General features: G+C 40.2%; 1 pseudogene; it reads right to left on the reverse strand.

Moving 5' to 3' along the window:
* Positions 1-1,896: 1,896 nt before the first annotated feature.
* LOC125414936 (eukaryotic initiation factor 4A-II-like) lies at positions 1,897-109,065 on the reverse strand (annotated as a pseudogene).
* Positions 109,066-118,073: the final 9,008 nt, after the last annotated feature.

The raw sequence follows: 118,073 nt of genomic DNA on the forward strand, positions 1-118,073 counted from the left end.
TGCTCACCTGTTAAGTCTGCCCTAAAATAACTGTATAGGCTGGCTACATTAAGTGATGTAAGTCTGTCTCTCACATTGGAGGATCAAGCAATCGTATTTAGTTTCTCCTAGGATGTCTCCCTTGCTGTGCAGTGGCTCCCCTTCCATTGTGTCCTGCTGTGATCCATCAGTGCCAGTGTGGGTCCTCATCTTGGAAGAACCAAGTCACATAGGTGAAGGTCTACTCTAACGACCTCGTTCAACCTGAATTAGTGTTGCCAGTTCTTTATCTCCAAATACAGTCACATTACAGAGTTCTGGGAGTCAGGACTTCAGTGTATGAAGTTTGAAGGAATACAGCTCAATCCGTAACACTGATAAGAATGCTGAGACATCTAAGAGCCAAATCAGAGTTTCTGGGCTTCAGGCTCTAGGACTCTGCTCACAGTCACTCTTCAGCACTGTACTTAAAATTAAAAAGAACGCTACGACGGTATTTTTAGCATCTCTTGTTGAAGTTAGCACGATTCGCAAAATAACCAGGCTATCTAAAAGAAAAAAATTATATTTTTATTTATTATAAGAGGAAAGCTCATGAGACAGGAATGAGAAGTCCAAGCTCAGCTGTGCTGCGAGGGAAGCACACAGAGAGAGGGCTCCTGGGCTGTGAGCTGTTTCTTCTTCGGGTCCCAGAAAGCCACACCCTAACTGGGTCCTGCCTCTTAAAGATAATTGGTTGACAAAGGTTCCCCATCACCCTCTAATTCGGGTTTTCTCAATGTATTTTGTTTTATGTCTACTTGATATTAGTGACAGTCATTAGGAAATGAGATGTTCCAGTTTATTTTTTCTAATTCATAAGATACCATGCATATTAATTTTATTTCATACTTTAAAAATTTAGGCTTCATATCTTTTTTTTGCCATTCTATACAGATTGACACACAGATTTAGTTCATTTTTTGTGACTGATGATCATGTTTTAGGATTAGTGAACAAGGCCTCTCCAGGATTACTCTGAACTATATAGTGATGAAACAAATGTGAGGGGCTGAATTAGCTGGCATGCTTTGCCCTTGCCTCTTGCTTCTAGACTGAATATCACATCATGGGTACATATGCACACACACCCTACACACACACACACACACACACCAGGCAAATCATAGATATTCCCACTACACACATATACACACACCATGCATATACAACACACACACCATACTATACCATACATATACATAATACTGTATACACATCACATGCACCATACACCCCCCACACACATGCCACCATACATATACTACACAGACATACAGACATCATACTCTGTCTCTGTCTCTGTCTGTCTCTGTCTGTCTCTGTCTCTGTCTCTCTCTCTCACTCACACACACACACCCTTAATTGAAGCAGTAGCGGGTTTATGTTCATTGGAGGATTTTAGCTCTAGTTAAACATACAGAGATTTGGACCCTATTGCTGAAGAGATCACACATTTTGGACATGAGACACAGAGAAATCAAATGGGAACTGAGTTGCGAGCTTCTTCCCCGTTGGCTAGCTTTTCTATCTGGAAAGTGCTATGCACGCAGCTGAGGGAGAAAGTCATTAATGGTCTTACTCAGAGGTTGACTCCACGTGCTAGGATACCAGCCAGACAGGCAAGGTATTGCCTGCTTCATTAGCAGCAAGACTGATTTGAGGGTATTCAATGCCATTCTGATCAGAGCTGAGCACTGTTGTGTAGGAGAAAATACATGCCCAGTGTTGGTCGAGAGTCTGGGGAGGTCACAGGCCCAGGGGTGAGGGACATGCTGCTAACTTGATGAATGCACATGTACCACACTGCCTTCTGAATCTTGATGTTTGTGCCCACAAGCAAGTGCTGCTCTTTGCCTGGGTCGCAGAAGCCTCATTTTACCAGTGGGTAGCAGTGAACACAAAGACCTGTGACTCGTCACTGAGCTGAGAGCAAGGGACTGCTGGGTGCTCATCCCTAAGTGGACCATCTGGACTACCCTCTGCAGGGCTCATGGGATATCTCAGAAGGGGGAGCAGAGAGACTGTGAGAGCCGGGGGCTGAGAGGAACGCCGTGAAGTGTTGCCTCCTGCACGTGACGTGGCCGTGGCCGGCATGGCCACGCAACAGACCTGCAGTCGCCTGTCCACACAGAAGCTGTGGAAACATGACGGCGATTAGAGGAAGTGGAGAATGGGGCTACCAGGAGCGGGAAGGGGTGGGGGAGCGGTGGTCACAATACATCGTATATATGTACGAAACTTATCAAACGCCAACATTTTAATAATTAAAAAATCATAGGAGCTTGAAAATATTTGATTTACAAATTATTGGGTATTTTATGACATTTTCTATTGCCAATAACAAGATTGCCCACATTCTTAAGAAAAGGCTAATTATTTGGTAACCATGGTAACAGGTAGCCACCAAAGTGGATTTTAAACCTGCTTAGTTTTCCAGAAACAAAATTTCATAGCCATGGTTCCAGGAGAAGCAGTTTTAAGCTTTCTCAATCAGTTAACATGCTTTGGGAAGCTGAGTAATGAGCCTTGCCGCGTGGCACAGTATGGAACAATGCTCTAACTTCTAGTTTCTGCAGGCTGGTGGTGGGTGCGGTGGGGCATACACGGTGGTTTGAATGAGGAAAGACCAGCATGCAGCTCGTGTGTTTGCACACTTGGTACCTAGTTGTGAAACTCAAGGAAGTGGAACCTTGTGGAGGAAGTGGGTCACTGTGGATGGACCTTGAGATTTTACAGCCCCGCTACACTTCCTGTTTGCTGTCTACTTCCTGTTTTGCCGAGCTGTAAGGAGATGGAGAAGTCCCAGCAGGATGCTCCCACCATCATGGGCTGCCTACAGTGTCTTCTCCTCCGGGATGGACTTTAAATTGTGAGCCAAAATAAATGTTTTTTTTATGTTAAGGATTCCATCACAGCAACAAGCTCATGTACTGTGACATGATTGTAGCTTTTGGTTTCTGCAGAGCCGTCTAGTGTCATGGTGAGAGGACCTCTCCTGGTACACTGGATGGAAGATTGTTAAAGAAAAAGTCAGATTTCATATTTTCTTCCTCCTTTATCCTCCTCCTTTCTCTTTTTTTGTCTTAAGACAAGCTCTCACTAGGTAGTCCTTCTTTCCCTGAAATTGCTGTATAGAACATCTGTCTGCCTCTGCTTCTGGGGTGCTGGGGTTAAAGGCGCATCCAACCATGCTCAGCTCATATCATTTACAATACAGCTAGATGTTGGAGAAAGTTGAGGAATTTCTCAGGGCTCTTCTAGAAACTTCATGAAACACGAACCCCAAAGAGCAGGGTAGGAACACTGCAGCTAGTTTCTGACGCGAGGGTCAAACAGAAAAACCTGGGGACAGTTTCTGAGTTCCAATGGGACACATGCGGATGGCTCGTGAACAAAACCCAGACTCCAGGCACAGAAGGTGGTCGTATCAGAGATTCTGTCTCAATACACCACCCCTAAAATGAGGGGACAAAACTTGCTGTTCCAAGAAAGATCTGGGGATAGTGCTAGAAACAAAATATTTGTCTGGATCTTGGCTCCGAGTGAATCAGAGGAAAAAGGATTTCTTTTTATAGTTTTAATCTACCAGCCTTATATAATAAGGTTTTGCCATCATCAAGATCCCCCTGCCTGTTTGGCTGCAGGGAATTTTGTGGAGTAAATTTGGTTGTTAGTGCTGCATTGGGCTGGCAATAAACACAAATGTTCCCTTTGAATATACTTCAAAGACCTCCCATAAATAGGATTCTAAAAATGTGATCCACAGTTAGAAGCTAAGTTAAGTAAAACCAAGCCATCAGATATATAGTGAGTACCCAAAACAGCACAGAAGCAAAGCCAGTAGACAACAGAGTGATCCTGAACTGGATATGAAGTGTTTTAAGACACAATATTGAGCGCTGGACAGTGGTGGTACACACCTTTAGTCCCAGCTCTTGGGAGGCAGAGGCAGGTGGATCTCTGTGGGATTGAGGCCAGCCTCTTTTACAAGAGCTATTTTCAGGACAGTTTGGGCGGTTGCTCAGAGAAATCCTGTCTCAAAAACAAACAAACAAACAAAACAAACAAAACAAAACAAAACAAAACAAAAAAGACACAATATTGAGAATAAAATGAAGATACAAGGTGTTTTGGAAAAGAGCTATATAGAACTCTTTGGTGTGAAAATACAGGAGGATGGATACTATCATCATCTGGGATTAAATATATCTTTGGGGGTAGAAGAAACAGATTGGTGGATAAAAGTGCTTCTTGTACAAGCCTGCTATCCTCAGTTCAATCCTCAGAAGTCAGATAAAAAGCTGTGTTGAGTGACATCTGTGGACTAGCACCGCTATGTTGAGATGGAAGGCAGGGACGGAAGAACCAGCTGAAGCTTGCAGATCAGTGAGTCTTGTGCACTCCCTGCACAACACCAGGAACAAGAGAGTCGGCGTGAAAACAAACTAGGAGAGAGTCGATTGTTGTCCTCTGACCTGCACATGTGCCTTAAAACGTGTTTCCTATAAAACAAATAAAAAATGTTAAATGTATATTTGTATATGAATGTCAAATCTCCTGGCCTATGTTCACACGGTATACAGACTGTTAAACAGCTCTCTTCATCCTTCATTTATTGCTATTTTCCTACTCCAGAGATTGTTCTTCTCCTACCAGCAATGCAACAAGTGGTTTCCCATAGCTCTATCACCCTACAGCCTCACTTTTATCAAATTATTTCTATCTAAAGCTACTAAAATGATCTATCTATATCTATCTACAAATATGACTGTACCAGTGTCCTCGACAACAAAATCCAGATCTCCCACTGTCTATAACCTAAAACACCTGATCTTGCATCACCAAGAGGGACTGCTTGCTTCTCCCGCTGCCTTGCTCATCACTACTTCATTCTACTACATACCATACCAAGTTTTGTCTCCACGCCCCATTGTCCTCAATGCCTGGCTGATTCTAAATTATCCTTTAAAGCTGAGATTAGGCACTTCTTGTCCCAGGAAGTCTTTCCTGATACTTCTCAAGTCCCAAGGAGTTAGTAACTCTTTGAAGCCTTTCTGTGCACAAAGCAGATATTCCCATTACTGCACTTTCACACTGTGTTAGAAATACATGTTTCCGTGTTGGATTTCCTCAGTACAGGTAGATCTCTGAGACCATTGGGTATATATTCAAAGGATGCTCAATCATGCCACAAGGACATATTCTCAACTATGTTCATAGTAGCATTGTTTGTCATAGCCAGAACCTGGAAACAACCTAAATGCCCCTCGACCGAAGAATGGATAAGGAAAATGTGGTACATTTACACAATGGAGTACTATACAGCAGAAAAAAGTAATGACATCTTGAAATTTGCAGGCAAATGGATGGATATAGAAAACATCATATTGAGTGAGGTAATCTAGACCCAGAAATACAATTATCATGTACTCACTCATAAGTGGTTTTAAAACATGAAACAAAGAAAACCAGACTACAAACTACAATCCCAGAGAACCAAGACAACAATGAGGATCCTAAGAAAGACATACATGGATCTAATCTACATGGGTAGTAGAAAAAACAAGATCTCCTGAGTAAATTGGGAGCATGGAGACCTTGGAAGAGGGTTGAAGGGGAAGGGAGAGGCGGGGGGGGGGGCGACAGAGAAAAATGTAGAGCTCAATAAAAATCAATAAAAAACTAAATGAATATTTGATGACAATAAAAGTTTAGATTTTTAAAAAAGAAAGATCTATAGGGCCAGCATGGGTGAGTAATTGTGTGATGAATTTTCTTCAAGAAGTAAAATGACTCATCCTTTGAGCCTCTTTTACCTAGAGGGTGAAACTTTATTGAGTTAATCTTTCCTGAAAATCTAGTGGAATCTTCAAGTGTGGGACATTCTTCACATAGTTATGATGTATCAATGAAACTCAAAAGACCCTGGCATTTGTTGTCCCATGCATTATTGTCACGTGATACTTATTTACCTCATTAGTTATGTCATGGATTAATCTAGGCATCTCCACTGGCTATATCCCCAGTCCTACTTTTACATTTTGAATTTTGAGACAAAGTCTGGCTGGGTTTCCCAAACTGGCCTCGAACTTGTGATCCCTTTACCTTGCCTTTTCAAATAGCTGAGATCAACAAGCCTGCACCACTAGGCTGGGTTCTTTCTTTCCTGATAAAACTGGAGACAGTTATAAGGTATGGAAGCCTTTGCCAGTATCATTCCCTCCTGCATTAAAGAAGGATTGTATAAAAACAGTGGTGTGTGACTTATGAGGCTAAGTCATTCAAAATCCTTTGTAGTTCCAGCCTCTTGTTCCTGAATAGCTCCCCTAAGAGGAAGTCAGCTGACAGGTCATGGAGACATGTAATCAGCACACAGAGAGGTCCTTGACGCGAGAGGTGAAAATCCCGTGTTTGCAGATGTGTGATTAAGATGTCTGGAAGCAACTTTTCTAACCCAACTCGAGCTTTCAGGTGGTTAGAACCCTGGATGCCATATTGACTGCAGCCTCATTAGAGGTTTTCAACTAGATTCTACAAGTGAATTGTAAGGTCCCTCCACACAGAAACTGGGCCAGATAATAAATGTCTACCTTTGTTTTAAGCCAGTAGGTTTGAAAGCATTTTTTAAATGGAACAGCAGGTAGCTAATACAGAAACCGCACATTGCATTTTTGCTGTTTTCCATGGATTTTTCCTACGTATCTTTGTACCCAGCTGTATTTGTTACTTTTCTGTTGCTGTGATAAAAATATCATGATTCAAAACAGTAGAAAAGGACATAGGACAGGAGGCCAGTCAGCCTGGCAGTCAGGAAGCAGAGAAACCACATTTCACCTGAGCACAGGAAACACAGGAAGAGAACAGGAAGTGGGCCCAGGCTACAAAACCTCCCAGACAGCCCCAGTGACATAGGTCCTTCAGCAAGGCTCTGCCTTCTAAACGTATAGAGCCTTCCAAACAGTTCCACCAAGTGGAGACCAGGTGTTCAAATACATGAACTTTCACTTAAGCACAAAGGCCATTTACCTTCTTAACATAAAGGATGCCATTAAATTTGGATTTGCTTCTTTTTTCTCATTTATTTTTTAATGGTAGTTTTTGTTTTCAATGCTGTAGATTAAACTGTAGAGTTGTGTTCGGGATATGTAAGCATTCTACCATGGAGCTGTATCCCTAGGCTTTTCCCATTTTATTTGAACATTCTAAGTCTTCAAGGGAGGTCACAAACTTGTGATCTCCTGTCTTGTGCTTCCTACGTAACTGGTATGATAGGCACATGCCACCATGCTTAGACCGGCATTGAATTCAGAAACAGTCTGGTTATTTTAAAGACTACGTTGGGTAAGAACACGAATAAGCTAGGATGTTTATTAGGCATCAGTATTTATTTCATTACCATTCATTCTGCAAGCATCTGTTGGTGAAGGTATTGGTTTTAACGTGGCATATAAACAAGACTGAAGCAGAATAGAGAATGTTACATGACTTCTGGGATCTGGTGGACTTAAGTGTAATCTGTTGTGATATTTAAGGTAATTCAGTCAATTTCTGTTTCCCAACACACTTTGAGCCACTTGAGAGGAAGAAAATAAGGCAAGATTGTGTATAGGAGATGGTGTGTCATCACTTTGATAAAGGAGATGATTTTGGAGAATTTGACTACTCTCTGTAAGCAAGTTGATTGTTATGGTTTGGTATAGGTTTGAGTCAGCTTTGAAACCTTGGTCCCCAGAAAGCAATGCTATCTGGGGGATTCTGCAGACAATAGGAGGTGGACTCTAGCTGGAGGAAGTAGGTCAATGAGGTTGACGAACAGGCCCTTAGGAGCTCTATCTTATGCAACACCCATATCTGCCCCTCTCTGCTTCCTGTTGGTGAGTGGCTTCTGTCATATACTCCTGCTGTCACAACGGATGTTGTATCTTCTACAGTCCCCAGCCGATAGCGCCACAACCATAGACCGATTCTCTGAAACTGTCAGCCAAAAATAAGTCCTTCTTTTAAGTTTTTCTCCTTTGAGGGTCAGGTATTTTGTTATGGTTATGAGAACTTCCTAATTGTGAACATGAGAATCAGACAATGTGTTATAGCAATTGCTCACTAGGCGATGAAGGCAGAAAGCCTGCTTAGAGTCACCCCATGCAGGTAAGACAAGTCCTGGAACAGAGGAGGAGCAACAGCTGTGTGTCCACTGTAGGTGTGGCCATCTCCCATGAACATCAGCTGTGCGCTCATTATAGGTGTGGCCATTTTCTCCCCCAGGTGAGACCACCTGGCTCTAAGGAGGGGTCTCTTTTTAACCCTCCTGGTGCAATGCCCACCACCCCATCGAACATTCACCTGTCTCTAAAGAAGGGTAGAGTCTGCTCTTAAAAGAGTCAAGTCAGCCAGAAGGCTGAATTAGGGAAATCAAAACCAAAGCCACTCTAAAATCAGTGAAATCAAAGCCAAGGCCAAAATTGAGATTCTATTTCCTCTCCAAATTATCAGTTATTCAATTCAGCTCAACCTAGTGTCTTCGGTTAGGAGATTCTGAGGTGAAATGAAAGCATTAACATGACTACAGAGTACAGTGATACAGCCCAGTCCAGTCACCCCATCTGATCCCGAGCCCTCTCCCATTACATATTTGTGAGGGAGAAACTGGATTCCAATGACTAATTTTGTATATTAAAGTGAAAACATAGACAGGAATTAGCATTGGAAAGGAAATTCTGTTTTATGTGTGAGTTAAAAAAATTAGAAATTATTACAGTCTCTTAATTCCTCACACACACACACACACACACACACACACACACACACACACACACACACATCTATATATTGTTTCTAGCCAGGAGATCTTCTTTGTCAATCTCAGCAACATTCAAGATTTCACAAGATCCCAGGACCTTGTGAAACCCCAGACTAACTTTGAGACGACCACAGTACTTATCACTGTTTTTCATATTAAAACTGAAACATTGAAAATGTTTACTTATTTATTTAAGCATTAGAAATTATGAATTAAGGTAGATAAAGTATCTTTATAGAATTCAGAAAGGGAAGACATTAGAGGGTAGAATTCGATTGTATAAGAGAAACCGATCTTAGTAGTCTGTTGCTGATTGTAACCACAGTTAACAAGAATGTAGCATGTCCTTCAGAACTGTTAAAATAATAGTCTGACTTTTCTCTCTACAAAGAAATAATGAGATGAGGTGGCTGATATGCGAATAGTTATTTCATAACGCTACATATATAATTATACACATCTAATAAACAGTTGTGTTCCATAAATATCATTTTCAAGGGAAATACAGTGAAAAATGACACTTGCTTTTTTCTGCATGTTTGCAAACCTTGGCTTGATAGAAGGCTGTTGGGTTTCATATCTGCTTCTATTTGGAAGCCACTGTGATACATTCTTCTGGTTGAAACCTGTGAAGTCATTTCAGATCCTCATGGCTAATGTCCTTGGAAGAGGGAGATGTATTAGGCATTTTTTGGGTGGGTACCAGTGGATTTCCTTCTTTGGTCTCAGGCTAATGCTAAAAAATTTGGCAGTTTCTTCAGAGGTGAGTTGCAATGTAGAACCTGATACCTTATCAACAAGGCTCGTACTTCACTATGTTAGCACCTGATGTAGGTGGATCTTCTGTATTTCTGTTGCTTTCATTGGTTAACTAATAAAGATACTGCTTGGCCTGATAGGTCAGAACATAGGTGGATGGAGTAGACAGAACAGAATGCTGGGAAGAAGGCAATGAGGCAGATGCCATGCAGCTAGCCTCCAGGTCAGACATGCTGAATCTCTTCTGGTAAGCCACGAGCTCGTGGTTACATACAGGTTATTAGAAATGGGTTGAAGACAAGATGTGAGAGTTAGCCAATAAGAGACTAAAACTAATGGGCCAAGCAGTGTTTAAAAAGAATACAGTTTCCGTGTAATTATTTCGGATGTAAAGCTAGCCGTGCGGGAGCCGGGTGGCGGGACTCAGCCCGCCACTCCTTTTACAAGCACCTATTAGAGTAACTCACATTTTGAAAGGTTCTTTCACCCACATATTATTTTATGTTCAGCACACATTGATGATTGGAGAAATGTTCCCTAATTGAATCCATCTCTCCAATGTTGTCACATTTCATCATACATTGTAAAAAGAAAATCCCATTTGTTAATACGATAATCCTTTTCTTTAGAAAAATCTGTGCATCTTGGGATTGTGGGAATGCTTTTTTTAAATTCTAATTTTTGCTTGAAAGATGGACTTTTTATTGTAGGAAACAATTATTGTCAGTCACCTGTGAATAGATTTGGAAAAATGTTTCCAAATTTGAATTCAAGATTGAATAACCACAGTGGCTCCTTTAAAATGATATTCATAACAAAAAGAAGTAGACGGTGGAGAGGAGAGGAGGAAAGGGAGAAGGATTTGTTTTCTGTCTTTTGAATACCTGTTTGTGTTTTGACTTAGGATTTCATGGATGTAGTCTAAGCTGGCTCTGGGCCAGTGGTTCTCCTGCCTCAGTGTCCCAGCTGCTGGAACCACACATGTAAACCCCTGTGCCCATTTTTATTTCAGCATCTAATCTGAGCAACTGTACTGTGCTTGCCCTCAAGACAACTTTCAAACTCTGGCACACTGTAAAATTAATTTATGCGGCCTTCACATTTTGTTGCATTGAATATTAAAAAGATGTGTACTCAGTAAATGAGATTTAATAAAATTAATTTTTTACAGTTTCATTAAGGACGCTCTCAAGGAAAAGCAGCCTATTTTTATTTAATTCTTTTCCTAGTGTGTGCCAGTGAGGCCTTCAGTGACTGCACATGCAACTGAACGCTATGGGGGAGACAGTGGTACCCTTCTCTCATTGTCTGACTCGCATCAGAGGCTCCTATGTCAGAGGCACAGTAACAGGAGAAAATCAAACACACTGACATAACGTTAAAGGCAACACCAACGCCTTCGCAGCAAAATCAAAGTCCAACTACATAGACAAAACCGCATGTTTTTATACTAAGCTTGAAGAAGTGGGGGATAGCGGTGGAGGGGCACTGTTGACCTGTGCGAAGGATTCTAAAGATGCTAAACTTAGAGGCTGCTGTATTCAGATTTTTCTCTGTGTCTTTGGAGATAAGGGCCTCTTCCTCTGGGTGTAGGATGAACACCTCTACATGAGGGTCTCCTGGGCAGTAAGTAGAGGAAGACCAGAGACTTCTTCCCAGGTTTTATCACTTGCTGCTGAATAGAGGGGGAAGGTCAGAGAGAGCTTCCTATTTTGCAGCCCTATCAAGTCCTATGCACCCACTTTTCAGGTAATATATTAGTTATCATCCCACTGCAGGGGCAAAACCCCCGACAAGAGAAACTGAAATAAGGAAGCGTTTTGATGTCTGGTGGTGTTTTCCTTGCGGAGGACCAGCGTTTGATTCCCAGCAGTCTAATAGTTCACAGCTACCTACAACTGGAGCTCCTGGGGATCCAAGACCCTTTTCATGGCATCTACACGTGTGTGAGCATGTACATACAGTCAAACACATATAATAATAAAATGATTTTTTAAAAAGGGGAAGGAGGAGGTTTGCAGAAATGTGGTCTATCATGGCAGTGGGCATGCGAGGTGGCTGGTCACCTGCATCTATAGCCAGGAAGCAGAAAGAGGTGGATACTGGCGTTCCACTCATTTCCTCCTGTTTATACAGCCTGGGACTCTAACCAGTGGAGCTGGTTGATGCTCCCGGGAGTCATGTGACTCCTCCATCCTTAGTTAATCTCCTCGGAAGTGCCCTGCTAGGTAACTCCGGACCAAGTGGACAAGAAAATCAACCCTCACAGGCAATGTGTCCTGAGCACCATATTGAAGGCCAGCAGCTACCCACCCTTGCTTTTGGACTGCTGTGCCAATGTTAGAAAAGAAAACAAATAGCATTTTACTGTTATTATGAAAACAGTTTCCACTCAGAACCTTCGCTCAGGGGCATGGGGATTTCTTGGTTGTGAGGCACACTTTGAGGACAAGGCCCAAGGCGATCCTAGATTGCATCTTTTTGGGCTGAGAGCAGTTCCTTTTAGACTACAAAAGTGATAGAATTTCAGTTAGAAGCTCCCCAGTACTTCTCTCCCCCGCTTCCCTCTTTCTCACAGTTTTGCTGATGCTTATTGGTTTCTGTTGCTCTTGAGCCTTTTTTTTTTTTTAAGAACAAGTTTAGGCTCACGTGTAAAGAGTCAGTGGAATGCACCCAGCCAATTCTTATCTCCAAATGCAGCAGTCCCCATGAAACCAGGCTTCTGGAATCCAGCGGTTTCCAGAAGAAACAGTGTGAGAGGGCAGCTGGAGAAACCGCCAAGTTCTGTCCTCTCTAGAGTTTGCTAGTTGCCTGGACCTCTGTGCACCAGCATCCCCACAGATGGCACGCGAAGTCCTGCTGGCTCCTGCAAAAGTTTGAGTGCTCAGCAACGGCAACCCCGTCATATGAAGTTGACCTTTCCGTCTTTGCCATTCGGTGTAGTTGTGTCTTAGTTACTTCTCTGTGGCAGAATTCCCTGCCAAAAGCAATTTGAGCGAGGAAGGGTTTATTTTTGACTTACAGCTGCGGAGGGATACAGGTCATCGTGGTGGATAACTTGACAATGGGCAGGAAGACATGGTAGCAGAAGCAGGTCACACTGTGTCACCTCCAGTAAGTAGAAGAGTGAACGGACATGGAGTGGGGTGTCACTATAAAGCTTTCGCTCTACCCCAGTGGCTCACTAGCGAGGCTCCGCCTCTCACCGACTCTGCAATTTTCCCAAACAGCACCACCAACTGGAGACTAAGTGTCCCAACATTCAAACCAGGGCAGTTTGTCACGTCTGAGTTGGTATTTTTCATTTGTATTACACTGTTATGTTTTGCATTAATGATTTAGAATGTAAAACTTCTCTTGGGGCTCTTGGGGTATGAAAATGAAATCCTTTAGCATTGTAATTAGGTTCTAAATTCTAAACTTAAAACCATTCTCTATGGTTGAATCATTGCCTGAACTGTACAGATACCTTTTTGGGTCAAGGGTACACTGTCGCACCTGACAATGGCCTACACATTTTCTGAGGCCTGAAGGGCCAGTACTGACTAACAAAGTCCATGAGGCACAGTCCATGGAGCATACCAGTGTGAACTCTGGCTGGGGTGTCGTCCCCCCCCTCCCCCGCACGGGAGCTCGGTGCCCTTGGCCCTATCATAAGTTTCCTGCATTGTTTTGTACTTTGTCTGAGGCCTGTAGCTTTTCTCAGTTTTTTTTACGCTGAACAGTCAACCCTGTTTCTCTCTGGATAATCAATGGCCTGTGGACAAATCCCACATAAGCTGCAGCCACTTACCAAGGTCAAAACACGATGCAGCCAGAGGCTTAAAGCTTTGGCCCAGGCTGCAGCCATTAAAATCTAACTGTGCAATCGTACTAACCACTGTGTGCAAGCCTCTTCCTATGCCAGCGTTGAAACACCTGCTCTGTCTCAGACAAAAGGGTCAGCTCATTTCTCCTGCTCATTCAGTCACCATATATTCCGTTCTCATGAAGGTTTGCTTTTTGTCTCCTTCCTAAGGTAAAGATTGTGCTGCGCTAGGTATTGTAGTGTTTAAAGTGACATTGCTCAGATTGCAGACCCCCATGATTTGACCTTAGGAACTGAAGCTCTTCCCGAAAGACTTAGGATGGTTAGTGGCAGAGGAGAACCTGTGTCCTTCTCATGAGAGGACTGCCAAAGAAAAACCCACAATTCACATTCTCCTTCCAATGTGAACTCCATATTGAGACACATTTTCTAGCAAGGAGGCAAAGAGAGGCCTGGGACATTAGAGAAGGACGTGGATTCTCTTCTCAGTAGGAACCTGGAGAGATTCAGAACTGCAGCTGATGAGAGTGGCAGCTGAGCCCAGCATGAATTATTTTTATTCTGTTTTTCATGTCTTTAAAAGGAAATGAGCACTCCGTGGACTAGACATAATGCACATTGTAGCTACGAGCACAACTGTACACAGCAGTTCATTATAAAGACACGCATGGGAGGAGCACACACAGCAGCTTGAATGTAGCATGACAGCGTATGTTCCAAGTGCTCAGATGCTCAGGCTCAGGCAGGGCTGAATTCCGACCTGGGCTGAGGGGAAGAAGCAGCCGTGGGGATTTGGTGAAAGTGCCGGCTGACTGAACATCTGGCTTTAAAGATTTCGGGAGGGACACATTCCTTTCTATCTCTCAGGTCGTTTGGTGAGCACATTGTTTTGATTATCTACTACCCAAAAGTCCCCAGACAAGCAGAGGCACAAAAGATAAATAATAGGATTCCTGTGTCTGAAGATCTGAAGACCTAGGTGGAGAAACACACACACACACACACACACACACACACACACACACACACACACACTGCCTTGGCCTGAATGTTTATGTTTCCCATTCATCTTTTAAATACATAGCATTTTAATTACAGATATTTGTGTGTGTGTGTGTGTGTGTGTGTGTGTGTGTGTGTCTATGTGAGTATATGCATGTGAATGCTGGTGTACATGGAGTCTAGAAGTATTACACTCCTTGGAACTAGAATTACTGGCAGCTGTTTGCCACCCAATGTAAGTACTGGGGACTGAACTTCTGTCCTATGTCAGAGCAGTCTACATTAACCACTGAGCAACCTCCTCAGTTCCCAGTCTCCAAGATGGCAGTGATAGGAACGCAGTCACGGCCCTTATACCAGACGATAGAAAGAGATCCTTTATTGCTTCTCCCCAGTGAGGCTTTAGTGTGAGAAAGAACCCGCCTTGTTAGACTTCAAGCCTGCTACTATCCTGGTTGAGGACTCCACTTTAGAGCTAAGAAATGCATTTCTGTAGTTCTTGTTACTCCCATGGCCTCAGTCACTGTTCTATTGCTGTGAAGAGTCACCTTGACAAGGCAACTCTTATAAAAGAAAACATCTAATTGGGGATTTGTTTATGCTTTAAGAGGGTTAGTCCATGATCGTCATGACAGGAAGGTGACACGCAGGGTACTGGAGCAGTCGGTGAGTGCTTTGCATTCTTGATCCCCATCCAGACGGAAGGAGGGAGGGAGGGAAGGAGAGAAGGACTGGGTCTGGTTTGGGCTTTTGAAACCACAAAGCCCACTTCCAGTGACATGCTTCCTTAAGCAAGGCCATACTCCCCTCAGTCCTTCTCAGTTTGTCAAACTGGGGACTAAATACATGAGACTACAGGGAGTTGTGTGGGCGGGTGGGGGGATGGCATTCTCACATTCTTATCCAAATTACACTTATCTGTGAAACTTTGTGATAACCATCAAAATTAACATACATACAAGCATATACATAGGTGCATGTATGTACACACAGAGACAGATTGTTCAAAGCATTACATTTGCAAGCAGGAAGGTCAAAGCATGCCAATATATCTCTGTGTTTGAGCAGAAGGTGGAGGAGGAAGGAGGCTGAATGCCTCATCTTCAAGCATCTGGAAGACTTCATGGCAAGAGGAAATAAAAAGAGACAAAAGAAATGTACACTAACCCACAGCAGAAAAGCCAGAGCAGTGGATATGGTCAAAATAAAGACAGCCTTTGGGAGAAGTTTCTTTTGAGAGAGTTTTCCCTACAGAAGCCAAGTTGGGCTAAAGTGTTTGAAGCTGCTTCAAAGGTCAGTAGAGAGTAAGTGACTTAGACACAGCTATCATGTAGCTTGAGGTGCCATTTTCTCACCTTCAGATAATCATCTTTATATGTAACATCTTTAAGGATACCGTTTGGTGGATGTAGTCCATCTAGAAAGCCAGCCGATGACCAGAAACTTGGTGTTTTTTACCACTGGAAGGGACCACGGCACGCTGCTCGACAGAAGATCACTGATGTGTGAGTATGAGCGTGCTTCAACTAAGTAAACTGAAGTCAGAAAATCAATGTTATTTGTAGTCAGTGTAGTGTCTGTTTTGTCTTTCAAGTCATGCACAGAAGCTCAATGAAAGGAATAAATTATTTCCTGGCCCAGTTAATGAGTAGAAATATATTTAATGGCTTCCAATGTTGTAGCTTTAGTCCAATTTCTCAGAAATTGGGAGGAAAGCAAATTGTATGGTTTCAGCTCAGCAAACTGTGGACAGTAGTGTGTGCCATACACAATTAAATCCAGGGATTCATCCATGGAATGAGAAGAGAATTCCAGTGCTCTGAGCCGAGCCTTCTCACCCCTCCTGCCAATGATCTCCAGCTGAGGGCTTTGCATCATTTAACAACAATGCCAGTTTATTGACCATCATGAACGGAGGCCTCACTGATGCACGAATAAATAAATTAGTATCTTGAAAGTACATAACAGGAAGGGGAAGCAGAGAAGAGCTGCAGGATCAAAAGAGTGCTCTGGTGGTTTGGATAATGCAAGTGTTGGACTCAGTGTTCCCCTGCCCAGGTGTGCTCCTAAAAATAGCACACTCTCTTTGTACAGAGCCCAAGTCCACTGAGCCACAGGCATTGGGAAAGAGGTACTGGGTATTATTTTGCCACCGGTTTTTATATTATTATTATTATTATAATTATGTGATGGAAGTGGAAATTCACAAAGAGTTGACTGATGTGTGAGTCACCTTCTGTGGTCTCAGAATAGAGTGAAGACAAGAGTCTAAATGGACCTGACCTTGTGGTATTGGTCTTACTAGTCTTCCAAAAAGGTGGAAGGACTTTTGGGTAGGACTATAAGTTGGCTAAAGCAGGTCCACTGTGGTCCCCTCAAGGCAGATAATGTGCCTGGAGTGTCCCCATCACAAGGTTGTGGTCCCAGTATGTCCTAACTGGCATGATGTGTTTTATAAGAACAACGTTAAAACGTTATTACTCTTTTGACTCACATTGTGGAGACAGTAATATTTGTTCAGTGTCTTAAGTGTTGTCTAGTTAGTTTAATGGGGTTGTGGCAACTACCAGGAATTTCACTGCAATCCAGAGCATTCTAGACAGTATATGTACCTCATTTTTTTTGTTAAAGAGGAAGAAGCTAATTATATGCCGTATTTAACGGCAAATTTATGCCTAATTGATTATCCTGTCTTTGTCCCCGTTTCCCAGTTGAGACCTCCTGCATCTCTACCCTCTACTAGATGGCTAGCATTCTACCCTAAGTTGGAAACCCAGCTGATAGACTTGACCCAGTTATTGGGTGTTGTGGGCAGTATCACTTCCACACATTGATTTTTCTCTTTCTTGAGTAGCTACAACATGAACCAAACTGGCAACTGAAGCGACCATACACTGACATTGTCTTGTGGTTATTTCCTTTTCACAGATATATAGTCAGGCCTCATAAAGAGACAACCAAATCTGCTTGGTCCACTTCTCCTGTTGATGGTCTTGGTCAATGTGACAGCAGGTATGTGCCATATAAACGCAACTGAGTTTTCTTTTTATTGTTGTCATGAGGGCCTGCTTGTTGGGGTTTCTGTCCTGTCCAGATCCCCACAGCCCACAAATCCCAAAGAAAATCACACAGAAGTCTCCATAAGTTATAAACTGATTGGCCCATTACCTCAGGCTTCATATTAGCTCTTATAACTTTTATTAGCCCACTATTCTAGTATATGTTAGCCACATGGCTCAGTACCTTTTTCAGCGGGGCAGTCACATCCTGCTTCTTTGATGTCTGGGCAGGACTGCGGAGGAATGGGCTTCCACCTTTCCAGAATTCTCCTGTTCTCATTGACCCGCCTCTACTTTCTGACTGATTGTCCCACCTATACTTCCTGCCTGGCTACTGGCCAATCAGCGCTTATTTAAAGCATAATTGACAGAGTACAGAATTGTATTTATTTTACATCCCTATTGCAGTTTCCCCTCCTTCTTCTCCTTCCAGTTCTCCCACCCCCAGCCTTCTAACTCCCCTCCACTCCTCTTCCATATCCATTCAGAAAAGGGAAAGTCTACCAAGGATATCAACAAAACATGGCATATCTAGTTTCAGTAAGACTAAGCACCTTTCCTTGTATTAAGGCTGGACAAAGCAGCCTAGTATGAGGAATAGAGTCCCAAAAGCCAGCAAAAGAGTCAAAGATGGGCCCTGTTCCCACAGGAGTCCCACAAAAAGACCAAGTTACACAGCTGTCACATATATGTAGACAGAGACTGCGCTTTTGTTTCTTAGCCACCTAGACCCGAATATTCACACAGAAAATATATTAATTACAATACTATTTGGCCAAAGGCTCAGTCATATTCCTATCTAGGGCTTACACCTTAAATTAAGCCATTTCTATTAATCTATGTATCACCATGGGGCTGTGACTTACCAGCAATGCTCTGGTGTCTTTCTCCTTTGGCAACTACATGGCATCTCCTTGACTCCACCTGCTCTGTATTTGTTCAGATTTCCCTCCTGGCTTTACTCTGCTAAGTCATTGGCTGAAACAACACATATACAGAAAAACATCCCACATCACATATATGCAGAGGGCCTAGGTCAGTCCCATGTAAGCTCCCTGGTTTTAGGTTCAGTCTCTGTGAGCTTCTATAAGAACAGGGAGGTTGATTCTTTGTGTTTTCTTGTAATGTCCTTGATTCCTCTGGCCCCTACAGTCCTTCCTCTCACTCTCCAATGGAATTCCCATAGCTTCCCCTAATGTTTGGCTATGGGTTTCTGCATTTGTGTCCATCAGTTGCTAGATGCAGACTTTCTGATTGGGTTAGGTACCAATCTCTGAGTATAACAGAATATCCTTAGGCATCATTATATTGACGTTTTCTTTCTCCAGTCATGTTTGCATTTATTCTTGGTCTCTGAGCCATCCAGCCTCTGGGTCCTGATACTTTAAGCAGTGTTAAGGTGGGCCCACTCTCATGGCATGGATTTCAGTCTGGACCAGTCATCGACAGGCTACTCCACAACCTCTGAACCAGTCTTACCTCAACACATTCAGGAGGTAGGGCAGACTGTTGGTCGAAAGTTATGTGGCTGGCTCTGGTGTCTCTGTCCCTCTACTTGAAATCTTGCCTGGTCATAGGAGACAACCAGTTTGCAGCTGAGCTTCCCAAGCCCTTCCGGTTGTACGAGTGGCTCAGTGGCAGAACAGGTACCTACTGTGCCTAAAGCCATAGGATCCATCCCTAGCACTTAAACCAGCCAGCTACATCTCTGAGAACCAGACTCCTTGTTTTTATAAGACAATAATAGCTGCAGAGGCTACTATTAGGACCAATTGCTGCACTAACCCTAGTCCTCACCATTCTTACAATTTGGAGGCACAAGGTCTTTCTTCTCTCAAGGCACAGTTGTAACCAAGGTAAGGTCAGGAATAGCCTCTAGTAAGAGGAATTTGGTCTGAACATGCAGTGCTTCTGTTCTAGCAAATTCCAGGCTTCTTGTGTACTTTAGTTGGGTGTAGAAAGCCACAGGAACATCTCACCAGGTGGGCTGAAGACCAGCTTGACAGATGGTGAGGCGAACTGGCAGCTGCCCAGAAATGGAGGCTGTGTCTGCAGAGTTGTCCCGGGAAGGGCATCCTTCCTGGCTTTGATGGATGGAGCTGTTTAGCTCAAGTTCTTCTGCAAGGTTTGGATAAGGGTTTCTAAGGAACACCTTATCACAAACTAGACATGCTAGGAGAGGCCATGGACAGTTGGCATTCGTGTCTTGACCTTGGTTAGTTTCAGGTAAGGCAGGACTTGAAGGAAAATGATTTAGGTCTTCATAATAAGTCTTGCCATCTTTGTGGTAGGAATCTATCTGCGTGGGTTGGGTGAGGCTGGGCACACGTGACTACGCTAAAGATGAACTGAACACAAAAAAGCAAATGGAGTTGGGAGAATTAGGAGGGAATGCAGGTAGATTTGAAGATAGTGCATTTATGTATGTAATTCTCAAGTACAACATATTTAATTAAAATTTCTTGGACTTGCACATTTTGAAATGTACAGAGGGACCCTCAAAATAAACAATATGTGTCTTGATTAATGAAAACATGGTAGTCTGCACTTTTCCAGCCAGACTTTGTCATGCTAAAAACCCAACTCCAATATTCAGTTATTTTGTAACTTTGCACAAGCTACTTAATAAATTTGTGTTTCAGTTTTCTCTTCTATTAAATGGAATCACTAGAGGACCTGATTTTCACTGTTGTGTGGATTAAATGAGATGTATGTGTCAAGCTCTTAGAACAGTCCCAGAATACAGTAAGCCCTTCTTAAAGGTGTAGTATTTTTGTATTAAAATTTTATGGTAGTAAAGCTTTTAGAGAAATCTGAAGGTAGGAAGGAGCCGAGTGCGGATGATGGATCTTAGTTCCATGCTATCAGGGCACATCATGATGAGGAGGAGTTGACAGAGGACACCAGGAATAAAGCATGAGCTTTCTCGGAAAATGTCTGGCCAGGAGCAAAAGACATTGTCAGAGGAGTCAGGTGTTTCAAAAGCCAGTGAGGGGCCAGTAAGAGCTGCGATGGAGAGAGCGAGAAAGGGAGGCAGGAAGAGAGGGAAAAAGGAAGAGAGGGAGGGAGAGAAAGAGGGAGAGGGAGAGGGAGAGGGAGAGAGAGAGAGAGAGAGAGAGAGAGAGAGAGAGAGAGAGAGGAAGACAAAGCACTGAGGGCTTCAATGCTACTTGAAAGGTAAAATATGGTGACCCAGAATGCTGATTGCTTTCTTGGCAAAGGAGAGACCCGAGGGGCTGTTGACAATAATCCTGAAGTTCTATATTCAGAATCCTGGGGATGGAATTGAAAATGGCCCCTGCGTTTAATATTTGGCTTACTCTTATGGGGTAGATGAAAGAAGTTCCCAAGCTTCCTGTTGAGTATCTTCTGTTTTTACAAACAGATACTAATTTAAAATCAATAAGTGTGAAAAATGAAACTCCTCCAAAGCAAAGCAAAGCAAAGCAAAACAAAAATCAGTCATGATTCTGTCACCTCAGTAAAATAACTGTTTTTATTTTTATTGCATATTTTAGATCAGAAGAGTTTAAGAGAGATGGCAGAAATATCTCTTTGCAAGTTTTATATTAATGAGAAAGGTATTACATGGCTGGGAAAGAGGGGGTCAACAAATCCAATCTGAATCTATATCTGCAGAGGATGAAGTGGGGCACTTCCAGAGGCTCTGAGGCTATCGTCTCAGTGCTGTGACTGACAAATGGTGAGGAATCAGGGCAGATAGTGGCCATGAAAGATAAAAAATGATTGGAAGAACCACGGAGGAGTACTGTGTTGAGACTTGGCAAGAAAATCCCCTGAAAGGGTAAGTTAAAGAGAAAGGGGTCTGCATATGTGATATTAGGAAATATTGGGTTTACACAGAAGCCAGAAATAAAACAAATTTTGGTTTGTGGAGAAGTTGAATAATTTATATTGTGGAAATGCTGAGTGGAAGGGACCAGAGAAGACTTTCTTGACTACGCGGACATCAAACACATAAGAATTGTTAGAAAATTAGGATACCAGGGAACTTCCAGAATTTTCTACAACAGATTCTTTGGTGTAGAACAAGATTCTGGTGTCTTACAAAAGGTACAACTCATTTCAGCATACAGGCAGCAGTGAGAAATCCTACACTGTAGGGCAATTCAGTCACTGATGTTCTGAGACGTGAAGAGTTATTGAGAACTACCCAGTGATGCGGGATGTCCTTCTGTATATGTGCTGCTTTTATTGGTTAATGAACAAAGCTGCTGTGGCCTATGGCAGGAGAGAATATAGACAGGCTGGAAGAAAATATACAGAGAGTAGGTAGAGTCAAAGAGATGACATGTAGCTGCCGAAGGAGAAAGACACCCAGAACATTTACCAGTAAGGCACAGCCTTGTGGTGATACACAGATGAAAATAAATGGGTTAATAGAAGATGTAAGAATTAGTTAGTAAGAAGCCTTAGCTAATAGTCCAAAGAATATGTAATTAATATTAAGCCTCAGAGTGGTTATTTCATAAGCAGCTTCAGGAACAAGAGGGCAGAGAAAACTTGTTCCAGGGTGACCAGTGGGACAGAGAATATCTAGCCACAACCAGGAAGTCAGCACTGTCCTTCTCTGGTTTTCACTGACTGTATCTCACATCTTTATAACAATAGAATGATCCCTTTAACTGTACAGAGGCAAAGTCACTGGACCAAATGTTTAGGTAAAGTAAGGTGAGAGAAGGTTCATGGAACCAAGAAACTGTGGGAGAGTCACTCAACATCTGTGCCTTGTTTGTAAAAGGTATAAAGAGAGACAGGATTGAGAGTAGGGAAACTTAGATTTTACTGGGTTGATGCTACCTAGTGGTATGAACTTATAACACACTTGGGTACCTATTGTGTGTCAGATATACTAGGGGGTGAAGATACAACGAGGAACAAAAACTAGACAAGATCCTTGCCCTGCTTGAGCTTATATCCCACCTGCAGGTTCATCTCACAGGAGCAAGGAAGCCTACAGAACCAAAGCGCTGAGGAGGGCTGGTAAGTTGAAGTGGGGAGCAACACTGCTGATCTGAGCTGTGTTCTGGAGGGTGATCTGTGGCTATGACAGTGAGTGGTTTGTCCTTTCACTGCTACGTTCCTTTGATAAAAGGGAATGAGTATTTCTATGAGTCATGCAGCAAAAAGAGAGAGAGAGGTCCTGATGCTTAGTTCTTCAGCTTCTGCCTTTCCAGGCCTGTTGCACCTCCCTCTGAAGTCCACCATTCTTGGCAGGTGGCACTCATCAGTATCCTATTCAGGGATCTCATAACACCTCATAATTGCTTTTTTACTTTGCCAATTTTAGGCATAAATCTATACAGCACTGTCCATTATTGGTTTCCTCGAAATCTGCCAATTACCCTTGTAACAATATTTTTGTTCCACTATTTCAATGCATACTTTGGAACATGCCATTTGTTTCTTGCTGGGCCCCTAAATTATTTCCTTGAAGACCACTGTAAAATCATAAATCTAATTCTAAACATTTTTGAGTCATTGTAACTTCCCTGGAATAACTGAACACTGGCTTCAACGCCAGTCCCTGTCCTCTGTGATCTTTTAGCAGACACAGAACTGAGGGAAAGCTTGAAGTTCTGAGAACCATGGATGCTCTCTATGAATTCATCCATGGTTCTGAAATCCTTTTAGCAGAGTTTGGGTGATATTCATATTTACTGGCACAGGTATTCATTCTGTGTTTTTTGAAATCAGTTGTCTCAACACCTCCTGTTCCAGGTGAAGCAGATTATGAATGCTGGTGTTGTGGTTTTAATGATAAAGGACTCCATATTTGCATATTTGAAGACTTTATTCTCCAGTTTGTAGAATTGTTTGGGAAGGATTGGGGGGGTGTTATTTTGTTGGAGAAGATGCTTCTTGGAGGTGGGCTTTGAAATTCCAAAAGATTTGCATCATTCTGAGTGTTTCTTTTGACCTCCTACTTGTGTGTGTGCGGGGGAGTTGTGGCAACCATTACAGTCAGCAGTGTCAATCCATGTGAAGCAAGAAAGAAGTTTAACACAACTCAAATCAGTAGCCAGTGTTGGTTCAAACTTCAAGAGTCTTGCAATGAGATTTTATTTCAGGCATATGTAAGCCCAGTGAGATTTGGAAAAAAAAAGTTTTCTGGTGATATTAGCTCACTCCTGTGTGCACAACAGTGCTTAAGACAAAATTGCATCAAAACTCTCTGCAAAATATATGTGATCTCTTCCATGCAAATGTTTTCTATAGATTGACTATATGTGACATCTTAAAGGTCTGGGGAAGATCTGGTGTGGCCTCCGTCCTACAGAGAGCACAGAAGTCACCAGCATACAAACCGTTCTCTGCTTCCATTTGTAAAGTACAGGTAACATCTTCCATAATGAGGGGTTCTACAGACTGACTGAGAAATCAGGCTGAAGGTAAACAATGCTGAAGATAAGGGTCTGGGGAAGATAGTGGTATAGATTGACTGAGATAAATGTAAGAGTCTGGGGAAGCTAAGTGTGGCCTGACCATACAGATAGTGCGGAGGATATCAGACAATTAATTACATCCATTCTCAGCCTTCTGGGTGGAAAACAGGTTATATACCTCTTTCTTTAAAGCGAAAATTCTTTTTTTTTGTAATTTTATTAAATTATAAAAGTTTCCATTTCCGCCCCTCCTCCCAACACCCTCCCACTCCCCCCACTCCCTCTCCTCCTCCCTCTCCATCCCTAAGAGCAGTCAGGGTTTCCTGCCCAGTGGGAAGTTCAAGTTCCTCCCCCCTCCCTCCAGATCCAGGAAGGTGAGTATCCAAACAGACTGGATCCCAAAAATCCAATATATGCAGAGGAAACAAGTCCCAGTGCCATTGTCAATGGCTTTACAGAAAGACTCCGGCCAGCCACATTCAGAGAATCCGGCCACATTCAGAGAATCTGGTTGGATTGCGTGCTCGTTCAGTCCCAGTCCAACTGGCCTTGGTAAACTCTCATTAGATCCGTCCCCTTGTATCAGTGGGTGATCACATCCCTCGCAGTCCTTATTTCCTTTTTCATTTTCTTCCTCCTTCGGCTCCTCATTTGGACCTTGGGGGGCTCAGTCCGGTGCTCCAATGTGGGTCTCCATCTGTATCGCCATCCAGCGTGGGATGAAGGTTCTCTCTGATCTTGCCGTCTTTGCTCACGTTCTCTTTCCTTCTGCTTCTCGTTTGGACCTAGGGAGTTAAGTTCAGTGTTACGATGTGGGTCTCTGTCTCTATCTCCATCCATCGCCAGATGAAGGTTCTATGGTGATAAGCAAAATATTCATCAGTATGGTTATGGACCTAGGTCATTTCAGGCACCCTCTCTTCTGTCCAGAGAACAATCTGGGGATCTCCTTGGACCTGTGATCCCATTTATAATCAAGTCTCCTGTAAACCCTAAGATGACTCCCTTAGTTGAAATATAGTCTTCCCTGATCTCATATCCATCCTTCCTCCCTCCCCCCATCCCAGTCCACCTAGCTTTCCCCATTCCTCCCCTACTCCCTTCTCTCTAACCCTCTTCCCTTCCAACAACCATTCCACCCACCCATGCACCCGAGGTTACCTGGGACTCTTGTCTATTTCCAATCTCCAGGCAGATAGCTACATGATTTTCATCAGGTTCACCTTCTTATTTAGCTTCTCTAGGATCACGAATAATAGGCTCAAAGACCTTTAATTATGGTTAGAATCCACTTATGAGTGAATACATACTACATTCCTCTTTTTGGGTCTGGCTTACCTCACTCAGTAAAGCGTTTTCTATTTCCATCCATTTGCATGCAAAATTCAAGATGTCATTGTATTTTACCGCTGAGTAGAACTCTAATGTGTATATGTTCCACACTTTTATTAACCATTCTTCTATTGAGGGGCACCTAGGTTGTTTCCAGGTTCTGGCTATTACAAATAGTGCTGCTATGAACATAGTTGAACAAATGCTTTCGTGGTATGATAGGGCATCTCTTGGGTATATTCCCAAGAGTGGAATTGCTGGGTCCTGAGGGAGGTTGACTCCCAGTTTCCTGAGAAACCGCCACACTGATTTCCACAGTGGCTGCACAAGTTTGCATTCCACCAACAATGGATGAGTGTTCCCCTCATTCCACATCCTCTCCAGCATAGGCTATCATTGGTGTTTTTGAGTTTGGCTATTCTGACAGGTGTAAGATGATATCTCAAAGTTGTTTTGATTTGCATTTCCCTGATCGCTAAGGAGGTTGAGCATGACTTTAAGTGCCTTTTGGCCATTTGGAGTTCATCTGTTGTGAATTCTCTGTTCAGTTCAGTGCCCCATTTTTTAATTGGGTTAATTAGAGTTTTAGTGTCTAGTTTCTTGAGTTCTCTGTATATTTTGGAGATCAGACCTTTGTCTGATGAGGGATTTGTGAAGATCTTCTCCTAGTCGGAAGGTATCCTTTTGGTCTTATTGACAGGGTCCTTTGCTTTACAGAAGCTTCTCAGTTTCAGGAGGTCCCATTTATTCATTGCTTCTCTTATTGTCTGAGCTCCTGGGGTTCTGCTTAGGAACTGGTCTCCTGTGCCTATATCTTGTAGACTACTTCCCACTTTCTCTTCTATCAGGTTCAAAGTGGTCAGATTAATGTTGATGTCTTTAATCCATTTGGACCCGAGTTTTGTGCATGGTGATAGATATGGATCTATTGTCATTCTTCTACAGGTTGACATCCAGTTATGCCAGCACCATTTGTTAAAGATGCTTTCCTTCTTCCATTGTATGCCTTTAGCTCCCTTGTCAAAAATCAGGTGTTCATACGTTTGTGGGTTAATACCCGGGTCTTCTATTCGATTCCATAGGTCGACTTCTCTGTTGTTATGCCAATACCAAGCTGTTTTCAATACTGTTGCTCTGTAATAGAGTTTGAAGTCAGGGATGGTAACGCCTCCTGAAGTTCCTTTATTGTATAAAATTGTTTTGGCTATCCTGGGTTTTTTTTTGTTTTTCCATATAAACTTGATTATTGTTCTCTCAAGGTCTGTGAAGAAGTTTGATGGAATTTTGATGGGAATTGCGTTGAATCTATAGATTGCTTTTGGTAGAATTGCCATTTTTACTATGTTGATTCTCCCAATTCAAGAACAGGGGAGGTCTTTCCATTTTCTGGTATCCTCCTCAATTTCTTTCTTCAAGGACTTAAAGTTATTGTCAAATAGGTCTTTCACTTCCTTGGTTAGAGTTACCCCAAGATATTTTATGCTATTTGTGGCTATCATGAAAGGTGATGTTTCTCTGATTTCCCTCTCTGCTTCTTTATCCTTTGTGTATAGGAGGGCAACCGATTTTTTTGGAGTTGATCTTGTATCCTGCCACATTTCTAAAGGTGTTTATCAATTGTAGAAGTTCTTTGGTAGAGTTTTTGGGGTCGCTGATGTACACTATCATATCGTCTGCAAATAACGAAAGTTTAACTTCATCCTTTCCAATTAGAATCCCCTTGATCCCCTTATGTTGTCTTATTGCTATTGCTAGAACTTCAAGCACTATATTGAAGAGGTATGGAGAGAGTGGACAGCCTTGTCGTGTTCCTGATTTTAGTGGAATGGTAAAGCGACAATTCTTCATGTTTAACATTCCTAGGTTCCCTAGTGCTTATGTGTGAGCATGGGACCTAGTGTTTCCTATGCTTGGGGATCAAGACGTAAGCTTTTAGTTGTTCCTGCCACCTTGTCTTTTCTCTGCCACCATGGACACTAACCCTCTGAAATTGTAAGCTCCAAATTAAGCAGTTTTTAAAAGTTGTATTGATAGTGATGGTTTACCACAGCAAAAAAAAGTTACTAAGGCACCTGAAATGTCATGTTTGTGAGAAGATGAGCACCCCACTGAGAAGGGTTGCACATGCCCAAGCTTGGAGATCCCAAATCAAGCATTTTAATGAAGAAAGGGAGACTCTGCTTTCATAACATCACATGGCTCCAGTGCTAGCTGGTGAATCTTTGAGATAAGGGGAAACAAACACCAGCCCTTGAGAATCCATATGAAACGAGATCTTGAAGACTCTGTTGATATCTAAGTTAGCCGAAGGAAATGCCAACACTAGGCTCTCATTGCTATGCTATGAGCCATTGCTCACAAACATCCTCATTGAGTTGAAGAGCGCCATATGTCACCAAGTGAGTGGTTGTCAGCTGCTTCCAACATCAGCCAGGAATAAATGCACTGTGTGACCTGTGGGTAAGAGTTCATATTCCCAATCTTCTACTTCAGAAGGAGGGCAGGAGAGGCTTGTGGAGTGCATGATTCACCTGTCTTGCTTTGCCCAGAACTTATATTTGGTTTCATTTTTACCTTTTCCTATTTTCAATTAATTTTAAAGCTAACATACAAAATCCTGAGATTCATGAAGACACATTCATGTATGTGTTTCATGTATGTGTGTCATCATCCTAAAAAATTATAGGATTTTACTATTCATCCCTCGCGGCCCCATCCCCATCCCCAGTTCCCCTTTCTTGCTGGTCCCTTCCTCCCTACAAACAGTTTCCTTTCTGCTTCTATGTTACACATATCCAATTATTCTTTTCCTGCCTTCACTTACCTCTTAAGATCCTTTCTTACTAACCATGATATTTTTTCCACTTTCAAGATCAACATATAGTAAGATTTTTTGAGTTATAAAGAAAAATGAAATATGACATTTACAGAAAAATTCATGGAGCTAGAGAGGCTTATGCTAAGTGAAATAAGTCAGACTCAGAAAGGCACATACCACATGGGTTCTCTCACTTGGGAAGTGTGTGTGTGTGTGTGTGTGTGTGTGTGTGTTTGCTGGTTTTAGAAGGGAAGGTCTTGCTTCCTGGGAATCCCTTTGGTGTCAAGCAGATCTGGGTGGCCCCTAAAAGATATGACATCAGCAGTCAAGCAGTGATTGCTTTTATATATGAAAATATTTGGATGCCTCTTTCTACAAAAATGAATGATTGGAAATAGTTTTGTTTTTAGTTTTAGTTTTTCATTTTATTGAAAATTGATTCTGATTACCATCTTTCCTCTCTTTACTTCTTCCATGTCCTCCCTTCTTCCCATCTCAATTCACCCACTTTCTGCCTCCCATTAGAAGGGAACAGGCTTTTAAAATAGTAATAAAACATGACAAAATAAACACAATAAAGTAAAACAAAAACTACCACATCAAAATTCGACAAGACAAATCAGCAGAAGGAAAAGGGCAAATTCTTGTGCTCAGGTGAGGCACAAGAATCAGAGACTCATTTTCACACTCAGAAATCCAATAAAAGCATTAATCTGGAAGCTGTAATACACACCCAGAGGACCTGGTACTCGTACAGGACCTGTGTTTCAGTCTCTGTGAGTTCATATAAATTTTGCTTATGTTAATTTAGAGGACCATGTTTTCTTGATGTCCTCCATCCACTCTGGCTCTTACATTCTTTCTGCCTCCTCTTGTCCTGGGTTCCCTGAGCTCTGAGGGTTGTGATTTGGTGGAGACAAATTTTGGGCTGAATCTCCCAAGGTCTTTCACTGTCTGAGTAATATCTGGCTGTGGGTCTCTGTGTTTTTTCCCATTTCCTGTAGGAAGAAGCTTCTCCGATGATGTCTGAACAAGGTACTGGTCAATACAGTAGAATGTCATTGGGAGTCACTTGATCCGTACATTTCTTTTTCTTACCAGAAGTATTTGGTTTTATACTAGGTCCCTGAGATATCTACTCTCTGTTTCTTGGTCATCCAAGCCATGTTAGGTAGGCATTTCATCTCAGAATGGGCCTGAAGCCAAATAAAATATTGGTTGGTTACTTCTACAAGCTTCGTGATCCCATTGCCCTAGCATATCTTACAGACAGGACACCATTGCAGATACTAACTAGCCAATTAAAGGGTTAGTGCCTGGCTTGGTGTTTGCATTTCTTTTCTAGCATGCAGAGTATGTTCCTGTACCTAAGATGCTAGAATGTAGGCGTGAAGGCTCTATGCATGCACCAGGTTTACTTCTCCATGTTCAGTGAGCTATGTAGGTGTCTTCATCAGTGTGGCCTTGCTGTCAGCTTGTGGAGAGCAATCTATTATCATATTAATAGCCTGGGTCGTTAGGAATTTCCATGGGACCCCTTTGGCCAACAATTCAATTAAATGTAACTTAATCCAGGTACTGGAAACCTCATTTGGTGACCAGAGATGGTCAGTTGGGGCTCAGTGTTCCCCATTATTTTACAATTTTATTTATATCATTTTCACCTATGTACATATTTAAGGAAGTTTCTACTCTATTAGGTTTTTATACTAACTCACAAATATCCCTTAATTTCACTCTTTATATCCCCATATTTCTTTCGTCAACTCCCTCTCTCCTCTCTCCCACTTGTTTCTTCTGTTCCAGCCCTCCCCTATTCACCCATACTTATCTATTCTATTCCCATTTCCTAATGAGATCTGTACTTTCGAGTCCCTTACTCTACAGCTACCATCTGTGATTCTATGGATTGTAGCTTTGTTATCATTGACTTCATAGATACTATCTACATATAAGCAAATACATACCATATCTGTCTTTCTGGGCCTGGGATACCTACCTACTCAGGATGATTTTTTTCTAGTTCCATCCATTTGCCTGCAAATTTCGTGATGTCATTTTTTTTTTTAAAAAATGTCTGAGTTAATGGCCCCATTGTGTAAATGTACCACTTTTTCTTTATCCATTCTTCCATTGAGGAATGTCAAGATTGTTTTCAATTTTTGGCTATTATGAATAGGGCAGCAATGAACATGGTTGAGCAAGTGTTTTGTGGTAAGATGAGGTGTCTTTTTGCTATATGATATAGCTGGATCTTGAGGTAGATTGATGCCCATCCTTCTGAGGGACTGCCACACTAATTTCCATAGTGGCTGTACAAGTTTGTATGTCTATCATTAATGGGTGAGTGCTCCCTTATACCACATCTTCGCCAGCAAGAGTTCTTATGTGTTTTGTTGATTTTAGCTATTCTGACAGGTGTAAGATGAAATTTCAAAGTAGTTTTGATTTTCTTCTCCCAATTGACTAAGAATGTTAAACCATTCTTTAAGTGTTTTTCAGTCACTTGGGCTTCCTCTATTGAAAAATGTGTTTTTCAATAAATCCATCCATTTTTAAATTGGATTATTTTTCTTGGCATCGAGTCTTTTTTGATTTCTTTTTATATTTTGGCTATTAGCCCTCAGAAGTGTAGTTGAAAAAAAATCTTTTCCCAAATTGTAAGTTGTTGCATTGTCTGAATTATGCTGCCATTTGCCATGTAAAACTGTCTGATTTTCATGAGGCCCCATTTGTTGCCGATCTTAGTGCCTGTGCTAATGATGCTCCATTCAGCAAGTCTTTTCCTGTGTCAGTGAGTTCAAGGCTACACCTCACTTTCTCTTCTATTAGGTTCAGTGTACCTGGTTTTAGTTTGACATCTTTGGTCCATTTGCAGTTGAGCTTTGTGCAAGGTGATAAATATGAATCTATTTGCATTCTTCTACATGATGACACCCAGTTTTAGCAGCACCATTTGTTGGAGGTGCTCTCTTTCCCCCAATGTGTTTCTGGTCTCTTTATCAAAAATAAATCAAATGCTGGACACAGTTCTCAACAGAACTGGACTGAATTCTGTACTCACTCTTTGTCTGTATTCACAATATAACAAGATGTGGTAATCCATAGTATATTTGTACCACATTTTCGACATCCATTCATCTGTTCAGGGACAGTTTGGTTGCTTCCATTTCTTAGGTATTGTAAGGAGAGCAGCAATGAACATGGCTGACCAAGTGTCTATCAACGCCTTTAAGCATATGTCGAGGAGTGGTATAGCTGAGTATTATGGTAGATTTATTTTTAGACTTTTGAGTGTTCTCTACTCTGATTTCCAGAATCCTCGACCAGTTTTCAATCTCATTATCAGTGAATAAGAATGCCCCTCCCCTAAATCCTAACCAGAATTTGTTTTTGGTTGTTTTGTTGATCTTAGCCATGCTGAGTGAGATAAAATGGGATCTCAAAGTTGTTTTGATTTGTTTTCTCTAATTGTGAAGGGTGGTAAATGTTTTTTGAGATATTTCTTAGGCACTTCTATTTCTTCCTTTGATAATTTCTGTTCCAATACATAGCCCATTTTTTGAATGAGTCACTTACAGCTATTTTTACTCTTGTTTTTTATTTCTTTATATATTTTAGAAATTAATCATCTGTGGGATGTATAGCTGGCACATACTGCCTCCTAATCTGCGGGTTTCCGTTTCACTTTGACTAGAGCAATTGTTTCTTAGCTGTACAGAAGTTTTTTAGTTTTATGTGATCTCACTTGTCAGTTGTTGGTTTTAATTCCTGGGCAAATCAAGTCCCCATCAGAAAGTCCTTTCCTAAACCTATAAGATGTAGACTGTTCCTATGTTACCTTCTAGTAGTTTCAGTGTTTTGGGTTTCACATTTAGGTCTTTGCACCATTTGGAGTTAGTTTAAGGTACAAGGCGCTAGATACAGATCTAATTCCATTCTTCTCCAATGTGGGCCACCAGTTTTCCCAACACCATTCATTGAAGATCCTGTCTTTTGTCCCCTGTATGGTTTGGTATTTTTGTCAAATATTATATGAAAAGATCAAATACTCAGCAGCATTATGGGAGTAGTAGTGAGTTATTTAATGTTCACAAGTTTATGTACTTATTAGAGATATGTTCACGGATGATTCTTAGTTTTATTGCAATATAATCAGATAAAATCTAAAAGGTTATTTCAATTTTTCTGAATTTTTCAATATTTGTTTGGTGTCGAAAGATGTTACCTATTTTAGAAAAACTTCTATGGGATGAAGAGTAGAATGTATATTCTTTAGTGTTTGGGTGGAATAGTCTGTAAATATCTGTTAAATCCATTTGCTGTATAATTTCATTTAATTCTGATATTGTCCTACTTAGTTTTTTGTTCAGATAGCCTGTTTAAGTTGTTTGAAAGATATTCCCCGCCCCAACTGCCAAAAGGTAGTGACAATCTTAGGAGGTGTGGCCTTGATGGAGTAGGTGTGGCCTTGATGGAGTAGATGTGGTCTTGATGGAGTAGGTGTGGCCTTGTTGGAGTGGGTGTGGCCTTGATGGAATAGGTGTGGCCTTGATAGAGTAGGTGTGGCCTTGATAAAGTAGGTGTGGCCTTGATGGAGTAGGTGTGGTCTTGTTGGAGGATGTGCGTAGCTGTAGGGTTAGACTTTGAGGTCTCCTTTGCTCAAGCTTCACTCAGTGTGTACTCAGACCACTTCCTGTAGGCTGCCAGCCAAGATGTAGGAATCTTAGATGTTTCTCCAGCACCGTGTCTGCCTGCATGCCCCATGTCCTGCAATAATGATAATGTACCTCTGAAAATGTAAGTCAGCCCTAATTAAATGTTTTCTTTTATAAGAATTGCCATGGTCATGGTGTCTCTTCACAGCAATAGAAACCCTAACAAAGACAAAAGTTGGTACCAGGGACTGAGGTATTGCTGTGATAGGTCTGACCATATTTATTTGAAGAATATGGACCTTGGACTGTGGGTTAGAAAAACAGTTGAGCGTTTTAAGTGTTGCTTAATGGAGCATCATAGTAGGAACATGGAAGGCAATGGTGCTGTGTGTGGTTTGATGAACTGTGGGTGCCTGGCTCAAGAGGTTTCAGAATAGCAGAACTTTAGTGTGTTGTCTAGAGATTGTTCTTGTGATATTTTGCTGAAGAACATGACTACTTTTTCCCTTGTTCATAGATTCTGCCTGAGTCTAAAGTGAAGAGATTTGGATTAATTCCACTGGCAGAGGAAATCTCAAAACAGCCTAGTATAGATTCTGTCATGTGATTATTAGTGCTAACTCTAATGAAGATTTATAATGAAAAAGAGCAAGTTGAGTAGGGTAAATTTCAAAACATACAATTTGAGGAGAAAAGAAGCACCAGGAGGTGAAAAGGAACTACGTTCTGTGTTCAAGGGGATAAACAGATTAAGAAGTAGGCATGATCCTGGAGATTCAGGGAAGGTTCAACATAACAAAAATTTCATTGTAATCCAATAAGTAAACAAACTGAAAGAAAAAAAATACATGTGATCATCTCATTAGATGCTGAAAAAGCCTTCACCAAAGTCCAACACCCTTTCATGATGAAGGTCTTTGAGAGATCTGGGATATAAGGACTATGCCGAAACATACTAAAGGATAAGGGCAAAAAGCTGCCACATTTCTATTGCTGTGAAGAGATATCATGACCATGGCAATTCTTATAAAGGAAAACATTTAATTCGGACTGGCTTACAGTTTCAGAGGTTTCCATTATCATCATTGCAGGACATGGGGGCATACAAGTAGACGTGATGCTGGAAACACAGTTGAGACTCCTACATCTTGATCTGCAGCCTACAGGAAGTGGTATAAGTGCCACACTAAGTAAATCTTGTCAAACAAAACCTCAAAGCCCACTCCTACCATTACAAGCTTCCTCCAGCAAGGCCACACCTACTCTAACAAGACCACATGTGCTTACAAGGCACACCCAGTTTGGGGTGCATTTTCTTCCAAACTGCCATAGCATGGGTTTTTAAAGACTGTTTGCATCAAGGAAACTTCTTTGTCTTAAACTATGGCAGATAGTTTTGCTGGGTACAGTAGTCTAAGTTGATAATTGTGTTTTTCTTAGAACTTGGATACATTGTCCAGGCTCTCCTGGCTTTGAAGTTTACATTGAGAAACCAATAGTTATTCCAACAGCTTTTTCTTTAGATGTGACTTGTGGTTTTTTTTTCTCTTTTAGCTTTGAATGCTCTTTCTTTGTTCTGTATGTTTTGTGTTTTCTTTATAAAATGACACGAAGATTTTCTTTTCTGGTCTTATCTATTTGATGTTTTCTGTACTTCTTGTATCTGTATGGTATGTCTCTCTTAAGTTTGAGGACATTTTTATCTATGATCTTGTTGAATATCTGGTCTACACCATTGACCTGTAATTTCTGTTCCTTATTGACGCCTATAATGAAAAGTTTTGTCCTTTTTATGGTGTATTATAGTTGTTTCATGCTTCTTTCCTGTACCTCTCCCATTCTTTGCTTGATTGGCTTAGTCTATATTATCCTTAAATCCTCATATTCTACATCAATTCCACTTGCCGGCCTTTCCATTGAGTTGTTGGTTTATTGCGTTTTTCCATTCCATCTTCATTTCAGCTTGAGCCCTCGTCAATATTTCTGTCTCCATATTGAATTGGTTCTCAAATCCTGGATTGTCTTCATCTTTTTATTCAGCTGCATGTTCATGCTCTGTCGGGCCCCGTTCACATGCTTATATTCCTTAAAATCATCAAATTGTTTCTGTCTTTTTTAAATTCCTTGAATTCTTAGAAGAAGTTTTTGATTGTTATTAAACATTCTGTGACCCAGGGTTCACATAGGTAATTCTCATCGAAGAACATTTCTATAGAACTGGTGGGCTTGTTTGTAATTCTATAATTGTGGACCAAGCATGTGGACTTTTTTTTTTGTTAGTTCTGTGTCTCATAGGGACAGAATAGACTGGGAAAGAGCACAGGCTGTGCTACCCAGGTTGAGCCTGAAGGCTGGATATAGCCAGGGTGGGATGGAGTCGCACAGACAAAGGCAGCTAAGTGACATGCAGGATGTCTGTTCTAGTCCAGTCCTAGAAAGTGAGGGTGGCATGACTGGGGAAGACCAGACTAGGCTCCTGTAATGGATGTGGGCTAATCCTGAGGGTGGTAGACAGTGTGTGGTGGGAGTGTCATGAAGATTCACCTGGCTGGCCCTGGAGCAAGTTGTGGACACTTAGGAACTCCCTTAAAATGACTGCTTTCAGCTGAATTAGCAGAATGGTTTCTTTCACAACAGTGAGCGGTTTCCCAAAGCAGGAGGTGGGTCTTCTCCATTCTTTTCGACTACATGTTGGGCTAAAATGAGCAAAATTTCATCTAAATCTCAGGGTCCTCTGCAAAGCCATGTGTGAGAATTTGCATGCGTCTTATCGAATGTTTTTCAGTGAAGTGTTCTGTTTGTTTTACAATATGCCATTCTCTCACTCAGGATCAATTAATGTGAGCGTCAACACAACTTTTATATATTCAGCTACCCCTTTAAACATGATGAAGAGAATTAATCCTTGAAGTCTAATGTCATTACCCTCAGGCTAAACTGAATTTTCCCAGAGGAGATGTACTTGATTGAGATCCCCAAATTGTCAGTCAAATGCACATGCTCTCTCTCTCTCTTTTATTTTGTTCTTTCATGCTCTCCACTCTCTACCCCTCCCCCAGGAGCTGCAGTAGGTTTTCTCCCATCTCAACAGCTGCTGTGGGCTCCCAGACTCCCAGGCTCCCTAGGGTAACTGTACCACACCCTGCCAATTCCACACGTGCTGACTCATGACAGGATGTGCTGAGGCTAGACATCACCATAGATTATCAGGTCTCCTTTTGTGCCCTTGAGACAACAGCATACTTTATCTCAATGAGAAGTTCTCAGCCCAAGACTAAGGGGAAGCTAATGTATGACAATTACTCTCTCAATTGTATTTTGCTGCTGTCTTACCCCCGACTCTTATCTGCTTCACTGTCATTCAGCTTCATTGGGAATGATGGAAAATAGTGACCTATTGGAAAGACAAAAGAAAAAGGAGGGTGGAAGTGGAGCAGGGTAGGAGAGGAAGGAGAAAGATGGGAAATGACAAGAGGGAAAGAAAGGCAACACAGATCACAGCGTTAAACCTCATCACACACAGGAAATGGCCTCAAGACAGCTGGAAGCAACTGAGAAATTCATCTGCCAAAGTCACTGACGTACAAATTTGAATTCCAGTACTCTGTCTGAAGGCCTTCCTCTTCATTTTGAGTGAGTGCTCCCAGTATTGTGAGTGAGTGCTCCCAGTGATTGGAATGCACATCATGCCGTCACTCACAAAAGACTTATTCCAAGGACTGACCTCTACTTAAGGTTGAATGGAGATTTCTCAAATCCTTACCCAGAAAAGCAGCTAAATTACACCAGGAAGAGAAAAATCGCTCATACTTCTAAATCTGTATATAAAAATGACAAACTCTCAGCATCAGCAGACCATAAGACCGTTTATCTCAACCTCATCCTTTACAGATAAAGAAACAAGATACAAACATTTTGAGTACATAGCAGTTTGTCAGAAGAGACCGGAATAGAGAGTTTTCTGTGGAGCTACGAAAAGAGGGCTGAGAAGAACAGAATCAGAAGGGAAAAGACTAGATCTGGTTGGGGAAACTCATATTAATAATTCATTCTTTATTTGTGTTGTTCAGAATTTGAGAATGCTTTTTGATAAATTATTCATGGGAGAAGGTAAAGGAAACATCCCATGCTACAGTACTCCGATCTTATCTTTTTTGAGAAAAGCCATTTCCTGAGTCAAGCTCAGGGCAGTGACATTAGTCCATTAAGCTCTTTGCATATATCCAGTGAGCATTTTTCATGACACGCTGAAATGCCCTGGAGAACACAGCCAGTCTCTCCTCCAGGGGCTACTGTAATAAACTTGAAATGTTGCCCTTTGGAACCTAGCGGATGACTCCATCTAAGGCTGCAATGTCAGGAATGGAAATCACCAAGTTCAACGGACCTCCATGAAAGTGGGTACGGAGTTCTTCCCAAAACTTATCCATTGTAGCACCCACAATGCTTCTCTCCCGTCAGTAGGTGCTCATCATAAGGCCTGAAGAGCAAAGAGTGAAGTAGATTAGTAAAGGAAATCTGGGGGCCCCTCTCGGGGCATGTAAAAATCTTCCAAATACACAAAACAATGTTATTTGAAAGATTAACATTTTAAGTTAATTAATTTTGACAATTTAATTTACGTATATAATATATTTTGATTATGTTCAAACCCTTATTGCTTTTCCTGTTCACCCTCCTCTTCAATGAACCCCGCCTTCTTCCCAGCTAGGTCCCTACTCTCATCTCTTTCTTCCTCTGGGTCGTTGTCTCCCTACCTTTTTCTTTGCATGTATGTCTGTGTTTGTATGTGTTTCGTGTAACCCACTGAGTAATTATGGTTTCTTGCATGAGCATGGGTGAGGGGTTATTGGAGCAGGGACGACTTATCAGTGCCTACACAACTAAAGAAAATGTCTCCCCTTCCCTAGTCACCATTAACAGCCTACCCTCACGAGTCTCTCTCCCATCCATGACAGATTGCAGACAGGTTCAAGCTTGTGCAGGTAACCACAGTCATTTGAGTTCCTGAGTGCAATAGCAATGCCAACTCTAGACGACATTTGCACAGCATTCCTCCGGGGACATGCAGTCTTTCTGCTCCATCTTCTATTACGTCCCATTCCTTGAGCTTTGAAGGGGTTGATATAGATACCCCATTTGGGGCTGAGCGCTTATAAGTCACTTGTGACTAGCACTTTGCCCAGAGTTCCGTGTCTCTGCAGTACTTGCTACCCCCTGCCAAAAGAAGATTCTCTGACTGACATTGTCCAGCGTAGTCTGGAGAATCATCTATTACAGCCATTCTTCTGGGTTTTAATGAGTGGACTCATTAGGCGGCGAATAAAAGAATAGATACCAAGTGGCAGACAGACAGATGGATAGGAAAACATCAACTCAGGTGTTTAAAGTATCCAGCGGAAATCAAATAGGGAAGTCTCTTTAAGGCAGCCAGCTGGAGTTCCCACGGAGAGTCCTTAGTGGAGCAGAATCACAGTTTAGTTAGGACTCCTAAATAAAAGAACAAACAGTGACAGACAGCGATCATATCATCAAATCTCGTTAAATCAGGTACGTATGTCTGTCAGAAACCAATGAGGGAAGCTGAGGAAGCTGGAGTTCCCGATCGAGTCTTCTCTCTGTGGATGAGCGGCTGATGGTTGAACTTTTGGATGCTCTTTCCCACCGCAGGCACCTTTATATCATGAGATAGACAATAAGAACCTCTTTTGGAAAGAAGAGTTCCTAAGGTTCATCTCAGGAACTTGTGGTTTTATTCTTGGACTGTTTGTTTTCTTTCATTTTGTTAATGAGTGAGGGAATTCAACCCATCCCCGGATCAAGGGCTTTGGAAGACAATTTGAGACAGACATGCTTAGTTTTGAAATGGTTCTTGCTTCCAGAGCCTGCTTTGCAGTGATCACAAACCACACATGACAGTTGACCAGTTCAATACATACTATAGGCACTGAGGTATTGGTATAGGCATCAATATTTAAAGGACATTTTATTGGGCACAGCATGTCTAGTTAGCATACAACAGCACTAGCCTTTCCCTGTGGCTGATGACTCTTCTAGATTTTTATCTGGATTACAGTGCGGGCATCAATTGCCTCCTTTTTAACATGTCCCAGATTTAGCCAGATTGCTATTGGTTGCTCATTAACAGTTGGCTTTTAAGGCCATTAGTTTTGGAAGGCTGTGCATTGTATTTGCTGTTAAGGAAAGCCAACCCCCCAGTTCTATTAGACTGAAATTGTATGCAGAGTACCTGCTACTAGGTCAAGTTAGGAGTGAGTGCTACTCAAAGATGTGGCAGAATGTTAATAAAAATCTTAAAAACTTTAAAGGAAATAGAATTCTTTCCTTTTCACGTGTATGGATATGTGACGTGTGTATAAATATGGCGTCATGTGTGTGGACTCATCTAGATGTGTTTATTAAGGACAAACATGGATGTTAGGTATCTTCCTCGGTGGCTCTCTACCATATATGCTGAGGTACAGTCTCTCTCTTGAGCCCAGAGTTTACCAGTTCGGCTGGTCTGGTTAGCTGGATTGCTCCTGGGGTCCCTGTCTCTACTTTCTAATTCTGGGGTTACACGTTGGCCAGCAAGCCTGCCCAGGTGCTGGGAAGCTGAACTTGGATTCTCAAATTGTCATGGTAATACTTTACACTCTCAGTCAATTTTTAAAATATTTTTCAGAAATAGAGAGAGTCCTTAAATGAAAGAAGACAAATGTCTTAATCCATGCTATCAGAGAAACAGCCGAATTTCTTCCTTTAATGTGGAAAATTAAGAAATAAGACATAGGAACCCAGTACCGTGTGTGAGCTGGGGCTGGAGCTGCATGTTAGCAGCAAACAGGTTCAAAAGATTGCAAACAGGTTCAGCTAGTTCTCTTTGGTCTCTGCGTCTCCCTCTCCCCCATCCCACCTCCTTCTCCCTTCTCATACCCCTAGTCAATGAGTTTACGAAGCCAGGCTTGAATTTCAGCCAGAAATATCTGAAAATGCTGTCTCATGTCGCCAGGATCTATACGGAGGAAATTATCCAGACAGCAGATGCTTCTGAGGGAAGCAGAGCGCACTGAGGCTTTGGCAAGGAATACCTTGTGGGATTTAACACAGTGCTTCCCATAAATATCACCGTGGCAACCAACCAAAAGTAGGATGTACCTGCTTTTCAGCATTAGAAAAGAGCCCTGTGTACATTTTTGTGTAGCTGTTGTGTTTGGTCTGTGTGAGATTGATGTGCTCAAACAAACAGGGCATAAATCACAGAAGGACTGGTGTACGCTTTTGTCAAACATACATCATGCTTGACAAAACCAAACCAAACTAAAATCATTTCCCATGTAAGACTTTGATTTCAAACATTTACTTTTCAAATAGAGCTCTCCTCGGCACCGAAAATCCTTTGCTTTTCCTTAGCTGTGTGGAATTCTCTTTTTGATAGAAGAGTTTAATGTGGTCCCCTTTGAGACTTACTATATTTTAATGATGCAAACTTGCAGAAAATGTGTTTAAAACTGTTGCTTTTGTAATATGAAGTGAAAACGCTGAATATGTCTCTCCTTGGGGTAGAATTTCTTGCACTCACTCCTCCATTCATGCATTTACCATCTCTTTCATTCAGTTTACTTTGTTGCACACCTGGCAGGGTTTTAGGCAGTGGGAGGTGTAGCTCAGTTGGCGGAGTGTTTGCTAAACATGGGCAAAGCCCTTGACTTGAGCCCAGGGACTACATCAAGCAGCCATGATCCTGCGTACCTGTAATCCCAGGTAATACTCAGAATAGAGACTGGGTGATTAAAGTTCAGAGTAATCCTCAATACAATGAGATTGAGGCTAACCTGGGATGCATGAGTATCTATTAGATAAAAGATGCAGATAGTTTATCTTATAGGAGCCTTGAATAAGGGTCACTTAGCATTGCCAGCTGTATCTGGTGGCACGATGTGTGTCAGAGACATGCAGGGAGGGAGAATGAACGCAACAGCGGCTTGGGTAGAGAGAACTACATAGACATTTCTCCAGGACATAAACATGGCATACACTTTACCCATTGAGAATACATTTTAAAAAAATGTTCAAGTTATTGGCCATGCAAAATTTAACTGCTTACTAATTTTGGATAGAACCCTTGTCCACTGAGCACTCATTCTGGTAAGTCAGCTGTCTTGGGGCTTGGGAAACATTCAGAAAGAGAAGCAATAAAGGGGCCTGTTGGCATGTGCTTGCCCTGGCAGAGCTTGCAATGGAAACAAAGACGTGAATAATTAAAGGCTACATCACAATAATTATATGAGGGAGTTTTAAAAATGCTTAATATGCAATATGAAAGAAATGCTGTCCTCAAGTCAGCCTCAAACTCTGAAGGTTCTGACCCGGGAAATGCTTCATCTGGTTCTGGTAGAGGCGACCCTCTTCCTCCTCAGTGACGGATGAGTTGGTTGGTTATTCTACTGCTTGGACAGGGAAATGTGTTTTTGACTTAAACAGAAGACAATGTAGTCCCAAGCTTTTGCCAGTCATAATTTCACAGGCTTCAGGCAGCTCTCCGCACAGATATGCCAAGGGAAGGAATGCTTGATAGTTTTATGTCATTCAAATTGGGGGTGGGTAACCATGTCATGTGTATGAAAATGGTGGCTGCCGTGACGTTGGATTAAGTAGCTGTCACACTCCATCTACTCTGACTGCACACACAGCGGTCGAACCTACCTACCTTGTGTCCTTTTGGGCGCTTAACCTAAATCCCTCATATCACAACTGTTACCCTTCCTTCCCCCTTATTTTAAGATGTTGGCCTTTGGTTCCTTCTGTTTAGTAAATCTTCATTAATAGAATATCCAATATCTGCACTCTCTCGGTGGTGTGGATTATTCTTACTGTAAATTCTTGTGTGCTGCATTGAGTCCAAACATGCTGCTTGCCAATTGTGCTGTTTCTAAGATCATGCCCATTCAACTCTACCCAGGACAGTTTCATCTAGCCCTTTCTTGGATCCCCAAATCCTAGCTTCTCACCTTCTCTCAGCACCGGCAAACTAAAACAAGAACAAAAGCAAAATCAAGCAAAACCAAAAACCAAAAACCAAAAAAAAAAAGCAAAAAATAAAAAAACCCCAAAACAACCCCCAACCAACCAACCAAAACACCAAAACCAAAAGAAAGAATAAGGAAAGTTTCCACCACTTCTCATCTTCCACCTACGTCTGTGTTCTTGTGACCCCACCCTTTGTTCCAGATGAAGCAACTCTCTAAGGATTGGCCCTTTACCGCTGCCCAACTGGGAACACCGCTCTAGTGACTTCAGCACCTCTCTAATTCATCGGCAATTTCCTTCTCATTCCTGAATCATTTCCATCAGCACAGACGCGTGCTTCTATTCTCCCTTGTTAGCAAAAAGAAGTAAACTTTTGACCCAATTTCATGTTCATTATCGATCGATTTTTCTCCTCCCTCTTTCAGCAAAATGTCTTGAAGGCATTGTTTCTGTGCTCTGTCTCCAATTTAGCTCCTTTAATTGCTGAACACCAGTCAGATTTTCACCCTTTTGAATGTGACTCAATTGTTCCTTCCCAGATCAGGAGTGACATCAAAATTGCTAAGTTGCCATGTCCTTCTTTGTAGTTGTCTAACCCAACTCTTGGCATTTGACACAGTTGCTTTAGAAACAGTGTCTTCATCTGGTTCCTAGGGTAGCTCTTCACATCCATCAAGCCAGCTCTTTATCCCTTATCTTGGAAAATTCTGGTTCCTCTAGGTCATACCCTTTTACATATATGCTCACCAGTCCAGTGACTGACTCATGTCTCAGTGTAAAACACTCTTCAGCATCTCCTTTCAGTGGTGTTTAGTCCTTTCTGTCCTACAAACCAAACCTAATTGGTAGATTATAGTTTATAGAACACAACCTTTTCAAAATAATTTTAAGATATACTACACCACATAGGATTAAAACCACAATTATTCTGAGCATGTTTATCTCGTCAGTATAATAACATTTGTAGATTAGCACAGCAAATGTTCTGATCTAGCACAAGTCTAAATAACTATGATAATTTTGAATTTCTAATGAGCAAAAAGGATATTTCAAGAAATTCTGAAAGTGATAATATAAAATAACTGTGATTCTCTTCACTGCCAAAGGCACAGCTTTGAGAGCTTTGGGACTTACGTCCACACTTATAAAAGGTTGACTTGTGATGTCTTGACTCTACAATGGTACAAAATAAAATCTACACAACCACCTCGTGAGATACCCAATTATCTATTATAAAATGTGTTTGAGGCTGGTAGATCTTGCCCAAGTGTTGGCTCATGTAATTGTGGGTTTGAATTATGATATTTTCAGCTTGGAGTGGGCTTGCCAGGGAACCCATTCATGTACTATAGAGTGAAGGAGTGCTCGCACCTTACAAAAAAGGTCAGAAATGTTAGTGACAGGAATTTCAATGGAATAAATATATAGCTTACATTCCCCCTGGGTTTCACATCCACTGATCTCTGGAGGTTCATAGATTCATAGCATGTTAGAATATCATAACAGTATTGCCATGCTGCTGTTACCCCAACTTGTATCTGTAGGGAATGAAGACTTTCTCTCTGGAGTTTGGACTTTGTTCAGCTATCTAGTAGATACCCCAGCTTGCTATTTAGTAAATATCTCAGGTTAGGTCCAAATCAGTCTCTTGGCTCTCTGCACTTGCTGTTTTGTGCTTAAATTTTTTTCTGTATGATCCTGTTCCCTAATTTGGTCATAGAAAAAGTTTCTCATTTTTTACCTTATTTACGTGCACATATTCAAAGTTGCTACCTTCCACTGTAAGTGGTTGAAACAGTACAGAAATGTCTTCTGCACCCCATTGGAACTATTTTGTCTGCAGGCTCCAGTGGCAGCATCAGTACCACCATCTTAGGTGCTGAGGTGACACAGTTGCAGTCTCAGCATGTTCAGCACGCTCAGATCTGGTTCAGGAAAATCTAGATGGTTCTTTCTACCTGTAGGGCATATTAAGATTCTGACTGCTTCCAAGGTCCCTAATGTCATTGCTGCTTTTTTCCTGGACTCATAAAAAACCCCCCTCACTTCAGTGTACTTGAAATAATCTGCTTTCAACAAAGCAACCAGAGTGATTCCTCTTAGATACAGGACCTGCTGTGATCACACTATTGGTGACACTGTGGATTCCCGTAACACATAGTAACCGTCAAGACCCAACTGTAGTCTTTGCAACACACCTCACCCTTCAGTTCCTTCATATACTGACTACCTCTCTTTCCTCAGGCTGTTAGACTCTGCATCTTAAGGAGGTGAGCTTTCTTCTGCCTCTACCTTTGCGCCTTTCCTCTTCCGTTAGCATGTGAAGGCATTACTTTCACATCTGCACAAATATCACTTTCATTCCAAGGCATGTTCAATACTCATCACTGAATTTTATTGATTTATTTATTGTCTACATTTGTTTCTCTCCTTTCCGTGCCCTTTTTATTTGCTTATGCAACATGTTTATTATTTTTTTGATTGCACTACTAAAATACAACAAGCTGCCCGACAGGTGGTATTTGCCTTTTTCATTCAATATTGTATGCCAAGTACTTAGTGAGTAGTTGGTAAATATTTGCAGAATGTGTACGTGAATGCACCGTCCTATAGAAACAAAATATGAAGCTCAAATGTAATTTTAAAAAATTCTATTAGCCACATTAAAAATTTAAGGAATCGTATTTATTTTAATATTATATTTTGCTCAACCTGCAGTGCCCATATTACACCTTCCCAATGCAGTGGGGATTTGGCACGCCCAGTACATCTCAGTTCACACATATAACAAATAACTGCAGAGCTTCTTGTGGTCCAAGTGTCCTGATTATATAGGCTGGGTGACATTGCCTAGATTTGAATGCACACAAGCACACATTGTATTTGATTGTGACTGTTGTCCACAGGCTCCTATGTCTAAATATGTGGTCCCCAGCTGATGGTACTTTCTGGGAAAGTTGTGCAGTTAGGTGGTGAATTCTCACCGGAGGAAGTGACTTACTAGGGGCAGATCTTGAAGCTTTATAGAGACACTGCCTGCTTTTACTCTGCTTCCCGAGTACAATGCAGTCTGACCAGCCTCCTTCCTGTCCCACAGGCAAGTTTTCCCTGCCTGCTGGCTTTCCTTCCCTGCCATGTTGGACTGTATCCCTCTGGAACTGTAAATCGAAATAAATTCTTTCCTACCTGGGTTGTCTTTGTGAGAATATTTAGTGACAGTACTAAGAAAGTAGCTGAGACACAGGCATGAATAGATTGGCTTACTCATCTCAAGTGAGCTGGGAGAGATGGTAGAAGTCACTCTGCAGAGTTATCTTTAGGATTAACAGAGATAATAGGCTATAATCCATAGAACCACAGCACTTAGGTATAAAGCAATGCTTCTCAACTTGTGAGTAGCAACCCTTTTGCTCAAGGGGTGGTTTGTGTGTGTGTGTGTGTGTGTGTGTGTGTGTGGACTTTTTCCATAGGAGTCATCTGAGACCATAAGAAAACACAGAGATTTACATTATGATTCTCAACAGTAGCAAAATTGTAACTAGAAAGTAGCAACAAAAAATAATTTTATGGTTGGGGTCACCACAACATGAGGAACTATATCAAAGACTCACAGCATTAAGAAGATTAAGGACCACTGGTTAAAAAAAAGGAGGGGCTCAGGAGTGAGTGGGGCAGATAGATCTTCCTAGGAAGCGGAAATAGAATCAAGAGTTAAGGATGGATGATGGGTGATTGGACCCGGAGGATTAGTGGGGAGGGGAAGGAAGGAGGGAATATGGGAGAAACAGCTAAAATTAAGGGCCATTTGAAGGGTAGCATGGAAACCTAATACAGTAGAAGGTTCCTAAAATCTATATGTATATGCCTTGACTTAAGAGGATGTGTTCATCAACCTGGCATCTGGAAAGAATGTTGCGGTGGTTTTAGGGAGTCTACATTATGTAGCCATGACTGATAAAATCATTGGCCAGTTGGGGATCACCTCATTTGCCAATTCTTTCCCCTAAGATTAAAAGCAGAATAAATACATTAATCACATGGTTGATTTTCCTGGCAGTGTAAGCCTCATCCAAAAGCTATGTTAGGCCCATCAAGTGCTGTCCCATTAATATAAATCACAGTGTGTTTGACAGGAGCTTATTGTGGATAACAAAGATGACCCTATCATATGACTGTCTTTCTCTCAAGGGTTTAGAAGCTCTCTGCCGGGAACTGAAGGATCAGCCAAAATGAACATTTCCTGTAATTTCACCATAGTGTGGGGTCCCACTCTGTCTCCTGGGTCTTTCTAGGTTATCAGTGTGGCTCAAGAACTGTTGTGAGATCTTATTGGCGCCTCCTCCCCATCACACTCACTTCTTCACCACTTGCTAAATACAGAGACTAGAGATGTCCATTTTTTCAGAGACATTTATTGAAAACACTAATTTTTACTCCATTATTGAGTGTGTACAGTGACAACTTCTAGAATCAGGAACTTAGAGAATAAACTGACCGATAAAGGTGCTACAGTTTAAATTTGTTTGGTGGTCCTCACATGCTTGTGTATGAACGACTTGGTCCCCTAGGCAGTAGGATTGAGAAGTATTGTTCTCGTTGTAGAGGTGGGACCTGATGAGATGTCCTGAAATCATTAGGGTGTGCCCTGGAATGCCTGCCTGAGACTGGCTGTATTAGATACATGATTTCAATCCTGTTGCCACTTTCAAAATAATTATCAGAACAGTGTGCATCTTAAAAAATGGAAGACATTAGTCTGGAAAGATGACCTAGTGATTAAGAATGCTTTTTGCTAGTCTAGAAGGTCTGGGCTTTATTCCCAGCACTCACAGAGCAGCTCACAGCTATCTGTAACTGCAGTTCCAGGGCTCCCATTCCCTCTTCTGGTCTCTCCAGGCACTAGCTGTACAAGGGGTACACAGATACACGTGCAGATAAAACACCCACATACTTAAAATAAAATCAACAAACCTTAAAAATAAAGAATGGAAGACATTGATTAGACACCGCCCAAGCCTCTCTGCCAGCAAGGAACATGAAGGCAGCAGGATTTTGAAAATTGCTTGTGCACACTGGTCTAGGTTCAGGGCTTTGACCTGCCATGGAGACTTAGGCTGATCTTGGCTTCAGTGGGAGGTAAGAATACTAGACTGCCATACAAGGATTCTTCTGAGATCTGGGCTAGCTGGTGGCAGGAGCTGCAGAGCAGCTGCAATACCCAGTGTTGTCTGAGCAGTCAAGGCAGATGGTCTGGGTCTCACACTCATCCCAGGGTCTCTTTTTTCTTATCTGCTCTCTGGGCTATGATCTGAGTGTTTTGCCTACCTGTGTTAACTGCCATCACCATCTGACACGCCTGTCAGGGTCCGAAGCAGTAGGTTCACCGCGTTTGGGACTGGCATTTCCAGAACTGAGAGGCAAAGTAAATCATGACTTTCTACTAGTCAACCATCTCAGGTGTGGCACAGGTGTGGATTTACGGCATCTCATGCACACATCAGCTTTCTTTTTTATATGCGTGTAAGTGGTGGACAGACTGGGTATCAGTATGTCTATTATCCTGATGGGATGCAGGATGTGCGGACTCAAAACACGTTAAAATTTCAAAAAAAATTTTAAGAGGGAAAGGAAGTCAGGAGCAGGAAGGACTCTATAACCTTGATCTAAGAAGAGATTAAGAATGTTAGGTGAGAGATGCCCTTCCTCCTGAAAGAGAAAATAGCATACATATCTCCGAAGAGAGACACCCAGAGGGGGTTTGTGAGCCTTGCAGTGTTTGTCCTGGACACCAAACTTGGGTCCTCAGAAACAGCAGTAAATACCCTTAGCCTCAGAGTCATCTGTGCAACCGCCAGCTGTCTTTTTCTCTTAAACGTTGGGGGAAAGAGTCAATATTTCTCCCTCCCTCACAGCTAAACCAACTGACTGATTTGCAAGCAATTTTAAACATTAAAAAGGCTTGTTTCTTTTCAGAGAAATGAGAATTATATAAGTCAAATAATAAAGCTGCATATAATAGTTCCGTGCTATGAACATTTGATGTACTGGGTATTATGTAATCTAGAAAAACACTGATCTTAAGATGGACCGCTAGCAGTGCAACCATGGTGTGCCCTGACCCCGCCATTAAATCTAAGATGCAAACTCCTCCCATCTTCATGTAGGAAGGAAGGGAAGAAGGAGACTTTTGCTAACTGTGCCACAACTTGTTCCATTTTCAGTCTAACCCTAAGTGGTTCAAAAATTTTGAAAAACAGAATTTTAATTTAATAAAGACAATTTTCTCTTTAAAATAGATATTTTTGTGTACTTCTATAGTGGTAGAGGGCATGAGATTTGGGGTTAGATGAATCAATGCTTAAGCTACAGCTTCTGGCCCTTGATTTCACACAAACTGACTCCTTTGAGGTTCAGTGTCCTCATGGGAGTTAGGTAAGGATCTCTTACCCCAGAAGCTTGCCACTGCAGTTGAGATGAGCTCAGCAATTATTTAGTGCAGAGCCATTTGTAATATGCTGTATTAAGCTGGTTTCCCACTTTTCAGTGGTTCATAGCATCTTTGCATTACAATTCATGTAGATAAACTTTTCCATTCTTGAAAGTTGTCCTCTGTGCTTAGAGGGAGAATGAGATGTTCTCCCTGCTCAATTATTGGATTGTTTCCAGTTTTTAAAATGTATAATTTAAACCAGGACCAAAATCCTTATATACATTTTTACATAATGTTATTTTGAAAAGAAATTTTTATTCTAGAAGACTATTGTTAAATATTATCTCTATGTTCAGCCGTCTTTGTGGCCAAATGCTTATATGCTCTGCATTTAAAATCATTCACCAATTCCTGTTGATGCAGCCATGAATCTCTCAATCAATTCCTTTATCTGATGACACAAGGGATTTCTTCTTACCTTTCTCTGTACTCAGGGGCTGTATGCATTATCTTCAGCCAGATTTGGAGGGAATCCTCGGTGGGACTCAATACTCTCATTTAAACTCTTTAATCCCTTTTATCCCTCCTGATTTTATGTTGTTCATCCCTCCTCCCTGGTGTGGTGTCCTTACTGTATCAATTTTGTATCACTGTGATCAAAATGCCAGTCAGAAATGACCTAAGGGAGACAAGATTTTTTTTTTATTTTTTCAAAGACTCCACCATGTCAAGGAAGGTATCGTAGAGTTCATGATAGCATTGCAGAGTTCATGACAGTGTGTGATATGTAGTAGACACATCTGTTGCTGGAGAGTCTGCTTGTTCCTTCCTGGTTATTCAGACCTGAAATAATTACACAAAAGTGTATTAATTAAATCACTGCTTAGCCTATTAGCGCTAGCTTCTTATTGGCTAGCTCTTACATCTTAAATTAACCCATTTCTATTATTTTATATTTTACCATGAGGCTCATGGCCTACTGGCAAAGTTCTCGCTGACAGCTCACGTCTTTCTCCTCTGGTGGCTACTGACTCCGCCTTCTTTCTCCTCCTCTATCTGCTTGGAACTCCTGCTTTGCCCTACTCTGTGTTGCAATAGACCCAAAGCAGCCTCTTTATTAACCAATGGTATTTACACCATACAGAGGGGAATCCCTCATCACACACTTATCTTTTTACTATCTGGGGAACTCAGGAAGCAGGGCCCAAGCAAGTAACATCCTTTCACCAGCTAGACCACCCCATCCTAATGGCTCCACAGCTTTTCTAAGAAGTGCCATCAGCCAGAAAACAGGCACTCCAAACACTAGCATGCTGGGAACATCAGACTCAATGATAATTTCTGCCCCTTCTCCCTAGATGCTCATGAGTATCTTATAATGCAAAATGTACTTAGTCTCACTTCCAGTAAGTTTCCATATCATCCAGAAGTCCAAAATTTTTTCTCAGCCTCAAGGTAAACTCTTAGTAACTGTCTGCTCTCTGCAAAACCAACCAACCAACCAACCAATCAACTAACCAACCAACCACCCACCCATCCACCCACCCAATCAATCAACCAAGCAAGCAAGCAAGCAACCAGCCAGCTAGCTAGCCAGCTATCTAGCCAGCCAGCTAGTCAGCCTGCCAAACAGCCAACCAACGAACTAACCAGCCAACAAACCAACCAACCAACCAACCAACTAGCCAGCCAGCCAGCCAGCCAGCCAGCCAGCCAGCCAGCCAGCCAGCCAGCCAGCCAGCCAGTCAGTCAGCCAGCCAAATAACCAGCCAACCAGTGAGCCAGGCAACCAACCAACCAACCAACCAACCAACCAACCAACTAGCCAGCCAGTCAGCCAGCCAGTCAAACAGCCAGCCAACCAACCAACCAACCAACCAACCAACCAACCATCCATCCATCCATCCAGCCAGCCAGTCAACCAACCAACTAATCAACCAACAAGAATAAATTTTCCAATATAGAATGGTCCAGAGCAAAGATTCTCATTACAAAAAGGAGAAATTGGAGGAAGAAAATGGAGAAACTAAATCAAATGAATTTCAAAACCCAGCAGGTCAAACATTAAATATGTAGCTCTATGTCTGGGATCTTGAACAGCTGGTGTCACAGGAGCTTCATTGGGTCGCTTCATCCCTATAGCCCCATAGCTTATAGAGCATTTGACCTTTCCCAGGCTGACTCCACTCATTGCCTGAAAGTTTCCTTGGAAAATATTCCACATTTCTGGCATTGGCAACATCTGGGTGTCTTCTGTGAAACTTGGACTTTGTCTTTCCAATTTCATGTGTTATCGTCTGAGGTTTCTTACAGTGAATTCGACAGTACTGTACAATATATTATGGAGGTTTCCAGGCTTTTCTTAAAACTGGTGGTGCAGTTTTCTTGTAAGTGTATCTTGCAACTCTTTCATGCCTACAAAGCCAGCACCACGTAGGGCTACAAGTTCTACTACTTATAGAGAAGTAGTCAGGCCTATGTGCACCATACCTGCAATGGCCTCACGTTATCAATACGGTTGAACTCAGGAAAGCACTCCCTTAAGTGACCCTGTTTGAACAGGGAACTGCTACGGCATTCTCTTCAAATGGAAGGCTTGAAAATGAGTTCTCAGTTTTATGTCCTGGAGCCTCTCATGGGTGGCATTTCATACTCGAGGTAGTTTGTATTGTCCTGGTCACAAAGTGCCTGGCTTCTCTTTAATGGTGGCAATTGCTTTAACAGTAACTGCTTTGTCGGCACTTATATTTCCCAACCCAGTAAATGTTCTAATGATTAAATTGTATGTTTTCAAATACTTCTGCTTGCTTTAGGTTCTTAGTTCTTACTGTAATCGCAGATAAAAGCAACCGGCAATAATCATGCCACATCATTAACACCGTATTTTCTCGATGAAATAAACCAGTTAATCGCATTCAGTGTCACCTGGATTTCAAGACATACAAAACAGCCAAATTATTTTTCAGAATATAAGGAACATGTATATTCTCTAGTTTAATTCCCAGTGAAGTTCCCATTCTCAACAGAAATGCTATGAGCATAATCTACTGCCTGCATATCCATTGGTGTTATAGTCTTCCAGATTTCAACCAGAATAACCTCCTAAGCTTGAGAGAGGGCAGGGAACCCTGCCCTGTGGGAAATCCAAGGCCCTCCCCTCTACATCCACACCTAGGGAGCTGTGCATCCATATAGACTCAAACAGGGAGGAGGAGGAAGGATGGAGTGGGGGAGCGGGCTAGAATTGGGAGGAGGGAAGGAAGTATAAATATTTGAATGGAAAAGTTTAAAAGAAAAAAGAAAAAATAACCTCCTAAGCCTGGCTAGTAGTGTTCTTGGGTTTTCTTAGCTCCTATCTTTGAACTCTTTCCTATTCTTCTTGTAGGCCTGTTATAAGGGCCTACATGGTCAAATTTAGTTACAGCATTGACCCTCCCCAACTCCTGACGGCAATTTTCTGTATTACTTATTATTATTTTTCATTGTTATGCTCACAATACCTAACAGAAATAACTTAATAAAGAAATGATCAATTCTGTTCATATTCCAGAGGATGAAGCCAGCTGTGGTGAGGGAGGCCTGTAAGAGAGCAGTTCATGTGGATGTGGAGGTTGGCTGGGAAGTCGAGGAAGAATGCCAGCCATTTTTCTCCTTCTGGTTTGTTCAGGGCCCAAGGCCATGGGTTGGCAATGTTTACTATCAGGGTGGATCTTGCTTCTCTATCATCCCTTTTGGAGATGCCCTCTCAGGAATGCCCACAGGTGTGTTTCACCAGTTACGCTGACAATGAAGATTGATAGCCACACTTTCCTACTAGACAGGCGTGCAAATGGTGCCTCTGTAGCGTCCAGCGTGCTGGTCACTCTCTGTGGGAAGGAAAATCAATTCCCACTGAGCTCAGGTCATGAATCACAATTAAAGTGTTGTAAGACTTTACAGTAGTATCATATTTCATGATGATTGAGAAGAAAGCTATGTGTATACTACCAGATTCTAATAATAATTGTGAGCCTCCTAGTTTTACTTACTGTGTTGTATACCTACTAAGCATTGAAATAAAAGGTAGTTTTACCATTAAAATATTAATATTTTGACTGGGATGTAAAATAAATTTATTAAATAAATTTAAATAAATTAATAAATTAAATAAAATAAAAGTATGAATGGAAAAAAATTAAGTTACATGAAGACTAATTCTAATTCCACTGGTGGTTCAAATATTTCCATATACTGTGCCTTATTTCAAATGGCAGAACCAAGAACATAGGCAAAGATTGGTGAAAGAACGGTGGAAATTTCAAGAAGACTGAGCTAACACAACTGACATCGTACTGGCTAAAACAGAACATCAAGTGACCCTGGGCAGATGTCTCTCATGGATTAATGGATGCTGAGCCCGAGCAAGGAGAACCCTGCCACAGGGAAAGGAGGCAGTATCAAAGAAACATGGACAGGTGATGTGCTCTAGAAACCACAGCCAGCGGTTCATTTGGGCAAACCCAGGGGAAACTAAAGCTGCTTAGAGACATTTACTGTGGCAGAAAATATTTGGGTATGCCAAGTTAGCAGAACAAATCACCATGAGCTTGGGCACTTAGGGTAGCTCTAAGTTTGGCAGGTCAATGGCAGAGGAGGGCATGGCTGGATGCTTGTCTCCAAAATCACCCATGCGTAAAATCAAGTTAGTAACCAAATGTAATGGACTTTGGAGGCTGTAGGGAAAATACTCTTCCTGGACGCTTCAGGGTAAGGCAGGATCCATGTTCTTCCATGTGTACATTGGAGGCCTCTTTCACCTCACTCCCTCCATCTAAGCCACCATCCCAAACGCTTCACTGTCCAGACTCATCAGACCCTCACTCAGCCTTCTGCCTTCCTCTCACACCACTATTAGGAGAACATGCTCTGTTTTTAATGGGCCATGTGATTAGAGTATATACAGGACCATCTCCATCATCTCCCTGTGTTAAATCCATTCCATTTAGCATCCATGTCACAGAATGTAGCATGATAGAATGAATGATAGGATGTAGCATGAATAATAAAAACCCAGAGACAAAAACTGGAGTTTAACCTGAAGGTCTCAAAAGCAAAACACAGTCAACCACTGGCTCTTATCTCTACCTCATTCTTTATAGCAATTCTGCCTCCAGGAATCTCAAAATGAGACTGTGCATAGAGCTGTCTCCTCCTGTCTTATATTCCTCTCTAGTGCTGGGATTAAAGGGATGCACCACTACTGTCCGGTTCCTATGGCAAACTAGTGTGGCTACAGGGATTAAAGATGTGTGTCACCATTACGTGGTCTGTAAGACTGATCAGTGCGGCTGTTTTACTCTCTGAATTTCAGGCAAGCTTTAATTATTAAAATACAAATGCAACATCACTACAATAGAACATGTACATCATTTAGAAATTGGGGAGTTAAATCTTGGGAGTTTGCAATAATGAGAAATTCTGTCTTATCATTTGGAGGCTTGCTGAAAACACACAAGATTCCCCAGCCTGATGAGCAAAGAAATAATGTTCTTAAGAAAATACATTTGTGGACAGATTTATTTTATGGTTTCCTGTTTATTACATTTAAAAATAATTCTAAAATTTTTATGCAATATATTTGTGTTATATTCTTCCCCTTTCCCCAACTGCTACCAGATTCTCCTTAATAGCACACACACTGACTTCATACTCTTTCTCTCTCCAAATAGCAATAACAACAGCACAAAACCCCCAAAAGACAAAACACACTTAACTCTAAACAAAAACATGTACACATAAAAAACTTGGAGTCTGTTTTTGGTTGGTCAACTAGTAATTAGCTTGAGACCTGCCCTGAAGTATGGTTGATAGATCCAGTGTCTCTCTAGTGGAGAAAACCAATTTTCATAAGATTTCATTTTATACTTTATTTACACTGGAAACTTACCTCCCATCTCAGGTTTTGTGAGTCTTTAAATATTTTTAAAGTTTTTCTCTTTGAATACCAGCTACTGGACTTTTCAGAAAAAAGTTTTCTGTATTAAAGTATCATGAATTAAGAAAGAGAAATGGATATGCTTTAAATTATTACAAATTTTGGATATAATAAAACTTTGAAAATAGGATATGTATATATAATAATAATTTCAATGAACTATGCTGCTGTATTTCTTTGAGGGGGAGAATAACACATGAAGAAATATGAATTACCAGAATTTTCTTATATGTTGACTTTTGTAGTAGTCACGATTTAATTGGAGAAATACTTGAATCTGTGAAACTTTGCGACGAAGTTTAATTATTAATTATGAGAAATTATTGCTCACCTTTGCTTATATAAGTAAGGGAAGTATCAAATAATGAAGCTTGTCTCATACATATTTGTATCTCTCATCCTAAATACCTCTTCCTTTTCTCCTTGGATCTGATTCACTGTAGGAGTGTATTTATTTATTGTCTATTTCTCCCCTCTGCCCTAACAGGATCTCTGCTTGTATTGTTTCTGGATGCCTGTGTCTACATTAGTGTCTGCTCTAATGTAGGCACATGAATGAATGAATGAATTAATGAATGAATATATGAATACACGAAAGTTAAATGGGCCATGCATTTTCTTAGATGTTTAAGCATATAAAGTTACTTTATTTTTAGGAAAGGCAGAAGGTTTTCAGGAGTTGTATGGCAAGTAGGGTGTGTGTGTGTGTGTGTGTGTGTGTGTGTGTGTGTGTGTGCGTGCATGCGTGCGAATGTGTGTGTGTGGTTCACTGTTGTTAAATGCAATAAGAATCACCTTCTGGGGCATTTTGGGCAACGAGGTAGGCATGTTTTTAAAGTTTTGGCTCTCTTTTGTCAATTGCATCATAAACTTTCCTGGTTTTGGCTAGTTCCTGTCTGAGGAACAGATGTAATATTGTCTGAGTTATCATGGGTTGCTGTAGCTAAGTGCCATGGGCTGAGCTGCTTAAACAATACATTGTTTCTCATAGTCTAGAGGCAAGAAAGTTTGGGCGGGAGCAATGTCCACCACATGGCCATTCCTGGTGGAGGTGCCTCTGGGTCTTGCTGACCGTCTCCTTTTCACTGTGTCCTCACAGGACAGCAGAGTGATGTCTCCACTCCTCTTCTTATTTATAAAGCACCAATCCCGTCATGGGGGCTTCCTGTGGAAAAACTGATTGAATCTTAATTGCTTCTCAATGGCCCCACCCCGAAGTATTAACCTTCACATAGGGGCTAAATTTTGACATATGATCCTGTTGAGGATACACTAAATCTATAACAAGGTCTAAGGAAATCAAAGTCCAACAAAGATGACACGCAGGGAAGTAATTCTTCAGCAAACTAGAGGAGCTGGCAAGCTGGCAAGTAGATTGCTAGGAACATTTTGCTGATGCAGCTGGTTCTCAGGGCAGCTCCTGTGGTTTCTTTCCTTTTTCTTTTTCAGTTCAAAGGAACAACTGGTCTACCAACCCCCTTCTTTTATCAATAGGCTAGTGAAGAAAATTCAAGAACTCTAAACTTGGATTAAAAGTTTTCCTTTTATTTTATTTAATCCTTGACCAAAATGTGGCATTTCCTTTTATTATAAATGTAAGAATAGAATAATAAGATTCTTATGAGCATCACTTATGATTTTATCACCAATAGAAATCATAAATAAGTTCATATGATATCTATTACAAATGTTAAAAAAATGCCATCCAGGCTCATTAGAGTACTGGCATCTTGTCGTTGTTTTCTCAATCAAAGAACTCATATATTATGGTAGCACAGATTTTTTCTTTTAATTAGAAAGTTACTTTAAATCGGTAAAGGTTGAATTATTAGATCAGTTGCAGATTCTCAACAGAACTGAGCAGAGTACTTACGTACCCTGTCCATGCCCCACAGCCCATTCCAGAGTGTCACCAGCCTGCACCAGAGTGGTGTCTTCCTTACAGGTAATAAAACTAGATGGTCACATCATTATCAGCTAAAGCCCACCCTTCACATTCACCTTCACACTAAGTACACTCTTGTGTGTTTTAACAAATGTTCAATGGTGTGCATTTAGCATTGTAGTACCACATATGTTAAAACCTAAACTTGTGTGTACTTCTATTTGTGTCCCCAAAACTCTGGAGCTCCAGATCTTTCCACCGCCTTTACAATTTCCCTGTTTCCATAACTTCATGCAGTTGAAATGATAAAACCTGTGGCCTTCTCAGACTTGCAGCTTTTCCTTAGTAATAGCTACTTAATTTTCTCCCTGTCTCTTTATGGGTTGATAACTTATTAATTTTTAATAGTGAATAATACTCATCCATCTGGAAGTGCCACAGTTAATCTATTCATTTTCCCAGTAAAGAACACCTTAGTTGTTTCCAAGTTTTAGAAATTATGATTAAAATTCAGTAAAAAAATGCATGTGACTTTCATCTAGATGCACGTTTTCAGTTTATTTTTGTAAACAGTAAGGAACATGGTAACTGGATTGTAGAGTAAGACTATATTTACTTTTGTAAAAAAACTGCTAATCTATCTTCTAAAGTGTCATTTTAAATTCCTACAGCCATGAGTGAGAACACCAGTCATTATATATAATAATTATATACACACACATACACATATAGACAGTATCATATATAAACAATATCCTATCAGAATAACATCCAGGAGTGCGGTGGTGGCATACTCCTTTAATTCCAGCACTCTAGAGGCAGAGGCAGGTGGATCTCTGTAAGTTCCAGGATAGCTATTATTTGTATAATAATACATTATACATTTTATATTTATATAAAATATAAATATACATTTTATATTTAATAATACATTATACATTTGTATATTAATATACAAATAATATAGCTATTATTGCTATACAAAGAACTCACATCTCAAAAATAAACAAACACAAACAACAAAAACCAGAATGACATCCACTTTCCCAATGAAGCCCTGGAAGCCGGAAGTGCTTGTTGCTGTCTCTCTGTGTTCCTTTTGAAATTGTCTTCCACAAGGTAGAAGCTTTAGGTGGAGAGGTCCACCTTACCAGTCCTTGATTTCATGAATCCTGCATTTGTTCCTGTCATCACTGCCTTGTTCCAGACCATCCAGGCACGCATTTCTCTCCTAGGGGTTTTATAACTCTGCGCTTCACTCAGATAACTCTCATTCATTTAGGAGAAAAATGTGAAGACATTTGATATCTTTGCCTATGGATGTCCAATGTGAAGATATTTGATATTTCTGCCTATAGATGTCCAATGTGAAGACATTTGATATCTTTGCCTATGGATGTCCAATGTGAAGGCATTTGATATTTCTGCCTATGGATGTCCAATTACCTCAGAGCAACTTCTGGAAATACCTTCTTACTGCATTGTACTGCCACTACTTCTTTGTAAAGATTCAGTTTGATTTCTCTGTTGAAAGAGTTCTCTGTTTAGTTCTGTACTCCATCTTAGTCATTAGAGAAATGCAAATCTTAACAACTCTGAGATTCCATATTACACCTTTAAGAATGGCCAAGATCAGAAACACTGATGACAACTTATGCTGAAAAGGATGTGGGGTAAAGCGAACACTCCTGCAATGCTGGTGGGAATGCAAACTGGTACAGCCCCTTTGGATGTCAGTGTGGCAATTTCTCAGAAAATTAGGAAACAACCTTTCTCAAGACCCAATAATACCACTTTTGGGTATATATCCAAAGGATGCTCAATCGTGCCACAAGGACATGTGCTCAAGTATGTTCATAGTAGCATTGTTTGTCATATCCAGAACGTGTAAACAACGTAAATGCCCCTCAACTGAAGAATGGATAAGGAAAACGTGGTACATTTACACAATGGAGTACTACAAAGCAGAAAAAATAGCGACATCTTGAATTTTGGAGGAAAACGGATGGATCTAGAAAACACTAGTTTGAGTGAGGTAGCCCAGACCCAGAAAGACAATTGTCACATGTACTCACTCATAGGTGGTTTTTAAACATAAAGCAAAGAAAACCAGCCTACAAATCACAATCCCAGAGAACTTAGACAACAATGAGGACACTAAGAGAGACATACATAGATCTAATCTACATGGGAAGTAGAAAAAGACACGATCTCCTGAGTAAATTGGGAGCATGGGGGTCTTGGGAGAGGGTTGAAGGGAAAGGGAGAGGCGGGGGGGGGGGATAGCAGAGAAAAATGTAGAACTCAGTAAAAATCAATAAAAAAAGATTCAGTTTGACTCTTTTTGCATGGGTACAATTCTGTTCAATTTCTATGGTCTGCCTATTTTTCTGTTACCTTACTGCTTTTGAAGAAAATCTTTACACGGGATATCCAGTCCTAAGACTTTCCTTCAGTATTGTATCAGCTATCTATTTGAAAATATCTTATACAATCTGGAGAATCTTTTCTCTTTGTTACAAATATTTGCTGTCCTTTTCTATTGAGATTGGCTTGACTCAAATTTGGAACAAGTGACATCTTCATGTGTCTTTCTAACCATGGATATGAAGGTATATCTATCTACGTTCACTTAGTTCTTTGACAGCTTTTGTAAGGGTTTTGTTATTTCCCTCATATTGATACTGCAAATTTTTATTAGATGTGTCACCAGGCCATTTGCTGAAGATGCTGAGTTAAATAGCATTGTGTTTTTGAAATGTCAGGTTCCATTGGTTCCTCACAGGCATGTAGGAAAGCAGCTGGTTTTGGTACGTTGTTCTTGTATCCTACAATTTTTCCGTGAAGACTTTGTTAGTCCAAGAATATATTGTTCTTCCTTTTGGATTTTCCATATAGATGGCTATGGTTTGAGGGACAAAGACAGTGGTGCTTGTTTCTTTCAGATCTGTATAGTTCTCATTTTATTGTCTTGCTTTTTGACTTAGTATTTCCAATACCATATTGAAAACTCATGAGGGATTGTTCTTGCCTGATTCTTGACCTTCAGAAAAAATTCTTGATTTTTCTCACCATTGATGTTATTTAATGCCAACGTAGGGTTTGAAAATGTTATTCATCAAATGGAGGAAATTCCCCTTTATTGCTGTTTCGATGAGAATATTTATTATGGGTAGATGTTAGTTTTTGCAAAATCCTTAATTTTCACCTCTTGATTGGATCATATGAATGCTCTCTTGGTCAGTTGAAAAATGTGACCAATAATATTAATGGCCAATACAGTGTTAAACCAGTCTTATGTGCCATAGATAAATCAATCTTGGTTACAGCATAAAACTATTTTAATAGAATTTTAGGTTCAATATGCTAGTAGTTTGTTAAGGAGTTTTGCATACATGGTCATAAATATACTGGCTTGTGTTTTTATCTTCTAATAGAATATTTCTATGGCTTTGTTAGTAAGAGAATTGCAGCTGTTAATTGCAGGGTCAAATTATTAAGTGTTCTTTGCTGACTGGTTTTTTCTTTTTCCCTTTCTTTTTTTTTTTTAAAGAGAGGTCACGAAGAAACATTAAACAACCCTTAAATAATTACCATTGAATCCAATTCAATTTCTTGAGTAGACACAGATCGATTTCTCTTGGTATACTGGTAGTTTGTCTCTTTCAGGTGCATTCCATTTGGGTCATCCAATGTGAGGGCACGCAGCTGCTTATGGTTATTAAAATGATTGCTTTGTTCTAATGTCCATGAGGTTGGTAGCAACACTCTTATTCATAAAGATATTATGTTTTCTCTCTTTTTCCTTAGTCTGACTAGAAATGTATTGATATTATCATTTTTTTCCTCACAAAACAGCTTTTAGTTTGGGTGATTTTTACCTGCTAATTCCATGTTTCCAGTTTCATTAGTTACTTTTGTAGCTATTACTTCTTCCCTTAGTCTATTTTGGATTTAAGGTGTGCTTCTTTTTATAGTTTTTAAACCATGGATGCTTTGAGTATTAATTTCAGATATTTCTTCTTTTGAAGTATATAGATTTAATTTCATATTTTTGTTAACATTTCTTTTGTTCTGCCCTCCATATCCTCACATTTTACTTTCTATTAGTTCAAAAATATTTTAAAATTTAGCCTATCAGTTATTTAAAATTGTGTTGTTTTATTTCTAATCACTTGGGAGTTTGCTAGGCACATTCCTGCCATTGATAATTTTGTCTAATGTCACTACTGACTGAGAACAGGCACCGTGTTCTGTTTGTTTGTGTAAGTTGTGTTTTACAGCCCAGAATGTAATATATCTTGTTGAATATTCCATGCAAGCTTGCGAAGGGTGTGTAATCTCCCATTGTTGAATGAAGTATAAATGTCAATTTTACTCAGTTGATTGATGGTGTCTTTGAGTTCAACTATTTCCCTGGTAATTTTCTGCCTGCTACATCTGTCCATTTCTGATAAAGGTGTGTTTAAATCTCCAAGTATAATAGTGCATTTATCTATTTCTCCTTGTAGCTCCATCAGGTTTTATCTTATATAACTAGTGTTGCTGGATGCATGCAGATTAAAGTGTTGAGTGTTTCTGGAATATTGATTCCTTTATCACTAGCCTTGATAACTTTCCGTGCTCTGAAGTTGCTTTGCCTCACATCAGTACAGGTTCTCCTTTCTTCTCATTAGGGCTACGAGGACGTATCTTTCTCTATTTTGTGACTTTTAATCTATTTTCCCCTTTATATGTAAAGTGGGCTTCCTGTTGATATTTAGTTGAGACTTGCTTTTTAAAATCAACTCTTCTCATTCTTGGCTGCACTAAACAGCTGATGTTTAAGGAGGTTAGTGCTCTTTTACAGCTGGATTGGCATCTAACATGCTTGTTCCTGTCTTTCCTTTGTTGTCCTTGCTCTTTGTTCCCGATTTTATTTCACCAGCACTTTGAGATTTTAATTGAGCATTTTATAAACCCATATTTTCTCTGCCTTAGCTTATCAAATATACTTCTAAAGACTTCTAGGAGTTGCTTTAGAATTTGAAATACGCATATAGTAACTAACCTCAGTCCAGATTCAAATAACTCTATAGGCTTCATCAGAACTGCAAGTCCTTTATGAACGTTTTCAGTTTTCTTCCCTAGTTCCTTGCTTAGGCATTGCCATTCTCATACACAAAGAAGCAAATGAGGATGGGCTATATAATTAGAGATTATTGTTCTAATGTTTTTATGATCATGTGGTAACTATAAATAACAATGGGTTTATAATGACATTTTCAAGCATGAACATGGTGTGTTTCAACATTCATTTCCATCACGTGTTCTTTTCTGAGCTAGCTCTACTTTTATGTCGTGTGTGTGTGTGTGTGTGTGTGTGTGTGTGTGTGTGTGTGTGGTATAGCAATGAGTTTCATTATTCATGATTTTTGCATGGGAGTAAGTTTATTTTCAGGAGCATGTAACATGAAGGGACCTGCTTGTTGGGGTATCTGTCCCGCCCAGTACCCCACAGCTGGCAAGCTCCAAAGAAAATTATGCAGAGGACTCCATAAGATTATAAAATTGATTGGCCCATTAGCTCAGTCTTCTTGTTAACTAATCCTTACATCTTACAGTAACCCATACTTCTTGTCTGTGTTAGCCATGTGGCTCAGTACCTTTTTCAGCTGTCAGCTCACATGTTGCTTCTTTGGTGGTCTGGGCATGAATGGCGGAGGGAGCTTCCTCCTCCCTAGCCTTCTCCTATTCTCATTGACCCGCCTCTACTTCCTGTCTGGTTGACCCGCCTATACTTCCTGCCTGGCCAATCAGCGTTTTATTAAAATATATGATTGACAGAATACAGACAATTCTCCCGCGCCAGGAACATAGGCACCTTACCAGTAGCTACATCATCGAAGATGGTGTCTCTACCTCCACATCTACCATTAACTGCATATGTCCTCACAGGCAGGTGACAGGTGACTTCATGTAATGGATTTAGTAAAAATGCTTGTTTTTTCAGTTTGTTCAGCTTTTTGGTTTTTATTAGGATGGAGAAGAGAGTTCAATAATCTTTGCATGCTAGTCTGAAAACCAATGTCCCTCAAACTTATTTTAAAAGATTTTAATGAAGATATTTTATTCTGGCTTGCTCTATAACATTATTACGGCTAAAATAAAATAAAGCCTTAATCTGCATCTAAGGATTCCACAGTCCAGGGAGATGTCTCAGTCAGCAAAGGGCTCACTGAACAAGCAAGAGTGACCTGAACTTGAGTCCCCAGCACCTACATAAAGGCCGGCGTGTTCTCCTGTGCCGGTTCCTCCAGCGCTGGGAGAGCAGAGATGGAGAAACCCTGGCACTTGCCCGGGTGCTAGCCTAGTCAAGTCACTGAGTGGGCTCAAAGTTCAGTGAAGGTTCCTGTCTCAAAACATAGGGTGGGAAGTGTTGAGGAGAGTACCCGACATGATCCTCTGGCTTCCACTCATGCATGTACATGTACGTGCACACATATGTATATACACACAGTATAACACACTACAGCACACATACATGCATGCACACATATGCTACAACACACACATACATACACACTGAGACACACATATATACACACACTGCAACACATACACATATAAACACAAACATATGCATGTACACACAGGCACACACACAGGCACACACACACACACACACACACACACACACACACACGCATGATAAATTCACCAAAATGCCAAAAGAATTCATGGCATAAGAACATTTTAGAGAGTTCCAATGTAAACGAGCAAGTGCTGAAGCACATTATATTTGATTTGATCTCAGAATGTGCGGAATCTTTTAGGGTAAAGGATGCCGGGCTAGGAGACAGATTCTCAAAATAACGTAATTCTCTGACAAAAGACACTCACTAAGCTCTACCGGGGCTAGGGCCTGGCTCGGAGGTGCCGTTACTCAGCCATGGTTCCCTGAAGGAAACATTTAAACCACTACGATACCAATCTGTAAAAGAAAGCAACGCTCTCTGCCGCTCTGGCTGATGAGCCGTTAAGCCAGAGATGCCGAACAGGAGGAATCCTGGCTCTTCCTGTAGAAGCCATAGATCTTCACCCAAATTCTCACTCGATGCTGTCCCAGATCCAGCGTTCTGGTCCCAGCAGTTTAAAAAGCTCCTCGTCAGAAGAGGCATCAGGTTGTTTCTGGCCACTTCCCAACGCTTGTTCTCAGCTAATGAAGAGGTGGACTTCAGTTCAGTGCTACCGAGAGCCCCAAGGGAGGCCACATGGAGGAGAGGTTCTCATTTCCTAGGAGCCGGGATCCCCTTGCTTTCTGAGGATGTCCGACTGCTCCCAGTGAGAAGTTGGGGGCAGGCTGCAAGGGCATTGCTCCATTAAGGCTGCCGGCAGAACCCAGCACAGGGAAGCTTTCCCGAAAGGCCAGAACAAATTAAATGTCTAGCAGAGAAGAATGGGTGTCCACAAAACGGCCTGAGTCCATTTTTCAAAGTGAAAATTGAAGTTGTGCTTGCGGAAGATAGAGACACGGATCACCGAAAGAGGGTTTAGCTCAGAAGGGAAAACTGCCGTAAAAGGGCACGTTTCGTTTCTTGCTTCAGCGCCTCTGTCGCTAAAAAAGAGGAATTCATGAACACAGTCTTAAGGAAATGGCTCAGTTCCCATGCACCCTAAAGTAGTTATCCTTACGTTATATAACAAAGAGGCTTATATCCTTTGCAAGAGGCAACTGCTAAAAAAAAATTCCTTCATCTCATTATTCAAATGAGCTTATTAAAATAGTTGGGAAGAAGAATTTTAGAAATATCCTTGTTGGGCAATTTAAGTAATTCCAATTATTTTTCTGCTGTTTTTTTCTTTTTGTGTACAGAGAGTGGCCATTCTTTTAGGCTATCCTGTCAAACGGACCCAGACGGACCAACCTGAAAATGTCCAGTACACTATGTACAGCTCTCATGTCCAGTACACTATGAGAAAAATAATGTGTCACAGATGAGCTCCCAGACGCTAAAGAGAAAAAAAAAATTGAGGACGTGACACTTGCGTGACTAAAGGATTGTATCTAGGATTTAGTTTCCAGGTCTGCCTTGAGGCTTGAGCATCTTGGTTAAGCGGCTAGTGAGCCAGGAGTTATTACAATCAGAGGAATGCTGGGGCTCACAACTCTACTTCCTAGGTTCAGAACAGACCAGAAGGAAACGGGAAAGGAAACAGAGGGTTGGTCCTCACCAGCTCTATTTTCATCTTACCTACACACGGGAGGTCTGTGGAGTGGTATCAGTTTGGAGGACAAACTATACAGAAACTATATATAATAGTTAAAGTTAGTTCTTTAGTTGGAACATTTATTGTTAGAATGGTTGGAAGAGTGGGAGGATTCCATGCAAGACAGAGTGGAAAATGGGCGCCAAATCTGTCAGATTAAGGACAATAGGCTGGAGGGGCTGATGAGTGCTTACTTCGTACGCATGAGTCCTGAGTTTGACTCCCTAGCATGGATGTCAAAAACTGGTCATGGTTATGCACACCTGTAATCTAAGTGATGTGGGGGCTAGAGACAGGGTCCCTAGGGTTGGCTGCTGTCAGCTCTGCTCCAGGTGCAGTGAGACAATCTGTTTCAAGGGAATGGATTGGGGAGCGATAGAGAAAGACACCTGACAACCTCCTCTGAGTTCTACACACTCCTGCAAAACACGTGTGTGTGTACCTTCCCCATCTCCCACACAGACACAGACACACGGACATAAAGATATACATAGACAGACACATACAAACGAAGCGCAAACACACACACAGACATACGCGGGGGGTGATAAAATAATAGAATAAGAAATGAAAAAAATAGTCATGAAAATATGTTCATGCACACACATATACCGTTATGAACCTAACATATGTATTTCAAGCTGATTTTCCAGGAGCTTCTTATTTACCATGCACCATGGATTCAGGGAAGGCTGCAGATTCATGGGGAAATGGTGTTCCTATTTTTACTAAACTATATGAAAGAGGATTTCCCCTAAATGCCAAAGTGATCCCTGATTCAAAAGCACCCAGACTTCTAACATTCTAGCACTTTCCCCCAGCAAACAGAAGAATAAGAATTTCTCACATTTGAGTCCCATTGCCCGTGTATTCAAATAAACACATGAATCAAGTAAAAACTTTTTTGGATCAGAGGATAACAATACTGTTGCCTATCCTAAACGTATAGCAAGCTTATCTTAGCCATGATATCTTTCTGTTTAGTTTCCTTTGTTTATTGAGAGTCTACTACAAGGTGAGTTTTGTACTATGCCCTGGGGTTAGGGTTAGAGGACTGTTCTGAAGGATGCTGCTATTTGCATAATGACTATGAGAAAAGGAATGTTTATTGGAATATAGAACAATTATTCAGTTATTTACTTGGATTCTGTATGTTTATCCAGAAGAATTAAGTTCTCACAGTAGGTATCAGACTTCTTCCATTCCTTTCTTGGCTGTTCATCTTGTGTGCACTTCTTGTAGGCCGTGAAGCCACAGGAGGGTGAAGTGAAAATACCCACACTTGCCTTCCTGTGACACTTGCTCTCCTTAAAATTAACATGTTCCCCTGGTGATCTCACATGTTCCTGATTAGGTCATCTTTGCATCTTCAAGGCCCTCATCCAGGTGTGCGGATGGCTTGGACCAGAGGACAGGATACTGAAGAGTGATCATCACAAAGTCATCCATTCTTCTGGACTACACACGTCCAGAGCATCATCCGGCTCTTTAGTATGTGATGCTTTGAAGTGTGAAGACTTAGTTTGGCTTGAGTGAGATGGATACTTTAATTCCTGGTTCTTTTTAAGAACAGATAGTAGAATAATGGAAAGGTTTGAGCATTTTAGCTGCCCCGCTGAGTCTGTTGCTCATTGCTGAGAGACCTACTCTAGTTTTCAAAGAAAGGTGTAAAAGTTGATTCTCTTGGGTGCTAGCTCAAATGTAATACGGTTTTAAGGAGAATCTACTGAGAAAAATAGAAAATCAAGGTTGATTACCATTTTAGGCATATATAGACTAAACTCACTTCATGTTATGGCTGCTAAGAAATATAGCACATAAAATGTCTCTGTGTGTATGGTGGGGTGTACACCTCTCTGCAGTGTGTCTGGTGGGGTGTACACCTCTCTGCAGCAACAGAAAGGATTTCCTCAAGCTCTGATCGTTACACTCATATTCATAAAATTCTCACCCTCCTGTGGCTTCATAGCCTACAAGAAGTGTGCACAAGACAAACAGCCAATAAAGGAAAGGAAGAAGTCTGATACCTACTGTGAGAACTTAAGTCTCCTGGCCAAACATACAGAATCCAAGTAAATAACTGAGCAAGGAGACTGACCAATAGGAGTACTCTCGTTTTACTTGGTGGTTAGGTTTATGTCCTAAACCTTAGTTTCCATATATTTAAAAAAATTACTACAGGAAAATAGTCACTTGGGTTGCTCAAAAATATTTGCTATGTTTAGCTTACCTTAAAACTATGTTGGAGAACTAACCTTTATGATATCTACTTTGGAGTACTAAGCTCAGTATAAAATAACAATAGAAAAAAGTGAGTTTTTTCTTTTCTCCTAGAAAAAGTAAACACATTGGTTATACTTGAATCATCTCACTGGAAAGAAACCTGAGTTAATTTCACCAATTTCCTCATTACTTACTAGCTCTTCCCATTGAGACTATGGCTGCACTAGTTGATAAAGAGGTGGGGTGGGCTTTAGGAAGCTAAAGACTGAGTTCTGGCCAGCTATGCAACCAGTCCTCTCACCTCAGCTAACACTCTTTCTTAATTTACTAATTAACTCTCATTGCTTCCATTTTATCTCTTAAAGTCATCATCTTTCCAGTGCAGAAGTAACAGTGTTCATCCTGTCCATTTGGCAGACTTGTAAGAGTTGGTGAGAGATCGAAATGAAAACCAGTCTGCAAGACCGCTGTATAAACCATCAACTTGCCTGTTAATCAAAACATGAACATGCTGATTTGATGTAAGGAGTTCTTTGAGTATGCAAGATAGTTCTCTGCCCACTTCTTATTTGCCAAAAAAAATATTAAGATGTAAACCTAAAAAATGTTCTTGCCTCACCAGGAAGGACAAAACTTGATTTCCGGAGATGACCATAAACCCTTGTTAGCCTGGAGAAGGCACCAGAAGAGAGTATACAACAAATTGGGAAGTATCTTCTACCCAGCACTGGCTTCCGAAATACATGTCTTCTCACAGTTTACAGCTTCTCGAGACGGCAGGCTCTGGCCCTGTCACTTCTCTGAGAATTTGAAGCCTGTTGTTGAGGAATGTCCTATTTTCAGAGCCCCAAGCCTTATGTTAGACGGTTACCCTCTGCTTGAGTTTTCTTGTGCAGTTTCATAAAACAATAGGTCAGCAAACTGTTTCCTTAATCTTTCAGTTTTCCTTTAAAATTAATTTTTAAACTCATAAATAAAAGTTGTAAATATACTACCACATACGATAACTTGAAACAATATGCATTCATGGTGAAATGGCTATTTTTTCTATTTATTTCTCTTTCATGTATTACATCTGGACCACAGTTTCCCCTTCCTCCTCTCCTCCCAGTACCCCCCCCCCATCTCTCCCATATCCACTCCTCCCCCTTTCCTTTCAGAAAAGGACAGGACCCCCAGGGATATCAACCAAACATGGCATATCAAGTTACAATAAAACCGGGCACATATTCTCATATCAAGGCTGGACAAGGTAACTCAGTAGGAAGAAAGGGGTACTAAAATCAGTCAAAGGGTCAGAGACAGACCACCCCATCCCCACTGCTAGTATCCCCAAAAGAGCACCAAGTTACACAACCATAACATGTATGCAAAAAACCTAGGTCGGACTCTTACGGGAGCCCTGATTGTCGCTTCAGTCTCTGTGAGCCCCTATGAGCTCTGGTTACTTGATTCTGTGGGTTGTTTTCTTGTGATGTCTTTGACCCCTCCATCTCCTCCAGTCCTTCCTCTCTTCTGCAGGACTCCTCCACCCCTGCCTAGTGTCTGGCTATTGGTCTCTGTTTCTGTTCCCATCACTTGCTTGATGAAACTTCTCATTCTTCTTTTTGCTCGGTTGTGTTTGCTTCTATCCAGTCTATGGGTCCTGCCCTCCAGGCAATGTTAGGCATGGATTCCCTCTCGCAGCATGTGTCTCATTTTGCACTAGTCTTTGGTTGGTCACTCCCACAAGATCTATGCCGCCTTTACCCCAGCATATCTTGCAGTCAGAGCAAACTGTAAGCTAAAGATTTTGTGGTTGGGTTTGGGTCTCAATAACTCCATTGGAAGCCTTGCCTGGTAACACAAGATGGCCTGGCCTGTTCCTTGCAGACTCCATGGCCCACATTAGTTGGACTCTTCACTAGGTTCATCCTTGTAGATTCCTGGGAGTTCCTATTGCACTAGGTTTTTGCTTCACCCCCGATAGACATTCACCCCAATTTCAGTCTGCTTTCACAGAATGTTCTCCCTCCACACCTGGACTGATCCCTCCTTCTGTTCCCATCTCCACCTGCCCCCAGTCTGTCCTTTAAATCTATTCTACTTTCCCTTCCCAGGCACATCCATGAATACCCTCTTGAACCTTTCTTGCTACTTAGCCTCTCTGGGTCTGTGGATTGTACCATGACTATCCTTTACTTAACAGCTAATGTCTATTTCTGAGTGAGTACACACCATGCTTGTCTTTCTGGGTCTGGGTCACCTCACTCAGGATAATCTTTTCTAGTTCCCCCCATTGGCCAGCAAATTTCATGACGTTATTTTTTAATAGCCAAGTAATATTTGGAAATACTAAATACTCGGTAATATAAAAGTAATACATTTTATCCATTCCCTGGTTGAGGGGCATCTGTAGCAGGCTTTTTATTTTTAGGCCACCAACCAGGTCCCAAATGATGACATGAAGACTCGTTATTAGTTATGAATTCTTGGCCTTACCTTAGCTCCTGTTTTAATCTGTTTCTCTTTACCTACATTTTGCCTCTGAACTTTTTACCTTTCTTTCATTCTGTATATCCTACTTTTCTGTTTTTTTCCATGTCTGTCTGTCTAGTTGCTCTTTGATGACCCTGGAAATCTCCCTTTCTTTCTCTCTTGTTCTCTCCTCTTTTCTCATTCTCTTCTCTCTTCCTACTTACTCTTTGCCCACCAGCCCTGCATATTCCTCCACTGCCTAGCTATTGGCCATTCAGTTTTTATTAGGCCAACTGAGTACTTTATGCAGGCTAGGTAAAATAGCAACACATTTTTACATAATTAAACAAATGTAACACACTTTTTACATAGTTAAAGTAATATTCTGCAGCACAAACAACCGTGGCACATCTTTACATAGTTAAAGTAATATTCCACAATAGGTGTCTAGGTTGCTTCCAGGTTCCAGCACACAGCTGTGAGGAACAAGTTGAACAAGCATCTTGTGGTAAAATGGAGCCTTTGGGGGGGTATATGCCCAAGAGTGGCATCGCTGGCTCTTCAGGTAGATCGATTCCTAATTTTCTAAGAAACCACCGTATTGATTTCCAAAGTAGCTGTACAAGTTTGTACTCCCACCAGCAATGGAGGAGTTGTTCTCCTTGTGCCACAGCCTCACCAGCAGGAGTCCTCACTTGTGTTTTTGATCTTAGCTAGAATGGCTCTTATCAAGTGATGTTGCTCAACCATGTCATATGCTGGGCTCTAGCTTATCCTAACTGAACTGAAGGTAGAGGTTGTCGTGTGGTGTAGGAGGACCTTCTGCATTTGTGTTGCTTTCATTGGATGATTAAAGACACTGCCTGGGCCATTTGATAGGGCAGCAATTAGGTAAGTAGAGGAGACAGAACTGGATGCTGGGAAGAAGGGCAGACAGAGATTGCCACCATGGAGCCAGCCGCCATGCTGAATCTTTGTTGGTTAGCCACAACCTTGTGTTGACATACAAATTATTAGAAATGAGTTGAATCAAGATGTGAGAGTTAGCCAGTAAGAGGCTAGAGTTCATGGGCCAAGCAGTAATTTAATTAATAAAATTTCTGTGTGATTATTTCAGGTGTAAGCTAGCCGGGTGGCCGGGACCAAAAGCAGGCCTGCTCCCCTACTACAGTTGTGAGTACATGAGTACTGGGAGTTGAACTCAGGTCCTCTGCTGGTTCAATACATTTAATCTTCTCTCTAGCTCTGTGACCCTGTATCCTAAATATTGGTCACAGTTCTGCAATGAATGTTTAAATACATACCATTGTTTGAATCGCTGATCTTGTTTATTTGGGCTATATAACCAAAATAAGTATTTCTGCATCATACAGAATCTCTGCTTTCCATGTCTGGTAATAATTTTAAATTGTTTCCATGAGAGATGTATTATGTACATTTACATCAGCATTGTGCGGGGCCTCCCTTCCCTCTGTCCCTACCAATATGCAACCTCCTGCCTTTCTGGTAACAGTCAGTCCTCCCAGCTGAAGTCACATCTCATTGTGGATTAAACAAACTTTCATGGTGACTATAACTAGTCTTTTTTTATAGGCTGGTTGCATATTTATCTGTCTTCTGTTGAGAAATTGCTATTCAAGTCATTTATTTATTTATGTTATTATTTATTTGTTTATTCACTCATTCTAGTGGGTTGCTTTAGTATCTAATATAATTTGGACATCAGCTTCTTATCAAATGTATATGGTTTGCATATTTTCTCTAGTTCAATAAGCTAGTGGTTCTCAACTTTCCTAGTGCTGCGACCCTTCGATATAGTTCTTTATGTTGTGGTGACTTCAACTATAAAATTAGTTTTTTTGCTGCTTCATAACTGTAATTTTACTACTGTTGCAAATTATAAATATCTGTGCTTTTCAATGGTCTTTGGTGAATCCTATTACAGGGTCACTTGATCCCAAGGGGTTGCGACCCACGGATTGAGAATCACTGCTGTAGATGGTCTCTTCACTCTGTTGATTGCCTGCTCTGCTGTAAAGAAGCTTTGTAGTTTAATGGACGCTTACCTGTCTACTTTTGCTTTCGTTTCCTGCTCTTCTAGGGACACAATGAAGAAAAACTTCTTTGTCAACACCCAAGTCACAGATGGTTATTTTTAGGAGATTTTTAGTATTAGATTGCAGTTATGTCTTCCTTTCATTTTGAGTTGGTATTTGTTCATGATATAAGGTTCTAATTCCCTTCCCTGTGTGGATACCTGGTTTCCCCAGCACTATGCATTGAAGAAATCTTTCTTTATCCATCATGTATTCCTAGCACCTCTCTGAAACTGATGGAAATTCTAGGATTTGTTTATAGGTTTTTAAGTCTGTTTTCATCTGCCTTTTATTATAGGATCAAAAGAGGAACGTGGAAGAATAGAAAAGGATTTATCATCCCTTCTTTACTATTACACTTCATGTTGACTTTATGTGAGGAAATTAATTGAGATATATGTTAATATAAACCAATTTTAGTACATAGTTATTCCAACGAGGGGACTATTTTTAAAATAATTAGAAGAGGAGAAAAATTAGATAAAAATGTAAGAAAAGGAAGAGGAATCAAAACTAGTAGAAGAGGGCAAAGGAAAATAGTCTGTCATGGAAGCTGTGCCTAGTGGGAGCTTATAACCAAGCTGCTCTGCCTGAACCCAAGCTCTGGAGGGTCACCTCTACTTGTGTGATATCTTGACTGTGTTCTGACAAATAAAGCTTGCTTGGAGTCAGAGGGCAAAGTTAGCCTTTAGTTGACCAAAATAAACCATAGAGGTTTGGAGGACTTAAGACAGAGAGGAAAAAGGAAGTGGTAAGTCGGGCCTGAGAGAGGATCGAGGCCCTTTTGATTGGATGAACAGAAGAGTGACTGCTCCCTGGTCTCTGATCTTTCAGACTTTTGTCTTGATATTTGGCTCCTGAATTTTTATTGATAAAGATAAAATAGATTAATGCTTTAGGTACTCTTAATAGCATTTTTGCACTAATAACTTAAAAATCTTCATTCTGAAATCACACATCTTTTGCTGTTGTTGGGAGTAAAAGTAGATGTTTGTTCTAAAAATAAATAGGGAGAAATTGGATCTACTCATAAAGGGGAAGTAGCCAAATCATTAACTTGTTCTGGTTTACGGTGGTTTAATGGTTATGTATCAATTTCTAGCTCTTGGCACCATAGACTATTTGATATACAGATTTGAACTTTTACTTAATTTATTAACAAAGTCAAAACATTTTTCTCTTATATAGAAATAGTGCCCTAAATGCAGTAAGTGAAATCAATTTGGAATGTGGGTAAAGACATCATCAACCAATAAGCTTAAAACATGTTGGCAGCCATTGGTGAATTGCTGGCCCCAAATTCCCACTGTTTAGACATTCATTTTCCTTTATGAAGAGTTACTTGTCAATGAATTTATGCTGCCCTGAATTGTTGGCATATTTTCTTTGTCCCCTGCCTATAATAGCCTGTCTCCCCATCTGGAAGTACATGCTTCTTGAGTGTAGGATTCACGTGTTATAATCGTTTAAAAGGCTCTCTAACCTTAAGGTTCACTGTTTGTAACTATTCAATTTGCAATGATTAACTTTTGGCCACTCTCAGCCTTAGGTCAGATAAAGAAAGAATGTGTTTGTAGTCAACTGGCAGGGCAATTTTCTTGGTGGCATTTAAGGATCAAAACACATTTTTTCCTACTTACAGGAATTCTAAGAAATGAACCATGAAAATTACAACAGCTTCTATCAGTTCTATGACCTATGTATGTTTCAAAAATTAGTGATTTTAAAAATCAGGCATATGATTGTTTGGATTTTCCAAGGCCAAATAATCTATTTGAATATTTTTTCACAATACTGAATTATCCATTTGTTGTTTATGTGTGGACAGAACTGGGGTTTCTATATTTCATGCTCCAACCCTGAAGCAGCTGTAGTTCAGTGATTTGAAATAACTTAATGAGGTATTGATTGTTTGCTCAGCATGCTTTGAAACTGCTACTCCAATTGTGGAAGACAGGGTTGTTAAGGAGAGGGAGAAAGAAAGGTGAATTTCTAATGCAGACAGTAGATGACTTCCTGTCAACTTGATGGTTTGAGCTGGATGTTTTGAATCAGAGACATGAATTATTTAATTGTAAGTGACAAATATGAGCTCAGTTTGTTTACTTGGAATTTAGAACTGGAAGCAAATTACACATATTTCAGGAAACATAAAAGTTAAAAACTATCTTAGAGATGAATTGTTGTGGCCCACTATTTCTCAAGCCAGTTTTTAGTTATTCAAACTGGAGGAAACAGAAAAACCCGTAGAATAGAAACAGGACTCTAGGGAAAGGAAATGAAGGAATGGCTCCTTTTGCATGTTTCCTAAATATTCCCTGGTGGCTCTTAATGAGCTGTATCATTGCATCTTGGCATGGGGCACCTCCATAAATTAGCAAGATGAAGGGAATCTGAATAAAGATGCTTTAGAAGTAGGCACACGACAAACCAGTCCCCATATGGCATTTGGTTACATACTGATGTCATGGATAAGTGTCTGGTCTCTTGAGGGAGTTATTCAACTTGGTAAAAACTTTTCAGAATCACTGGGCCAAGGGGTATACTCAGCAGGTAAACCAATGATGCCCTGCAAACCTAATTAAGTCACTACATTCATTTCTTCCTTGTTATCTCTACTTCCTTTCATTAAGGAAACCCAGTCATTGATTATGTGTCCAGATGTAACAAATTTGGTGTTTCCCGTGAGCACTCAGTGCTTCTATTACAGAACAGATTAGAACCAGAAAAGATGGCATGGGAGGCGGTCAGACGCAGAAATGGTTCTGAAGCAAAATAGAAGAGGTTAACAGGTCACAAGCCGGAATTTCCCATGCATACCTGAGAAGCCCCCAGAGTCATGAAAATCATTAGGAAAAAAAATAGCACCTATTTTGAGTGGCTCTGGAATCTCTTACCTTGAAGAGTCACCTGGATTCTTTCATCTCCCAGAAATTCATTTGGACTTCTGTATAGGGACATTTTGGTTGTCATAACTGTCAAAATTGAGGAGAAGAGAGATGCTACTGACATTTAATAAATAGAGGCCAAAGATGCTGACAGCCCCCACAATAAAGATTGATTGAGCCTCAATCAATGTCCAGCTTGACAAATGAAAAATGCTAGAAGGGGCTCAATTCTTATGGACATCAGATCTAATAGGACTCTAGCAATGACCTAATGACTACCAACTAAAGGAAGAAAAAAAATGATATAGGCAAGAAGATACAGGATAACTCAGTACTCTTGACAGGTGTGTGGTGTCCCATAGCACCAATGCCTGGACTGTGTGACTCAGAGTCACTTTGGCCAATTGCCCAGATCTGATTTGTATCTAATGAAATGTTTATGTAAGTGGTATAGTTATAATAAATGCAAATAATGGTGGTGGGATTTTTTAAAAAGGCATGTCTTTCTTCCATTGTCAGATAATTAACATTTCTTCAACACCTACTTTGTCCTGGCACCAAGTTCAGTATGTTTAAAAATCTGTTCACACTTGGACTATTTTTGTTTCAGAGAAGCATGTAATAACTGTTACCCATCAGAAGGTAAGTTAATTATTTCAGAAATAGTAGACACTTTTGTTATGCATCTTTTTCATCATCATGAAGAAATAAATATGTGGGATGGAAAATTTGCCAGTGTGTCTTTATACTTACCTCATGCACATAAAATATTAACAACTTAAAGGTCTTAAAGACATCTGTATATCACAACCTGGAAGAACATTACCCTTGATCGGCTTTTACAGTTTAAAAGGAGAAGTTTTTTAGATGTTAGGGTGTGGTCGAGTGTTCTCCTGGCATACTAAAGACCTTGGGTTCCAATCTTACCACTGTAATAAATAGACAGACAAAAACTAAATAAAGCAGGAGGTTGTTATTAATGACCACAACGTTCTCTTTCTACCTACGAGTCAAGATCTTGTCTTTCTCTGTGGTCAGTTAGAGCTGGCAATTGGCTTTGCTGATTGTTTATCACTGAGAATTCAAGAGAATAGAAAAAATTAGATGCTAGCTTCTTATTTATAATTAACTCACTACCTGACAATTTTATATGGCTTTATAATACATTTGGTCACACTCCTCCCTCTACCCTCTCTTATTGACCTCCTACCCCTACTGCCTTGCTTTCTACCAAGTCCCCATCCCACATTCCTGCCTTGTGTTTTTGCTTTGTGATCTACCATGTTGAACTAGGACTGTTGTAGCGGGCACAGGCTCAGTGCTCTCTGGAGCATGAGTGTCTCACCAGCAGCCCTATTATTACTGACTTTCTTTCCTCCAGAAGCCCCAACTGCTATAATATATGCAAAACTTTCACAGTATATGCTTAGGTTTACTTTTATGGGATGAGTTACCTGTCTACGTAATAATATAAACAGTCTACAACTGTGAATAATTTTAGAACTACTACAGTTGGGTGTAAAATTGAAAAATAGTGCTATTATCTGTGAGTAGGATTGCAATTTTAGGGCCTTAAACATGCTAGGTGTTACATATCTACATAATGTAACAGTTATATATCTATATAATAATATAAACAGTCACATATCTATATAATAATATAAACGGTCTATAGCTGTGAATAAGTTAAGAATTATTGCAGTTGGGTGTGATATTGAAAAAGGCTGCTATTACCTGTGATTTATTTCTGCATTTAGGATTGGAATTTTAGGGCCTTATACATGCTAGGTAAGTGTTCTACCACCCAGTTACACACAGAGAAATACATTCTAACTAAAAGAAATTCTATTAAAAGTAATCCTAGACATCAGTTGACCTTGGGCTACAGACAAGTGTATACTATTAGTCACAGAAAGAAGGGTAACACATGTGCTACTGAAGGGTCAGCACCCTTGTTACCCCTGCCCAGTGTGGTGGTCACAGAGAAAGGAGAGTGGTTCTGGAACCTCTTCCATCAGAACCACCAATTGCCTTCTAGTGAATGACATTCCTCTTTCTCTCCAGATTTTGAAGCCAGTGGAGAGATGGACCAGAGAAGACAGACAGATGGGGATTAAGAAGAAAGTTGGAATTATGATTAATGAAACTGATGAGGAAACATGGCTGTAAATGTGGGCCAAATAGTCTTAGTGACACTTCGTCTGAACTAGAAAACCTTGAACCAGCTGTCACGGAGCTAGCCAAACGACCACAAGTGAGCACGTCATCTGGTCAGAATGTTTGATCTGCTGATGGTGATGGGAGTTTCTGGAGATGAATGTGGTGCTCTGTCTCTCAATCCTACCGACTAGACATTCCCTTTGTCTAATGGGAGCAATAAGTGATGGGCAGAGAACCGTTTTCTCCAGTAATTGTTCCTCTAGGGTGGTGGATGAATAGTCTATATTATTTTCAGAACAAAAAGAATTACAAATGAATAGTTTACCCCCAAATTTAAGAGATTCTCAGTATAAAAATGTAGTCCTGAATGGCTTATCTTGAAAAATGTATAGAAATAAAAGCTTGTCAAATCATTATAAAGCAGAAAAATGAACATTGATCAAAGGAGTACCTGAGAGACTGCCCACAGTATAATGGGTCCTTATTGCCACCATATCTTATGGCCAGCCAGTGAGAGTCATACATTTAGGTAGAGCTGGAAGGAACCATATGAGGAGTGCTGCAATGCAGAGAGAGGGAGTGAAAGTCAGAGACGTAAGTCCCACGTAAACCTGTGATCACAGGGTGTGCTAAGATCTTGAGATAATACAGCTTCTGCTCTCTAATTTTACTTTGCCCGAATCTAAGAGGCCCTATTGATTAAAATATTTTTAGGTTATTATCCTTCACAAATAGCAGAAGTAGTTTCTTTTGACAAAGACAAGAAATCCTAGAGACATGGCATTCTCAAGAAGCAGTGAGGGTCATGTCTTAACCAGTTTGGTCTTTTTAGATTTACATCTGATATTCTGAGGTAGCTATTAATAATTCTTGTGTTATTTTCAATTGTGTCTTGTGTGTCTTGTTAAGTTCTCTTTTGTCTTTACTTTTGATTTAAGGTCTGGTTAATTTTTTTTTAAAAAAAGAATTGACTTACTGTTATCCATACAATTAGTTCTACAGAGGTCTATGCCAAGCTCATTGCTTTCAAGGAGGATCCAGGGGTAGTAAGAGCAAAGCACACTTCAAAAGGCACTCTGTATCTATAGTAGACTTCATACAGCCCATAAAGGGTTAAATGACAGAGGCCCGATACAGTTTGAAGTGATGAGTGAAAGGATGACGTTGGGGTGGTAAATATGTTTATCAAGCATCCATATAGTGGCACCACATAAATTCTCAGCATCATCTCATACTCAGGTGCTCTTGTTATCATCTGATATAGTGATGGCCACATAGAGTTTTCTTCTTTCTTGACTTTTTGAGGTATTATGGAATTATGTTGGTCTTTCAAAAAATTGAAACATTCCTTCAACTCTTGATTTCTACTTTCTTTAAGGTTTAATTAGAATTAGGATATTCAAATTCTAGGTGCTATTATATTGTCAATGATTTTAAATGGTATTTACTATTATTTTTTCAAGCTAGGTAAAGCTGGTAAGCAAGGCAAAATCATTGCTATAAAAAGACAAGACAAGCTCTCCTGAGTAAATTGGAAGCATGGGGACCTTGGGAGAAGGTTGAGGTGGAGGGAGAGGTATAGAGGGGAGCAGAGAAAAATGTAGAGCTTAATAATAATAATAATAATAATAATAATAATAATAATAATCAAACTTCTTAGGTGTTGTCAGAGAGGCTGCTTGTTGGTTCTCGGCCACTTAGCCCTGAAATAATCACACAGAAACTGTATTAATTAAATCATTGCTTGGCCCATTAGCTCTAGTTTATTATTGGCTAAATCTTGCATCTTAATTTAACCCATCTAATCTGTGTATTGCTACATGGCTGTGGCTTACTGGGTAAAGTTCTGGTGTCTGTCTCTGGTGGGGCTACATGGTTTCTCCCTCTAACTCTGCCTTCCTTCTCTCAGCATTCAATTTTCTCCACCTATCTGCCCTATCAGGCCAAACCAGTTTCTTTATTCACCAAAGGCATTCACAGCATACAGAGGGGAATCCCATCTCACATTGGGCATTGGATATGACTCCCCATATTATACTGCCAGACCTGGCTTGCTATAGCCCAATGGAATTACTGTTGTATCATAGTGAAAAAAAAAAGATATACCAAAGTAGGTGGCCTCTCTCTGGTGCTTTATTTCAAATGTCCTTTCAAGGAAGATGCTTAGTGTTCATGGTCACAGTACACTAAATTACTTAGTACACTGTGGCCACACATATTGTGACCAAGACAGACAGGCAAACAAACATCAATGAACATGGCAGTACTGCTTGTGAAGATGAAAAATATAGATATGATCCAGCTGATAAAGAGCCATGTCCCTGATGTGCTGTGAGCTGCCCTGCTCAGTTTCCTTGGCTCTCCTCTTTGGCAATTTTGGTACAGCCAATGAGGATCAGTATTGACAAAGCAAGAGACTACTGGGGTCTTTCCCCATGCTGTTCTCAATTGCTATTGCCTGTGTCATAGGTGGTTGTACCCCACACCCAGTTCCTATTCTCTATGTCCTCTTCAAGGGGCAAGACTCTCCATAGTTTTAAAAGTAGAAACCAAAGCAGTACTTTAGAATTGAACTCACACATATTCCATAAGTTCTTTGTGTGTGTGTGTGTGTGTGTGTGTGTGCATTCATACCAATATCTCTTATTCATTTTATTTTAAAATGTCCCCAAGCAAGTTTGGCACTCATAAAGTAGGATAATTATTTAGTGTGCATAGCAGGCACCTTTAGAAGTACTTTGCTCAATGAAAATATTAGCTAGTATCTGGCAGATGGCTATCTAATTTTTGTGCCACTTTGGCAATGGAAAGCTTCCTACCCCTGGAGGTCACTTTCCCCATGAAGTAAATAGACTGACCTACATTTGTTTCTCAGCAGTGACCTTCATCCTAAGGAGCCAACTATAATAGTTAGCAATAAAATTAGCCTCTCTGTTTAAAAAGTTATCTTCTGGATGATCTTTTCTTATTAATTTTCTTTATATTCATGACTATCTCCTCATATTTGAGACATGTCACAAACTTAAGAAGGCTACCTGGTTATGATTCCTGACCTCTGGCAGAAGGAAATATTTTGTACATATTTAAGCAGTCAACTATTCTGTAATCAGTCATTTCTTTCAAAGAGATGATGGATGAATGGATGGATGGATGAATGGACAGATGAATGGCTAAAATTGAGGAACTTTGTAAAAAATTTCTGTTAGCCTTTATAATGCCCCAAGAATAAATAATCATGAACTGGGGACAACATATTTCAATATTTTGCCACAGTGATAATGAAGAGCATCTGCTCAGTCACAGTTGAATCTATTTAGAAAATTTAAGTCATTTTCCCCTTTAGTTCTCAAGGTATGTTCCCTTTGTCTTGCTCTGTTCCCAGATTTGCTTTTGTAATGACAAGGTAGAGGCAGAAATCAAGACTAAATATAGAGTTCTCAGGAAGTGAAACACAAACGAGAAACATTTTTAAAGATGTTCAAAGTCCTTGACCATCCTGAAAATGAAAATGAAAATTGTATTGAGATTTCATGTTACAAAGACAGAATAGTCAAGATTAACAAAACAAATAATAACAGATGATGGTGGGAATGCAGGGAAAGGGGACACATATTTCTTGCTATGGAGAGAATTCTTGAATCGTGGCTTCTGGATTCAGCCACCTACAAACATGGCCAGACCCCACACTGCAATTCTTCTTTTTCTGATTCTTTTCCTTTATTTAAAGCCACACCTCTGCAGAAACCTCTTACAGGACTTCAGTCTGAACATCACAGATGAAGCTGTGTTCCAGGGAAAGTTTTTGTTCATAAAACCATTGAAACTCTTGGGAGGGCTTCTTCCTACAATGGTGATCATTTTCTAAGCCCAATTAGACAGCAAACATTGCTAAGCTGAGCATACAGGGATGGCTATACTACTAGTGTTCCGTGTGCCTCACGCTGCCGCGGGGTCACTTAACTCCCTCTAAACACTGTTTCATTCAACTACCAGGCTGGAAATTTTGCCTTCATTTTCTGAATTGACTGTTGTTCAAGACTGAATTGCATACCAGCCATGACTTTCAGCTTGTGGAAACTCAATATATCTACTGCCCTGCTGAGCCAGAAGGGGACAAGAGGGATTAATATTTTATCATTTTTAAAGGCCTCCAAGATACTGTCTGACTCATTCTCATAACAGCAGTGGGAGACAGGAAGGAAGCAGGTAAATGTGTACTTCACATAGTTTTTACTTAATGGTAGATTTAGTGTTGTTTGGTTCAAGATGAAAAATGATGAAATTATTCATGGGGAATCTAATTTAAGATCATCAGTCTCAATGACATTTATGAGTTGCTGTTGGCAAGAACTTTGTTGTAGTACTGTGCAGAATGCGCTACTCTTTATTTGAAGGTGACACCACTGTCCCCACATAATTTGCATGCATATTTTGTAGCATTTTTCTAATAGAAAGGACAGATTTTCACTTGGGCATTTGTATTCTCCCTTGACATTATGACGATGGACACCTATTTCTGATGCCTGACTTGGGATAAGTGTTACAGTCATCACCGCAAGCAGAGAAAAACAAATTGCTTGCCTAGGGATTTGAACTTTTGCCACTGGCCTCATTAGTATGGTGTGCTAACCAACTAGGGTAGCCACGGGCATGCAATTATAAAACAGCATGAATCAAACTTGATGCAGGGCCCTGAAATTTAACCTTTGAATATGTCCATTAGCCTTGACATATCTCTATGGAAGAGTGTGACCTTTCTCGAAAGACATTTGCTACAAAATGGCATACTGTTATCCTTCATAGAAATTTAATTTTCAGATATAATAAAGACACAAAGATTATTGAATATTGAAAGACTAAAACTAGGGTTTATATAATACCAGGTATTGACTTTTGAACATTTACAAATACATCATCTGTGTGTCACAATTTATTCCAATATTTCCTAAGAGTGTGGCGTCCTTGAACTACACCTGAATTGATGTTTATTAACACAGGTGAAGGTTTACATTGACAACTAGAATACAAATATCATCATACTTTTTTTGCAGTGGCAGACTCATAGGATTTCTATTCAGAAAGAAAACTCTGGAAGAAAATATTAGTTAAGAAAAAGAAAAGAAAACCATTTTTTCCAACACTTCCTTCAAAATTACTTTGAAAAGGAAATGCTTAATTACAATTTTAAATGAATATAAAACATCAAAGGAGATGAAGATGTAGTGGACACACTGTCTCTGATGATTATAAGCTGGGGATAGCTTGACTATTTTGACTGACTTGCAGATTCCTCTCTTTCTTTCACTCTTTCCTTTGTTCAGTCATCAAACCTTGCTGATTTCATATTCCTAATGTTTCCTTAACTCAAGTCTCATGTCAGTGCTGTCCGATTTCTCACATAGACCACACAGCAAACAGCTCCCATCTGTTTGCTGCCTCCAGTCCTCTGCCTCTTTAGCTCATTTCCCACATTTCATAAACTGAAAATGAGATGATGTGGCCACCCTGCTTCAGTTGTTTCTTTTCAGACCTTTCGCCATGGTGTCCCCAGTCCTTTGCCTCCAAAGGCAGCTGCTTACAGGGATGCAGTGTGGACACTGGGCAGTGTCTGTATATGCAGAACACCTACTGAGGTCTCCTTTTTCTCTATGACCCCATCTCCAGCAATCACAAAGATCTTCTGCCATCTTCCCCCCCCCCCAACTCATCCCAGTATTCCAGCCTCCAATACCAGCAAGCATTCCCTGGGAGCACATCAATTGAGTTGTGGAAATGGAGACTGTGCTTTCATTTCCTGGCCACCCAGACCCAAATAATCACACAAAACTTTATTAATTACAACAATGAACAATGGCTCAGGTATATTCCTAGCTAGCTCTTACATCTAAATTAACCCATTTATATTATTTTTTATTTTACCATGAGGCTCGTGGTTTGCTACCTCATATCTTGCTTCTTGGGTGGCTACATGGCATCTGCCTGACTACACCTTCTTTCTCCCTGCATTCGGTTAGTTTTCACACCTACCTATATTCTGCCCTGCCATAGGCCAAAGTAGCTTCTTTATTAACTAATGATAATAAAACATATTCGTAGCATACAGAGGGGAATTCAACATCAGAGCTGAACAAGGAAACAGATACATTAACTAAAGACCTTCACTCTCCTTCCTTCCCTCCAAATCCAGTGTCCCCTCTTCCCTAGCTCTGTAGCACAACACATGATATAATCTTCCCTCTCCCTCTGCCCACATCTCCTGTGAATCCCATTCTAACCTCCTACCCTGAATCTTTGCTTTATCCAAACACCCCCCCCCACACACACACACAACTCCAGCAGGAACTCCCTGCGAACCCACAGGCTGTTCCTGCCAGGGAAGCAGGGAAGCTGACTGCCCATCTTCATCTCCCTTTCTGCTTCTCGAGATCCAATTTACCAATCTCACCCCCAGTTCTATAGCAGACCTTCTGGGGTGACTTCTCTTTACTCTTCCCCTACCCAAGGATAGCAAATAAGCAGATTCCAGTGGAGCATTCTGTTTTTCTCTCAGGCTCATAGTCTTTCCCCACTTATAAATGTCAGCTCCCAATTCCCAGACACCCATTTTGCCTGGAAGCCTTAATGGCCACTATCAGGTCCTCAGAAAATTTCCTACAGGCAACACAACCACTATACTCGCCAAAAAACTAGAGAGGAAACAGAAACAAAGGAGCATCAACCCAGCAAAGACAAAAGTAGATATCAGCCCCTAGAACTACAGTCTTCCCAATAGCAGATGCCTAGATGCCAGAGTGAACACACAATCACTGACAGCCAGACCAGCATATGTGTACTAGAATCCAGCAACCCTACCACATTTGACCTGAATATTCTCACATCATTAAAGCATAAGACTAAGACCTTAAAACAGTCTATGTGATGATAGAGGTCCTTAAAAAGGAAGCAAAGGGGAATCTTGTAGTTTAGGTCGTCATATTTAAAAGTCAGAGAGAGGACTGGTAACATGACTCAGTGGGTAATGACATTTGACACCAAGTCTTACAACTTTGATTTGATTCCTGGAGCTCACTGGCTCTGTAGCTTGTCCTCTGACCTTCACACTTGCCCGGTGATGCTTGCGTGCACACACACACGCATGTAAATAAGTGCATACGTTAAAAAACAATCAGAGATTTTAAATAAGGAACCCAATGATTCTCTTTCTACCACTTTTGTTTCTTATGTTCGTCTTACCTAATTCAGAAATAACCATTATGAATTCTCTAGTCTTTAAAAATATTTATGAATATTAATGTTTATTAAAAGACAACTGGTAGCATTATTTTATGCTTCTAGAGTTTATACACATGTTTATACACACAATTGTTTTAGTGATCCCATGCTATTGTGTGATTCCTTTTACTATATTTTAGATAGTTTAGCTTGTGTGGACCAGGCTTCTCCCAAATGGTTAGAATATAGGTTCCATGCAGGCATATTTGCTTTGTTCATATTTACTTTGTTCCAGCTCAAGAACATCCAGTTATGGGGTTTTTTTAACTTCAGATACTACTGAGGTCAGTTAATTATCCACCCAATTTCCATCTTTGACCATGCAACAAAAAACCAACATCTTTGAATTCTAGGGACTATGCTGTGAACATCTTATGAAAAGCTATAATTATGAAATGCATAATTCAGTAATAAAATTGGATATCTCAATATCTCAGCTTGTATAATTGATAAAATAATAGAAAAATCAGTGAAGATGTATAAGACTAGCTGATAAACATAATTATATATTTACATGGCACCAGGGTTCATCCCTACTTCTTGGTCAGGCTTTTTGGGAACCTGTTCTCCTTGGATGGATACCTTGCTCAGCCTAGATATAGTAGGGAGGACTTAAACCTTCCCCAAAGCAATGTGCCTTACCCTCCATTATAGGTTTTTAATCAGTATTAGTTGAATGGATTGGGAAAATGTTGGTCAGAGGAATTTTCCCAGCTAGCCCTAGAGCAGAAGCTCTGGTAGCAGCCGGTAGACTGACTGATCCCAAAGACTAACACTAAGTGTTCTTTTCTGATGACCATGAGAGTTGTGCTGGACAAAAAGTTCACACTGGATTTACGTTCACAATGAGATCTCAGCGCTGTTGATCAAGATTAATGTCAGTTTTTGGGTGCACAAGCTTCCTTACTGTCATAAAAGAACATTATTAGTGTTTGAGAACAGCAAGTCTCCCTTTATTGCTATTAAAACTTCAAGGCAAAGCTGCTTTAGGATGTTTTAATGACCAGTGAATGACTTAATGAATGTTGAACTGTAGGCTATTAACCCTTACTCTGACCTCTATTAGCTGTGAATTAAGACTGGTGTGTAGGCTCCTGAGAAGGGATCTGGGTAAATATGGAGAGTAATTAAGCTTAGGTGGGCCCCCCGATTTTGTGTTTTCCATTGTAGTGGTCTGTGTAATTGTTCCGGAGAGTTGATGACTCTGAATTCAGAAAAAAAAAAGATTTGTTACTTTCAGGTCTTAAATTTGCATGTATTATTTTTTTTCTTTCTGTCTGTGAAGACAGTGGTGGAATGAGAGCAGCTTCAGCAGATGGAAAACTGATGATGGCAGAGAGTAACCGCATTCCTTCAGCTGTGTGATACAGTTGTCTGGGAGAGATGACTGAGGAATTTGTTTTCACCTAAATGGGCTTCTATAATTTGCCAGGAACAAACACACAGTTTTTTATCTTCGAGGAGAATCAGGAAGGGCATATATTTCTCTCAGTCAGCAAGATATCTGGGTAGGCGATGCAGAGTTGAACTCTGAATTTTAAATCACTGTGTTTGGAATTCCATAGGTCAATAGATTTCCCCAGTGAGAGTTTAAATTTGTAATTTGTAGATTTTGAACCAAGAAAAAGTCCTGACATAGCAGTGATGATTTAAAGGCTATCTCTTCATTTTTATGAACCAAATTTGTCCAAAATACATTTCCCTTACACGGTGGTTTGAGGGAAAATGGCCCCCAAAAGGGAGTGGCGCGACTAGGAGGTGTTGTCTTGTTGGAGTAGGTGTTGTCCTGTTGGAGGAAGTACGTCACTGTGGAGGCGGGCTTTGAGCTCATATATGCTGAAGCCACACCCAGTGAGACGGACCACTTCCTGTTGCCTGGAGATGGGGCATAAGAACTCTCTGTTCTTCTTCCAGCATCATGCCTACCTGCCCACCACTATACTCCCAGCTGCCATGCCAAGCTGCCATGATGAAAATAGACTAAATCTCTGAAAGTGTCAGCTACCCTAAATGTTTTTCCTTTATAAGAGTTGTCTTAAGACTCCTTACTTGCATTATGTTTTCAAGGATAGAATTCAAAATATTGGTATAATATTTTCATTAATTGTTTGAAAATTTCACACATTCATACGGTATGCTTGGAACACATTCACTTCCCATTCTTCCCCCAACTCCACTGGGATTCACCTCCACTCATCTCTCTCCAAACTTCGCATCCTTTTTTATTTACTTATTTATTTATAGTGACTTCGGCTAGCTTGGAACTCTCTGTGTACAGCCGGCTGACCTCCAACTCATGTAGCTCATGCTGCCTTTGTCCCACAATTGCTGGGATTAAAGGTGTTCACCAACATGTTCACTCTTACTGTTTTAATAACCCACCGGGTTTATCTCTTCACATATGCTGGACTGTTAGGTCATCCATTCAGAAATGGTTTACTTCCCAGAGACTCCCTTAAGGGAAATGTCCTTTCCCTTCTTTAGGGGAAATGAGCTGTCAATAACTTTCCAGCTAGACGCTGAGAGTCTTGCCACCTCTGTCCTGTCCTTGCTGGAGTGTGGAATGAGTTGATTTGTGCAGGCAACAGCGGCTGCTGTGAGATCACTAGTCCACTGCTCTTGTCACGCTTAGGAGACTCTGTCTCACACCTGCCCTCCCTGATCTCATGCAGTTTTTTTTTATTTCCTCTTCTACAGTGCTGTATGGGCCTTGGTGGGTGGGCAATGCAGATATCTATGCCGAGCACGTCACAAGGATTTATTATTTGCACTTGAACCAGTTGTGAATTTCCATGTTAACTGCTCTTCACCGCGCCAAGAGACATCTCTGATAAGAACCTAGAGCGGCAAAATTTACAGTTTTACTTTTCTTTATGGTTGAGTGAAATTCTATTGTGTATATGTACCACATTTTCATTATTTATTGATCAATTCATTGACATGTAGGCTGATTCCATGCCCTAGCTAACGTGAATAGAGATGCTTTTAGCAAGGTATGGCATGTATCTCTCTAGTAAGATACAGAATCCTTTGTTTGTATTCCAGGAGTGGAACAGCTGACTCCTATGGCAGATTTGTTTCTAGCTTTCTGAGGATTTTCTGCACTGATTTCATAGTGGCTGCCCCATTTTTTACTCCCCTTCCCCCACACCCACTGCTATAAGTATCACCCATTCCTAATGTCAAGTTATACTGCAGAGTCATAGCAATAAAGATATGTGGTTCCATAGAATAGAATTTAGGAACCAAATATATAAGTCCGTGCACCTAGATCCACCCAATTTTTGATAAATAGGTCAAAAATACACATTGGAGAAAAGACAGCATATTTAACAAATAATGCTGGGAGTCCTGGATAGTTACATTTAGGGGAAAGAAATTTTTATCTCATCTCTCAACCTGAACAAAAATCAGGTTAAAACAGATCAAAGATTTCAACGTTAGACCAGAAACTTCTAGAGGAAAGAGCAGCGGGTATACCCCAGGATGTCCTGGTAGTACAGGACATGGGGTGCACAATCACCAAAATGAAGAAGCTCCTGGGCTGGAAAGGAGAATATTAATTGTGAAGAGGCAGCCTGCAGAAAGGGGGAAAAAGCCTTTTCCAACTTTCTATCTGGCAGCTTATTATTATCTAAAATTTTCAAAGAGCCCAAAACCAAAATCTGAAGAAAACAAACAATCTGATTGAAAATTTCAATGGAACTGAACAGAGTTCTCAAATGAAGAAACAGAAGTGACTGAGAAATATCTTCAAAGCTGTTCAACGTCCTTGGCCATAGCTATGCTAATTAAAACTGCTTTGAGACTTCATCCCACCCTGGTCATAATGGCCAAGACTAAGAAAACAACAGCGAAGGCTGACAAGGAAATAATATTTCAAGAATTTTTATTTTCACATTGTTTTATTATAACGAGAGAAGTAAACCCAATGATTGAAAATGAGGTACAAACAGCTTGGAAAATTTCCAAGACAGTGTTTGAAATCTCACGCCTTTCTCTTACTATGGAAGTCACGACTTTTCCGTAGGCAGACTCTGTAAGCCAGGAGCTTTGAGTCACCACTTGGCAAGTAACCATTACTGTGACTAGTAACCAAGTCTGTTTATGTGATGATCGTATCTCTATTTCAATGAGACCCTGAGATGTTCAGGTCGTCTGGGTCTCTAGACTCCCCCGCTCGCAGACAAGCCCTGTCTTGTCAGTTCTGGTCTTCACCCACACGTGACAACTGCGAGGTGAAGGTGAGTGGTTTCCAGCCAATTCTCAGGACCAGCACCATAGGGTTCCCAACCCTAGGGTCGCAGTGACCTTGGCATGTTTCAGACTCCAAGCAAGACGCTGAGGCTGAGAGACAAAGAGAAGCACAGCCAGCCCCTGAGCTGGTGTGTTGTCTTCAGCCTCTCTGGGCAGCATCTTTGATGACTCTACAAATGGCATAGAGTTTGCCAGCCTTGCAGAGGAAGCTTGTGGATGAGCACTGGAACCGACCGCAGTGAGGCAGAAGACTTTTTATTTTGTAGTAAGACTTTTAAACTAAGAATTAGGAGGTTATAGTCTTATAAAGTGAAATCAATTTTTAGAAGCCATATTTTAATTGCAAGATTTAATTAATATACCAATTCAAGAAAAGTGACTTGACACATTAAGTTGTATTTGCTTTTAAAATGCTATGTATATAGTTTATTTTTGTGAAGAAGTGAAGTTACTATCATGCCAAAGTAGAGGGATATAAACCAGAACATTTTGGATTAGGTTTTGCATAAAGATTTAATTAAATGAATGCTTTTGCATTTCTTTTCTAAGTGAAAGAGTTTATTATTATCTATGCTCAATATTTAAAAATACACACATGTCAATCAGAGAGAATGAGTTAAATCATAATGCAAAAATGTAAATTATTTATTTCTTTATTTTTACCAAATGGATCTTGTAAGACTGAGATGAATCACAGATTGCATACTCTTGTAAAAACACTCAATTTATGTCCCCAGATGACTATTTCAAAAGCTGCTTTAAAGAAGATTCTCAAGATAAAAAACATTGTTCCTTCATGATAACTTAGGTATTTTTTCTAAAATCTCCAATGAGATATTGAGACTTTAAAATAATTTATTACTTAAGAGACTCAGTCTGCTTATTGATTGTCCTCCAAAGAATTAAAAGACAATGTACAAAAACTGCTACTGATACAAGATAATTGAAGGCCACTTAGGATTATTTAATGTGTTCACTTCAAAATAATTACATTTAATAGAGGAGGAAAAATCCAAAAATGCTTAGAAAAAAAGACAATAAAGGAGATGAGGTTGAATTGACATAAACACAGAAAAATCAACATCTGCTTCATTGTCTACCAGAAAAATCTTTTTTTTAATTTTTTTTTGCACTTGTGTATATGCATGTGTGTGTGTATGTGTGTGTGCAAGCGTGTATGAGAGTGTTTGTATGCATATGCATGCTTGCATGTGTGTGTGCATGCATATGCCTGTATGTGTGTGTGTGTGTGTGTGTGTGTGTGTGTGTGTGTGTGTGCAGGTGCCCACAAAGACCAGAAGGGGGCATCAGAACACTCAGAGGTGGAGTTTAAGGGCTTAAGGATTTCAGTTCTTTGCTTCCATTACACTCGTTCCAGAGATCAAATCAGATTCTTAAAGTTGGTGGCAAGGACCTTTACTTACTGAGCCAAGGCATCTGCCCTCCATCTTACTTTAGACCATCTCTTCCTCAGTCTGAAAATCACTGGTTTGACTAGACTGGCTGTCTGGAAAGCTCTGGATTCTTCCTGGTTCTACATCTTATGTTGGCACTACAGGTGTGTGCTGTTGTGCCCAGCTTTTGAGGTCTCCTGGGGATCCAAACTTGGGGCCTAATGCTTATTCAGCAGGCACTTTATCCACAGAACCATCTATTCAGTCATAAGACTTCATTTTTTTTAATTAGCAGGTGTATTTCACAACAGGTTGAAATGCTTTTGACTAATATGTAGCTTTGGCTGCCTCTCAGCTGGACCCAGAGGGCACACATTTTGGGATATCTGTGCCCAATAATCATCTATTTTCTGTTAGGAGTTTATGCATTTTGCTAGTAAAAAGTATAAGTTTGGAAGTGCAGTCCTGAGAAAAATAACTGTGCCCCCTGGACAGGATGTGGTTAGCATGTACTTAAACCAGCTATATTCACATGCACAAGAATGTCAAAATTCTGCCACAGATGGGGTTGATGGTTGCCAGGTCCCACATCTTGCTGAATAGAGATTGGCAGTTGACAGCTATTGGGGTGCAGGTAGAATCATTCTTGTTTTTGGAGGCGTGGCCACTTACAGGCTTCCTATGCTCCAGTATGTGCTTCCTCATCCAGATGTGTGTGGACAGCACCAAATAGATTACTAGACTTAGTCAGTTATAAAAGAAAATAATACTAAATGAACTTCTAGGAGATATTTGGGGGAAGGTAAAGGGGAACTTTCAGGGAAAATGGGAAGTAGATATAATTACATTTCATTGTATACTGTATAAAACTCTCAAGAATAAAGAAGTATTTTAAAGATGGAGGATAAGATGCAGATTTCCACTCTAAGTAAAAACAAACCATTTAGAAGAGACTTAAGGTTGGAGGCTAAAATAATTTCTTAGAATAAAACAATATTCTGCATTTAACAATATAATAAATTGGACTTTTGTTATCTCCATCATAAAGGAAAATTATTAGCAAACTATGTTTCAATTATTGCTATACTTCTAGAGTTCAGCCTTTAGGTTCTAAAACATGTTTTAGTGCTATCCAGCCGCCATTTGGTAATGATATCTAAATCAGTGTCTGCAATTTTAGACGTGTAACCAAATAGTGGGATGAAGACCGAGTGTGTACTCCTAAATCCTCAAGCTGAAAAGGAAGCCATGATGAGAGCATGTATGGAGATGGTACTATGGGGCCTGGTTTATTCATAAGAGTAGAGACCGTATGCACAGGATTCATGTCTATGGAAGAGATCGAAACAATGCCTTTGCTATATGTTGTCAGCAAACACAGAATCTGTGAATTCAGAAGTGGATCTCAGCAGACAGGGAGTCTGCTAAAGCCTCAGTCTTGGACTTGGTTCCCACTTCAAGTGTTGGAAATGAATCTATGGTTACAGTTGTCTATAGTATGGTGATTGGTTACAGTAGCCTAAATAGCCCAAAGCAGTCTTGATTTCTATATGACCTTCAAAATACTTCTCTCTACCTCTACAAATAGAATTAAATTATGCTTATACTGATAACTCCTAACCTTTAAAACAATCAAGCTTGTTGTTGGTTGTTTTTCTCTTTACTCTTATGACTCTTGGCTCTTTGGGGGGCCTGCCACCCAGTTCACAAATAAATCACATGGAGTCTTATTCTTTCTTATGCGTGCCCAATCTTAGCTTGGCTTATTTCTAGCCAACTTTTCTTAAATTATCTCATATATCTTTTGCCTCTGTACTTTTACCTTTCTCAATTTCTGTATATCTTTTCTTACTTCTTACTCCATGGCTTCCTGTGTAACTGGGTGCCTGGTCCGTCCCAATACCCTCTTTTCTTTTCTCGTACCTCCCTCTCTTGGCAATTTTCTCCTTTGATTTATTCTCTCTGCCTGCCCACCCTGCCTATCCTTTCTGCTGCCTCGCTATTAGTCATTCAGCTCTTTATTAGAATCAGGTGTTTTAGACAGGCAAAGTAATATTAAACAAATGTAATATTAAACAGAGTTAAACAAATGTAATATTAAAAGGGTGCAACACATCTTTGCATCATCAAGCAAATGCTCCACAGACTAAATGAATATAACATATCTTTACCTAATATTCTACAATACTACTGGTTTCTCTTGTGGATTGGGGAGGGCCTTCAGTGCTCTGTCAATGAGATGAAAGTGTATAAGAACCATAATGATGGACTATATGTGTCTTAGAAGTAGTAAGGGGATAGGCACAACAGATTAATAGCAGTAAGATATGGAGGATGAGAGAGAAATGGTCACAGCTGAGTTTGCTCCATGGAAAGTAAAAGCATTTGTTCTTTCAAATGCATCTCCCCCTGTTGATGACCAATGAGATCAATAAGGGTCCAGAATCTCCATGGCATACCTTGGTGTTATTTAATCTTTTATACCCAAAGAATGAGACTGAACAATCTCGAAGCAATAATCACATAAAGAACCCAATTTTCTAACAATGAAAAAAATCCCCAAATTTAAGGGAATGGTGGCTTCCTCTAAGATATGAATGAGATCTACAAGGTGAACCTTGAGCATCTAGCAGCATCAGAGAGTACAGATACATCTTCATGTCCACTGTAGCTTAGATATGGAATGCTGGCGCCATGAAAGCCTCATGTGGTAGGGGCTTGGTTTTTTGCTGGTGGTGCTGTCTTAGCTGGAAGAAATAAATCTCTGAAAAGTCTTTGGAGTTGTCTTGTCCTTAGGTATTTTTTTAATCTCACTCTTTGTGTCCTTTACACTATGGTGGGCCTTGCCTTATTCTACTACGCACTTTCTGCCATGACAGACAGGTTGAACTTTCTGGAACCATGAGAAGAATAAATTCTCCTTTTAATTTTCTGCAAAGTATTAACAAAAAGAAAATCTGTCAATGCAGCTGATGGACAATGCTGGAAGACTGCAGCAGTCCCTGAAAGAGATCCTACTAATAAGTCAAACAACATCAGCTTCTAGCCCAAAGTATAATAAGTACATAATGACATAGTGAACACCTTAATAAAGAGATGGGGAGAAAAATAAATAAATTTTCTATGCAGAGTTCCAAGTGATTTATGTAGACATTCATGTTCCAGGACAATATTGATTCTTCCAGTATCAACTGCTAGTAGAATCTTCTTTTCAGGTACGAGAAACAAGTAGGAAAAAGTTAGAGTGACTTAACCCAGAAGATGGTTTATTAGAAAATCAATCATGGTCAACCTCAACAGTCAAATGCCATGTTGAAGCTATGTAATTTGACAAAAGTGATGTTTGACTGCTATAGCCTTTGTATTCAAAACATATAATACAAATAGTATTTTTTCTGTTAATTATTTGAGAATTTCATACAATGTATTTGATCTTATTAATGTCTGCTCTTCCCGGATCCACACACATTTCTACATCCCCCACTTCAATGTCTTCCTTCCTTTGGTCTATAACCCTTCAACTTTGAAAACTGATGCATTTTTTCTCCAGAAACCACCAACTATTCCTATCTCCTCAATTAGTGTGGAGGGATCATGAGCCTCCTCTCACTCAGTGACAGAACGTTTTCTTACTTCATCTTGTGCATGTCTTGTGTAGGCAAGCACAGCTGTGCGTTTGTTAGTAACATAGACTGGTCATGTTCAGGAGACACTGCTTCCCTCCCATCTTCCCTGACCTCTGGATAGTAGAATCTCTCCATCCCCTATTCTGAGATGCCCCATGAACTTTGCAGCAGGAAGAATCCACATCTCATTAGGAAAGAATAGCAGGCAAATCCAGTGGTAGAACATATTACAAAATACCTGACCTCAAGCTGTCAAGTTCATAAATAGCTGCAATCAAGAGAAGTATGAGAAGACATGATGTCTAGATGTAGGACTTGTATTTTATATATATATATATATATATATATATATATATATATATATATGTGTGTGTGTGTGTGTGTGTGTGTATGATATTGTATATATCATATATATATCTGCTTTGCAGGTTTTTATCCCTTCATTTAAATTGTTTTATACTGTATATATTCACCTAAGGCATCATTCTCTTGTTAAAGCTATGAGTTTTCAGAGTTGTCTATGATGATGACATGTGACATTGGATATTGTTGGAGTGTGTGTGTGTGTGTGTGAGAGAGAGAGAGAGAGAGACAGAGACAGAGACAGAGAGAGAGACACACAGAGAGAACACCTTTTCAACACTACAGTAATACTGTCCCCATTGTCTTTGCATACATCTCCTTGGGTATGCAAGTGAAACTTCTCTAGTATTTGAGCCCAGGGGTGGGTGTATGTAGCCTCAGCTTTTCTAGAAATTTATAGATTGTTCCTCAAAGTGCCAGTAATGAGCATGTTCTGTTAGATCATAACCTTTTCTGTGAACTTGCATTTCCACAAAAGAAAAATGCTGTCACGCAAAGACCTTATTCACCTGCTACTCTATTGTTCTTACTGAGTGACTTCTGACTCTGTAGAAAGGTCTCCTGCACTCAAAGGTTACCTCCTAATACTACAAAATAGCTTCTAAAGAAGTTAATCTGAAAACAATTTCACAAAAGGAACTCAGCAAATGAAAGGTTTAAAAACGGCTTCCTCACTTGAGTAAGTACCTTTCTTCCAGAACTTAGAATTCTGAAGGGCTGTCTCATGATACTGTAAATTATTGATCTTAAATGCTGTTAATTAATAGACACATTAGTTAAATAGTGAATAGAACTTGGAACAGAAAAGAAATGGAAGAGCTGAAGATCTTAAAGCCAATTTTATTAAATCATCTGTAGATTCCTTCTGCCCCAGGGATCATTAACCTGGAAAGGGAGGAAAGGGGCCTGCTGTTCTAATTACAGCTGGATCCTGGGAGCAGTCTTCGGATGGCTGTCAAAGCAAGAAGTTCATCATTTGATTTGGAACCTTACTTCCACCAATCTCCCTAAGGTGCCCATTCCCAGCTTCCCACCATAGCAGCTCATCCCCAACAGCCCACCTCCAGCTGCCCATCCACCAATGTATGATTCAGGGATAGAATAAAACAAGAACAGCTCTGTATTTCTTTCTTTGGGAACTTTTACTCTTATATCCTTGCCTTGACTAACTGTTCAACTTTTGCATCTGTTTTTAATTACAGTGAAAAAAAGCTAGACAGGAAACAAGTAGGCAGGAAGCATGGACTGTGGAGGTGCTATCTTATGCTTGGGTGTGTCTGGAGGGTGTAGTTTTTTCTCTTTACTGCCTTTTTGTCCCTGAGGAGTGCCGACGTGTTCTTTGCCTTACTCTTTTTAAGTCACCTAGCCTTCCTCTACCCCCAAAGCCTTTTTGAGCTAGCCCATGACTGATGTTGGCCAGGTCTTCACATCTTTATCCTTTTGTCTTGCTGCATGGGAAAGAATCTGGTTAGTGAGTTTATCTTTTATTTTCTAAAAAAAAAACTCTTCTAAATAATTTGCTCCCAGAAGTGGAGCCCTATTAATGAACATTAATAGGAGAAAACATTGCTTTAGCTCAGGAGAAGACAGTGCAGCTGGAAGCTGCCACCATTTTTTGCAGGCAGAAAGCAAGATCCAGGGGCTCATTTAAGAGAGAATAGCTTTGTCAATAGCCAGCTTACTGCCATGCCAGAGCCATGCCTCATTCTGTTCTAACTGTGAAGCACAAATAAGCTTTGTAAAGATACTTGGGTGCACGGAGGTCAACATTTTTCCAAACCTTAATAGAATTCCTGAGCTTGCTTTCCTCAAGGTAAAATAAGGGCAATGAACCTCAAAGGAATAGCCATTTAGAGCTATTTCTTGATTCTGTAAACAGTAATGGGGAAAGTGGCAAAAGCAGGCATTTATCTTAGAGTGTCCAGATTGCCAAGACAGCATTAGAAAACTTCTGTTGTTCACATCACGTGTACGAAAGTAAGAAGGGTTTAAATGGCTTCTTCACTTTTTCTTCTTACGAACAGGATAGTGGTTTGAGTCAGAAGAGCCCCAACAGGTGCTGCACTTGAACACTTGTTTCCTAGTTGGTGGTGCTGTTTGGAAGGTCTGGGAGGTGCAGGCTTGCTGGAGAAAGTATGTCCCTAAGAGTAGGTTTTGAGGCTTCAAAGTTCTGCTCCATTTTCTATAGTTTCTCTCTCTGCTCTGTGCTTGCTCCTAACCAGTGCCGGTGGACAACATTCTTCTAAATCTCTAGCCCTCTCCTTCAGACTTGTCACATGACTGGTATCTTTCTGAGTTTAATCATCACGGACATCCTCATCACACATCCATCCACTGGAAGTTTTCTTTGTAGGTCCTTGGCACCTTGCAAATAATTCCCAATGTTGTCAGTGTTCATGTTCATGGTATTTCCATTGTCCTCAACTCTCAGCACCTCTCAGTTTCCCTATGATCTGTACCTCAATTCTAGCACGATTTTATCCAAAAGAGGATCTTTTTAACATATGATGAACATGTATGCATTAGTGATAAATTTTACATCTCCTTCATACCACATCTTTGAATATCATTGAACATGTTTAGTTTGTAGTGTATTTCAATTCAAACTAATTTTACTTCAGTGCCCAATAGCTACATGGGAGTAGTGACCCGGTATTATGTATCTCAGCTCTAGACAGTGGCTGTACTCAAGGTATCAAGTAATTGGTATCGAAACACCACCATCATGTTGATATTTTAGGTTCTTACACATTGATACTCCCTCCTAAATTCTTAGTTCACGAGCCCTAAGATTCCCAGTCTAAGAGTTACCTTGCCTGTGAATACCTCCCCTATCTCCTTAACATTCATACTTTCTTTGTCATGAGGCTCAGACAGCTATAGTCTACCCTTTTTTACAACCCTCTTGCCTTACTCTGTTCATCCTGCCTTCTTTGTACTTGATCAGTGAAATCTCATGCTTGGGTAACTTAGCCCATAGTCTGTTTCACATCTGCACTCGAACAGCTGACTGTGATGGGGCAAAGATATGGCTGCAAGCACCGTGAATGGAGCCTCAGCATCACCCCTGCAAACCCTGTACTTCACTTCCTTACACAAGGGTTTCTCTCATTCTGTGAGACAGATGCTGGCATTTTTTCTCTTCTCTAACAGACTATATAATTCCTTTTTCAGTAGAACAGACAATAGAAGCAGTGAGAGGAGAACAAACTCCCGCTGCTCCAGCACATCCATTAGTGGAGTGGTCTCTCAGCCCCACCCTCTGCCGGTTCTGCTGACATGACAGACAGCACCTGCTCTTATCTCAGGCAGCCTCTCTTCCTGCACCTGGATCCAAGCCTATCACCAGTCCAAGGATTTCTCCCCTGCATTATTGACTCTGTCCCCCGCATTATCAATCGTTATGTCTTCATTGGATCCAACTCATCAGCATTCGGAAAGGCTATAATGTATTCATGTTGAAAGAATAGAATCCTCCATTGACATTAGAATAGCTCTCAGGAATTGCTTCACCTCGTTGCTTCCTAGTTTAAGCAAAATCCCTGCAGTTTAACTGCATTGCCACCTCTTATGCTTCTGTCTAGGTTTCCATTTAATACCTTTTCATTAGGTTTGTCACTTCAAGCACTAGTCATTTTCGTATTAAAGTTACCAATGGCTTGCATCTTCCTAGTCCCACTGTAATTTCCCCATCCTTGTTTTCCTTGAAGTTTTAGCATATCTGACATAGTCACTCCATTTTTCTTAGAAGTCTGAGAACAATCTATCAGCATTTAAAACAAACCCCCCAAACAAACAAAACCAACCAATCAAACAATAACAAAACAAACAAAAACCAGGGCAAGCAAGCTGTAAATTTTGCAGCTGCCCAGAAGAGAAAATGAAAATAGAGAAGGAAAACAGAAAACCCATTTTTATTTGAAGAGAGCTAGTGAGAAGGTCAGCTGTATGGTGGAGAGGTGAGAGTCAGAGAATAGTCAAGAAGTTGAAGCATGAGTGGGCTTTGGATGACATCTGAAGAGAGGACCGAAGAGAAGAAGGGAAAGTGACCTTGTTCTGAGTTAGGAACTGGAAAGACAGGCAGACCTACCTCAACCTTGTGGCCGCTCTTAGGGCCTGTACTATGGCACAGAAGTTCTGGGAGAGAAAAGGGGAGTCTGCCTTTCTAGGGGTGTTTTCTTTGCCTGGTCTTTGGCATGCCCAACTGAATTGACTCATCACCATGTGTGCCTCTTTCTGAGCACTCACCTGAGCTCCATATGCTTATAACTAATAATCTCACCCATACTTTATCCTTGACATCTATATGGTATCAAAAACTTAACATTTCTAACTCAAACTTAGACATAAGTATTTAGCTAGGGTTATAGTATGAGGCATGACTTTCCTCCTAGTTGTCCGCATTGGCACCATTTGTTGACAGGTTTGAAATTATTTTATAAAGCATTCAAGTGGGATTCAAGCAATCACTAGGCAATAGGGAGCTGTATAGTTTTGTGAGCTTGGCATTTGAAACCCACAACCCTGAGGTGATATGCATGAAAGCTAATGGATTTGTAGATTCACTTTTAACCTAAACATTATGTAAAGTCATCTGGATAAGGTCTTTGGACATCTCTCATTTACACAGTGTGAGAATTTACCTTCTTTAACCTGTGAAGTCGATATCCTTTTGAAAAAAGTTAATGCAACCATGTTTCTTCTTGACATCATTTGAGCAAATGCTGGAATTTCCAGGACAGACAGGAAGAAAGCTAAGTAATCCATCATGGATGAATTTATTCTGGAGGCAGAAAGAGTGAACTGAGAAGAGAAGCACATGAATAACTTGCCTTTTTGTGAAGTAGCATTTTTTTGAGGAGAACATGAGTAATATTCTCCTCACATTGATCCCAAATTCACTCTTTGTATTTTGGACAGATATTCTATAATATTTCTATGCGAACTTGTGATTGTGTGAGATTTGCTTTTAAATAATCTAGGGCCCTAGGATGTGGTGGTGGTTACAGATGAAGGAAAATTGCTGAAGCAAGAAATCAAGCTCCTTTTCTACACAATTATGTTTTAAGCGTTTCACTCCAATGTAAGCAATGAAGACAGTAACAAATACCTAGGAAATAAGTTGACTTTTCATGATGTACTCAGTCACTAAGAAAAATAAAATCTTCAAACTTCTCCAAAGACAAGGTTTGTGCTAATGATCTGGGATGCCCTTTTCCTGCATCTTTGGTCCCTCTTGGGGCGGGGGTCAATCTGTATCTGCAGTGTGAAGAAAGGAAAGACCTTCAGGATTGAGAAGAAAGGAACAAGACAAGCCTCTTGGTACTGCCTGAGGTCTGAGCAGCTCTTCCACCCACATAACTTGTAAACTCTACCATCTTGAGGCCTCTGATGGGGACTTGCTGCATCCTAAAAAGCCTGACCTCGAGGTGTTTGCAATCAACTCCCAGAGTCTGTCTTTATGTCTGGCTTCTGGGTTGCTCTATATTCACCTTTCCTGAAACTTTTCTTCAGAATAAATCTCTGGATTTGCTTTTGAGATCATTTCCAGTCTATCAAGGCTACCCCCTTTCAATTATGACTTTGCTTCATACCTGTCTTGACAGGTCATTTCTTTGAAGACACTGCCTGAGATAACCAGAATCATTAGCTTCTGTTCTACATTTTTTGCCTATGTGGGAGTTGAATCTCCATCTGTAGGTTTGGTGTCATTTGCTCTGGCAAAGCACTGCAGGCTACCATAGACACGAAGAAGACTCTTGCTCCTAACATCAAGTGTTGAAGGACATGGCATTTCCTAGTCATGGAGCAGGCAATCACGTCACCACCTGACAAAGCTTTCAACACGTAGTCCAATTTATCAACCTGACACCTGAGATTTCTCGAATTTGCACACTAAACCTACTGGAACTTCACGTTCAAGGGTTAAATAGAGAATTTGAAGAAGATATTAATAATCAATCATTTATGAGAAAGTAGTGATTTTTTTGATTAGTTTCCTAACATTTAAAGGTTTGGAGTATACTTTGTACAGACTTTAAGATTATTTTACTTATCTATTCTTTAAGAATTTGATGTACACAATATACTTTGGTCATATCCACCTCTCTCCTCTCACAATTCTCCCTTCTCTCTATTCCCCCTCACCACTTCATATCCTTCTTCTGTATGGACTCCTTAAGAGGTTTTATGTGGGGGTCATGAGGCTTCAACTATAAACAAAGGACTGTAGGCAGCAAGGATACAGGGAATGGGAGAAATAGTCTTCCCCAAGAACAAGGCCCTAATTGATTATCCAATGCCAAATGATCTGCAGTCTTTTAAGGGAATAACTTCACTTACACAAATGGGAAAATTTGAGCATCAAGTCCAGCTGTTTTACTATGATGATAGATTGATTTGATTTTAAAACAATTCTCTTAGGGTTTTGATTTCTTCTTATTTGATTGTGGTCATCTGATCATATCTAACTAGTTTGAGATATGGAGATTTTTTTTCTCTTCTCTGTGGATATGTACTACATAATAGTTAAATATGGGGAAGATTTCCTTTGTTCTCTTAACAAAGAAAATGGGTTGAATTACCATTAATTAATTATGGGCAATATTATATATTATTTGTTGATAAAAATAGTTTACTAAACTTCTAGAATAACTGTGTTGTAATCTGCTTCTTCTTGCATGTGTGCATGTGTACATGTGTGTGAAATACATTGATTCATTTGTAATGATAAATAATGTAAACTAATTTTCACTCAGATTTGTAAAAGAAGGAATAATTTTTTCAATAAGTGAATCATTGCATTAAAGTAAGAGCAGTATCTTTAATACTGTAAATATTGTTTGGTTTATTTTTAAAAGAAAACTGAAAGAAATGACTTTGGAATCTGAACTGCTTCAAATAAATTAATATTTCATCTGTAACAAATATAACATTAATAACATCCATGAATATTCAAGGTCAAATGCTGACTTAAAATATTATAACTATTTATGAAGTATGTGTATGGGAGAAAGAAGGAGAAAGGGAGAGAGAGAGGGAGCTTCAGGGAGAAGAAGAGACAGAAAGAGAGAGAGACTCATGAATAACAAACTGCCCCAAGAAGAAAGAGGAAATAGTTCGCTATAACCTCCTAGTGAGATAACTTTAAAGAGGGTGTCAGTAATTTAAGTTCTCAATGCCTACCACATTTGTGCTTTACACAAATGCATGATAATGAACATCACACATTGCCTGCTAGGAATATGACATGATTTTATACCCACACCACCAGGTATGTGTCACCACAGAGAACCTTTTAATTCTCTCATTGGAGCAGGTGATTGAGACTATAAACAGATATCAGCATAATTATAGATTCATTAATACCTGTTGATGAGGCAAGTATGATTTTAAGTGTTAATGATTTCTTCTTCCTTCCTCCCCGTCGGCTCTGCCTCTCCCTTGGTTAAATGCTGGTCTTTTAATCAGTGTTGATTGCTTCGCTTTGAGCTGAGACTTTCTTAGGAACTCCTCAGAGGCACATTGTTGTGTGGGAGACAGCTGTTCTTTACTAGTGCAGACTGACAAGAGTTATATATAGTGTAGATAATAATAAATTGTGTATACAAACACACAGACCACCTGGGGCTCCACCAACAAGCATTAAAGTTTCATGTGATGCTTTCCCCTGAATTTACAACTTCCCCACCCCAGCTGCTACAATGACCTCTTGTAACTGGCAGAAAGTCAGAGGTTCCCTCCTCCACTTCCATGACCTCTCTGCAGTTTCCTAAATAGTTCATCCATGGTTCAAGTTTCCCTTCCTAGCTTTGCTTAATAGAAGACTATCCGAATCTCTAAGATTTTCATTCTTTTATTCTGTGAATGTGAAACAATCTATGAACAAATCCCATTTCTAAAAATGTGGTAAAATGTGTGAAATTGATGTATTTGTAAAGTTCAACTCTAAAGCACCAATGATTGTAAAAAAAAATGGGGACTTTAGTCGAAACTGATTGGTTAGGGTTTCTTGTCTTTTTAATGCAGGGTAGTTATATCTTATTGTGATTTTGATTTGTTTCCCTAAAGGTTAGCCAGGTCAGGTATTTTTCATATTAGTTGGCCATTTTCATGTCCCCTTTGGGACATGGATGCTCAAGTCATTTTCTTAATGTTGGTCTTTTTGTTTTTGCTCTGGTTTAGATGAATGTATGTTAATACAGCCACTTTAACAATGAATATGGAGTTTGAAAAACAAAACCCCTTAAGAGAATGAACTACCTCATAATCAAAATTTTATTGTGGGGCATTTAGCCACTGATAAAGATGTTCCTTGTTGAGTCCACTGAGACACATTCCAATTTGTGCCTGAAACACACAAGGTGATTCTTCCAGAAAGTTTGCTTTGTTATCTGTCTGGGACTCCTTATCTGAGTCATATGTGTAACATGAGGGCCGGCATGTTGGGGTTTCTGTCCCACCCAGTACCCCACAGCCGGCAAGTCCCAAAGAAAATCAATCACACAGAGATCTCTATAAATTATAAACTGATTGGCCCATTAGGTCAGGCTTCTTATTAGTCCTTGTAACTTATATTAATCCATTATCATTATCTCTGTTAGCCACATGGCTCAGTACCTTTTTCACCTGGGCAGGTTACATGCTGTCTCTTCAGTGGTCTGCGCAGGAATGACTGAGGAAGTTTCCTCCTCCCTAGCCTTCTCCTATTCTCATTGCCCTGCCTTCACTTCCTGTCTGGTTGACCCACCTATACTTCCTGCCTGGCCAATCAGCGTTTTATTAAAATACATGATTGACAGAATACAGACAATTCTCCCACACCACATATGGACACATAAAATTAACTTGGGGACAAATGTCGTGATAAGCTGTAGAAGTGGTGTTGGAGGGCTGGTGGGAACAAAGCAGATCTCAGCTGCTGAAAGTGAAGGGACTGTGTGGTGATGGGGTGGTCTCAAAAGAATATAAGATACAGAAAGACACTGGTGGTGAGAAGACGAGGAAGTTAGTCTGTGTTTGTTGTAGCTCTTTTTGTCTGTGATAAATAAAGAAGGAAGTATAATGAATGAGACATATGGTTAGTGAACCATGTGATATTGGTGCTGAATTGGCCATTGGAGAAGAAGCCATTCTAATCCTTTCATTTCAGAGAGAAGCCGTGGAAGGCACAGTGGTCATAAACATTAACTATAGAAGCATGCCACTGGACTGGAAAGGCATTGCAATACACATACAGCGATTGTCATTTGACCAGAGGCTTCTTTTGACTGGACTATGAACCTTTTCCCATGAAAATCACCTACACAAGGGTATTTTACGCATGTGCACCTGTGTGAGAGTGTGTGGCATATATGAACATATGTGTTGGTGTGTATGCAGAGGACAGAAAGGGATATCAAGTAGGACTCTTTGCTTTTAGGGAGTGTCTCTCCTGAACCTGGAGCCAGGCAGGAAGCCAGAGAGCCCTGGTGATTGTCCTTCCTCTGCTCTCTGCAGCATCGGAATTACATGTTCACGTGTCCGTACCCATATTTTTACATGGGTGCTAAGGATTTGATCTTGGATCCCCATGTTTTTACAGTAAGTTCCACTCACTGAGCCGTATATCTAGCACTATGCAAAGATTTAAACTCTTATATTTGATTACACAAAGAAAATAAAAATAAAGTTTTAAAAATATTAAAACCTGAGTCAAAAAACACATTATACAGAAGACATACTCTGTGTAAATTTGCCTCAGTTATGTGAAATGACAACCACTTAGAAATGCATTGCAGAATTCCTTTAATAAAATGTGAAACCCACAGTTAATAGTTATATATATTTAAATGACACACATTTATTGCCTCACATAATTCATTGCATACATTAAGCATAAAATTTCCTGTGGGCAATAGTAAATGTGATTTATAAGTCACAATTTGTGGGAAGTCTGTTTCTTATTCTCTTGGGGACAGTTTAAAAAACTATTAAAATATTAGAGAAATTGCGGATTTATTCATTTAAGTAATAATATTTATTTTAGTTTACTTTTCAAAATTTATCTTAAATGAATTTTATATTTACCTTACTAAAATAAAAATTGTCAAAATGGTAAAGTTTTAAGGCTTTGGTATTTTTATTTTAATCATTTTATGTATATAATAATTTTTAATTTTCTTATGCGTTTCTAAATGAATAAGTGAACTTTCTATCACAAATCATTGAAGTTATGTTGTACAAAAACTTGAAACTCAAAAGTAAGAATGTGAATGTAGATAACTTTCATTGGAGAATTCAAAACAGCTTTCTCAGCAATAATGGAGTTTTGTTGAATATTACTTCAATACTTTAGACATAAGCATTTTAAATGACTGATATAGCTTAATATTATATTAATTTTAATAATGTAAATTTCATTTATTATTTTTAATTTTTCCATGTTAAGAAAGTTGTAAGCCATTAGGTACTGATGCTTCTTGATGTAGGATAGGTTTACACCCTGAAAAATCTGACATTAGCCAAAACTGTGTTCCATTTCCACTATGTTACGAACACCATAGCACAGATGCACAGTGGTGGACCAACTGGTGGTGTGGCTTGCTGTGCCCTTCAGTGGTGGGTCAACAAGGGGTGTGGCTTGCTCTGCCTTTCAGGTGTTACTAGTACAGTAAATGATTGAAATCCAAAAACCAATATATGGTTTCTTTTTTTTTTCTTTTAAAGTGAATAAACAATTTATTTAACATTCAAGTTTTATTAAGACACATTCAATATGGCAATTTTCATGGGGGTTTAATTCCACCTAGGATATGATTGTTTGCTGAGGCGTAGCAACAGGGTCCAGTTTACACTTTGCATTAATGAAATGCTTTATTGAATAAACACAATACCAAACAAAATGCATTCAAATGTTTTCTAAAAAAAGAAAAAACCACTTTGAAAGGCCTTTCTAATCAGGCTAAAGACAAACACAATAAAGGCGATATGCTAGTTTAACATAACTGATTCTATACAGGACTCATATCCTTTAGTCTCTAAGTCTATTATTAAATGATAGAGACTGTAAATGGAGGCTTGCATTCATATCTCAGCCATCCAGACCTGAATAATCAAACAGACACTATATTAATTACAACACTGCTTGGCTGATGGCTCAGGTGTATTTCTAGCTAGCTCTTATGTCTTAAATTAACCCATTTCTATTAATCTATGCATCACCATGAGGCTATAACCTACAGGTAAGTTTTCAGTGGCTTTCTCCTTCCGCAGCTTACCTGGTATCTGCCTGACTCCTCCTTCTTTCTCCCTGCATTTCGTTTAGTTTTCCCGCCTAACTCTATTCTGCCCTGCCATAGGTCAAAGCAGCTTCTTGATTAACCAATGGTTCATAGCATACAGAGGGAATCCCACAGAAAACATCTTATAAAACCATTTCTACATAATTAGTAAATGAATTTCTAAGAAAAAAAAAAGATTTTACAGAACCCATCTTTTTATACCCACCTCAATAGTCTAACTCTAAAGAGGACAAAGTCAATGCCTTTCCTTGCAAGAGCTCAGTACTAGAGTCACTTTGCTACCAGAATCTGTATTTGTGATCTGTTATGAGCATTGAGACAAGATTCAAATTTTCTCAAAAAAGCACAGTGTATGTTATGATCACCCATCCAGCAACAGTGAGCACTACATTCAAACTAACTCATCCCAGGAATTAAATAAGGTCAGCCACATTTGATGTGGGATTTCCCTTTGTATGCTGTGAATACCTCTGGTGATTAAAGAAAATGCCTTGGCCTGTTGATAGGGCAGAACTTAGGTAGGCAGGGAAGACAGAACTGAATGCTAGGAGAGAGAGAAGGGCAGAGTCAGAGAGAAGCCATGTAGCCCTGCTGAAGACAGATGCCGGAACCTTGCCAGTAGGCCATGAACCTCATGGTAAAATATAAAATAATGGAAATGGGTTAATTCTAGATGTAAAGAGCTAGCTAGCAATCCACTTAAGTAACTGGCCAAGCATTATTTTAAATAATATAGTTTCTGTGTGATTATTTTGGGGCTAAGTGTCTGGGAACCAACAAGTGGCCTCTCTCCTTCCAACACACATTCATGGGCATTTCCTTCACTATAGTATTGTAAAAAGTCTCAATGTCACAAAGAACCCTCTTGTTTTCTTCACTACCAAAGTTTATAGCCATGCCTTTCTTCCCAAATTGACCCCCTATGCCAATTCTGTGAATAAAGTTTCCGTGATTGATAGGTAGATCATAGTTTACAACTAAGGACACTTGTTGTATGGAAATTCCATGAGCCAACAAGTCAGTAGTGATCAGAACACTACAGACCCTGATTGGAACTCCCTCATGATGACATCTATTTCCTTCTGGTCCATGTCACCATGCAGAGCAGGAACTGTGAAGTCCCTGGCATGTATTTTCTCTGTGAGTCAGTTCACCTTGAGCTTGTGTTGAGAAAAATAATGGTTTATGTGATAGTCAATGTCTCATACAAGTCATATAGAGTGTCCAACTTCCACTCCTCTCATCCAACATTAATAAAAAACTATTTGATAACTTCAAGGGTCAATTCTTCCTTCCTCAGTAGAATTTGAATGGGATCGCTCATAAATTTTTGGTCACGTCTGACACATCAGTTGACATTGTGGTAGAAAGCAACACAACCCGAGTGCTTGTATTTGAGTTTTGGAAAATCTCATAGATTTAATTCTTAAACCCTTGGCTCAACATTTCATCTGCTTCATCCAAAACAAGAATTTTGATCCATTTTGGAGAACATTTTCCCTGGTGTATCAAAAACAATGTGAGGGGCTTCAGCCTGCAACTTCTCCATTTTATTTCGTACACATGTTCCTCCAGTGCAAGCATGACAAGTTGCTACCATCTAATCTCCAAGAGCCCATATTTCCTTTTAGATTTGTTGAGTCAAGTCTCTGGTGGGGGCCAGAGCTGTGCTTGGGTCTTGAACTCAGTCTTCAACTGTATCAGGATAGAAATAGCAAATGGGTCTTTCTTGCCAGTACCTGACTGAGCTTGAACAATCAAATCACACCCTTCAATATAAGGAATTATAGCTCTCTGCTGAGTTGCTGAAGGCTTCTCAGAACCATAAGCATAGATGCCTCAAGGGAGAGACTCCTTTAAATTCATGTTATCAAAGTTATCAGCGATTTCATTCCAGTTGCTTTCGACACTATTGGGGTCCGTTTGCTCTGCAAACCCACTCAGTGCTCAGCTGAAAAGCAATGTGTGGCTTCTACTGAATTCACAATGCCTTCACTCTACCTTGAGGTGGAGAAGTCATAATTTGAACCACAGTAAGTCAGCTATCATGGGGATTAAAATCCTACTATAACTGCACCAATCTTCCCCAAGCATCTGGACAGATGGTTTGTCCCAAGATAAAATGACACTGAAACTGTACATTGCATCTTGTTGTTAAGTCAGTGGAGTCTGTTCTGGAACAAGAAGGGAAGACCAAATCTACCAGGCTGCCTGCTGTGGGAAGTAATGCTTTGAAAAAATCAGACACTCCTTTGTGTGCTGTTTATGCCTGGACACAAAGGCCCAATTGAATTGTTATAATAGGGATCATATGGGTTTCATAGTCCAAAAATGTACCACCTGGCTACTACCATTTTTAAAATTCCAGTTCTATGGTTGAGAACACTCTTTTTCATGACATCGGCCAACTGTGCTTCAGAATACCACGCTTTCTGGATTATATCTGCTCATCCTTTGGCAGCGTCTTATCTTCTCATTGATAATTTTGGCTTATTCTACTATACTCTTCCCCATTTCTTTAGTGCCATCATGACTAGCCTATCTTACAGCTTAAGTGGGCACTTCAATTGAAATGAGAATAGGGGAGTCCTTGGCATTTCTCAAACTGTCCCTATCATATTTCTAAAATCCTTTTAACTAAAAATAATTACTTTCATGTCTTCAATAGAATAAAAGGTTTAGAATGGAAATACTGTAATATTATTACAAAGTATTATGGAGGCCAGAGAACGGCCAAATGAACAGGTTAAGGTTGGGATGAGAGGAGGAGGAGATTAAGCATTGATGGAAACTCAGTCATGGCAAAGGGTGAAAGACTGAAAAGATGAAGGCCAAGAGTTACAGAGGACAAAGGCTACACTGAACAGAAGAAAAACAATGAGGCAGAGAAAATGGGAGTTTCGCAGACAAAACTTTTCACTTCAGAATTTTCCTCAAAGTCAGCCCTAAACAATTCATCATAAGTGGATAGATGTATTGTCTACCTGCATCAAAACTCATCCACATTTCATTTTTTTTCTATTGTTGGCATTAAATAATCCTACAGGGAAGCGAGGAGGAAAATCATCCACCTATTGTAATTCTGATTAGCATGCTTGTGTTGTCTGCAACTCCAGTAGCTCTCCACTACCATAGCTATTTTTAAAAGGTTCATTATTATTACGATTTTAATTTTATGTACTTGTATGCATCTATGTGTAGGTATTGTGTAACTAGAGGTTTCTCTCCTGCCTACCAGTTCCCAAATAAGCATTCTAAGGGTTAATTTTTATTACAAACTTTTGGCCTGTTGGCTCAGGCTATTATCAATTAGCTCTTACTACGTAAATTAACCCATTATTCTATATATTACCTTGAGGCTCATGGCTCGTTACTTCACATCTTACTTTCCTGGCTCCTCTTTTTATGTCTCCCTGACTCTGCTCTTTTTCCACCTGTATCTCTGTTTGGATTTTCCACCTGGCTCTATTCTGCCTGACTATTGGCCAAATTAGCTTTATTCATTAGCCAATAAAAGCAACACATATTTGCAGCGTACAGAAGTTCATCCCACATCAGGTATGTACATGGGAGTGCAGGTACCTGCCCGAGTTCAGAAGTGTCAGATTCCTGAAACTGGAACTACAGGCAGTGTGAGACTCAATATGTGTGCTGAGAACTGAACTCAAGTTCTTGGTGAGAATAGTAATTATTCTGTATAGCTGATCTATCTCTCTAGCTTCTAGCTTAAGTGTTTTATCCAGTAGGGTCATGTTCAATTTGTGTTGGTATCCCAAAATGTTGGGACTGATTTGATGGTTAGCTTTTTCAACTTGATACAACTTAAACTCTCAAAAAGGTCTTGTGTATATGGATTAGACTGTGGGCATGTCTGTGGGGGTTGCGTTAATTAAGTTGATTGACACAAGAAGACCTAGCCTTGTTTAGGGCAAGGAGCCCTGCATTGTTATTACAAGTGGTGAAGTCAAACTGAGCACAAGCAAGCAAGCAAGCCAGCATGTATGCATTACTTTCTGTCTGCTTTAGACTGTCCATGTGATGTGACCAGCTTCTCCTCAATGACGGACTTTAACTTAGAATTACAAGCTGCAAAACACTTTCTCCCTCTGTCCTCTGTCCCATTTGGTGAGATAGTTAATCATAGTTACAGAAAGGAAGCTCCCCGGTTGGGTACTTTGTAAACAAAAGAAAATTATTTTGTTTCATAGTTCTTGTCCAAGTTTATGATGACACGACCTTCTTAGAGCCTCTCATAGCAGATGACATCACCTGCTTAGTCACTGCTTCTCATAGTGGATGACATCATATGCTAGAAACTTCTGGGAGTGGGAAGTGTGTGTGTAATGCCTGGAACAAACACAAAGCAGCCTCACTTTGTAACAGCAGTTCTCAACCTGTGGATCATGAACCCTTTAGGGATCACATATCAGATATCCTGCATTTCAGATATTTACATTGTGATTCATAACAATCGTAAGATTACATTTATGAAGTAGCAACGAAAACAGTTTTATAGTTGGAGGTCACCACAACATGAGGAACTGTATTAAAGGATTGCAGCATTAGGAAGGTTGAGAACCACTGTCTAATGTAGTGGCATAGAACCTCCATCACATAGTCACCTCCCACTAGAACACTCCTCTTCAGGCTTCCATCACACACCTCTCAGTGCTGCCCCATTGGAGACCAAGCTTCCCAAAGGTACACAAACCATGGGAGACAAACCACACTGAATTCACAACAAACTCATAATCCACAGCATATAGTATAAGCTGATACCCTTCCAGCAGAACGATTAGAATACTGCTGACTACCATAGCGATTTCTCAGAAAATAAGGAAACAACCTTCCTCAAGACCCAACAATACCACTTTGGGGTATATACCCAAAGGATGCTACAAGGGCATGTGTTCAACTATGTTCATAGCAGCATTGTTTGTCATAGTCAGAACCTGGAAACAACCTAAATGCTCCTTGACCAAAGAATGGATAAGGAAAATGTGGTATATTTACACAATGAAATACTACACAGCAGAAAAAATAATGACATTTTGAAATTTGCAGGCAAATGGATGGAGCTAGAAAACATCATTTTGAGTGAGGTAACCCAGACCCAAAAAGACAGTTATCATATGTACTCACTTATAAGTGGTTTTTAAACATAAAGCAAAGAAAATCAGCCTACAAATCACAATTCTAGAGAACCTAGACAACAATGAGGACCCTAAGAGAGACAACATGGATCTAATATACATGGGAAGGAGAAAAAGACCTAAGGAAAGGGTTGAAGAACGGGGAGAGGCAGGGAGGGGAGCAGAGAAAAAAGTGTATATCTCAATAGAAATCCAATATATATATAAAGGACGATAGGGACTGGAGAGACAGCTCAGTGATTAATAGAACTTGTTGCTTTAATAGACCTGGGTTCAGTTCTTAGCACCCATGGGGCATCTTATAGCCATCTGTTAACTGCAGTTTTAGGAGGGTTGATCTCTGTGGCCACCAGGGACTCACATGGTGCACAAACATACATGTGGGTCAAACACCCATAGGCATCCAAGAAAGTAAACAATGACATTGAAATATAGCGTTGTATTTACACCCTTATCAGAGGTATTTGCCTTGTATATACCAAAATTATGTCATAAAATTTCCAATTTGCTTTCTATACTGTTTTGTTTTGATTGACCTAACTTGTTATAATAGCTGATGTGAATGTGGTTGTTGACGATGCTGAGGCCCTCCCTTTAGTGATGATAATGGCCTCCTCAGATGATTTTGTAAAATTAAAAAAATATATCAAAGCTAAGTATGATCACTGAAGGTTTCTGAAGTCCTATTTATAAAGAAAATATGAGAACAGACCTATACTTTAAATAGTGGTATAAGGAAATTTTACCAATTAAAATTCCTTCTTAAAGTAATGCTCACCATTTTACAAAAAGTCAACTCTTTGTTTATATTTCCCCCACAATCAAATTATATTTTTGAGTATCTGCCATTTGCAGATAAAAGGTGAATTTTCTTCATGGACCCAGGATAATAATATAAAAAAAATAAATAGCACAGAAAAAGTAAGTGAGGCTGTGGGTCTCACTAAAATCGAATAATTCCCAATGAGGATGTGAATGCATAATTAAAAATTAAAACTCACAATTCCCATGCATATCAATTTAATTTTCTCATTGCTGTGACAAAATACTTGACAGACACAACATAAAGAAAAAGTTTATTTTTGCTTGTGGTTGTATAGAGATTTCATTTCTTCGTCGAGAACACAGACCGGATTCAGAGGTAATATAAGCAGTAGGAGTAGGTCAGCTACTAGTGTTCTGCTTCTGCTAGCTAGGCGCCCAACTTTATTTATTCCATAACCTCCCTAAGCAGCACCAGAAACTGGGGACCAAGTGGTCAAACACATGGGTTTATTGGGGACATGTCACATTCAGACAGCACCATTATGCAAATACTCTGTGACTCAGAGGTGTATGAACGCACTGATGAGAGACCTGGAAAGACAGCATGCTAGACAAAGCAGCCTACAGAGAAGTGGGGGTAGTTACACATAGTTTCAGAAAGAATGCTAGAACATGTTGGCTAGATTGAATAACACAATGTCCTACAGATCAGCAAAATACTTACTTTGGGGTTTACTTTTTCTTTTTTTAATGATTTTTATTGAACTATACATTTTTTTCTCTGCTCCCATCCCTTTCTCTCCCCTCCCCTTAAACCCTCTCCCATGGTCTCTATGCTCCTAATTTACTCAGGAGATTTTATTTTTTTACTACCTCCCATGTAGATTAGATCCATGTATGTCTCTCTTAGGGTCCTCACTGTTGTCTAGGTTCTCTGCGATTGTGATTTGTGGGCTGATTTTCTTTGCTTTATGTTTAAAACCATCTATGAGTGAGTACATGTGATAATTGTCTGGGTTCCCTCACTCAACATGTTTTCTAGCTCCATCCATTTGCCTGCAAATCTCAAGATGTCATTATTTTTTTCTGCTGTATAGTACTCCATTGTGTAAATGTACCACATTTTCCTTATCTTCAGTCAAAGGGCATTTAGGTTTTTTTTTCCAGGTTCTGGCTATGACAAACAACGCTGCTATGAACATAGTTGAGCACATATCCTTGTGGTATAGTTGAGCATCCTTTGGGTATATAACCCAAAGTGTTATTGCTGGGTCTTGAGGAAGGTTGTTTCCTAATTTTCTAAGAAATCGCTATACAGGTGTCTAAATGGGACTGTACCAGCTTGCACTCCTACCAGCAATGCAGAAGTGTTCCCTTTACTCCACAACCTCTCCAAAATAAGTTGTCATCAGTGGTTTTGTTCTTGGTCATTCTTACAGGTGTAAGATGGAATCTCAGAGTTGTTTTATTTGCATTTCTCTGATGGCTAAGGATATCGAGCATTTCCTTAAGTGTCTTTCAGCCATGGGGTTTATCTTTTCTAGTGGAATAAAATCAGCACACAAACATGCAGTCCCACTCAGTTTAACCCCATCCTAGTAAAAGCAAAGATAAATGTAGGTATTTCCTGAGACAATTAAATAATCTTTTGGTGATCCAATTATATAACAGTGAAAACTGTTTTCAGGTGGGAATTTCTTAATACTATACATTGGGGGTGTTTCCATCCATAATTTGAAGAAAGCATCTATCCAGATAATAGGAACAGTTAAGAAGTACCATTCTTGTTCTGGAAGAAGCAGTGCCAACAGTCACCTAGAGCCATTATTGATCGGAAGGACTCCCCTGCCACTGAGCAGAAAGCAAATGCTGGAAATTGCCATGGGCAGAACAGAAGGTTAAGGTCCAACAGTTCTAATAATTAAAAGTAAACTTCAGATATTTTTTTCTTAGTAGCTATCCTAAGTAGTATCAGAAACTATTCGTAAAGAGAAAAAAAAACACTGACAATTTTTAATTTAGATATGCCAACAGGTGGAGTATAGGCATGGAAAGGAAGTCATCTAATAAAAGGCATTTTGTGAACAGCAATAGAAAGTTTGGGAAGTGTGAATGATCTATAAAACTAAAAACAAGAAGGAATAAGGTGGAGACAGATGGTAGAAGGCCTTTAAATTCTGCAATAGGTTCTGCACTTTATCCCATAAGCCAAGTAGTTACACGGTTATAGATGGCCTTTGTGTAGATTATCAAAGCAGCAGATGTTAGCAGGATAAGGGAAGTATGGCTACAGTGAGAAAGATATGGGTTAAGGAGTAAGATGTAGGACTGTCTGGCCTAGGTTGAATGTAATAGTTCTGACCTCGTCTGGGACAGTAGGGGCAATGGAAGGCCTTTTGGTGGTAGAGCCCCAAAGGCAGGCCAGCTGTTTGGATGCATGTGCAGGGGAGGCAGGCTGGTAATAAGGGATGGAATGCCAAGACAGCATCACTAATGTGGCGAATGTGGGGGGGGAATGGGGCAGAGCTTTTCCTCAGCATACTGTGGTATGAAGGCAGCTTGTTTTGATGATTGCCTTATCGTTAAACTCCTACTTAAAGGATTTGAAGTTAATTGTTTAAAGTAGATATTGTTCCTTTGTCATGGCTGTAAAAGAGGCTTTCCAAAGAATTTTCCCTCTACCAAGACAGCAATTAGCATACCATGGATTCAGTGACCTTTGGAAATAAACCAACTCAGGAAGCAAGGTCAGGGACAGAATGTTAACAATCATGGCCTGTCTTGGAATATGCCATGAAAGTAGCTTTTCTGTTTTTCCATACTGTCTATTCATGCTGCTGATAGCCCAGAGAAGGCCGAAGTGACAGTCAGCCACGGCGAGAATACTGTCTAAACCCATCTTCTTGGCTCCAGCACAATTGCCTCACTCCCTTCCTGCCAATGCCAAAATCTTGAGCTCCTTCAAGTATAGCTATGAACTGGACCAATTGGTTTTTGACATTATGGATGTACAATGAAAGATGCATAGAAAATGATTTAGGATATAGGAAAAAGTTTGTGTGGGGGAAGGGAAAGTCTTGGCAGAATAGTTTTCTCATACTTTGGTTAGCATAAGAAGAATTAGATCAGAATCTCAACAAAGTCTACTTTGTACCAAGGAGAAATTAAAACATTAAAAAGAATATTATGACAATTCACTTGCTGCTCATTCAGTCTGCTGTAACTAATTCTTTGCTGGAAAGCCTTGGATTAGTCATCTGAGGTCAGGGACTTCTTTTATAATAGCTATCCTGATGGAGTTTACGAAATGCTACAGCTCAAACATGACACTGTGGTACACTGAGGTCACATGGAGACACTGGAAGCAGGCAGAAACTTCCTGTGTTCCCTTTATTTCCTAAAGAAGGGTCCTCCAGAAGGATTTAATTGCCTTTAACCCTCTCCCTGTGAACACTACCAACCAGCGAAGGTTGATGTCAACCACAGGAAAGAAGTTCAGAGATTGATGTCATGTCCACACAGGTGGCCACTTATTCTTTAGAGGGATCTGTCAACTTTTATTATCAGAGGGGCCTAATAAATGATAAAAGGGCCCTGGAACCTTGTATGGACTTTGGAATCTACCCAGCTTGTAACGCTTTCAGGAGAGTTACGATGGTAGCTCGATTTAGAGTATTGGCAAGTAACACAGAAAGCTCTGTTGAGTCAAGATGTATTTTGAGGAGGGACAGACACAAGGTGATTGTCAGGTTACTGGCATGAACAACTGTGGGTGTGGGTGTCAGACTCTGAGCCAGAGACAACTGAGGGAGCACAGATGGAGTGCGGGGTGAGCAATGGAATTTGGGAGCAGTGGGTTAGACATGCCTGCGAGATAGCCAAGAGGTTATTTTAAGGAGCCAGTTGCATTTCTGAACTCAGAGGGAAGGTCATGATGGGAGAGATACTGGTTTGCGCACAGTGAAATCTGGGGCATGGGCAGCTTCGGCAGATGGCCTGCAGACTAGGATATGTGCCACGAGTGGAAGCTGGGCTGCACTTGTGCTGAGAGGTCAAGGAAGAAGAGAGGAGGAGCCTGCAGGATCGCAGAGGAGAGGAGACCAAGGAGACGCTCAAGCATGGGCTTTGAGGGGTTACCAAAGAAAAGTGCAAGACTTCTCACAGTTACAGTTTGAACTGTGTGTGTCCTCATTTCTGGTGCCTAGAATATGAGCCAGTTTGGAAATGGGGCCATTGAGGATGCCATTGTTTGAGATGTGGTCACACCGGAGCAGGCTAAGCCTTAATCCAATAAGACAGGCATCCTCATATGGAGAGGAAAATGCCGTGCTGAGATGTAGTTATATAAGAGGAAGGTGACATGTGATGACAGGGGTAAGGGTTTCACTGAGACAGTTGCAGGGCAGGAACACTGAGGACTGGCAGCCACCATGACAAGTTAAGAAGACGCAAGGGGACATCTGCCAGGAGTCTCAGAATGCTGTAAAATTGCCTTTCTCTGCCTTTAAATCTCTCGGGTTATTCTTTTGCTTTGTTGAACCTAGAAAAGTAACAATCTAGGTAGCCTAACAAAATTAGCCAACCTCAGATAGGCCAGGCAAGGAAGGCCAATTCTCATTGGATTAATGGAACAAATGTTACTCATCACTAATGTTTTGATGTGAGAATGGCTTTGGTGAGGAATAGACTAGATTTCAGCTGGTGGTTTACTGAGCACACGGAGAGCAGTGATCCCAAACCGTGTGCATAGATGAGCTCTGAGAAATGCATCTGTGTATCCCCAGCAAAGCCACAAGTTCACAATGTTCTCTCATCATATTTTAAACATTTTCGATGAGTAACTTCGGGGGTTATTGTAGTCACCAAGGTTTAAAATAAAGCCTCTGTGAAGCACTTTAGAATATACTTCATAGAATCAACAATAATAACAAATAATATCCAATTGTTTAAATATTATTACTTAACATAAAATATCACTTAAAATATCCACTTAAAGTATTCACGAGCATGATATTTAGTAGCTGAAAATTTTATAACACCTTTTCTTTTTCAATCTCATTTCTATTTGACTTCTTTTCAGAATTCATTTTTGTTTTCTGGGTAGAATATGTATGAAGCTAAAGCTTCTTCTTTCTGTATACATATAAAATAGAAATCAACAAAACAATATACCTCACAAAAACAATGGGTAGGGTCTCTTATTCCCTATAGTGAATGCCTTTCATTCACTATGTTGACAGATATGGAAATCCTTAGCCTGGGCTCCTAGCTCTTCTAAATGTAAAAGAGTACATATTAGACATATGAAAAATGTACAAGGCATATTAGCCATGTCTGCAACATAAGCAAAATCATTTTTAACTGATTCATTTGTTTATTTGTGTATTCAATATAGAAAAGATTATAGCAGTAAAATTATAACAATGAAACATGAACTGTTAGCTCAGTCTTTGGTGAAGAATTTAACAGCCGGCTTTGAGCAAAGAAGTTAGACAGCTTGGAGAAGTGAACTGTGGTGTAGGATGGACCACAAGGACCAACACTGAGGTAGGAGGATACTGAGTCCCAGGAGGCTTCTCTGACACTAATCAAAGGGACACCTGAGACCAGAGTTCAATCAGACCCCTTACCACCATGAAGCTTGGAAACTATCTCCATTATCAGAAAAAAAGTTTCTATTTGGATATCCAAACATCCATCCGCCTACATAATCCTCTCCTGGGAGTGAACAACTGGGATGATGTCTCCATTTTAAAGTGGCAGCCAGAGCTGTGGAGTTGAGCATCTGTAAGATGAGCATGCTATTTGCAACCACCACATAACAATCTAGGAACAGCTGTAGTGTAAGGGACAGCACATGGTGCCTCTTCGCCTTTTCCAGTGGCAAAGCCAACACCATAAGGTTAAATTCACTTGCCTTGCATTTTGTCGAGATTAAATGTGCCCAGTGTATCTGACAAATCACTGTACAGAACTGACAGTATTTCATGATGATGTCATCTTGGCCTTCATGACTTTGGAATGTGCTCTCAACTGCTCTTCCTGAACAGGGCAAGATGTTTGCTCATCAGACCATTTAGTGGATGCTACAGTGGATCAATGCACGAGCAGAAAGTTTATGTGAGATTGTTCTATTGGGATTCCTCCCAGCTTTTATTATTACTTTTAATCTGCTGCATTAAAACAATAAAAGGAATTCTGAGGCTAATTTAGTCAAATGCTTTTTATAATTAAATTCCAACTTCAGATCAGCACTGCAAGTAAAAAGCAAGCAACTAAATTAAATATGTTTAACGAGGATTTCATAATCTGGTAGAAAAATCTGTACTGGAGCACAGAACACAAGTATTGTGTGGTTTTAACACTAGTCACATGACATCAAAGCGTAGGATGAAGTCTTGGTCATTTTCAATAAAGATCTAAAGGTGTTTTCTCCCCACAAGTTAAACATAGTCTCTCCTTGACCCTAGGAGTTCTAAACATTACCTTTTTTATTGTGAACATTTGGAGTACTTTCTGTCGTCAGTAGGCATCTGTGCTGGCCTGCTCCTGGAGCCCTGACAGGATATGTCTTTAGTTGCAGCCATTGGGAGTCCCTCCCTGTGTATATTCATTACATTCTCTTTTAAAAGGTGCGCCTCTCCACCTCCTGTCTCTTTCCCTTTCCTCGCCCTCGCTCTTTCTCTTTTACTCTTTGTCCCCAGAGACTGGTCTCTGCTCTCCTCTCTGCCCCCATCTCTGCCCCTTGTCTCTCCTACAAAATCAACCTCCCCTGTGAACCTTGGTGCACGGAACCACTCTCTTTGCAGTGCTTTTTAAATTGGAGCAAGTGGACAATAATTAGAAGAGTGCCAGGTTGGCAGCAAAGCACCATCTTGACCTCTTCACTTAACCCATGTCTGTCTCTGATAAGGATTTTCAGTACAATCAACGATGTATGCATTTCCAGTCTAGTTTCTCAGCTCTAGGTCCATGTTAGACTTTGACTTATGTTTAGTTGCACTTTTAGCCACTGCCATGATTTTTTTTAATCAACATACAATGAAAGAGTTTTACTGAAGTTGACTTTAAGGGTAATGATGTATCAGGAGATCAATGCTAATATTGAGAAAAATCATGGCCCTTTTGGTGTCACTCAAGGTCAATCAGATTCTGAAACCAAGACAACACATAGTCTTACATGATAGCAATACTTATCACCTAAGCAGATATTTTCAAAATGGAAGGAAATATTGAATGCAGAACCATTTTCCAATTAATGAAAAGCTATATATATCAGGCTTCCTATTGTCCACATCATGACTTGAGAAGTGTGGCTAAATTCTTTATATCCATTGTGTGTAATTTATAATATTGCTTTCTAAACATGTATGCATTCAATGACCTTGAAGTCAGAGCTCCAGAGCAAACTTATTTCTGTCAAATAAAACAGAATACAAATATTACATGAGGTCACTCACTTACTACCTGAGTTATGATGCATAGTTACCAGGAGAAACTGGATTCTGAAGAGTTCAACTACCTTGCTAATTCCACACAATACTGAGCTGAAACCATAGCTCTTATTCAGTTAACTCTATTTACAGGGCCCCGGTTCCTATAAGTTATCCTAAAGAGAAGAGACTGGAAGTGGAAGGTAGTAAATGCTATTTTGTGTAAATAGACAGGATTCCAAAGCAAAGACAATTTGCTTATTCAGAGAATCCCAGGAAAATATGGAAATATTTAAATAATTTCTCTCATGCAGAAATGTTCTTGCTTCTCTGGTCCTTATTGAAGATAGAATTTTATTTTTTAAAATAAAGACTGAAAAATAACTTCGTGGTATGTTAAGGTTTCTATAAGGAAATAGATGATTTAAAAACTCAGCTGTGGATGTTTAGGTCTAGGTGGGACACTAATATCAC

Source organism: Myodes glareolus, chromosome 15, assembly GCF_982192425.1.
Source record: "Myodes glareolus chromosome 15, mMyoGla1.1, whole genome shotgun sequence".
In the NCBI taxonomy this organism is placed as follows: domain Eukaryota; kingdom Metazoa; phylum Chordata; class Mammalia; order Rodentia; family Cricetidae; genus Myodes; species Myodes glareolus.